The sequence below is a fragment of the Abramis brama genome (genome assembly GCF_963993115.1).
Source record: "Abramis brama genome assembly, chromosome: 24".
Classification (NCBI taxonomy): Eukaryota; Metazoa; Chordata; class Actinopteri; order Cypriniformes; family Leuciscidae; genus Abramis; species Abramis brama.
The window spans coordinates 27,118,503-27,262,681 of NC_139986.1; the positions used below are offsets into that span (position 1 = coordinate 27,118,503).

At 39.8% G+C, this 144,179-nt stretch overlaps 2 protein-coding genes, 6 long non-coding RNA genes and 5 gene segments (V, D, J or C); 5 read left to right on the forward strand and 8 right to left on the reverse strand.

Moving 5' to 3' along the window:
• The first annotated feature begins 11,714 nt into the window (after positions 1–11,714).
• LOC311075663 lies at positions 11,715–19,192 on the forward strand. Its single transcript, XR_014604551.1, has 2 exons — positions 11,715–11,854; positions 18,753–19,192. It is a non-coding gene; the product is annotated as an uncharacterized lncRNA (long non-coding RNA).
• On the reverse strand, positions 12,968–17,732 carry LOC311075649 (uncharacterized protein). The gene is made up of 3 exons (XM_084103207.1): positions 16,992–17,732; positions 14,846–14,935; positions 12,968–14,043 (listed from the first exon to the last, which is right to left on the reverse strand). Exons 1-3 carry the CDS (start codon positions 17,022–17,024, stop codon positions 13,729–13,731), a joined length of 438 nt encoding a protein of 145 aa, XP_083959333.1. The 5' UTR covers positions 17,025–17,732; the 3' UTR covers positions 12,968–13,728.
• Positions 19,193–33,645: 14,453 nt separating the features above from the next.
• LOC311075669 lies at positions 33,646–36,057 on the forward strand. The gene is made up of 3 exons (XR_014604557.1): positions 33,646–33,820; positions 35,650–35,697; positions 35,931–36,057. It is a non-coding gene; the product is annotated as an uncharacterized lncRNA (long non-coding RNA).
• A 10,299-nt stretch (positions 36,058–46,356) lies between these two features.
• Positions 46,357–47,827, reverse strand: LOC311075656 (Ig kappa chain V region 3368-like). The segment is given in 2 exons: positions 47,638–47,827; positions 46,357–47,550 (listed from the first exon to the last, which is right to left on the reverse strand).
• Positions 47,828–50,224: 2,397 nt separating this feature from the next.
• LOC311075650 (Ig kappa chain V region 4135-like) lies at positions 50,225–51,005 on the reverse strand. The segment is given in 2 exons: positions 50,807–51,005; positions 50,225–50,719 (listed from the first exon to the last, which is right to left on the reverse strand).
• An 800-nt stretch (positions 51,006–51,805) lies between these two features.
• LOC311075664 lies at positions 51,806–53,545 on the forward strand. The gene is made up of 2 exons (XR_014604552.1): positions 51,806–51,948; positions 53,106–53,545. It is a non-coding gene; the product is annotated as an uncharacterized lncRNA (long non-coding RNA).
• Positions 53,546–62,654: 9,109 nt separating this feature from the next.
• On the forward strand, positions 62,655–64,343 carry LOC311075666. The gene is made up of 2 exons (XR_014604554.1): positions 62,655–62,811; positions 63,904–64,343. It is a non-coding gene; the product is annotated as an uncharacterized lncRNA (long non-coding RNA).
• A 1,026-nt stretch (positions 64,344–65,369) lies between these two features.
• Positions 65,370–66,009, reverse strand: LOC311075655 (Ig kappa chain V region 4135-like). The segment is given in 2 exons: positions 65,798–66,009; positions 65,370–65,710 (listed from the first exon to the last, which is right to left on the reverse strand).
• A 733-nt stretch (positions 66,010–66,742) lies between these two features.
• LOC311075667 lies at positions 66,743–72,280 on the reverse strand. The gene is made up of 2 exons (XR_014604555.1): positions 70,635–72,280; positions 66,743–70,551 (listed from the first exon to the last, which is right to left on the reverse strand). It is a non-coding gene; the product is annotated as an uncharacterized lncRNA (long non-coding RNA).
• Positions 72,281–88,125: 15,845 nt separating this feature from the next.
• LOC311075671 lies at positions 88,126–90,347 on the reverse strand. Its single transcript, XR_014604559.1, has 2 exons — positions 89,544–90,347; positions 88,126–89,150 (listed from the first exon to the last, which is right to left on the reverse strand). It is a non-coding gene; the product is annotated as an uncharacterized lncRNA (long non-coding RNA).
• Positions 90,348–92,249: 1,902 nt separating this feature from the next.
• On the reverse strand, positions 92,250–94,019 carry LOC311075660 (Ig kappa chain V region K29-213-like). The segment is given in 2 exons: positions 93,901–94,019; positions 92,250–93,795 (listed from the first exon to the last, which is right to left on the reverse strand).
• A 24,121-nt stretch (positions 94,020–118,140) lies between these two features.
• Positions 118,141–118,997, reverse strand: LOC311075652 (Ig kappa chain V region 3368-like). The segment is given in 2 exons: positions 118,808–118,997; positions 118,141–118,720 (listed from the first exon to the last, which is right to left on the reverse strand).
• Positions 118,998–127,439: 8,442 nt separating this feature from the next.
• The window catches only part of LOC311075645 (uncharacterized protein), a 20,591-nt gene continuing 3,851 nt past the window's right edge, over positions 127,440–144,179 (forward strand). Inside the window, exons 1-4 of one of the 2 annotated variants that reach the window (XM_084103198.1) lie at positions 127,440–127,463; positions 135,120–135,215; positions 138,387–139,523; positions 143,055–143,339. In XM_084103198.1, the coding sequence (XP_083959324.1) occupies positions 135,185–135,215; positions 138,387–139,523; positions 143,055–143,339 (1,453 nt within the window). In that variant the 5' untranslated portion in view covers positions 127,440–127,463; positions 135,120–135,184. Of the gene's footprint in view, positions 127,464–134,948; positions 135,012–135,119; positions 135,216–138,386; positions 139,524–143,054; positions 143,340–144,179 lie in introns of those variants that run through there. The other variant, XM_084103197.1, reaches the window with a different exon arrangement.

Below are 144,179 nucleotides of genomic sequence, written 5' to 3' on the forward strand. Positions count from 1 at the left end.
AGCCGCGTCCAAATGATCTGAGGGCGCGGGCGGGTATAGATATATACACTAGATGTCGCTCGCCTTGGCTACGGTTTCGTTCCAATGAACTGCAGTAGCGAAGGCGACATCTAGTGTATATATTAGGGCTGTCAAAGTTAGCGCGTTAATAATGCGTTAACGCAAAATCATATTAACGGCACTAATTTTTTTAATGCGCGATTAACGCAGCGCGTATTTTCTGTTTGACCCGTGGCTCAACCCCCAGTTCGAGAAATGGAGATACACAGTGTTGCCAACTTAGCGACATTGCAGACCCCTTTAGCGTTTTTTTTTCCTTCAACAAAGCGCCCAAACCTTATTTAGTTTCTGAGAATCTACCGGTACTGCTCTCCCAGCGCGCACGCGCACCTCTCGCTCTCTCTCGCTCGTTCGCTCTCTCTCTCTCTCTCTCTCTCTCTCTCTCTCTGCGTCTCGCGCGGAGGAGCAGCGCTTTAATTCAGTTAACCACAGATATTATGTTGTTTCTCTAATTTAACAAGTATAGCCGAAATCAGAGCACAGATATTGTCTTTATCTTGAATTGTGTGAATTTGATTTCATCAGACGACGGCTCAATTATCAGAATTTTTGTGCAGATTAACTTAACATCTTGGAAGGGAGAGCTGGTTATGTCTTAATGGGTCGCGTTTCAGTCTCCATTTCAAATTCAATCCGTTGTTTGACAACAGAAACAGTAAAATATACCAATGAAAACAGTTTTATTGAAAATTTTGCTTCATCAAAATGGGCACAGAGAGAGACAAACTATAATGTAATAGGCTAATAAATAATAAATGTACATTTAGCATTTTCAGAAGAGCTGCCCTGTCATGCAAAAATCTAAACATGTTTGTGTTAGTAAATTGCTCAGTGCAAAGAAAGAGAAGTAATGGTAACCTGGCATTTTTTTGTTCTTTCTACGTGTCTAATAGACATGAACAAGTTCTTTGAAAAATATCTATGACCTTTGAAACATGTCTCGTCCTTATGCTCTATATTGACTATGGTTTCAAAAATAAACATACATTTGCATAAAGCATCTATATTTATCCATGCCCACGTTGATTAGAGTATTACAAACTTGAAAAGTATTAATTTAAGGTACATTTAGAACAAATTAAAAAATGTGCGATTAAATGCGATTAATCGCGAGTTAACTCATGACAATATGCGATTAATCGCGATTAAAAAAAATTAATCGTTTGACAGCCCTAGTATATATCTATACCCGCCCGCGGGCGGGTATAGATATATACACTAGATGTCGCTTGGCTACGGTTTCGTTCCAATGAACTGCAGTAGCCAAGGCGACGTCTAGTGTATATATCTATACCCGCCCGTGCCCTCAGATCATTTGAACGTGGCTGTGTTATAAGAGCTAAAAACAATATAAATACTATTCGTTTTCTCACACAAACTGCTCGTTTCGTGTCTTAGGCCATCAATGTGTACTTACGATGGGGAATTGTTTAATTTGGACGATGGGGAATTGTTTTAATTTGGACTTAGTGCATGCTCTTTGAGACAGTATCCATAGACCTGCATGAAATGACTGACAGACAAGAACGGTTTGACCTAAAAATATCAAAATTGAAACTACTGCGGAAAAAAAGACACCTACATCTTGGATGCCCTTGAGGTAAGCTAAAACATACCAAAATTTTATTTCAAAGTGAACTATCCCTTTAAGTAACCCGGAACGATATTCATACATGTGAATAAGGTTGTTCTGAAGGGAATGAGCCAGTAGAGGTCAGTGATTATCTTCATTATCTGTCAGTGATCCTCTTCTTCGAGCGGATGAACTGCTGGATCATCAGGATGAGAGTCGAGGTCTAAGAGCAGCGCTGGCCTTCACTGGTGTGTGTGTTCATACAGGACTGTGTGTGTTTATCAGTGTAAGTTGATCTGTACTGACTGAGTGATAAGGAGCAGAACCTGCCTGAAATTTAAAACAAATACCACCGAGACTCTGGCACCCTTATGAAAAGAAAATATGTTTCCCATATATGAATGATCAAAATATTAAATGGTTTAACAGTATATTTGAAAATATACAGAATAAAATATTGTGTTAATTAAATAATACATAAGGAATTGCTGCTTTTCATATATTGAAAAATATGTAATATACCATAATGTATGTTATTTTATATTCAGTAATAATGAACTAGAAATCTGTTGTAACTCATTCCGTGAATGTGTGTGTGTGTGTGTGTGTGTGTGTGTGTGTGTATATATATATATTTATGAGTGTGTGTGAACATACATTCACATTTATATGGTAACATGTATATGCAATATATGTACACAATTAATAATATTTTATATGTATTAATATATAGCCATGGTCAGTGCATATATTGCAGTATTGAAAAATATAAGCACTAGTTTCCCATATATGGAAATGTATTATGTAATATATCGCATTATATTTTACAGTATATTCCCATATATTTTGGTTCTGTAAGGGCAGAGACACTGGTGGACTTTCTCGTTGTTTCTCTCAACGTATGCTTTTATTTCTGACCTCTATAATCTAATAGAGAGTTTAATTTAGATGGTTTTATTTCAGATGCAAGTGTGACAATGTTATTTCAGATCCTTCTTTGAGCAGCTGCAGTTTCAGTTCAGTCACTGTGACTCTGACTGACGGAGGTTTTTGTATGACTCTTTATCACTGTGTGAACACATAATCACCCAAACAAGCATAATAAGAATTTGCTCTGCAATGGAAACTCTGACAGTAATAATGTCCAGCATCTTCAGTCTGGACTCCACTGATGGTCAGAGTGAAATCACTGTTAGATCCACTGCCACTGAATCTAGATGGAGTTCCTGACTGGAGGGTTTTTACATAACGAATCAGGAGTTTAGGAGCTTCTCCAGGTTTCTGTAAGTACCAGAATATACCTTCATTCCCATTACTCCATCTAAACACATTACTGCTGGTTTTACATTTGATTTTCACAGTTCCTCCTGGTTGTTCTGCTGTTATTGAGGGACTCTGAGTGACGGTGATCTGTCCTCTACACTCTGAAACACAACAAGAAGAAAATACACTCAAAACTTTGACAATATACTTGAAGAAATGAATTAATATCAAACTTGTGCTCCACAAACCTTGAGCAAACGCTGTGAGAGTCCAGATGAAGATGATGATGAAGGTCATGTTGATGAAGATTGTTGTGTGTGTCAGTGATGAAGTGTTAAACTCACAGCACTATAAACACTCTCACACACTGAAGATCTGATCAATATGCAAACACACATCATTTACCTGAAGGCAGTCACTCATTAACAGACACAAAACACAATCACTGAAGTGAGAACAGAGTAAAAATAAATGGTTTTCATAATATTTGATCTTCTCTAAAAGTCAAAATGTTAAAAATTATATAATTCAATTCAGTTCTGAATACAACTTTAGTATATTAATCTGAATATCTGCTGTGAGACTTTGAGAATATTTTTACTGTAGTTGGAGTGAAACGTCGCTGTTAATCCCCAAAGATGTTACAGATGTGAGACTCAATTGATGTGAAGTTCAGTTAGTGAAGCGTTCAGGAGGTTTTTCTTCTGATGATCTATTAGTTTATTTCACTGGTTCACTTTCAGCAGCGGCTCCAAACTTATGATGATATACTTTATAAAACTATATTCAGTATTCAGACACCTTCAACATTTCTCACATTATCAGTTTATCCGCTATAGTTTAGAAAATGATAATAAAATATGACAAATATTAAACTGTGTCAGAACAAATTCATCTTGATAATGTCAGAAAATTTTGAGCAAAACATGATCAGGTCAAAGTGTCTGAATCACTTTTGGTCCCAATTTTTTTAAATAAAATTTACTGGTAATCTCTTTATGAACAATTATTAGGTATAATATGTCACAGTTTACTTTATTTTGCTATCCTCATTACACAAATGAACTATAGTGTATTGCACACACTATTAAAAAAATATACAAAATGATATATCTGGTGTCTGAATAATGTTTGGTTTGACTGTAGAAAAGACGCACTTTCAGTTTGTTCAGTTTCTTCTTGAGTGTAATTAGAGACATTGAATGTTTGTCAGAAACACTGTAAAGATGGTTATGGTCTTAATAGTATTTCTCTTAATGATCAGCTCTGTCTGATACTTCAGGAGTAAAAAGGTTTATATTTGTAGAAATGAAGTATAAAGTTAGATGGAGTGATGTGTGGAGACGGCGAGCTTCAGTTCAACACCAGCTTTAACAACGGCCGAAAACAACTCAATGTCAAAAACTAGTTCTCTTACGAGAGGTTCTCTCGTATTGCGTAAGTTGCTTACGCATCGGGAAAGTCTTCTTTCTTCGAGATCTGAAGCCAAAAATTATCCTTAATTTTGTATTCATTGTCAACGCAGTGCGGCAGCCGGCAGACCTAGGCAGGCTGTATAAGCGTGCTCATTGGCTGCTCGGCGGCAACTGCTTAAGCCTATCAGTGAGCACTCTGAAACGTGGCCTCCAATGAGGGCGCTTCGCGCCCTCCACACCCTTCTAACCGTCAGAATGGGTGTGGCCAGCGTGTATATAACCAGTGCTCACAGGCTGAAAATCTGATTTTCTTGTCTTCAGCGAAGCTCTTCGCATCGCTGGATCTTGAGAGCCGCCGCCGTTGAAACCAGCGGCCAGCAAGCCGAGGACAGCGCTTGAAGAAGCCGGCCGCCTTCGCCGCCTTCAGCCTTCCGTGCCTGCTACGCTATCCGGCGTCATATCCTTTTACTGCTGTGTGTTCGCCTACTGCGACACACGTTTTCTCTCTCTCTAAAAGAGCACGGGGTGTTTTTCTCAAAATGCCCCGTTTTTCCTGCAGCTCGTGCTGCGCCCCGCTCAGCCATGGAGACCGCCACCTCATCTGCGCTCTCTGCCTGGGCCGCGAGCACGCCGCCGCCGCACTCTCCACGGGCGGCTGCCCTGAGTGCGAGGAACTTTCAATGTCGACCCTGCGGGCTCGACTTGAAGTTTTTGACCATGATGTCGCTCCGCCTGTCCCTGCTGGGCCGCACAAGAAGAAGCGCCGCTCACAACGACCACCGGAGAGCGACGAGGCGCTTAGAAGCTCGCCGGATCCTCTCCCTCGAGCTTCTCTCTCGCCTTCCCCGCCCCCCCTCACGGCTGCGCAGCCGCCGGCTCCCGCCCGCGCCACCGCCGGCTCCCGCCCGCGCCACCGCCGTTTCAGGGGATGAGGTGGACGAGCCTGATGAACGCGCCGCGGACAGCTGTTCCATCCTGGCCTCTGACAGCGAGGACTGGTCTACTGCCTCCTCTTCAGTCCAGGATTCGGGCCGTACTCGAGCGGGCGAGGACGCGGAACTTTTACGCCTCCTCACGCGAGCTGTTGAACAGCTGGGCCTTGATTGGTCTCCTCCCGAGGAGCCAGCACCGAACAGACTCGACGGCCGCTTCCTTCATCATCGCCGCCGACAGCCAGCGTCCAGAACCGCACCCTTCCTGCCTGAGCTGCACAGTGAGCTCTCTAAATCGTGGAATGCTCCATTATCCGCGAGAGTTTCCTCACACGCCTCATCGACGCTCTCACGGGTTGACGGCGCCGCTGAGAAGGGGTATAATGCCATTCCCCCCGTGGAAGAGGCGGTCGCAGCGCACCTTTGCCCGCCCTCTGGTTGGCGCTCAAAGGCTGCCCTCCCGTCTAAGGCTTGCAGGACCACATCAGCCCTCGTCGGCCGCGCTTTCGCCGCCGCCGGACAGGCTGCATCTGCACTCCACTCTATGGCCGTACTGCAGATCCTCCAAGCTAACCTCCTCCGTGATCTGGACGAGAAGGGTTCAGAGTCTGCTTCCGTCACGGATTTGAGGAGCGCGACGGATCTCTCCCTTCGCGCCACGAAATCCGCTGCCCAGGCCATTGGACGGTGCATGGCCTCTCTGACTGTCGCAGAGAGGCATCTCTGGCTCACGCTCGCGGATATGAGGGAGTCTGAGCGCGCGGTGTTCCTTAACGCCCCCCTCTCCCCCACCGGTCTGTTCGGCCCAGCGGTAAACGGGATCGTGGACCGCTTTTCGGAGGTTCAGAAGACCACACAGGCGATGAATCTGTTTCTGCCTCGGCGCTCCAGGCCTGCTGCACGCCGTCCTTGTGACCAGCCTGCGCAAAGTTCTGCCCAGCGCCCAGCTCGACCTCCGTCCTCGCAGCGAACAATTCGCAGCGAACAACCTCGTCAGGCCGCCTCCTCCCCGGGGACCCTGGCAGAGGATCGCGGTGAAACCTGAGCCTGCAAAGACCTCCTAGCCCGAGGAAAGAAGCGACGATCGTGTCTCGCCGCGGCCGGACCATCGTCAAAGCTTCACGCTCTGTCAGTCCCCGTTGCTACGGTTACTGCAGACACTCATCTCGCAGCCAACGAGCCGGTGAATTCACCCTCTCGCCTGCACACAACCGCCGTTTTCACGGTGACCCAGATAAATCTCGTAAAGAGCATTATGCCTGGTCGCGCTGCTCGCGCTGTATGTGTTTCAAATGCAGTAATCAGCGGCGATCAGAGCCCGGAGGCCATTCTGCCCCTGGCTGCACACGCAAAAGCGTGGGAAGCGATTCCAGGCTACAGAAGTGCTGAGCACAGTAAAACAGGGCTATACTCTGCAGTTCGCTCGCCGCCCTCCGCGCTTTCAAGCGCGTATCGAGACCAGAGTGAATGGGGAAGTAGCACATCTACTTTGAGCAGAAATAGCTACACTTCTGTGCAAAAGGGCTATAGAACCGGTTTCCCCTTCCATGAGCGAGTCGGGCTTTTACAGCCGTTATTTCTTCGTTCCCAAGAAGGACGGAGCTCTCAGGCCAATCCTGGATCTGAGACGTTTGAACAAAGCTCTTATGAGAAGACCGTTCAAAATGCTCACAACCAGACAAATTCTCGCGCAAATTCGCCCGAGGGACTGGTTTATATCTCTCGATCTAAAAGACGCGTACTTTCAGATCCAGATAATACCCCGTCACAGGCCATTCTTGAGATTCGCCTTCGACGGTCAGGTATATCAGTACACCGTCCTGCCGTTCGGCCTGTCTTTGGCACCCCGTACATTTACGAAGTGCATGGACACGGCTCTCGCTCCCCTGAGGGGTCGGGGAATGCGAATTCTGAACTACCTGGACGATTGGCTGATTCTAGCACAGTCAGAGGCCGAACTCATCGCCCACAGAACAGTGCTTCTAAGCCACTTGGACAGCCTGGGGCTTACGGTCAACTGGACCAAGAGCTCGCTAGTGCCCAGTCAGTCAACCTCTTTTCTGGGTTTGGATCTGGACACTGTGGCAATGACGGCCCGCCTGTCGACACAGCGCGCGCGCTGCATTCGACGCCTGGCCGCGTCCTTCCGGCCAGGCAGCACCGCACCTCTCAAAACATTTCAGAGGTTGCTGGGATGTATGGCCTCAGCTGCAGCAGTGCTTCAGCTGGGTCTCTTACGAATGCGCCCGCTACAACGCTGGGTGAACGCCCGAGTGCCTCACAGAGCATGGGCTTCCGGCGGCATCCGAATCAGAGTGACTCAGAGCTGCGTTTCAGCACTGAAGCCCTGGTTAGCGGCCGACTGGTACCAGCGGGGAGTGACAATGGGAGCCATCTCACACCGCAAAGTTATCTCGACGGACGCTTCCACCTCAGGTTGGGGCGCTCTTTTCGAGGGCAAACCGATTTTTGGCCTGTGGTCAGACCAGGAAAAATGCCTCCACATAAACTGTTTGGAGATGATGGCGGTCGAGAACGCGCTCAAGCGCTTCCTCCCATTCAGAGCGGAGATCGACCTCTTTGCGTCGGAAGACAACGCTCACTGCCCGAAATTTTTCTCGAAAAACGAGGACGCGCTGTCCCAGACATGGCCCAGCCTCCCGCTGTATGCTTTTCCTCCGATCTCCCTGTTGCCACAGGTCATTTCGAGGATCAGAGAAACGCACCACTCAGTGCTTCTTATAGCCCCGCGCTGGGAGAACCAAACTTGGTACCCAGAGCTAGTGAGGCTGTCGCACTCACCCCCATGGCCGATCCCGGTGAGAAAGGATCTCCTCTCCCAAGCCGGCGGATCGATCTGGCATCCCCATCCAGAGCGTTGGTCTCTGCATGCATGGGTGATCAACGGATACCCGTTGACCTGCCAGAAGGGGTCGTGAACACGATCACACAGTCTAGAGCCCCCTCTACGAGACGGCTCTACGCGTCTAAATGGTCGGTGTTTTCTAAATGGTGCGCTACTAAGAGCTTGGATCCACGCGCATGTGGGGTCCCGCGGGTGCTCTCCTTCCTACAGGAGCTGTTGGAAAAGGGCAGGTCCCCTTCCACGCTCAAAGTGTATGTGGCGGCCATCGCAGCGTTCGCTGAGACGACGCGCGGCCGGGCAATAGGAAGGAACGAGCTCATTATCCGCTTCCTCAGAGGAGCTAGATGGATGAATCCCCCGCGGCCCCTTTCGGTTCCTATTTGGGATCTGTCCTTGGTCCTGGAGGCCCTGAAGGCTTTTCCCTTTGAACCGCTCGAATCTGTGGATTTAAAGTACCTGTCGCTTAAAACCGTTTTTCTGATAGCTCTGTCTTCAGTCAAACGTGTGGGGGATTTGCACGCGCTATCTGTTAGCCCTGCATGTCTCGAGTTCGGACCGAACGACTCGAAAGTCATTCTCAGACCGAGACACGGTTACATCCCCAAAGCGATTGGAACCCCTTTTAGGGCACAAGTCATTTCCCTTTCGGCTCTGCCAGCATCCGATAATGGGGACAGTGATAACCTCCTATGCCCTGTCCGGGCGCTGAGAGTTTACATCACGCGCTCCGCCGCTTTCAGGTGTTATACTCAGACCGGCTGGGCCGCTCTGTTTCTCATTCCCCTTCGCGCGCTGTTTTACCGGTGCCGGCCCGCGCTGCTGGCCGCCCGTATTCTACTCTGTGGCGCGGGGGTTTATTCTCTTCATGAAAGACCCTCCCTGGGATTCATGGGCTGGATGCTCGGCGCACACGGCGTTGACAAAGGGTTCCCGATGCGTAAGCAACTTACGCAATACGAGAGAACCTCTCGTAAGAGAACGTACTCGGTTACCTAATGTAACCTCGGTTCTCTCTAGAAGAGGGAACGAGTATTGCGTAACCTGCCGTGTCGCGCCACGAGCTTTTTGCGCTTCAGACTGCGAAAACCAGATTTTCAGCCTGTGAGCACTGGTTATATACACGCTGGCCACACCCATTCTGACGGTTAGAAGGGTGTGGAGGGCGCGAAGCGCCCTCATTGGAGGCCACGTTTCAGAGTGCTCACTGATAGGCTTAAGCAGTTGCCGCCGAGCAGCCAATGAGCACGCTTATACAGCCTGCCTAGGTCTGCCGGCTGCCGCACTGCGTTGACAATGAATACAAAATTAAGGATAATTTTTGGCTTCAGATCTCGAAGAAAGAAGACTTTCCCGATGCGTAAGCAACTTACGCAATACTCGTTCCCTCTTCTAGAGAGAACCGAGGTTACATTAGGTAACCGAGTACGTTTTATTCTACAAATGTGAAGGATTTCAAGACTTCAAGAGGGAGCAAGGCCAAAACAACACACACAAACCCTCGGACTATTAGGGACAAACTAACTAAGCTACAAAAATAAAGAAAAGTACAATAAAAATAAACTAACTCTCTAACGCTTCAACTGGAGAAAACCAAATAGGAAATGGCCGACTCCACATCAGCTTCAGTCGCTCTTCTGCGCTGCTTTATGCCTTTCATTCTAGACTGTGTGTGTGTGTGTGTGTGTGTGTGTGTGTGATTTTATTAAAACTCAGTCATTAAATAAAATATATTTGTATCTTTGAGTTCTTCTTCGTGTCATCTTAGTTTCAGTCTTTCATTAGATCAGGGCTTTATCTCACATTTTATAGTAAACTTCAGTCAGTGGAGCATGAACACTCCTGCAGATTCATGATGAAACAAGAACATGTGGACAAATCATGAACCTTTAGTGTTAGATACAGTTAATAAGATAAAGAGTGTTATTGTAACGGTCATCAGCTGGAGTGCCCTTGAGAGCCACCTATCATTATTCACTCACTACTACATTTCCCATAATTCACTGCCCGGACTCATCATCCCTGATTATCACATTCACCTGTGTCTCATTATATTGTTTAATTCACCCCATATAAGCCTGGTTCACCTCATCATTCCCTGTGAAGTTTTGTACGTTATTCCACTGCATTTCTGAGCGTTTCCTTTGTTGTCGTTGTTCCTGGTTCTTGATCTCTGCCTGTGTCCTGGTTTTCCTGTTTCTGCCTCACCCTCTGGATTTGTCTGTTTGTTGGATTGCCTGCTTGTGTATGACCTTTGCCTGGATTTTGATTACGATTCTGAATAACACTTTAAATAAACTGCATTTGGATCCTCAACCTTCGTGTCTTGGAGCAGTTCGTAACAGTTATAGATTGATTTAAATATTTAGCATGTGAAAAACTGAAACGAATGCTTTCTATTTCATGTAATACCAATGAAAGTATCCTCACTGTTGAGTGTGTGTGTGTGTGTGTGTGTGTGAAAGTGTTTGAGCAGCTGCAGTTTCAGTTCAGTCACTGTGACTCTGACTGACGGAGGTTTTTGTACGACTCTTTATCACTGTGTGAACACATTATCATCACCCCCACAAGATCTAATAGAACCTGTTCTGCAATGGAAACTCTGACAGTAATAATGTCCAGCATCTTCAGTCTGGACTCCACTGATGGTCAGACTGAAATCTGTTCCTCCAGATCTTCCATTCCCACTGAATCGACTGAGACTGTCATCATAAAGACTATCTACACCATAAATGATGAGTTTAGGAGCTTCTCCATGTTTCTGCTGATACCAAGCTAAACCCCAGCTATCTATCCCAGCATCAGTTTTACAGTCTATAGTGGCAATTTGTCCTTCAGAAACATTCACAACTTCAGGCTGAGTCACAGTGATTCCTCTGGACGCTGTTGACAACAACATTATATGAGTTTCATCAAATGACATGAACATTAAAGACTCAGAAATGACAAGCTTTGACTTCTGTTACCTGGAATAAAAGCGGTCAGAATCCAGATGAAGCTGCTGAAGAGATTCATGGTGTGTGTTGGGTTTGTACCGTGGTAAACAGCAGTGTGTTATAAAGTGTGTGAGTCTGAAGGCTATAAACACTCGGAGAGCTGAAACACGTGCCGATGCAAAGTGACTCTCTGAGCAAAAACCAGCTGGAGGAAAACACACATGAAAATGAACACATGCAGAAGAAACTGATCCAGTTTTGTGGCCTTTAATGTGTTTTATTCTCATGATCCAGTGGAGTGTGTTTTCACTTCTGTAGGAGTTTAGAAATCATTTCTTCTTTATTCTGCACGAGTCTCTGGTTCAGAGTTCAGACTTTCTGATGAATCAAATGACAGTTTCATCACTAAAAGAAACAAGTATTTCACTGTGAACTCCATGAGAGGGCAAAGGTCATTCCAGAGGTCACAGGTCATCAACACTTGTTAAAATGTTTTTGAGAAACACATGATCATTTAGAAACTCCCAGTTAAGATGTGTAAAGATCAGCACAGAGTCTTTCTGATTATATTATTTATTTAGATTTAATAGTTTTCATGCATTAAGAGACATTTAGAGACAATGAGACATTCAATAATCCTGATGTTGAGTCTCATATCAGTGTGTGTGTGTGTGTGTGTGTGTGTGTGTTGTTCGTCTCTTTCTCTGCTGGAGTGTGTGTTCATTTGAGTGTGACGGAGGTTTTTGTACGACTCTTTCACTAGAATGAAACACTGTGGTGGACTTTCGGTGGAGGAACTAAACTGACGATCAGTAAGTCTTTTCTATTCTAAGAATATTTTAATTTATTTATTTTGTTTTATTTTTAGATAATTTCAGCAAGATAATTATTAGTGATGATCTTAAAATGCCATGAATGAACCTAAAAAAACATCTAAAAGATTATCTTATTTGTCAACAAGATAATTAATTTATTATAAAAATATGTTTCGGAAAAGCAATTTAACATTTAACCATTTTATTATTTACTTAAGTTTTATATTTCATATTGTTTTTAAATGTTATTTTTAATTTTACATTAATAATTTAATTATTATTGGTAACATTTGACTGCATTTTAATGTAGCCTATGGATTGCAGTATTTTATGATATATTCAATTATTTCTTGATATAAATAATTTTGTCTATAATTAATAGTAAATTTAACAATTAAGGGTTTTTAAATGCATCCAAAGTTTGATAATAAAATTGTGTAAGGGTCATCATCAGACAAAGAGATATTTAGTTAATAAGCATTTTAAAAAACAACAACTTTAAACTGTTTTAAATTTGCTGATGATTATGATTGTAAGTGTCTTAACAGCAGAATTTAAAATATATATTGAAACTTTGCTGAAAATTCCGATTGATTTTTTGTGAGTATCAAAATGTATGAATATTTTTACAAATTAATATTGAAATTATTATTTAAAACTGATTTCAAAATCTTATGAAGAAATCACAATATATTAATACATTTTCATGTGGACAATGTTGTTAAAAATTAGTTGAGATTAAAATGTCCTGTAACTTCGGAAAAAATCAAATGTGTATTTTTTTATTAAATGTTTGTATAGCTATTTTAAATGTCATTTCATTTTACATGAATATTTAAAATCTTATTATTGCTAACATTTAGTTAATTTCATGTATTGACTGCAGATACTTTAAAATCTATTCAATAATTCCTTTATTTATATAAATTTGTCTATAATTCTTGGTAAATGTAACTATTAAGGGCTTTTTAAAATGTATGAAACAAAAGTTGTATATAATGCAGACAACATAAATATGATTTTTATAATTTTCATCAGACAAAAAGAAACTCAGTTGAAGAGCATTTTGAAAATTAATCATTTAAACTACACTGTAAAAAATGATTTGTTGACACAACTTGACTTAGTCAAGTCATCTTATTGCATTGACTCAGTTAAGTTTAGCCAACGTTAGGATTTAAGTTCACTCAACTTGTATGTATTTGTTGAAATAACTTGCAGTAAATTGAGCCAACGTACTGTATCAATTAATAAGCATTTATAATTTTTAGTTAAGTCAACTGAAAAACATATTGGATGAACTTAATTTTTCATGTTTTCACAACCATTAACCAAGTCTAATTGACATAAATAGTCATTTTTCCTCAACATCATAACTTAACTATTTGAGTTTACTGGACTGCATTGCTTGCTTTAACAAGAAGTTCTAGATATCTATCTGGAACCAGATTTTTAATGAAATCAACAACTGCAAAATTGAAACTCTCAGCATTTATTTTTTTAAATAGACACCCAAAAGACACAGACACAAAGAATTATCTTGCAAAGATAAAAAAAAAACTCCACAAGAAAAACCCTCACATACATACAGCTCACACAAACAAGTGCAAACTTCTCTATGCACAGACCCATCTTAGAGCCAAAATAGTACACATAACTCTCCTTGTCATTATCAGATATTTTCATTGCAGGAACAAGTGTACATGAAGAATTCACAATAAGCTGTATTAAAAACTTCACAGATTAAACTGTTTAAAAACAGTGTCTTCAATTCCCACTCGTAGAAACATGGCAAGGAAAGAGCAAGCAGAACAAGGTAACAAGAAAACAGTCTGTTTGAAAATCAAGAATACCAACATTTGTTTTCTGTCTTATCTCAGCAACTTGCTCTTCAAAGAGTGAACTCTTGCGGTGCAAGAGTCTGATCCAACACCAATAAACAGGCGCTGTATCACTTCAAAAGTGAATTTGAATTTCTTTGGGTAGTCAAGGTTTAATGCGTACACCAGGCCCATCAGGTTCAGAAAAGCATTAGGTACAGCACTCAGGTGACACATTACCACTTCTTCCTCAATCACCAGGACAATGTCATTGTAGAACGCTGACTGAGGTTCCATCACATTTTCCACAACCAGTAGGATTCCTATCACCACACCCTTGATCACTTCCTCTTCAATGTCACTGGGCTTTATAGAATGCAAACAAAACAAGGTACTATTACTTAAAACCAATTACACAAACAATTCACAGTCCCCAGACCCCTGCAATTTTTCCTTGTTTTGCCTTAAAGAAGAACTCTGGTCAATTTTAACATTGAGCTCATTTTTTTGTAAATTTGGAGTGCTGTCAATACAGAGAACAACGACAAAAATCGGTGTTGCCTACACCGTGTTATCCTCTTTTTAAAATTTGCACCCTGTTGACTTCAATGGGGCAAGTTTTAAACCTGCTTTTAGGCTCTTAACATCCTTGATGTGAAAGATATGAATAAAAATGATGTTATTTCAGCCAGCGCTCATACCTGTATTTACATCCTGTTTTCGGTCGAAGTCCACAGTAGTCGATTGTCAGGTTCACGCGCATAGGTTTAGTACCTATGATCACGCGCGTGAACTCGACAATCGACTACTGTGGACTTCGACCGAAAACAGGATGTAAATACAGGTATGAGCACTGGCTGAAATAACATCATTTTTATCCATATCTTTCACATCTACTGCTGTCAGATTCACCGTGTTCACTCTGAAGGAATCACTCACATTGGCTGTGCACTTGTAATGACACATCAAGGATGTTAAGAGGCTAAAAGCAGGTTTAAAACTTGCCCCATTGAAGTCAACAGGGTGCAAATTTTAAAAAGAGTATAACACGGTGTAGGCAACACCGATTTTTGTCGTTGTTCTCTTTACTGACAGCACTCCAAATTTACAAAAAAATTAGCTCAATGTTAAAATTGACCGGAGTTCTCCTTTAAAGGTTTCAGCTTACCTCACATATCTTCATGAATTTTGAAGGAATCTCTTGCATGTACCACGGCAGGCCAAGCAATGCTGCAGTCCTCATCCTTTGGTTTGTTGTCTGTAAATTAAAGGATGGTTAAAGTACCAGCTTTATTGGATCAATCCTTTGTTTTTCTTTATTCGTTTATCCTTTCTCCCCCTCCCTCTGTCTTGTTTTTAGAAAAAATAAAAACATTCATTTCAAATTTGCACATTTACATTTGTACACTTTTGTAAGAATTTACCAGTGATGTGGTGCAACAACAGTTGTTTGTTACCTTTTTGTTCAGCACCAAAATAAGATTTAATAGTGGGTGTAACACGCTCATGGCACTTAAATCAGGAGTGTCTAAGGGTGCTTTCACACTGGCAGTTTAGTTTAGGGGGCTTTCACACTGGGCTCGTTTGCTGCGGTACGAGCCTGAGCGTGATTGTTCCCGGCGCTCCCCGCAGCGTTGGTCTGGTTTCACACTCAACTTGATTCTATCAAACCCTGGTGCGTTTGCGTGCATATTACGTCATGGCAAACGTTCATGGCGCATGATAGAAAACAGAACATGGGGCAATACATTGTGTTTTTTATTAATTCGGTGCTATTATGCGCAGCTGAGTGAACAACACAGGTTTACTGTGTGTGTGTGTGTGTCGCATAAGGTGACCTTCTGCTGCTTGCAAACGGACTCTTTTAAGGAGACAGTGGATTTCCAAATTTGTTGCCCTGATTCCACGCGCTGTGCACGAATACACTGCAGGCTCACTCTCGCTCGTATCCAAGGTAAATCTTCAACGCCATCATCCTGGACGTGTTTTATTTAACTAAATACATCATAATCAGCTAAAACGCACAAGCACACACCCAGTTTTTCAGGAAGTAAAGTGACCTGCGCATGCGTTTTAGCTGATTATGATGTATTTATTTAAATAAAACACATGTAAGGGATGACAGTGTTGGTGATTTACCTTGGATACGAGCGAGAGTGAGCCTGCAGTGTATTCGTACACAGCGCGTGGAATCAGGGCAACAAATTTGGAAATCCACTGTCTCCTTAAAAGAGTCCGTTTGCAAGCAGCAGAAGGTCACCTTATACGACACACACACACACACACACACACACACACACAGTAAACCTGTGTTGTTCACTCAGCTGCGCATAATAGCACCGAATTATATTGACCCACATTCTGTTTTCTATCATGCGCCGTGCACGTTTGCCATGATGTAATATGCACGCAAACGCACCATGGTTGATAGAATCAAGTTGAGTGTGAAACCAGGAACAATCGCGCTCGGGCTCGTACCGCAGCAAATGACCCCAGTGTGAAAGCACTCTAAGTCTGCTCCTGGAGGGCCAATAATGTATTGCAGAGTTTAACTCCAACTTGGTTCAACACACCTGCCTGGAAGTTTGTAGTGATCCTGAACACCTTGATTAGCTGGTTCAGGTGTGTTTAATTGGGGTTGAAGCTAAACTCTGCAGGATCTTGGCTCCCCAGGAGCAGGATTGGGCACCCCTGCCTTAAATGAATTGAGGTTGTAACAACACTTTAAAGGATAGGTTACCAAAGATGATAATTGTCATTTACTCACCAACATGCCACTCTAAACACATGCAAAAATATTCATAAATGAACAATGGCTAGGCTGTTAAGCTCTATAAAGGACAAGTCAACACTATAAAAAATGCAGTTAAAAGTAGTGGATGAGTCATGTTGCCTATTTTAAAAGTTTTAAAACTTTGTGTAATGAACTGATCAGATCATATCAGTGTTAAGGTTACTACGACATACTACAACAACAACATCAAACCTCATTAGTTCTTGTGTCATGACATTTGATCAAAAGACTTGCAAGAACCAATGAGGCTTGATATTTATGTAGTAGCTAATACAATAAAACATTATTGTAAACAAAGACTGAAATGTGTATGTTTTCATCATACAAAGAGATTGTATGATGGCAGAAGACTTTGAATATGACATACAAATCGTATAGGTTACTTTTTAGACAGTTACTCTGAAGTCATTGTATGAAAAGATGTCACTATCACTAGGTGTATGATGTGAGTAAGTAAGTAAATGATCACAGAATTGTCATTTTGGGGAGAGAAAGACTGCTTTAAAATAAATTGACTCACATCCTTATCAAGGTTCTCCAGTACTGAAGTCATTTCTGGAATGTCCTCATACCGCTTTGACCTGAATAACTGTATCTGCTTTGAGAGATGACCATCTAGAGGCCTTCCAAAAAAGACTTGCTCAGGTCCTTTGACACAAGCCTGGTGAATTCTTTGCTGATCTATAAAAACATAAATGCATTTACAAATTTAACAAAGATGCCAGGGTCTCAGTGACAGTCTTACAACATTAACAAGTTAAAACATTTTAATTTCACTCAACATGAAAGAACTGGTCATATAATCTTAGCATATTAAGTTTGCCCATATCTTCTAATAGAACAGCACTTGTTTGTGTCTACAATTGTTGTGTAAACAAATTTATTATAATAGGCAAAATAGGAAAATTATGATTTTGTCAATCATGTAGCCCTAAAACATCTTACTCCCCAAATACAATGAGGAAAAAAATATCAACATTTTTTATTTCTATGGCTGGGTGATGCATTGAATATTATACTGATGATGTTGCTGTCAATATAAAAGTGAGCAATGCTATACATATAGCTTTTATTATGTGAAAATGTTTTCTACAAATAACGTAATTCTGAATTTCATGATTCTTCAGAGCTTCACAGGTAACACAAATTACATATAAGTTTAATAATGTGATTATTACACTACAAAAATGTATGAACTTATATTAATAACTTACATCGCAACTTACCTATAGAAGACACGCCGTTTGCACGTGCTCAAAAACATCCATATGGTAGCCTATGTCATTTGAAAAAATAACAACAGGGCGTTTAAGAAACATAAGTCAATCAAGCATTTTTATTTGTCATGTTAAACACAAATGGACTGGCGGCGCTGCTTCAGATATTAACTTAACGTTAACATTACTGGTAGGTGTTTCTAACGATAATGAACCGATTAAGAACACGCTAAAAAAAACTTATATGTACACTATTTTATCTATTTATAAACATTAACTTAAAATTACGACTTCTCTTTCTGCTCACGTCTCGACAGCAGCTCGGTGTCTCTGTCGAGCGAGCAGAAATTTGCCTGGCAGTGCGTGTGGCTCCTGATAACTAACTTTAATCGAGTTTGCCAAATGTAATCAAAATGTGCACGGAATCAAAACACGGACGAGATGCGCAAACAACGAAACAAGCCTAACGAAACAAGCCTAATTTAACATGAAAGAAAGCACAAATTAGGGTATACTTACTCATTTCATTATTTGCAGTCCATAAAAGTCCACCTGTACTCGTTCAAACGCGGGCTCCTTCGTCTTTTCTTGCATCAGCAACTTCTCGTGCAAAAAAATGGCGATGGCGCGTCTGCCTCAAATTCGTTCAAATAGTACGTCATCATGACGTAGAGTTTCTGGCACATGCGCATTACACAGAAAGTTGATAGAACCTATGCTTTGTTGTTATATGAACACGTTATTTAAAGTTTTCCATTTCCCTTCAAGTTGAGGTTGTCATAACTCATCCTATTGTGTAGTGAGACACTGCAAGTTGACAAGACGTGATTTTACTAGTCCACCTGACTAAAACTCAGAATCACTTTTTACAGTGTATTTAAACTATCAAATTTGCTGATGTTTATGATTGTGAGTTTCTGAATAGCAACGACATCACAATATAACCATCAATTTACTTGGACAATGTTTTTCAAACTCATTCTGTGGATCATTTGAAATGTAACTTGTATATTTAAAATCAAATGATCATTCATGAATGTGTGTGTGTGTGTGTGTGTGTCCAGCGGGTCCCTCCGTGTCTCCCTCCGTGTCTCTGCTGTCTCCCTCTTCTCTGCTGATCTCTGGAGACCCCCCCGCTCTGCTCTGCCTGCTCAGCTCTTACTCTCCACAGGGGGCGACGGTGAGCTGGACGCTGGACGGGTCAGAGGTCACCGAGGGGGTTCAGACCAGCGCAGAGAGCGAGCGGGACGGTCTCTACAGTCGCAGCAGCGTCCTGAGCCTCAGCAAAGCACGCTGGGAAGACGCAGAGCGCTTCGTCTGCAGAGGAACACATGCCGGAGCTGCTCACGAGGCCTCGTTCCTCAAGAGCTCCGAGTGCTGATGTTTCTCCAGTGAAGACCAGCGTATCTGAGCGTCACGTGATTTACAGCTCAATACTGAAGCAGTCTGTCAATGTGCTGCCATTGCTGTTCATTCAATAAAGCTTCATCTGAACGCAAGCGCACATTTGTGTTGGACTGCATCATTGATCAGTGTGTCGTTCCTTCAATGTCCTGCACTAAAGTTTCAGCGGCTTTTGATTGATTGGAATTAGGGGTGGAACAATAATTACAGTGGATAGTGACAATATGTATCGTATTATTCACCCAAAATGAAAGTTTAGGAAGTTTACAGGGTTTTCGTGTCACTACTACATTAAACTACTGTATATAATGTTAAATATAATGTATAATAATGCAATGGGGGAATATTTGTGGGTCCTGATAATGCCAAATGTCTGATGTTACCAGTAAAAAGTGGCCTACATTATTTTAGATATATCTAGTCAGAGACATCAAGCATATTCGTCTGAAATAATTCAGTATTTTCATCTTCAGAATCATGAATATTGTTATTCTGGCGTCTCTATTTTCCTGCATTGGGTTATCAGCACCAAGTCCAAGCCTATTCATTTACACACACAATGTTAAACCAAATTTACCATTTTGATGGAGTATGGCAATAATATGGTATTGTGAGTTCAGGATGGTGACATAAGGGTCTCGTTACACCCCTAATTGTAATAGTTGAGAACAGCTGCATTCAGCAGTAAATGTGAAATGAAGCTCTTGGGGTTTGAACATGGTCACTGGAGACGAGCTGCTCTATTCTGAGACCATCACAATCACTAAACCTGACAATGCAAATGAGATCTTCAACTGAAACGCTCTGAACTGGAACAGTTTCTCCTGTGCTTATGGATTCATTAGTCAGTTTGTTAATAAGATTTCATCTTTATGAGTTACATGTTGGCTCATCACAACTCACACTATATTCACACATGAACAAACTTTAATCTTAATATAAAAAATTAACTATAAATAAAATGCACAAAGTGTTAAATTGCACACAGAAAACATCAGTATGAAATGTTGATATTGATCCAGTGTTTGAAAAAGCTGTTATTTATAGCACTGTTAAATTACACAATAAATATAAAATAAATAGGAAATTATTATTATTTTTGATGGTGGGCTGCACCTGTTTGGTAATCTGGTCTTTAATTTCTAAATTAATCTTAAAATTCTATGTAAAGATATTAATTCAAATTATATACATTTTCATCTGCTCTGAAATTGAGAGTTGTGTTTTGTGATGCTGTTAATATATGAAGGATGAACTTGATAAAATCGATAGACTTATTAAACTGATCAAGCAGAACATCTTTATGATGCAGTGATTCAGTTTAGAAAGAAGAATGAGGATAAATCATAAATGCAGAAAAACAAAAATATGGTGAAAGATTGAAAAATATCCACTAAGTGAAGATCAAACGTGACTGAATTTCCTCACAAATGACTGAAAATAACAGGAGAAAAATGACTTATGAAAAATCATGATCAAAGCTATCATATACTGACCAAGCTCAAACCTTTATATTATTATAATATATTAATATAGTAATATTATTGCTTATTATAAGATCATATTGCTTTTCTTAGTGTGTGTGTGTGTGTGTGTGTGTGTGTGTGTGCAAGTGTTTGAGCAGCTGCAGTTTCAGTTCAGTCACTGTGACTCTGACTGACGGAGGTTTTTGTATGACTCTTTATCACTGTGTGAACACATATTTACTGTTGATGTAGTGGAAACTCATACAGTAATAATGTCCAGCATCTTCAGTCTGGACTCCACTGATGGTCAGAGTGAAATCACTGTTCTGTCAGGACCACTACCATCAAATATGATTGACAATTAGCATACAGTTTGGATTGGCGGAATGGTTCCGTTCTGGGCGAGAACTCCCTGCGCATCCATACAGCCTAGCATGGATAAGAGCAGGGAGAGCAGCAATAACCCCCCTCAGGGTAAACAGAACAGAACCAACATGAATGATTGCAAATATATTTAATTCAAGATTTTAAAGTACAACATTATTCGATAATTATTCTGATTCAAGGGGAATCAGAATGTCAAATCCTGACTGGGCGAGAGGAGGAGCTGGGGATGGAGGAGGGTAATTTGCTCCTGAGAAACGCGATACCTGCTGATAATACTGAAGGAGCTTATATACGTATGGTGATAGGCGTCGTATTCCTATAGGTAGATGTGGATCAGCTGAGGGTCAGCTGATGCGAGCTTGACTAACGTGACCTGCCAGAACTAACGCTACGCTTGATTTAGATCCACTGCCACTGAATCTATATGGAGTTCCTGCGTAGAGTTTTTTTACAAAACGAATCAGGAGTTTAGGTAGCCTGGGTTTCCCCATACTGCCTTGCTCGCAGCGCGATTTTATTCACGCTGCTAGGCAGTCTGGACACCATGGACCAGATTTTCCCCTGAAAAAGGGAACCAATCACAGAACGGGGAGGGAGCAGCAAGACGATGACGACACCGAAGCAGTTTGTTTATATCTATGGATCCAACATGGCATCAGATTTGACGTTACCTTCTACCATAGACAGTATAAGAAGTGGACAGAGCCATCTCATTGGATCTCAATTGAGACAAGTGAAGCCCATTTTTAGCGATTTCTTAGCACTTCCTTTCCTGACGCGCAGACTCAAACAGAGCAAAGCGTTACACGGACCACGTGAGCAACCCGTCTGTCTTCTAGTAGCTGTGCCAAGAGAAATCTGAATCATTCCCTTCCGAATCTTGCAGACACGGAGAGTGTGAGTAGGAGCTGTCCATGAGCTAGGAGCAGGAGCAACTTTTGCTAGGTATTCTGATTAATTATTTTGTCATTTTGCCTCCACGTCCCCCGATTGCCCGCGAGCTTCTCCTCCTGTCCATACGGAAATCCCTTTACTGTGCGACAGAGAGTCGCGTGGTTATGACGCAATCGTTAGCCTACTTTTACAAAAACTGCTTCTACGGGGCCATAACGTAAGCTACAAGGTAATGGAGCATTTTATACATTGTCGTGTTTCTTTAGAAATAAATAATGGACAAATGGAGTCTTCAAACGCCTCAGATGTAAAGTTATTCGCTGTCAAAGTGACGCCAAAATGAATGGGAGTCAATGGGATGCTAACAGCAGGTGATGGTCTGCTACAAGATGGTGGCACGCGGCCGGCTTCAACTTCCGGTCGACTTCCTTCCCGCTTGTTCTACCCTCATGTTTATCTTGCACAAACGGTAATATTCGCTAAACGCCATCGTGTACAAATAAATCTTTGACCCATCGTCTTTTTCCTCGTCGAATTTCTGTCACTCTACATACGTCATCTGGTATAATTGAAGCGATTGGCTATGAGCTACGTACAGGCGCATTTGATAGACATTCATAGCGCCCAATAAACGGCTCTGGGCATTCGTAAACCACGCCTCAAATACGAGAAAATGAACACGTGGTTCCCAGACCAAGTCTCAAATGAGACTTGGTCTGACGTTAGCCAGGCTAGAGTTTAGGAGCTTCTCCAGGTTTCTGTAAGTACCAGAATATATTCATCCCCACTACTGTATCTGTACACATCTCTGCTGGTTTTACATTTGATATTCACAGTTCCTCCTGGTTGTTCTGCTGTTATTGAGGGACTCTGAGTGACGGTGATCTGTCCTCTACACTCTGAAACACAACAAGAAGAAAATACACTCAAAACTTTGACAATATACTTGAAGAAATGAATTAATATCAAACTTGTGCTCCACAAACCTTGAGCAAACGCTGTGAGAGTCCAGATGAAGATGATGATGAAGGTCATGTTGATGAAGATTGTTGTGTGTGTCAGTGATGAAGTGTTAAACTCACAGCACTAAACACTCTCACACACTGAAGATCTGATCAATATGCAAACACACTCCACATCATTTCCCTGAAGACAGTCACTCATTAACAGACACAAAACACAATCACTGAAGTGAGAACAGAGTAAAATGAATGTTTTTCATAATATTTGATCTTCTACAATAGCCAAGATGTTAAAAATGATATAATTCAATTCAGTTCTGAATACATTTAGACCAACTTCAGTATTAATCTGAATATCTGCTGTGAGCAGATCCGGATCCAGACTCAAATCACTGAAGGTTTTCTATAGTAAAGTGCAGATTTAAACTTGAGCAACAGTGAGACATTTAACATTATTCACATGTCATTACTTTTACCAATAATTGGAATAGTTAAAAAAAAATATAAAAAAATTGTATTTTTCTTATAATCTATTAGTCTGCCTTTACATTGCTTTAATGTGTTATTATTGTAACATGCCATAAGGAGTGAATCCAGCATTTCTATGTAATGTCACTTCAGAAACTTTGCAGCACTGGCCGTCGGTTCTCTTAGCAGCAGAAAAACAATAGTTTTATTCAATGGATTATATAGTTTTATTTAATGGCTTATATAATTTTATTTAATGGATTATATAAACTGTAGCCTCGAAAGCAAGCCAAGACTTCCTGAGAGACTTTGAGAATATTTTTTTTACTCTAGTTGGAGTGAAACGTCGCTGTTAATCCCCAAATTTTACACCAAATCCATGTGTGTTCCTGCAGTTTATGAACAGACATGAGGATCATCACACACACGAGTCTCTGTCAGTCACTGAATAACTGAGTTTGATTGAGAGTCGCGTCTGTCACGAACTGCTCTGAGACATGAAGGTTGAGGATCCAAATGCAGTTTTATTGAACAGAGGGAAGACTTGAAGACTTCGCAGGGAATGAATGTGAAAACCAGGCTATTATAGAGTAAGTTAAACAAGGTAATGAACAACGCATTCTCATCCTTGGGCGTCATAATACTGACGCTTTTGACATTTCGTCTACATCGAACGCACATGGCACCCTTTGGCGTCAATATGAGACGCACAGAGCTTTGTTCGGTTATGGGTAGGTTTAGGTCTACACTGTAAAAACTAAAGGAGCCTCAAATATCCTGTTGGATACTCAAGGAACTTCAAAATGTAATTTAGGTGCCTCAAAGCTCTTTCTCCTATAGTAGGGTTACTGGAGGAGCATTGACAATCTTTGAGGTTCTTGCTGGAACTTATGGGATCCTTTAAGCACTTTGTATTTAGTTCAGAGGTTCTGGAGTCACCTTTTCATTACCACGAGACCTCAAAGTGCTTTGGGGGAAAATAGAGGAACCTGAATGCGATAAAGGGGTTATTGGAAGATCTTTTAACATTTAAGTGGTTCCTGGAAGATCTCTTATGTTAAAGCCAGCATCTGGAGGAACCCAATGGTTCAGTGAGGCCAGAATAAGATTATTATTATCCTATTATTATTATTATTATTATAGGCTACTTAAGTTTTATTCAGTATACATACCCAGGTGAAAAAGACGTACTATTAAATGTATTAAAAATGTACTTGAGTGTGTTTTTAGTAGACCTACTACAATACAAATATACTTTAATGCATTTTAATACATTTAACAGTAGCCTACGTCTTTTTCACTTGGGTTACATATATTTAGTATAGGCCTAGGCTATTTTATTAAGTAATTTAAACCTTAAAAAAAAAAACACTAAATAATAATAATATTAATAATATGAAGAAGAACCAGGAGGAGAAAAGTTGTATTCTGTCACGAAACTGCTGCTTTTCCTCTGCTGTCGTCACTTCAGTGCTGCTCGCGCTGCTCGCGCGCGGCGCAACAACAATAGTATCCACTGACGTCATCGGGTTTGAAAGTAACGGCTCCTCTCATCAAAGCTTCCGCCGTTTGTTCGGCTCTCCGTTACAAGGTTTGTAAACTCGCAAATAAATATAAATACAGAGTCTACTCACTATATATTCAAACACACATATATATAAATTAAATTTATTATACATTACTACGTTTTTACAGTGTTTACCACTCGTTTATTGCACAGTATCTGGTATGAAGGTTTTAGCTGCGATGCTAACTAAGGTTACGTTGATCTAATGTAATGAACAAATGGAAATTATTGACTTATTGTCTTAGATTGATTTAGTCATTCAATTCAACATATTCTGTACAACTGTGTTGTCAAATTGCTGATATAGCCTATAATTTAGCTGATTCCTGCTGTCATTGGCGTTTGTTATGAATAACAAAAGCAGGTTAAAAGTTATAATGTTAGTTTGGTCTGTTTTTGTTTAGCCTAACTTTACTTACTACAGGTGCCCTCATTCTCTCAAATACATTACAATTTTAAAGCCATTTAAAGGTAAATAAATATTATGTTGTGAATAATCAGCTTTTTTTCTTTTGTATCCCCAGAACAACCATTACATTTCTAAAATAATCTGAATATTTCAGTGGCAACATTGAATTACAGTAAGTTACCTGTACCACATGCAAGTACTTTATTACTATGAACTTTCTCTGTGTGAAATTGTATTGTCTGACTGTGTACTAGTGTTTTTTTAATCAGTTATTCTCTGAAAATCTTCCCTCATGCTCTCAAATCTCATGTTACTCAGAAAAATAATATTAGGTTTGGTTCACAAATAATGCTATGCATTTTTTTCTTATATCTTTATCATTTGCATTTGAATATAAGACATTTTAATTCTGAATTATAACTTCAAGTTTAGTCTTTTTCGACAAAAAAAAAAAAGGAAAAGCTATTATATGGCTTCAGAAGACTTATAACACAACTAGGGGTGTGCATTGGCACTGCCCTCACGATTCGATTCGATTACGATTCACCAGGTAACGATTCGATTCAATTCGATTCTACGATGCATTGCGATGCATCAAAATTCTACTGCACACAACAAGGCAAAATTTTCATCAGTCATGAGGCAATACAAGCAGCCAGATATTGAACAACAGATTTTATTGGCTGCTATGTGTGTATTATCACTCTCCTGTATCTTTGACATAAATGTCATTAAATAAAATAAAATTGAATGGTACAGGGTATTGGATACGGCATTTTCAAACCTGAAAAAGAAAGCATAAATCACTGCATTCAGTGCTTTGAATGAGAAATGTTTCTCTTCTCTCTGCTTGAGAACCATTTGAAATTATATTTCAACTTTATTGTCCAACTCAAGGCCAGAAAATAAACAGTGTAGGGTGTAACGGTTCACAAAACTCATGGTTCGATTCAATACGATACACTTGTGTCACGGTTCGGTACGTTTTCGATACAGCAAAAAGAAAGAAATGCCAGAGAAATGTTCTTGATTTTTTTTTTATTCTTTTTTTATTAGAACTAACATCATAAAGTATGATTTTTTTTTTTTCTTTGAGCAATGATGGAGCTATAATTGACTCTTCTTAGGAGCATATAAAACAAAACAGCTCCTTGGAAAAAATAAAATGTAATATTTTGTGCTTATAAACAAATGTTTATTTTAGTTCAGATTAACATTTGAGGGCAGCAATGTTATTCATAATGTCGAAATAAATCCGACATAACGTTACTTGAAAGCATTATAGCTACTATTCCTGCCAAACTTCCAAAGTTGCAGTTAGTGTTACTACAGTAAATCCATGGTGAATATACAGATCTGTGGACACTGGATAGTTCATCATGTCACAATGTTTCTTCCTGGTTTCCACGTCAGCGCAGTTTGATCCGTTAATAACGGGGAAATGTGAATGTTTCTCACTAGATCTCGCAGCGATGTTATTACTTTAGTGGCGAGTTCAAATGCTTTCTTTACTGGATCTCTTAGCGCTGTTTAGTATAAGATCGGCTCGCGCTGCGTTGGTCCAGACTGATAAACAGTCCGTCACGAGTAGCTCAGTTTCGTTCCGATTACATTGCGTTTGCCATTTGATGTTGTGGTCGCGCCAGCGTCTACATTATGAGCGCGCTCGCGACGCGCTTACATTTGAAATAACCGTTCGGTTTGAAAATGCGTGCCTTGTACTGAACGGTTTAGTACGAATACGCGTACCGTTACACCCCTAAAACAGTGACATAATCGATTATGGAACTTTGCCGCATCGATGCTGAATCGTGCATGCCCCGCATTGCGATGCATCGCCGAATCGATTATTGTTGACACCACTAAACACAACCCATAACACATGAGTTGTGAACTCATTGATTATTTTTAGGATCTTTTCTGGGACATTTTTGGAGCTTAACCATTTTTACATAAATTGTTGCATTGAATTGAACTAGACAAGTGTACATAAGAATGGTTTCTTGAATGATTTACACAAATGTTTTCTGCTTGTTTCATGCAGTGATCGGTAAGCGATCGGTGACTGGGGTTGCATTATGCCTGTGTAGCATTTAGAGTTACTTGACACAGGGACAGGTCACTCTAGGCACCTGATATTGGACCAGTGACTAGGTTCGTTACAGGAGGGTAAGTGATCAAGGCACACAAGGACACAGGTAATAGCTAGAAATAACTCAAATGTATTTTGTTGGTGCAAAAGTAATAATAATAAAAAAAACAAATGTAATACAACCACAACAACAATTGAAGAAAAATAAATAAAAACAAATGAAATAATTGTTCTTTTCAATCCCTTGTTCTTCTTTTTAGTATCTTTGAGCTCTGTTCGCTATTTAAATAGGTTTACAAATAGCTTTATTTTCTATTTGTTTTTAGGTATTCGACTTATATTTTAGTTGTTTAGTTTCTATTTTGGTTTATAGATATTTAGTTTTACTAACTGTTAGTTTAATAAGAGCTTTTCTTATCTTTAGGTTTTTTTATACCTTTATATAAAAAAACATAGAAAATATGAACCCAAATTAAAACAATTGAAATAAGAAAAGAAAAGTACAATATCACAATAGTTCAATTTGAAACAATTTGAAAACAATTCCAACAATATAACAGTCAATAACTTCTCAGTCTGTGTATAAATGAATGTTTCTTTGTCATCCAAAGTGGAAAAATATGTTAGTGTGTGCAAAAGTCTCTTGGTGTAGATGAAAGCTTTGTTTCAACAGTCAATGGTGCAAAATGATCGCTTAAAGAAAAGTCCGATCCTACCGATCAGAATATATGCAACGAACTGGATTCCACCTGATCAGTAGAAGCACTAATCCATTGGAACGCATAGGATTACTCCGTCCGCACTTCTCAAATTCACAGAGGTTCAGTTGGGAGGCTCGCCATCTCATGGTATGAAGGGTTTGATCCAATCACACCCAAAAAAAACCTGACCTGTTCATACAAACAGCGTCTTAAAGGGCCTATATGCAACTTTTTCCCCAAAATAAACGTAACAATAGCCTTTTTATTTGACCATTTATGACTCAAACATCTCCTGATGAGCATACTGACACCTTGTCAGCTTACAGTGGGTGCACCTATAAGCCTGTATCCTATTTTTCCTATTTTCTGTCGGGTCGGATTTTTCGCGCGCTGTCTGCGGATGTGACGTCAAGCGCGTTCATGTTAAACGTTTCAGATCACTCTGCCACCACCGCTAGTCAGCAATTAGCCTTAGTTTCTCAAACAATATATGTATTTGACTGTTCTTACCTCTGTAAACATAATGTTGACTTCTTTGCAGGGATGACTTGTGAAGTGTGCACGTACGAGAGCGAGCAGAAAGGAAGAGCAGTTCCGTTTTTTGACCACAGGTGTCAGTCGCGAGTTTAAATTTCAGAAAAACGCATATAGGCCCTTTAAGTTTCAAAAGCATTTACACACCATTTCCTTTAGAACAACACAATATACACACACTACACATTCATCAATCATCTATATGAAAATAGTATTCAAAAACCCTTTTCTCTCATATTCAGCATATATAAAACATACCAGAATATGTAATTATGCACAATATAGCATGTAAGTGCTTAATTGGAATATTACATCACATTTCACACTCCTTCAGAAACTATTACAAACATAAAACTACTTCAGAACTTCAATAAACAATTATAACATTCAGTTTTCAGTAAGTTGAACCAATATTACTAAGAAACTCACCAAATCCGGGGTTCATATGCTTTTAACCCACATTGGATTTCACAGGGGTTCTCAATCAACAATCAGCAGCGGCAATATCAACAATCACGTTCTAAAAATAACCCAATATAGTTAAATAATAGGTCTGCAACATATTATACATCATATTATTCGAATATTAGAAAGGATTATTTAGATATTTGCCTCAGATTAATCTTAGCTTTCTTTCCTCTCGCGATCAGCAATGTGTGCGTCTCTCGTTGCTTTCGCGTCTCGTCTCAATGACGTCACACGCAATCTCCGTCCAGACTGAATATGTTAATTAGGCATTTAGTCATTTTTATCAATTTATTATTTTAAACTGCAATGACGTTATTCAGCTTTTTGTTTAATACTTTCAGTATTTTATTAGAAATATAATTATTTGAAAATTATATTATTTTCTTTCTGTTTCTTAAATATCTGAATTCTAACCTGTGTTACACCTGAGATCTGCTTTTGGGTTCCACAGACAGAAAGTCAAACAGGTTTGGAACTTCACAAGGCTGAGGAAATTATTTAAATTTCACAACTATCACTTTAATAACCTTACTAACAGTAAATGTTGTACTTTGCAGGGATCTCGGTAAGCTGAAATACAAGTTTGAACAAGAATAAAAATCCTCCTGTAGACCTGAAAATCACTGAAATGCCTGGACCATCCACCAGAACAGAGGAAAAACACACGGAAATCGAAGCTGCGGCACCTCTTCACTTTTCTAACTCTTTAAGTACCTCACACCAACTTGGTCCCATAGTGACATTTTTGACCACAAACGAAATTGCTGACCATGTAAATTCTTATTGAAATGACTGGAATTCACCAGTGAACATTCACAGAACAACAGATCATTTTACTGCACCTTAACTCTGTTATAATGGAAAATGTTTTCTGCTTGTTGTGACATAAGGAATACTGTTTCCGGGTCGAAGCCTCTACTTCTACTTCCTCTATCTTGTTTCATGAGAATACTCAACAACCATTTATGAACACTGTTGATTCAAGTCACACATTTAAGCTTTTCAAAAGCCATAGTGTACATTACAGTCTCCAGTCTCACGGCATCCCAGACTTCAACATTTTATGATTCAAAATAGCTGAATAACTAACTAAGATTTTGGTATAGAGATAAAGGTTAGGATCATAATTTTCAAGAATATTACAGCACAATGAGTGCATATTAGCACTGTTTGTTTTTGGCATCTGATAGAGCTTTTGGACTTGGAAACAGTGATGTCAGACTTACCATCGGACTGAAACACAAATGTTTTAAAGTTAAGTAAAGATGGACATTTTTAATTAATCAAAATGTAATTTTTTTACATTGATTTATTTCGTGGAACATATGCGTTTCCATGCATTTTGTTGAGATGTATTTTCTTGTCTATCTATTGTATATACATGGTTGATTATTCATGTTGCTTATGTATTATACTATTTTTTGTGTATTCATTGATATTAATCTATAGTTAGCTTTTTTTCCCCATGTGCATGGAAGTGTATGTATAAAAATGAATATCAAATATGTAATAAAAATTCTTATTTTGTATTTGGTTCAATTTGTTTATTATAATAGAAGTCAAAGGTTACCATAGTAACAACATGAAATTAAATATTTAAAAAAAATGAAATTTGGTTCCTGGAGGCACCTAAAGTGGTTCCACACAGTGCCTAATATAAGAGTTCCTCAGGAAACCTGTGTGGTTCTTCAGAGAACCTCCCCTTTTTAAAGGGTGCCTATAGGATCTACAGACGGTTCCGCCGGTGTGGCAAAGTGAAGAACCCCAAAAGGTTCCTCCAGGCACCTTTTATTTTTACAGTGTAGTGTAGGGTTAGGGTTAGACCGCTAGGAGGCGCCTTCTGGCCCATTTCTGTCTGCGTCTCATATTGACGCTAAAGGGTGCCATGTGCGTTCGATGTAGACGAAATGTCAAGAGCGTCAATATATGACGCCCTAGGATGAGAACGGGCTGTAATGACACAGGTGAATGTGAGTGTGGATGATAGTCTGAACTCAGGATTATGGGGAATGGAGTCTGTGGATGTGTGGCAGACCTGGGCATTGTACGGCCCCCGGGCCACATCAGGCCCTCTGGATATCCTTGACCGGCCCGCGTGAAGTATCTGGTAAATTAGCTGGAATCCATAACATTTTTGTTTGTTCAAAATGTACAAAAATTATAAATTGAGAGAGTACATCATGAATACATTTTCCAAACCGTGTTTTTGTCTTATGAATAACTATGGTACACCTATAATAATGTTTATATTCAGACTATTTTAGGCCGGTTGGGTTAACCGCTGCAGAGTAGCCCAGTGCCTGCGTGACTCGTCCTAGACATGAGAGAAGTAGTTCCGGCTGCAATGTTCTTCCGGAAGACGCATGCAGTTCTGTTTATTAACCGCTAGGGTGCCAAAAGTTATGGACTGCTGGCTGCTGCTTTAGTAGTAGTAGTAGCCCTTTATTGTCACTTGGTCACAAGTACCAGTGAAATTAGCCATCAACCTGTCCATACAAACACTGGGGGCATTTATTGCTTTTTTATATAGTTAATGTCATGCTGGTCTTTGACATACTTGGTTTTTTGTATCAAGTTGTGATGCTAGTTTTTGAAAAAATTTCAAAACTGTTTTTGTGAATGTTCATTAAATAGTGATTGTGTGCTCCACATTTTCATTTCATTCATTTCTTATTTTTTTTATAAAGAGAAATAATATATTGGGAAGAACTGAGTTAACTGTATTGGTCCGGCCCTCTACAACCGCTCAAGTTTCTCATGTGGCCTCTTGGGGAAATTAATTGCCCACCCCTGATGTGTGTGTTGTCCGGGGTGGAGCGCCCTCTGATGGTCATCCTGGACACTCACTGATGACCGTTACAGTCACACATGATAGAAACAGCTTCACTTTTATGTTTATAAAATAAATATAAATAAATATGGTGACATGCATGTGCTGTTTTTAATGGAGGATTTGACCTGTTGGGTAATCTTAAATTTTTGAATAAATGTTTATATTATTGCTAATTCCTCCATACATAGATATTAATGTAAATTATTATTATCTGTTCTGAATTTGAGTGATGTATTTATATGATGCTGTTAATATCTGAATAATGAGGGATTAACTTGATAAATCAACAGACTTATTAAACTGCTCAAGCTGAACTGAAGTGTTTGAGCAGCTGCAGTTTCAGTTCAGTCACTGTGACTCTGACTGACGGAGGTTTTTGTACGACTCTTTATCACTGTGTGAATGTAAAATCACCCTGACATCTATTATAAGAATTTATTCTGCAATGGAAACTCTGACAGTAATAATGTCCAGCATCTTCAGTCTGGACTCCACTGATGGTCAGAGTGAAATCACTGTTAGATCCACTGCCACTGAATCTAGATGGAGTTCCTGACTGACGGTCGCTTGCTGAATGAATCAGGAGTTTAGGAGCTTCTCCAGGTTTCTGTAAGTACCAGGATAGAGGCTGATTACCCCAACTCTGATAGACTTCAGGACTGGTTTTACAGGATATAGTAAATGTGTCTCTTAGTTGAACAGATTTCACTGCAGGCGTCTGAGTGACTGTCGGTTCAGCGACTGATTCTACATCAAGAAGAATAAATAAACATTCAGAATGACATATTTGGATAATATTTCAAGCACTGTTAATCAGTTAAAATAGTGCAGTTTAACTTCATATTTCCTCACCTGTGAAACAGCTGGAGAACATCCAGATGAAGATGAAGATGATGAAGCTCATGGTTGCTGATGGTTTAGATTCTCAGTGTTCAAACTCAGAGTTATAAATCCTCCTGAAGCACACACACACACACACACACGATGTGCTGCGATGCAAATCATCTCTATGTAAATCTGTGTGAGGATTCCAACACATGATGCTCATAAATCATAACAGTGTTTAGAAGATTCTTCCATGTTCTGAGTCATAAACATTTATTCATGTGTCTGAAGCTTCAGGCTTTCTGATGATTCAAATGACAGAGTTGCTACACTAGTATGTCACTGTGAACTTCATTAGAGGTCAAAGGTCATTCCAGAGGTCATAGGTCATCAGAATGTATTAAAATTGCTTTAATCATTAACAATGCATTGAGATGAGTGATAGAGTCAGTAGTTTTGATAGAACAGTTATGATGAGTGATATATTTATTATTATCTTGATAAACTTCGAGGGAAAGATAAAGCTGCTTGAAAAAGCTCAACAACATATGGTGGCAGTTTTGTTTGTTTGATTTGATATTAATATACAGACTTTTCTCTGATTCTGAGCATATTAGAGTCAAACTCGTCTGTCACAGGACTGATCATATTAGAGATGATTTCAGTCATAAGGCGTCATATACTGACGCTTTTGACATTTCGTTTACATCCAACGCACATGTCACCCTTTAGCGTCAATATGAGACGCAGATAGATATGGGCCAGAAGGCGCCTCCTAGCGGTCTAACCCTAACTAACCCTACACTGTTAAATGTTGCTGTAGATTTAGCAGCACAGTACTGTAATAACCTATAGTACAATACTGCATTTCTATATTACAGTAAAGTACTGTAATTTGCATTGTATTGTGGGTAATTTTGTTTGAGCGGGAACATTTTACAGTAAATTTTAGTGTTGCTGTAACCTAGCTGTAACCTGGCTGTAATATGCCTGGCAATAATACAGGGTTGCTGTAAACAGAGAGCGCGCGCGCCGCCCGACTGACGTCAGAGCACAACTGCAGGCAGACGCAGATCACTCGCTGGATGGATGGATCTCACTCTGCGGATATCTGGAAATTTGGTAAGTTAATTTTGAATTTTATAATAAGGTTTTAGGATTTTACACTATAGTGTACAAATGACAGTGGAAGTTTAGCCAGCGACGGTTGCAAAAACACCGTTAGCAGCTTGTTAGATCTGCTTCACCCCGTCGCTTGTCGCGACATTTTCAAATCTAACTCGAGATTTGAACATTGAATTAACGTTAACGTTAACATTACCTTACGGTTTATTTCGACCAAAACAGACTTGGTGATTGTTGGAACGGTGGAAGGCCAAATCGAGGTGGTTAATTAAGGTTTGCGAGATAAAATTACTGCATTTGACATGTTACGTATGAAGGATCTTATGATAACAAAAATGTCTGACTGTTAACTGTTATCTAGGGATCCTTTCCATAACGTCGAGCCCGTCAGTGGTAAAAACAAACACTTATAATAGACATAACGTTATTTTGCTCAAACTGCTATATTTGCAGTCCGTTTCTCGGATGGCGAACTTGATTTTACAAACTGTTATGATAAATACTGGACCAAATTTAATAAGTCGTTTAGGCATAAAAACACGCGAAAACAAGGGTTAAATACTGCACTTTCCTTTGCAACGCAAAATGGGAGATTTGGGCTAAGAGAGATTGGCTATTGGTACCAATAGGGCTTGGGCGTCGTGACGTCATACTTGGCGTGGCGGCCATGTTGATGGCCTCGCGAATGTAAACATACAGCAAGTCGAACGAGGAGAAGCAGAGTTGGGAGAAAGAAAATAAAGAAAATAAAGAAAAAAGATATTAAAGTCCCGAAAAGGATGTGGCATTTACGGGGATACGTTAAATAGGGAAGCCAGGGACCAGTAACGTTATGTGGACAAAATCGGCAAAAAAGTGTAGTTAGTAGCTGTCAACCCTCCCGTTTTTTCCGGGTTTCTCACGCATTTGAGCTCTTTTCCCGCTGTCTTCCCGTTTTAATATTTTCCTATAAAATATCCCGAAAAATGAAAGTTTCAACATTCATCTTTCTGTTGCTATCCCTCTGCTGACAACAAAACTGCAGCATTAACTAAGCGAGTTGTTAAGCTAGATCTAACGTGACTTTGCTTACAGATTGGCGTGAAATCGTGCTCTCACAACAACCACGCTGTTATCTTAAAAAGGCCAATATCACGCTAAGGTTGCCTTCAAGTAAGCAAAACGATGCTTTGAAAACATCTGTTTCGCTGGAAGGGCAAGGGGGTAGCAACAGGACAATAGTAACGTTACAGAGACTGACAGGTCCGATGGAAGGGCTAACATTAATGTTATGAGAGAGTAAGGTATTAAAATACGGGATATTTTACAGGAAAATTTGTCCACATACTGGTCCCTGGTTTCCCTAACGTATCCCGGTAAATTCCACATCCTTTTCGGGATTTTAACATCTTTTTTCTTTCTCCCAACTCTGCTTCTCCTCGTTCGACTTGGTGTATATTTACATTAGCGAGGCCATCAACATGGCCGCCACGCCAAGTATGACGTCACGACGCCCAAGCCCTATTTAGCCTTTTATTTCATTTCTATTTAGGCGGGAGACCCAGTTCTGTAGCATTGTGATTTGTATTATAATAATAATTAAAAATATGAATAAAGGTGTAAATTGTTCAAAAAATACTATCAGAGTTAATAATGATCAATTAGGCAACAAAGACAAGTAAAATGCATGCCAAAAAGCAAGTTAGAATATTTAGAGAGGTCAAGTGAAGCTTATTTTTATTAACCTAGATGTACTGTAAGCAGATGTATGAAATATATGTCCTCAACAAGAAACATAGGCCTAACAGTTGTTATAACTGAATAATATGTATTTTGATTTCTTACAGCTCTACAGTGTGGGACAATTTTATTTGCAGCCTGGGAAGGAGTTTTCTGTAAGTATTAGCCATGTTAATACAATGTTTTAAACTTAAAGTTTTAAAATCTAAATGTTACATATTATTATTTTTTTTAATTGGCTGTTTTTATTTGTTTAATTTTTGTTATTTCTACAGAATTCTTTTACAATTCTTTTACAATTTCTCTCTTACACTGTCTGCTCATCTTTATTGGTGCTGTGGATAACAGGTTTTGTCATACGTGTTTTTGTGTGTCATGTCTTTTTCAGTTTTGGTCACCGCCAGGTTCCAGTACCACCTCAAAGTCCCAGCCAAATTTTAAAGTATGTCCAGCTACAGCTGCAAGTCATGCAGTTTCTCAACCTCTCACACCGACTTTTTTGAACTTCAGCTTATTCACCGTATCCCCCAGATTTAGATAAGTCCATACACACCCTTTTCATCTCCGCAGAAGTAGCAGTGCTTCGCCTTCTGAGAATATAGTTCCCAGTATATATACGGTTAGAAGATGGTTGTGTCTCATGTGACCTTATTATTTGTACACGCTGTGACATTACAAATCATAACATGTAAATAGGAAAATGTCTGCGTTATTTTGACACTTATTGGGAGCAGTATGCTAGCTGGAGCCGTTTACCTACGTTTGTGCTAAGCTAGGCTAGCGGTGGGTGCGTCAGACAGAGTTACAGCACGCACAGAGATGAAAAGGGTATGTATGGACTTCACTTATCTAACTCTGGGGGATACGGTGAATAAGCTAAAGTCCCAAAAAGTCGGCATGTTCCTTTAAAGGGATAGTTCACTTTGAAATAAAATTTTGGTATGTTTTAGCTTACCTCAAGGGCATCCAAGATGTAGGTGTCTTTGTTTCCACGGTAGTTTCAATTTTGATATTTTTAAGTCAAACCGTTCTTGTCTGTCAGTCATATAATGCAGGTCTATGGTCACTATCTGAAAGAGCATGCACAGAGTCCAAATTAAACAATTCCCCATTGTAAGTACACATTGATGGCCTAAGACACAAAACGAGCAGTTTGTGTGAGAAAACGAACAGTATTTATATCGTTTTTACCTTTTGTACACTTTCCGGCGCTTGCGCAGACTAAGCCAGAATGCGCGCACACGTCACACACCCATACTGTCTATGCACACACCAAGAAGCGCGCGCACCCTCAGATCACTTGGATGTGGTTGTGTAGAGGTAAAAACAATATAAATACTGTTCGTTTTCCTACACAAACCGCTCGTTTTGTGTCTTAGGCCATCAATGGGGAATTGTTTAATTTGGACTTCTCTGTGCATGCTCTTTGAGATAGTGACCATAGACCTGCATTATATGACTGACAGACAAGAACGGTTTGGACCTAAAAATATCAAAATTGAAACTACTGCGGAAACAAAGACACCTACATCTTGGATGCCCTTGAGGTAAGCTGAAACATACAAAAATTTAATTTCAAAGTGAACTATCCCTTTAACTATCCCTTTAAAAGCTGCTTACCTGTAAAGTGCTGGTGTACTGGACATGCAATGTTCCTAAATGAAATGGGTTTTTTTTTCACAAATGCACAATAGTGTAATTGATTAATAAAAAATTGTTTTGACAATAACCTTGTTTGGATTGATTGATTTGCAGTTATTCTGAAGTTGCATTATAATATTATTACCTGCTAATTTATATACTGTAATAACTACATAATATATAAATATAACATTATCATTATGAGTAATTTGAAAAATATAATATTTAGCAATAATGTATCAATATAGATATTACAGTACAATACTATATAATTAATTACAGCAGAAGCAGAAACATTACTAAAATACAGTAAAAATACAGTAAAGTACTGTTTTGTAGTTTACAGTACTGATCTTGTGTACTGTACAGTAAATTACAGTACAGTTACTGTAAATCAAAATACAGTAACTTGCTGGCAACCTTGCTGCCAGTACTGTACTGTAAAAATACAAGAAAATCGTTAACAGTGTACCCCAGACCTAAACCTACCCATAACCGAACAAAGCTCTGTGCATGTCCGCTAAAGGGTGCCATGTGCGTTGGATGTAGATGAAATGTCAAAAGCGTCAGTATATGATGCCCTAGGATGAGAATGCGTTGGTCAGTTTTGAGCATACGTGTAGTTCCTGTGTTTGTCCTCTGTGTGTCAGTAGTGTGTGTGTGTGTGTGAGAGAGAGTGTGTGAGCAGCTGCAGTTTCAGTTCAGTCAGGCCCTGTCCCAAATGGAACCCTAAGCACTCGCGGTCTTCCTCTGAGTCCGCACTTTCGTGACGTAATGCCGCTTTGACTGTTGGGAAGAAGTCTGCTGCGAAGTCCGCATCAGCGCGGTTTCGGCAAAAGTGTGCATCAAGGGCGCAAATCGACCACATGGGGGCGCTCGCGAGCACCCTTCTGAGATCTAAAAATGACAAATGGGACACACTGCGGTCTCACGGACTTAACGGACACGCGCACACGGCAGCCATTGCAAGTCCACAAGACCGAAAGTGCACATGAAGTGTGCCATTTGGGACAGGGCCTCACTGTGACTCTGACTGACGGAGGTTTTTGTACGACTCTTTATCACTGTGTGAACACATTTTTACTGTTGATCCAGTGAACACTCTGACAGTAATAATGTCCAGCATCTTCAGTCTGGACTCCACTGATGGTCAGAGTGAAATCACTGTTAGATCCACTGCCACTGAATCTAGATGGAGTTCCTGACTGACGGTCGCTTGCTGAATGAATCAGGAGTTTAGGAGCTTCTCCAGGTTTCTGTAAGTACCAGCTCAGACACTGTTTGTTGCTACTACACCAGGAGACTGGATCACTGCTAGTTTTACAGGTTACAGCGACTGATTGTCCAGTTTCATAGAGCCGCTCTGAGGGAGTTTGAGTAACTGTCTCCTGCCCAACAGATTCTGACAAGAGAGAAAGATTAGAAATCACAAACACTTTTACAACCTTATATCTTCACAACACACATAAAGATAACGAGTGAATAACGTTTGTAATCTTGACTGACACAAACCTCGACATAACACTGCCAGCGTCCAGATCAATATGGTGATGAAAGTCATTTTTGTAGGTTGAAGGTCCAGTTCTAGTGAAAAACAGTTGTTGATCATGTTTGATGTTTGACAGAGTTATAAACACATGCAGAGCACTGAAGCGTGTGTCGCTCATGTAAAACACACTCTATGCAAACGCTTCAGGAGTCACAGATTTAAGTTTAATGTGCTTTTATTGAGACTTCACAAACATTTCACGAGTTCACATTAATATGATCCTTTATTGATATAAAGAAATATTTTCTGAATATCAGACGAACATGTAAGTGTGATATTGTTAATGAACAAGAATCTATTATTGAGTACTTCACATTTTAGTCATTTATATTGCCAGTAGTTATTTACTAACTGAAAGTTACGGTTAACTGAAATATTTCCAAATGAAACCACAGTAAAACAAACCAGTGCGACTCTGAGAAACACAATCGTGGCCTAATAGTTAGAGAGAGTCAGAGAGGTTTAATGCAGAGGACAAACTCTGAGTTTGGGTTTCCACACTTGGCCTTCATATGTCACTTTCACAATAGTTCCTGAATGAATCAGTGTTTTAATCGGATGATAAAGTTAATGGCTGCATCCAAAATCACATCTTCCCTTCTATATAGTAGGCAAAAAACAGTATGTGACAAAAGAAGGATGTCCGAATTGACAATACTCATAAAAGCAAAAAGTACTCAGATGTCCGACTACTTTTGGAGAGATCCTGAAGTGTGATACGATGGACACTTTACTATCCCATGAGGCCACAGGAGAGGATCTGTGAATGACAGTGAAGAGATGCAACTGACGCTGGTAGATCACATGATAATGACAACATGGCGAATGTAGTACGTCTGGATTACACACACACACTCATTTATACTATATAGAACTGACTTTTTTAGCGGCCGTGAAGTAATTACTAAAATCAAAATAAGTATCTACTCGAGAGAGTGTGTGATCTCAGCGCTTCTTTCAGCTTTTTCTACCGATTCAGAGACTTCATCCTTCGAAGGCCGATTGCGTCACAGCGGCTCGACGAAGTCTGTCTCAATTCAAAGGCTCCTTCAAATGCGTCTTCATTTTCTGTGAAACAACACTCACATTTCCCATTTAACACTCAGTCCGACCTTCACGACCTTCAAAGGATCCAGACTCTGAATTGGGACGCAGCCATTGACTCTCTCAAGTAGAGCTGCCCTCGACTACAGATTTTTCAAGTCGACTAGTAGTTGTTCATTTAAGAGATATAGTCGACTAATCGCACATGCATATTTGTTGTGAATTCTCTCCCTTTAAATATTAAGTTGGCTATATGTGTGACATTTTAAGTTGCGTTGTACGCAAATAACGTAGTACCGCGTTCTTAGCACGTACTCAGTGTAATTGCCTATTCACTAAAGCTACTCCAGTTGAGGGATCATATCGCGTGCTCGCATTCATGTGCAGTGTTTATGTGGAAGAGAAAGTTTGTGACAATGTAAGTTTTCCGGTAACACTTTACAATAATAGTACATGAATAATCATGTACTAATACCTGAATTAATAATTACTTTACTATGAACTAATGATGAGTTAAGACATGTACTAATGAGGAGGAACTAACCTTAACTACGACATGAGTCATATGAATTCCTGCATGAATAAACCATCTTAACTACACGTTAGTACATGCTTGTTAATTAATGCATTAATTAACATTTCGGGTTTAAACTAAATCAAACATGTTCTAGATCAGAAGAAAGATGTACTAAAAGGGCACAATGTAAAATTGTTCATAAATTTGACACCAGCAACTGTCACAAACATCAGTAAATGACACTAGGGGCCCTATTTTAACGATCTGAAACGCAAGTGTCAAACCGCAAAGCCCAAGTAACTTTGTGGGCGGGTCTCGGCGCTGTTGCTATTTCCCCGGCGGGATAAATGACTCTTGCGCCCGGCGCAAATCTAAAAGGGGTTGGTCTGAAGTAGCTTCATTATTCATAGGTGTGGTTTGGGCGTAACGTGAAATAAACCAATCAGAGCATCATCTCACATTCCCTTTAAGAGCAGACGCACTTTTTCCTTGGCATATTGCTATTATAACGGCGGATTTGCCAGGCGCGCGCCAGGAGCGGTTCACAGCCGAGGAGAGCAACGCTCTCGTCACGGCCGTAAAAGAGAGAGAAGTGACATTGGGGATGGAGAAACACACCCAAATTAGCTTCGGTTAAACAGGTGTAGCCAAGTGGAATAATCATTACAGAATGACATTTGACATAAATTGGTCGTGGGTCCTTTAAGAGATGGTGTTGCGACGCTCACTTTACGGCATTGCCTCGTGCAGTGTGCAGAGCCATAGAGAGAAAGAGTTGCGACACTCTTTGATGTCGCCGCTATGGCTGTCACGTGGTTCATGTAAGCCCCAATAGTTCCAAAACATACGCTGACTGTCATGTTCTTCTATGGGACAGACAGCAGCGATTGCATTATTGAACGGTAAATATAAAATAAAACACACACCCAAGTAATTTTTCAGCTGTTATTGCATTATTGCATTTTGTTAATGTCAGTTTTGCATTTGGAGATAAGTTTTAGGCTATATTTTTGGAGGGAAAAGCTTAGTGTTCATGTTCGCATGGGTAGTAGCACTGGCTTTAGCGGCTCTAACTTAACTTTTCCATATCATTCATCTGATGATAGACGTCTCATGATATTTATTTTAGCACAACTGGGCTGTATTAGGCTATTGATTCCCGTGATTTTGTTTATAAATTTTGATTCAGCCATTAGCCTACCTTCGTGATCACGCAAAGAGGTCTGCCGTGGCGGTCCGTTCAGAAATCGCTTAGAAGCTAGCTCACTTCTTCTGATGAAAGTGGCCACCCCCAGCACCACAACGTGAAACATTATCATGTTAAGATAATATTATTTTAAGATTAAGCCATACACATTATCAAAACTATAACAGATTAAAAACGAATGTAAGCATGGCTGATACAAATGAAGGTTTTCAAATAAAATATTTTTTATTAAACAATGACAGACAACAAAAATGTGTGCTTGTGTGAGTGTGTGTGAACAAGAAAAACAAAAACCAGGGGCAGGTGATCCATGAAACAGACAGGACTGGTGATGGCCATAACAATCCTAGAGGTCCAGCATTGTTCTCACAAGCCGCTTCACTCAAGACAATAAAACATAATGAAAAGTTAGTATATCCCAAAAAAAATTAATTAAATAAAAGTTGCTATAAAGGTGGCAGCGATTCATCACCGAACTCTTAGCTGACGAAGTCGCGCTAGCTAACTAGCTAGCAGGCAGTGATTGAAAATTGGTTGAAACAACCGACATAAAATATAAATAATTACGCTGTGCATGTACAAATGAAGACCAGTATAAGCATCGCAAAGGGCCTCTGAAACAATATAGACAGTTGACAATTCAAAAGAGGTCGATATTTCAGCAACTTAACTCTGGAACAACTCGACGCGCAGCAATGTAAGTGAATGGTGTCCAACGCCCAAATGACAGTGTTTGGAACTATTCCGATCTTCATATCCCGGAAGTAGGCGGTTAAAAGCGCCGCCATTTTTTACAACGGAGGTCTATGGGAGTGTCGCAACTCTTTCTCTCTATGGCTCTGGCAGTGTGCATTGCGCTAGTTTGAGTGAAGAGAGAGCAGAGATTGCACGCTAGATAGAGAAATGGCAATCTTGTTGGGATAATGAACAAAAAGGTAGGCATCTTTACTCAATACAATCATCGGTAAACAAAAGAAGGAATTCAAGAGGGAGTAGAAAGGTAGATTGTGTTCTTTCAAGACTAAGGCTGGGGCATACGGGACTTAATGCAACATTAAATATAATAGGAAAACATCCAACAGGGTTGTGTGATTGGTGTGGAGTCAGAGAAACAGTAGAACATGTTCTCATTCGGTGCAATAAATATAATGAGGATAGAAGGAAAATAATTGAGGAACTTCAGAAAAATGGGGTGCAGCAATTAAGAATAAAAGAACTTTTAAATCCAGTAGGAAGTGATAATATATTAGTAACATTTCTAAAAAGGACTCAGTTATTTCATAGAATATGAAGTTTAATATTAGTTTTGGGTTTAGTATTAATTTTAGTAGTAGTAGTAGTAATATTATTAATATTATTATTATTATTATTATTATCCCTCGTCCCTAGTCTGGAAGGTCCTGGGCTGTAGATGGAGGAGCTGAACACGCAGCAACATCGAAAGGCCAGGTTCTGAATAGTCTGGGATGAGGGAAATTACAAGTCTCTGATTCATTGCCACAGTAGATGGCGGTAATGTTCTATCTAAGAAGCAAGCCGCCAATAAAAACGAAAAAGAAGAAGAAGAAGATTGCTCGCTAGAGCTTCCGGTTTTGATCAAATACACACCTAGTTAAGGTTTGATGAGGTAAATATCCATTCTTAGACCAGTTAACAGAATGTTTGAATGTTATATTTACATATTACATATGTGTTCAATGATAAATGTTTTATAGATCGTCTTTCAAGGACGCCTGATAGTTTGTGCGCGCTGGATCAGGGTTGATCACGCGTGAGACACGTGCAAAGACTGGGTTTGTGTTGTAACAAAGGTTAATTTTATTTTGTTTCCCTTATTTAAAGCCCAGTGTTCGTGAATGTTAAATGTAATGTCATGTTAAGAACAGGGGATCTTAAAAGCATTTCATGTCTGGTTAAGAGCTATTGAAACTAATTGAATGCTGTTTGAACTGTTTATTATTTCTTTATTTGTAAAGTGAATGCAGATAACTGTGAAGTTTAATGGTAGACTAATGTACTGTTTTTCATTTGACTATTAGCCTCTACCGTATTTCATTTCCGAAATTGTGCTAACTGTTATACAAGTACTTTGTTAGCCGAATGCATTTCATTCTTTGCATTGTATTTAATTTGATTTGACTTAAATTTAACCAATTGTCTTTCATACCAAATTAGTACACCAAGAAATCAAAGACTTTATCATTTAAATTGTATTATTAATGTTTATAAATATTTGCTCCTTTCGACCGCTGTCCTTCATAGAGGCAGCAGCCAGAATAAAGCCCCAAAAGTAATTTTTGTATCCTGTGTTGTTTCATTTAACCACTGGTTACACAGGTATATAATAATGTGGGTAAATGTGTAAGCTTTTATAATAAATTGTCTATCTATCTATCTATCTATCTATCTATCTATCTATCTATCTATCTATCTATCGTTTGTAATAATATGATTTGCAAAAATGAAAACTGCTGCTTCTGTGTAGATTAGAGAATCAAAGTCTATGCGCGTTGTGCACGCTATACATTATGGTCAAGCATGCGCCCTTAAAGGACAAGTTCGGTATTTTACACTTAAAGCCCTGTTTACAGATCATTTCTGATGAAATAGAACGGTTAAAATTAAAATTTGGACAGATGCTGCTGTCCCGAGAATTTTAGGTTTCTTTCGCGTTCCCCAAAACCTCCAGAATGGGTGTATAGGTGCACTCGAACACTCCTTCCTAATACGCATTAAACTTTCGTTTACAAAGACGTGAAACTCACCGAGTGGTCAGGGGTGTTCACTGATATGCTCACACAAAAATCGCTGCAAAAGATGCTTTCCAACAGGTTTTATCGTAGTTTTTGTCCAACTCCATTGACTTGTATTGAAAGAGCTGTGTGAGGTACGGTATTACTCCGCCGCTTCTTCTTCTGCTTCTTCTGTGTATTCAATGAAATGCCAGTGGTTTGCTTGCAATTGGCAAAGGTGCATTATCGCCACCAACTGGGCTGGAGTGTCTATTATTCAAGCTCTCAACGGAAGAATCTACGGGTGTGAGACGTTTGGAAAAATAGGTCCACAGTTTTACAACGAATGGTAAAACACCTGTTGGAAAGCATATTTTGCAGCGATTTTTGTGTGAACATATCAGTGAACACCCCTGACCACTCGGTGAGTTTCACGTCTTTGTAAACGAAAGTTTAATGCGTATTAGGAAGGATTGTTCCAGTGCACCTATACACCCATTCTGGAGGTTTTCGGGAACGCGAAAGAAACCTAAAATTCTCGGGACAGCAGCATTTGTCCAAATTTTAATCTTAACAGTTCTATTTCATCAGAAACGATCTGTAAACAGGGCTTTAAGTGTAAAATACCGAACTTGTCCTTTAAAATAGCATAATGAACAACGCGCAACGCGCCACTGACTTTAGACTAGGTTTTTTCTGGCCAGTGGCGCAATTGTTTTATGGAACAGTAAAATAGCACCAGGGATTGTTTGCACCGGAACACGCCTCCTTTTTTGCGCTGAACCGCCCAGGGAGCGCAAGTTCATTCCCTAGTTTAGCGACGTGCGTCTGTGGAGGGAAAAGCGCGCTTTGCGCGGGTGCAAAATAGGAATGAAACATATGCGTCAGTGTACAAAGTCAATTGCGCTGGGTGCAAGATAGGGCCCTAGATGTCTTGCAATGTTTACATTTAAACTTACTCATTGAACACACAATGATGCATTCATCATTAAAAACTATTTAATCTCATTCTGTTTTAAGTGATTCCACTGCTGCCATCAAGAGTGAAATACCTACACTAACATATTCATTAACAGATGCAATTTTCAAAATTAAAATCAGTGTTAGCACAGATGATGGTTATTTATGTGGTTATTTTATGGATTGGTTTACTGTCTTTATATCATAATGCAGTCGGATGTTAGTCAGTTAGAGTTCTTGCTCTTCTTTTGGGCCACAAAATGTGTCCATTTTCTAGAGCAAGTTTGATTTAGTTTACCCCGAAATGTTAATTAATACATTAATTAACAAGCATGTACTAACGTGTAGTTAAGATGGTTTATTCATGCAGGAATTCATTTGACTCCTGTCGTAGTTAAGGTTAGTTCCTCATTAGTACATGTCTTAACTCATCATTAGTTCATAGTAAAGTAATTATTAATTCAGGTATTAGTAGGCTACATGATTATTCATGTACTATTATTGTAAAGTGTTACCAGTTTTACTTCTATGTGTATTGTTAATAACACAGATTGTTACACTGTATCCCAACTGCGCTAAGTTAGACCATGTTTGTGGTGTAGTTGATGTTTAGCGATCTTTCTAAGTGTAATTTGATCCTGATTAACGAGCGGATTATCCCGCTAGCATCAAGGCTCGTATTGTTCATGTTTACTAATTATTACCTTGAAGTGCATTTCTCCGTGGATAATATCTTGATAATATAATGACTTGGGCAATTTATTTAGGATGGTGACGATATATAATACATCGGCTAATCAGCGCTCAAGCGCACACATAAAGCTTGCCACAGCGCACCGGCAAACTACAGAGAACCGGCGGTAACGATCTGTCCCTCACAGACTGAGTGACTTCACCACAAGTTTTTTTTTTCCTGCGACTAACCGACGAATAAACTTTTTAGTTGACTAAGCCTCTTCTAGTCGACTAAAGAGTAGTTGAGTATGAAGGAGCAGCTCTACACTCAAATCACTCTCTTGTCGCATAACGATGAAACTTGCAGAAAGAGTCTCTGTAAAATCCAGCACTAAAGCTGCAGGTTAAACACATCTGTGTGTGATGATGGAGGATCTGCTTCTGTCACGAGACTCGACTCCAGCTCTGAGTATCGCTCCACTTATTTTGTTCATTAAATACCAAGTCTACATTTAAAAATTCAAAAGAAAACATTTTCTACATGTTTTTATGCTTAATAGTTATTTTAAGTGTTTCTGGTATTACAAGAAAATCAAACTCTGAGGACGATGAACATCTGCTCTATTGAGAAACACAATCACTCCTGATGATGAAATATGAGTTTAACTCGCTCAGTTTCACTGTTGAGGAGGTTTGTATAATAGATCAGGAGTTCAGGAGTTTCTCCAGGTTTCTGTGAGTTCCTGCTGAAATAGTTTATCCTGTTCCAGTTTCTCACCATTTTAACGGGTTTGTTCATAGTCATCAGTTTACACTGAGGTTTATCAGGTCATGTTATCGTCAGCTGACAGTTTATACCCTCTCATAGTTTTGTGAATATATGTTAAATTAAAAATCAGTTAAAAACGCAAAATTAAAATTATCCTCTTGCTCTTTCTTATCAGAGGCGTCTGATTGGTGCAGAGGAGGAGGGAGAGGCGTGTCTAAACTGAACTGTTGTTTAGAGCTACAATTAAAACAGCAAGCTAATATAAAGCTCTTACTGTCTGCAGAATACAGTGAATAGTAAACAAATTACATGTTAGGATGGTCAAATGAAATAACCATGACTTTTATTAAAATTAAGATCTATTATTAATAAAAGGAGGCAACTAGGGCAAACTGAAATCACTCCGATCTCAAATGTGTCACTGATCTATAAGAGCACAAAATCTCTTTCTGAACTCTATAATTATTAAGAGTGTCAGATTAATTTAGATGGTTTTATTTCAGATCCTCCTTTGAGCAGCTGCAGTTTCAGTTCAGTCACTGTGACTCTGACTGACGGAGGTTTTTGTACGACTCTTTATCACTGTGTGAACACCCAGTTACTGTTGATGTAGTGTTGACTCTGACAGTAATAATGTCCAACATCTTCAGTCTGGACTCCACTGATGGTCAGAGTGAAATCACTGTTAGATCCACTGCCACTGAATCTAGATGGAGTTCCTGACTCTAGTTTTTTTGCATAACGAATCAGGAGTTTAGGAGCTTCTCCAGGTTTCTGTAAGTACCAGGATAAACCTTCCCCATCACTCCATCTCTGCACATCTCTGCTAGTTTTACATTTGATATTCACAGTTCCTCCTGGTTGTTCTGCTGTTATTGAGGGACTCTGAGTGACGGTGATCTGTCCTCTACACTCTGAAACACAACAAGAAGAAAATACACTCAAAACTTTGACAATATACTTGAAGAAATGAATTAATATCAAACTTGTGCTCCACAAACCTTGAGCAAACGCTGTGAGAGTCCAGATGAAGATGATGATGAAGGTCATGTTGATGAAGATTGTTGTGTGTGTCAGTGATGAAGTGTTAAACTCACAGCACTATAAACACTCTCACACACTGAAGATCTGATCAATATGCAAACACACTCCACATCATTTACCTGAAGACAGTCACTCATTAACAGACACAAAACACAATCACTGAAGTGAGAACAGAGTAAAATTAATGTTTTTCATAATATTTGATCTTCTACAATGGCCAAAATGTTACAAAATGATATAATTCAATTCAGTTCTGAATACATCTAAGACCAACTTTATATATATATATATATATTAATCAGCTGTGAGAATATTTTTTACTGTAGTTAGATTGAAACGTAGCTGTTCATCACCAAATTTTGAGGGACGAGGCTTGATCTGCCCGTACAGAAGGACAGATGTTACAGATGTGAGACTCAGTTGATCTGAAGTTCAGTTATTGAAGTGTTCAGGAGGTTTTTCTTCTGATGATCTATTAGTTTATTTCACTGGTTCACTTTCAGCAGCGGCTCCAAACTGATGATGATATACTTTATAAAACTATATACAGTCAAACCAAAATGTATTCAGACACCTTCAACATTTCTCACATTATCAGTTTATCCGCTATAGTTTAGAAAATTTACTGGTAATCCACTTTATGAAAAATATTGGGTATAATATATCACAGTTTACTTTATTTTGCTATCCGCACTTACATAAATGAACTATAGTGTATTGCACACACTATTAAAAAAATATGCAAAATGATATATCTGGTGTCTGAATAATGTTTGGTTTGACTGTAGAAAAGACGCACTCTCAGTTTGTTCAGTTTCTTCTTGAGTGTAATTAGAGACATTGAATGTTTGTCAGTAACACTGTAAAGATGGTTATGGTCTTAATAGTATTTCTCTTAATGATCAGCTGATACTTCAGGAGTAAAAAGGTTTATATTTGTAGAAATGAAGTATAAAGTTATAATAGATGGAGTGATGTGTGGAGACAGCAAGCTTCAGTTCAACACCAGCTTTAACAACGGCCGAAAACAACTCAATGTCAAACACTAGTTTTATTCTACAAATGTGGAGGATTTCAAGACTTCAAGAGGGAGCAAGGCCAAAACAACACACACAAACCCTCGGACTATTAGGGAGAAACTAACTAAGCTACAAAAATAAAGAAAAGTACAATAAAAATACACTAACTCTCTAACGCTTAAACTGGAGAAAACCAGATATAAAGGAAATGGCCTTTAACTCCACATCAGCTTCAGTCGCTCTTCTGCACCGCTTTATGATTTTCATTCTAGACTGTGTGTGTGTGTGTGTGTGTGTGTGTGTGTGTGTGTGTGTGTGTGTGTGTGTGTGATTTTATTAAAACTCAGTCATTACAGTTTTTTTCGATTGCTAAACGACAGTGGGCACAACTGGAGTCACATGTGCAAAACTCTAACTACAGTCTGCACAGCAGCAGTTCATGTGGACCAAACTCTAGTTCGTTTTTCATTGCTTGAACACAGTTTTCAAAACTCTACACACTTATCCCATGACTTTAACCACAACCTGCACAACACTGTGGATTTACAGCACTTTGTTCAAATGCTAACACACTGCAGTCAAAACTGTGAACCACACATTCAAAACAGAATAGATTTCAGCCTTGTGCCTTTCAAACACTGCTGATTGCAATCTCAGCTGAAAGAGAACATTAGATGTGATGTTGAGGAAAACCTGTGGCCTGATGCTAGAGAGAGGCAGGATTAGCCCCTCAATTACTGTATTTGTTCGAATTACAGTATGTACTTTTAGTTTCTACCTTTTTTTTCTCATTACTGTAATTCTGTAAATTACTATGGAGTATTGAAGCAAACTGCTAATTTTCATTTACCTTAAAGAATAATGTTCTAAAAATTTAAATAAATCATGTGAAAGAATGTCACTCTTTTCTTTGAAGAAAATATTATTTTGTATGAAGTCACTGAAATAGTTCAAACTGTAAAGATGAAAAGTTTGTATTTTCTGTATTGGTGTTTGATGCTAGTGTTTTTACTCTCAGTGTGTTCTGAGTGACAGTGTGTGTTATCTCAGTGAGGGTTGTGCCAGTGTTTGGCTGCACTGAGCCTGTTTTGAGCCGTGTGTTAAGAGTTGTGTTGCTTGGAGTGAGTTTTGCAGGTGATGTGAACTGTTCAGCTCAGGTGACTGTTGGTAGTGCAGACTGTAGTTAGAGTTTTGCACATGTAGCTCCAGTTGTGCTCACTGTCGTTTAGCAATTGAAAAAAAACTGTAATATACAGACTTTTCTCTGATTCTGAGTCAAACTCATCTGTCACAGGACTGATCATAATAGAGATGATTTCAGTCATAAGTCAGTTCTGAGCACATGTGTAGTTCCTGTGTGTGTGTGTGTGTGTGAGAGAGAGAGAGAGTGTGTGTGTGTGTGTGTGTGTGTGTGTGTGTGTGTGTGTGTGAGAGAGTGTGTGTGTGTGTGTGTGTGTGTGTGTGTGTGTGTGTGTGTGTGTGTGTGTGTGTGTGTGTGTGTGTGAGAGAGTGTGTGTGTGTGTGAGAGAGAGTGTGTGTGTGTGTGTGTGTGTGTGTGTGTGTGTGTGTGTGTGTGTGTGTGTGTGAAAGTGTGTGAGCAGCTGCAGTTTCAGTTCAGTCACTGTGACTCTGACTGACAGAGGTTTTTGTACGACTCTTTATCACTGTGTGAACACTCGATCACTCTCACAATAACCATTAGAACCTGTTCTGCAGTGCAAATTCTTACAGTAATAATGTCCAGCATCTTCAGTCTGGACTCCACTGATGGTCAGAGTGAAATCACTGTTAGATCCACTGCCACTGAATCTAGATGGAGTTCCTGACTGGAGGATTTTTGCATAACGAATCAGGAGTTTAGGAGCTTCTCCAGGTTTCTGTAAGAACCAGTATATATAATCATCCCCATCACGATCCCTGATCACATCTCTGCTGGTTTTACATTTGATATTCACAGTTCCTCCTGGTTGTTCTGCTGTTATTGAGGGACTCTGAGTGACGGTGATCTGTCCTCTACACTCTGAAACACAACAAGAAGAAAATACACTCAAAACTTTGACAATATACTTGAAGAAATGAATTAATATCAAACTTGTGCTCCACAAACCTTGAGCAAACGCTGTGAGAGTCCAGATGAAGATGATGATGAAGGTCATGTTGATGAAGATTGTTGTGTGTGTCAGTGATGAAGTGTTAAACTCACAGCACTATAAACACTCTCACACACTGAAGATCTGATCAATATGCAAACACACTCCACATCATTTCCCTGAAGACAGAAGAAACACTGTTTTGTCTTTTAGTGTCTTCGCTAATAAACTTCTGTGTATCATTTTCAGAAACAGAAACTCATGATTTACTTCATGTTATTTTGGGTCGATCTTCTCGCTCTAAACACTGTTTTAATGATCAGTTTCATTCAGACTTTGATGCTGAGAGAGTTTAATACCTGAGCTGCAGATTTATATCATCCATGATACTGTATAACAGGTCAAAGGTCATCCAATAGAGAATGACCATCTAAATCTGGCTGAAGATTTCATTATAAAGCTTATATTTCATCATAAAGATGTTTTCATCTTTTTTTTTTTTTTTTTAAGATGAAGAGTTTGTGGCTCTTAAATGATCTGATGAAACTGTCTGATGTGTGTGTTTTTAAAAGGTTTAAGGTTTTTATTTGGCAAAGATATTCTTAATTTATCACAAAATTTACTATTGAAAAGCTTAACCTAATTTCAAATCTCATTTATTGTCACATCTAATTCTATTTTATGGATTGATTACACCAATTGATGTATTCAATTTTTTTATTATTATTATAAATATGCAATATTTGGTGGTATTCTGTTTTTTATTGAATGATTTACATTAGTAATTTCACATGTAATGTATGCTAACATTTCATTTTATTTTAATTAAATGTGATATTGACAAAATTTTGAAACTCTCAGTTAAGATGTGTAAAGATCAGAGTCTTTCTGATTATATTATTTATTTAGATTTAATAGTTTTCATGCATTAACAGACATTTAGAGACGATGAGACTGTTTTTGTGAAAGTCACTTCAGTTCAATAATCCTGATGTTGAGTCTCATATCTGTGTGTGTGTGTGTGTGTGTGTGTGTGTGTGTGTGTGTGTGTGTGTGTGTGTTCATTTGAGTGTGACAGAGGTTTTTGTACGACTCTTTCACTAGAATGAAACACTGTGGTACACTTTCGGTGGAGGAACTGAATTGACGATCAGAAGCTGTAAGTCTTTCTTAAATTATCTAATAAAAACGTATGATGTGTGTGTTTTTAGAAGGAGGTTTAAGGTTATTTAACAGCATTTGGCAACAATATTCTTAATTTATTAAAAAAATACATGATTGAAATGCTTTATTTGCTTTACTTCAACTCTTATTTATTGTCGCATTTTAGTCTATTTTACTGATTGATTGCACACATTCATGCATTTAAATGTAATATTGTCTGCTATATTATGAATGTCATATTTGGTGATATTCTATGTTTATTATATTTCAATACATAGTTCACATTCAGAATGTTTTACATTAGTAATTTCACACATAATGTGTGCTAACATTTCATTGTATTTTAATTAATGGCAATGTTTTCAGTTATTTCTAAATATATTTAATTTGACACAAAAGTTGGATGATATAAACAAAATAAATTCCATCAGTGTCATCATCAGGCAAAAAGAAATTTAGTTGATAAACTAAATTTAAAATAAGTTTACTTATATTTCTGTTTACGAGGAAGTCTATTGAATGGTGATTATTTTCAAAACACAAATAATATATTGTGTTAAGTTATATTTAACTTAGTTAAATCTAGTTAGTTAAATCTATTTCCAATTTTCAGTGTATACAGTAAAGCAACAAACCGTTTACCAATTAATCATTTTTACCATAGCGTTTTTACATTCTTTTACCATTAAAATGATGATACTTTTTTACAATGTACAACATTTAGTAATACTGATTAAATGGAGAATGTTTTGAAGCTAAACTCAGGATAGTGTCTATGAATGAAAGCAGTGCGGTGAAACTACAGCAAAGATGAAATGATCGTGCTTTTTATGTATTACCATCAGACAAAGAGACATTTAGTTAAAGAGCATTTTAAAAATCAATCATTTAAACTATTACGTTTGTGGATGTTTATGATTGTGAGTTTCTGAATAGCAGAATATTTTCAAAATACAATTAATATTGAAATGATCATTTAAATTTGTTTTCTAGATCTTATAACGACATCACAATATAACCATCAATTTACTTGGACAATGTTTTTCAAACTCATTCTGTGGATCATTTAAAATGTAACTTGTATATTTAAAATCAAATGATCATTCATGAATGTGTGTGTGTGTGTGTGTGTGTGTGTGTGTGTGTGTTCAGCGGGTCCCTCCGTGTCTCCCTCCGTGTCTCTGCTGTCTCCCTCTTCTCTGCTGATCTCTGGAGACTCCTCCGCTCTGCTCTGCCTGCTCAGCTCTTACTCTCCACAGGGGGCGACGGTGAGCTGGACGCTGGACGGGTCAGAGGTCACCGAGGGGGTTCAGACCAGCGCAGAGAGCGAGCGGGACGGTCTCTACAGTCGCAGCAGCGTCCTGAGCCTCAGCAAAGCACGCTGGGAAGACGCAGAGCGCTTCGTCTGCAGAGGAACACATGCCGGAGCTGCTCACGAGGCCTCGTTCCTCAAGAGCTCCGAGTGCTGATGTTTCTCCAGTGAAGACCAGCGTATCTGAGCGTCACGTGATTTACAGCTCAATACTGAAGCAGTCTGTCAATGTGCTGCCATTGCTGTTCATTCAATAAAGCTTCATCTGAACGCAAGCGCACATTTGTGTTGGACTGCATCATTGATCAGTGTGTCGTTCCTTCAAAGTCCTGCACTAAAGTTTCAGCGGCTTTTGATTGATTGGAATTAGGGGTGGAACAATAATTACAGTGGATAGTGACAATATGTATCGTATTATTCACCCAAAATGAAAATTACTGTGTTAAAAAATTCAAGTTTACAGGGTTTTCGTGTCACTACTACATTAAACTACTGTAATGTTAAATATAATGTATAATAATGCAATGGGGGAATATTTGTGGTCCTGATAATGCCAAATGTCTGATGTTACCAGTAAAAAGTGTCCTACATTATTTTAGATATATCTAGTCAGAGACATCAAGCATATTCGTCTGAAATAATTCAGTATTTTCAGCTTCAGAATCATGAATATTGTTATTCTGGTGTCTCTATTGTCCTGCATTGGGTTATCAGCACCAAGTCCAAGCCTATTCATTTACACACACAATGTTAAACCAAATGTACCATTTTGATGGAGTATGGCAATAATATGGTATTGTGAGTTCAGGATGGTGACATAAGGGTCTCGTTACACCCCTAATTGTAATAGTTGAGAACAGCTGCATTCAGCAGTAAATGTGAAATGAAGCTCTTGGGGTTTGAACATGGTCACTGGAGACGAGCTGCTCTATTCTGAGACCATCACAATCACTAAACCTGACAATGCAAATGAGATTTACACCTCAAACTCACAGTTTCACTCTTTTACTGGTTCAACGCTCTGAACTGGAGCAGTTTCACTTCTGCTAAAATGAGTTATGAGTAATAAATTCATTATCAGCTTGAGATGGAGCTACTTAAAAATAACTTTATGACATTACAATTACTTTAGTGTAGCTGTAAACAAAACAACTTATGACACCATTATTTTTTGTTTGATTTCATAAATTTACACACATTTGATTCTGAGCATTGTTACGTTCCCAATTAATTTTCTAGGGGCAAAAGGGAAAGTAACTTTAAAGCAAAAATTAATAGCGACAAAGAGAAGTTAACCTATCTGAGTCCCAGCACACAATACACAAAGTAAGATTTCCAATACATTTATTTACAATAAGTAATAATACAGTGCAAAAAAAAAAAAAAAAAAAATCCTAAACAAACAGCTCCAAAAGAAAAAGAAATGAAGCGTGTTCTTCAGGAGCAGGTAAAGCCAAAACAACAAACAAAAGATCACTACCTGGTAGAAGGAAAATCTAATTAACCTACAACAATAAACACAAATAAACAACAGAACTCTTACCTTACTTCCTAACTAACAAAAACAGGAGAAAATGAGAAAAGAAAATGGCACCCACTCCCTACTGCTCCAACACTCAATAATGGGCAAGCAATTCAAAACTGAACACAGCCACAAGACATTTAAGTTGACCTTGGTTTAAGCTTAACACATCAAAGCTGCCACTACAGCCGTAACAACACATTTAACCTTAATATACACCAACAAGAGCAACACTCCGAGTCTGGTAACACCAACAGTCTTAGGCTCTTGGGAGAAGAAATCTCTCACAGTCTCTTCTTCTTCTTTGTTACGTTTTATGGCGGATGGCACCAGCATTAAGGTGCATTACCGCCACCTACTATGTTGGAATGTGGGCCAGAGTTTCCTACCCTTGATAAAAAAAACAAATAAAACCGCATATACGCATATATATCTATATGCATATATATACACCCCCACCCTTAAGTTCCAGATACCACTGTAATTTGTAAATGAGGCATATACAGTAAAACACATTTCACCTCAAGCCCCATGGATCAACTAGTTACTGGAGGAAAGCAGCACTGGAATTCGCCAAGGGAGTGGTAACAACCATGATACCAACTTATTCGTTTACACCATGCACAAATCTTCAGCAAAACTGCCTAAACAAACTATCTTCCCACTATAGAGCTGAGTCTGGGAAACGTCCAATGACATTTCTTGACACTTCAAAAGTGGGTTCTTTAGGAGGCTGGGATCTTGCAAAAATAGAGCAGTGTGCCAGGACAACATCCTCCTACAACACTGCACGCACCCCAGTTGTGTTTACCTCCACCAAAACAAGGTTGAACAAAAGTTGGTAGTAGGTACAGGAGTGCCATTTTTAGTATGTGCAAACAGTAAGCAGATGGCAGATCCATCTCAGAAAACTTCACAGCAGCCAATTGGTCCCTCCCAACCATTACGGGATTCTGTCCAATCTGAAGCACAGCAGGCATGATAGAAAACCAGCTTGGTTTTGTCAGGACTTTGCACTCAGAAGACTCAAAGGGATAACTGAGTCTGAAAAATCCGCAGTCCACCAGTTTCTTGGCTTGAGAACAAAAGGGCAGGTTCAGAAGGAACTGTAGTGGAGAACTTGGTAACCAAAGCTGCTGGACCACACAGGTCACGGTTACCCACCATAGTCAGAGAAGAGAACACCTTGCCACCTGAGGTCGTTCCCTAAAATTACTCTGATACCCTTCACAGGCAGTTCAGAGCTTGACAGGACCTGAAACTAAGTCGGGACCTGAAACTAGGTCAGAAGTTAGCCATACGGAGTGTAAAGGTACATGCACACAGCTTTGTCCAACACCTTGAACAAAGACTATTGTACCTGTATAGGATTCTTCTAAAAAAAAAAAAAAAGAAAAAAAAGTTGACTTTCAAGTATCAACAACTGGGCAACTCCTGTGTGTCTTAACATCAAAATACTGTAAGGGGTCAAGAGAGAAAAACAGTTCCAGGGAATATGAATGGTTTGTAACCACCAGTGTCAGGTAGCAAGGGACATGTACGGGTGAAACCAAACTGCACCAGAGCAATGCTCTTAAGCACTGTTTTTGTGCCTCCATGCAATGCATTCAGCTATCATATGTCTGGGGTTGAGACAATAGAAACATGTTTCTCCCCCATTAGGACTTAAAACTGGTGTACAACATTTTTCTATACCATTCCCATTTTAATATCTTCCATTCGACCATTCGCAGCGGTCTACAACTTTCTCTGCACTGCATAGTTTACTGAGAAAATTTGATGGGTGAGCACAAACTCAGAGATCACCGTCATCTCAGAAAGTGTCAATAGACTCATTAGAGTCAAACTCATCTGTCACAGATCTGATCATAATAGAGATGATTTCAGTCATAAGTCAGTTTTGAGCACATGTGTAGTTCCTGTGTTTGTCCTCTCTCTCTCTCTCTCTCTCTCTCTCTCTCTCTCTCTCTCTCTCTCTCTCTCTCTCTCTCTCTCTCTCTCTCTCTCTCTCTCTCTCTCTCTCTCTCTCTCTCTCTGTGTGTGTGTGTGTGTGTGAGAGAGAGAGAGAGAGAGAGTGTTTGAGCAGCTGCAGTTTCAGTTCAGTCACTGTGACTTTTTGTACGACTCTTTATCACTGTGTGAACCACTGAATGCTCTCAGGCCAGTATAAACTCTGACAGTAATAATGTCCAGCATCTTCAGTCTGGACTCCACTGATGGTCAGAGTGAAATCACTGTTAGATCCACTGCCACTGAATCTAGATGGAGTTCCTGACTGGAGGCGGTTTGTATAATAAATCAGGAGTTTAGGAGCTTCTCCAGGTTTCTGTAAGTACCAGGCTAAACAATTTCCACTATACACATCTCTGCTGGTTTTACATTTGATATTCACAGTTCCTCCTGGTTGTTCTGCTGTTATTGAGGGACTCTGAGTGACGGTGATCTGTCCTCTACACTCTGAAACACAACAAGAAGAAAATCAGCAGAATAAATGAATGATCTTCGCTAAAACAAGTAAATGTAAAGTAGTAAATGCAGTGAAAGTGAGTGTCACCGTTGAGGAGCAGCAGCAGAGAGCAGAAGATCAGTGTGTGTGTCCTCATCTTTACTGGGAATGAGTGAAACTGAAGGACAGAGATGTTGGATGAACAGTCTGACTGACAGACGCTGATATTGAGCTTCAGTCTCAGGGGTGGGACACAAATTCAAAGCCGTTTCCTCTCAAATGAGTCTCAGTCACGACAGAAGAGCAGAAATGAGGAATATGACAATGTTCAGAAGTTCATTTTCCCTCATCAAACACTCAATAATAGTTTGTTTCTCTGTGATTCACTCTCAGCAGCAAACTGGATGTCGGCAGTAAGTAGATCATCAAATCAGTTTAAAAATAATTATTATTATTAATTATTATTATTATTATCAATCTAAGGTGGAAACAGGCTTGAATATTTTTTTGGCTGTTATTCATCTTTTTTCTGATCTGTCATCTGCTCTGCTTTGTGTGTTTCATACTCAACTGTACGAGTGCTTTATCATTCAGTCATAATTTTATTACAATTCAATCAACATTGTTTGAAATAAAAGAATAACTTCATGTGTTTGAGTCCATTTGTGTTGTTTTCATTTCAGGTCTTTCATTGGATCAGGTCTTTTGCTCACATATTAATAAACTTCAGCGAAGCATTAAAACACCTGCAGATTCATGATGAACCTCACAGAGATTATGATAGATAGATTGAAGATAAACATGCATGACAGACACATATCACTCATCTCTCATTGTGTTTTATGTTTAATAGTTATTTAAAGTGTTTCAGTATTATAGAAACATCAAACTCTGAGGACGATGAACATCTGCTCTATTCTGAGAGAAACACAATCACTCCTGATGATGAAATATGAGTTTAACTCGCTCACTTTCACTGTGGGACTGAAACCAGACAGTTTTTGACTAATATGAGGTTTGTTCATATTCATTAGTTTACACTGTTTATACTTGTGAACAAGTTTTCAACAAAAATTCAGTTAAAAGTGTAGATTAAATCTATAGCTTATTAGTTAAAACTTAATGTCAGTAAGTTAAGGTGTGGTTATAATGCCCTTTTCACAAGATGTAAAATAAGTCTGTGATGTCCCCAGAGTGTGTGTGTGTGAAGTTTTAGCTCAAAATACCCCACAGATATTTTTATATAGCATGTTAAAATCGTCACTTTTTGAAGGTGAGCAAAAACGCACCGTTGCAAATGAGCTGCTGCTCCCGGCACAGGGGGCGGAGCTTCAAGAGCTGGTGTTTGTGTGTGTGTTAGCAGTTCCAAAAATGTCAAAAACGTTTATGTTCAAACCAGCCGTTTGTTGAAGTCTGTAAAAAGCAATTTCTTTAAATGAAAATGTGAGGTTTGTAACTGTAACGGTCATTAGCTGGAGTGCCCTTGAGAGACACCAGAGGGCACTCCACATCAGACTATCATGATTCACTCACAACTACATTTCCCACAACTCACTGCCCGGACTCATCATCCCTGATCGCATCCACCTGTGTCTCATTATCTTGTTCAGCTCACCCCATATAAGCCTGGTTCATCCTTTCACTCACTGCAAAGCTTTGTATGTTGTTACACTGCTTTTCTGAGCGTTTCCTCTGTTGTCTATGTTCCTGTTTCTTGATATCTGCCTGTGACCTGGGGCCTCATTTATAACTGTTGCATACGCACAAAACAGGCCCTGAAAGAGGCGTATGCCACTTCCAACGCATAAGTTGTGATTTATAAAAACAAACTTGACGGGAAAATTTGCGCACCTGCACGCAAACTCTGACCCATGCGTACAAACGGTTTGGAGACGGAGCAGTTTGGCGACACCGATGGTGAGCTGGAGTTAAATGTCTTTTTGGCCACTTTTAGACAGAAAATTTTAAAGACATATACAGAAAGATAATACAAAATATAATTTCACTCACCAAGCCTATCACTTGAAGCAAATATCCATCCCTTCTTAAATGTCCGCGCCTGCGAGTGTGTTGGGCCGTTTAGTGAAACTGACGCAAATAACAGTTTAAATAAATAAAATAATGATTTAACATATGTTTTACTTCTGATATAAACATTTAGATGAAATATGCCATTCAAATTAATGGAGTTAAACACTTAAACATTAAATCATTACTGAGAAGTTACAACATTTTTTATATGCAATCAATAGAAATATTTGTTGTGGATGCGTTGTTTTTTAACACTTCTCCTGTGGCGTGCTGTGTTTTAATGTTTTAACCACAGAGATAATACCATGCTTATCATGATAATACCAGATTGTCTGAGAAAATAGTTTCATGCAAATAATGCCCAAGGCCTATCTGTTTCCATTAAAAATACAAATCAATTAAAAATACAATTCAGCCAGTGGAAAAGATTGAGAAAAACTTTCTCTGAAATGTATTTTCAGAGAACCCTCTGGATTTGTGTGTTTGTATGGACTGCCTGTGTATGACCCTTGCCTGGATTTTGGATTACTCTAATAAACTGCATTTGGATCCTCAACCTTCTTGTCTCGGAGCAGTTCGTAACAGTAACTTTGCAGGTGTTTATGCTCAAACAGCAACATTACACTCTAACTAAAGTTAGAAAAGTGAAATCATAAATAAATGTATAAACAAAGTAATAATTCCAGCGCTCAAAAGGAGGGAGAGGCTTAGATATGTATCCGACTTATTGATCAATGCAGAAATACACTATTTTCTATGAAACCAGTGTTTTCATCATTTAAGTAGCCTACATTAAAATAATATGGTAAGAAATTCCAGTTTCCAATATCATGACGCTGTCCATCACTCACACTAACAAATCAATGCATTTTCATCTAAAATATCAATGCATTGTGCAGCATATTGCTGTAAAACCCACTGAGGAAAACCTTTCAGAGGTGAGAATGCGCTGCTATGTGTTTATATGTAGAACTCAATAAGCAATATCCATATGCAGAATTATCTTATTAATGATCAACTAAATGCTGTGAAAATATCAGCTAATGTCTACTGCAGATATAGATCTTCATGTGAATAAGGTTGTTCTGAAGGGAATGAGCCAGTAGAGGTCAGTGATTATCTTCATCATCTGTCAGTGATCCTCTTCTTCGAGCGGATGAACTGCTGGATCATCAGGATGAGAGTCGAGGTCTAAGAGCAGCGCTGGCCTTCACTGGTGTGTGTTCATACAGGACTGTGTGTGTTTATCAGTGTAAGTTGAGACTGTACTGACTGATTGATAAGGAGCAGAACCTGCCTGTAGTTTATAAAGAGATTGATCAGTGTGTGATGTTTTTATACTTGTAATTTGTCAGTATTGTTGTTTCTTACAGTATAACCACATCTTGATCCACATGTTGAGTCTCAAATAAAAGCAACTAATGGAACTTTGTGCTTTTTAATCGACGTCCCACAGTGATTATATTCACTAGTTCTCATGAAACTTTATTAAAAGGCTTCAGATGCAGTCGACAGTTAACTTGCTCTTGACTGTATTTGACAGATCCAATATGGCGATCGGCTGATATAGATCTCAGTCATATCACTGATCTAGAAGAGCACAAAATCTCAAAGCTGTGCAGAGATCAGTCAGTCCGTCAGTTTCCACCATATTTATATTCTCCATAAAGAGTATGAATATGAGGAAATTTAAAACAAATACCACTGAGACTCACCCTTATGAAAAGAAAATATATTTCCCATATATGAATGATCAATATATTATATGGTTTAACAGTATATTTGAACATATACAGAATAATTGTGTTAATAGGCTATGTTACAATATATACATGTATGTGCAATATATGTACACAATAATTAATAATATTTCATATTTATTAATATATAGCCATGGTCAGTGCATATATTGCAGTATATTGAAAAATATAAGCACTAGTTTCCCATATATGGAAATGTATTATGTAATATATCGCAATATATTATTGCATAATATTTTGCAGTATATTCCCATATAGTTTTGTTCTGTAAGGGCAGGGACACTGGTGGACTTTGTCTAGTTGTTTCTCTCAACGTATGCTTTTATTTCTGACCTCTATAATCTAATAAAGAGTTTAATTTAGATGGTTTTATTTCAGATGCAAGTGTGATGATGTTATTTCAGATCCTCCTTTGAGCAGCTGCAGTTTCAGTTCAGTCACTGTGACTCTGACTGACGGAGGTTTTTGTACGACTCTTTATCACTGTGTGAACACATCTTTACTGTTGATGTAGTGATAACTCTTACAGTAATAATGTCCAGCATCTTCAGTCCGGACTCCACTGATGGTCAGAGTGAAATCACTGTTATATCCACGGCCACTGAATCTAGATGGAGTTCCTGACTCAAGTTTTTTTACATAATGAATCAGGAGTTTAGGAGCTTCTCCAGGTTTCTGTGAGTACCAGAATAAACCTTCATCCCCACTAAGTACCAGCTGAATAAGTACACACTCCCACTAAGGTACACATCAATGCTGGTTTTACATTTGATATTCACAGTTCCTCCTGGTTGTTCTGCTGTTATTGAGGGACTCTGAGTGACGGTGATCTGTCCTCTACACTCTGAAACACAACAAGAAGAAAATACACTCAAAACTTTGACAATATACTTGAAGAAATGAATTAATATCAAACTTGTGCTCCACAAACCTTGAGCAAACGCTGTGAGAGTCCAGATGAAGATGATGATGAAGGTCATGTTGATGAAGATTGTTGTGTGTGTCAGTGATGAAGTGTTAAACTCACAGCACTATAAACACTCTCACACACTGAAGATCTGATCAATATGCAAACACACTCCACATCATTTCCCTGAAGACAGAAGAAACACTGTTTTGTCTTTTAGTGTCTTCGCTAATAAACTTCTGTGTATCATTTTCAGAAACAGAAACTCATGATTTACTTCATGTTATTTTGGGTCGATCTTCTCGCTCTAAACACTGTTTTAATGATCAGTTTCATTCAGACTTTGATGCTGAGAGAATTTAATGCCTGAGCTGCAGATTTATATCATCCATGATACTGTATAACAGGTCAAAGGTCATCCAATAGAGAATGACCATCTAAATCTGGCTGAAGATTTCATTATAAAGCAGGTCAATAGAATTAGCAGAGTTTAAATCACATGTGTTTGTAAATGTGACGAATGTATTTCGGGACTGATTATGAAACAAAGGATTTCAGCCTTCATTCAATATCAAGTATTTATTTTTAAGATTAATTCTTTGGACTATTTTTTAGATGAAGATTTTGTGGCTCTTTTTTGATCAATCATGTTTGATGTTGAGAAGATCTGCAGTTGAGTCTCATATCAGTGTGTGTGTGTGTGTGTGTGTGTGTGTGTGTGTGTGTGTGTGTGTGTGTGTGTGTGTGTGTGTGTCGTCCGTCTCTTTCTCTGCTGGAGTGTGTGTTTGTTTGAGTGTGACGGAGGTTTTTGTACAACTCTTTCACTAGAATGAAACACTGTGGTACACTTTCGGCGGAGGAACTGAACTGGTGATCAGAAGTAAGTCTTTCTTCAATAACTTAATAAAAACATATGATGTGTGTGTTTAAAAGCAGGTTTAAGGTTTTTTAAGAACATTTGGCAACAGTATTCGTAATTAAGGTTATATTACAAAAATGTATTATTGATAACCTTTACTTATATTTCACATTTTATTCACAAATTTCAATTGTATAGTAAAATTCCATCAAACTGAAATGAATAATCCTTGTAATCATAATCGTAATTGTAAATGTAATCTTTACATATTATTAATATTAAGAATTTTAAATCAGTTTAAAAAAAAACATATTTTCATTTTTTTATATTTATAAATACGAATCACATAAACTATTTTAATACACTTTTAAAATGATTAATTAATTGTATAAATAATATGTAAGGATTATTCTATTCAATTTAATGGAATTGTACTGAAATTTGTGAATCTTAAAAAGGCTTAATGTTTTTGAGTGTATAACGTTTATTTTATAACAATGTTTATATTAGCCTAATATTTTCAAAATACAAACCATTATATTGACATAATAAATTAGTTTACTAAATCTTATAATAAATAATCCCAATAAAATGATCAATTTACAATAGATGGAGATGTTTAAACATTTTACTTAATTCAGAAAAGAACAAATTAGCATATATTTTCCTTCAGAGAACTGATTTATATTTTTACATATTTTATAATTGATACACTGTAAAAATTTACAGTAAAAAGGCAGTCGTGATCCCCAGACTTGTTCTTTTTTACTATCAAAAACTTTCAATTTAACTATATTTTAATGAAATGTCCTGTTAGATTTATTACAGTTTTTCACCGTATAAGGGAACTTACCGTTAACCATTTAACAAGTTTTTACTGTAGCATTTTTAGTCTTAAAGCAGTTACAATATTTTTTTTTACAGTGTACATTTCTTAATAGTAAATAATAATTTAGCTAATGGAGAATATTTTCAAATTTAACTCTAGTGTGTATATGGTATATGAATAATTGGAGCAATGTGGAATTACAGTGAAATGATGACATGATTGTGATTTTTATTGCATTACCATCTGAATAATTGAGGTTTGTGTGTGTGTGTGTGTGTGTTCAGCGGGTCCCTCCGTGTCTCCCTCCGTGTCTCTGCTGTCTCCCTCTTCTCTGCTGATCTCTGGAGACTCCTCCACTCTGCTCTGCCTGCTCAGCTCTTACTCTCCACAGGGGGCGACGGTGAGCTGGACGCTGGACGGGTCAGAGGTCACCGAGGGAGTTCAGACCAGCGCAGAGAGCGAGCGGGACGGTCTCTACAGTCGCAGCAGCGTCCTGAGCCTCAGAAAAGCACGCTGGGAAGCCGCAGAGCGCTTCGTCTGCAGAGGAACACATGCCGGAGCTGCTCACGAGGCCTCGTTCCTCAAGAGCTCCGAGTGCTGATGTTTCTCCAGTGAAGACCAGCGTATCTGAGCGTCACGTGATTTACAGCTCAATACTGAAGCAGTCTGTCAATGTGCTGCCATTGCTGTTCATTCAATAAAGCTTCATCTGAACGCAAGCGCACATTTGTGTTGGACTGCATCATTGATCAGTGTGTCGTTCCTTCAAAGTCCTGCACTAAAGTTTCAGCGGCTTTTGATTGATTGTAATAGTTGAGAACAGCTGCATTCAGCAGTAAATGTGAAATGAAGCTCTTGGGGTTTGAACATGGTCACTGGAGACGAGCTGCTCTATTCTGAGACCATCACAATCACTAAACCTGACAATGCAAATGAGATTTACAACTGAAACTCTCTGAACTGGAACAGTTTCTCCTGTGCTTATGGATTCATTAGTCAGTTTGTTAATAAGATTTCATCTTTATGAGTTACATGTTGGCTCATCACAACCCACACTATATTCACACATGAACAAACTTCAACCTTTAATATTAAAAATTAACTATAAACAAATTTCCACTATACATGGATGTGTTAAATTGCACTCAAAAAACATCGGTATGAAATTGATATTGATCCAATGTTTGAAAAAGCTGTTATATACAGCACTGTTAAATTACACAATAAATATAAAGGAAATTATTATTATTTTTGGATGGTGGACTGAAAAAAATATATAAATGTTCATCTGCTCTGAAATTGAGAGTGTTTTGTGATGCTGTTAATATATGAAGGATGAACTTAAAATCGATAGATTATTAAACTGATCAAGCAGAACATCTTTATGATGCAGTGATTCAGTTTAGAAAGAAGAATGAGGATAAATCATAAATGCAGAAAAACTAAAATATGGTGAAAGATTGAAAAATATCCACTAAGTGAAGATCAAACGTGACTGAAAATAACAGGAGAAAAATGACTTATGAAAAATCATGATCAAAGCTGTCATATACTGACCAAGCTCAAACTTTTATATTATTACTGTATAATATATTAATAGTATTGCTTATTATAAGATCATATTGCTTTTCTTAGTGTGTGTGTGTGTGTGTGTGTGTGTGTGTGTGTGTGTGTGTGAGTGTTTGAGCAGCTGCAGTTTCAGTTCAGTCACTGTGACTCTGACTGACGGAGGTTTTTGTACGACTCTTTATCACTGTGTGAACACCCAGTTACTGCTGATCAAGTGTTCACTCTGACAGTAATAATGTCCAGCATCTTCAGTCTGGACTCCACTGATGGTCAGAGTGAAATCACTGTTAGATCCACTGCCACTGAATCTAGATGGAGTTCCTGACTGGAGGGTTTTTACATAATAAATCAGGAGTTTAGGAGCTTCTCCAGGTTTCTGTGAGTACCAGAATAAACCTTCATCCCCACTACTACTCCATCTGTACACATCTCTGCTGGTTTTACATTTGATATTCACAGTTCCTCCTGGTTGTTCTGCTGTTATTGAGGGACTCTGAGTGACGGTGATCTGTCCTCTACACTCTGAAACACAACAAGAAGAAAATACACTCAAAACTTTGACAATACACTTGAAGAAATGAATTAATATCAAACTTGTGCTCCACAAACCTTGAGAAAACGCTGTGAGAGTCCAGATGAAGATGATGATGAAGGTCATGTTGATGAAGATTGTTGTGTGTGTCAGTGATGAAGTGTTAAACTCACAGCACTATAAACACTCTCACACACTGAAGATCTGATCAATATGCAAACACACTCCACATCATTTACCTGAAGACAGTCACTCATTAACAGACACAAAACACAATCACTGAAGTGAGAACAGAGTAAAAATTAATGTTTTTCATAATATTTGATCTTATACAAAATGTTAAAAATGCTATAATTCAGTTCAGTTCTGAATACATCTAGACCAACTTCAGTATTAATCTGAATACAGATCCGGATCCAGACTCAAATCACTGAAGGTTTTCTATAGTAAAGTGCAGATTTAAACTTGAGCAACAGTGAGACATTTAACATTATTTACATGTCATCACTTTTACCAATAATTGGAATATATATATATATATAAAATATACTTTGCTACAAGTATTTTTCTATTAATCTATTAGTCTGCCTTTACATTTCTTTAATGTGTTATTATTGTAACATGTCACATCCATGCGGAGTGAATCCAGCATTTATATGTAATTTCACTTCAGAAACTTTGCAGCACTGGCCGTAGGTTGTCTTAAAAAACAATAGTTTTATTCAATGGATTATATAGACTTTGAGAATATTTTTATTGTAGTTGGAGTGAAATGAATCCCCAAATTTTTAAACACTAAATCCATGTGTGTTCCTGCAGTTTATGAACAGACATGAGGATCATCACACACACGAGTCTCTGTCAGTCACTGAATAACTGAGTTTGATTGAGAGTCACACATGATATAAACATGTTCACTTTAATAAATTCAGTAATTCAGTGATGATGAGCTTCATAAAGCAGGGGAAGTCAGTGAGTTTCTGTTGTAATGATTTGACGGTGGAAACACAGCATTCAGAGAGTGAGGATCCAAACGCAGTTTATTTACAAGTATAATCCAGTCATAGTTGTTGTGGCAAAAACAATAATTAACAAACAAACAGCATCAAGGCGTAAGAAACATTTCAGAGTCAAATTGTATTAAAGAGAAGAAGTTTTATTCTCTTTAAGAGGCTTGGTCACATTCACCGCAGCCACCCGGTGATCAGAGCAAAAGACCTGATCACACAGGAAACAGACAGTCCTTTATACCTTCTGTAATTTTCCACACACCCCCACCCCGTAAATCCAGATCGAGCTAGCTCTTTTTAGAAATACAATGGTCCTTCAACCCCCCTTGGTTTCACTGTCCTCACATTTAATTAATCAATCAACAATACTATTGATCAGCATTACCAAACATGGACGTTTTCCACTAGAAACAAACATTGTTGTATTATTTTAATTTAATACTGTGAAGCTGCTTTGATACAATCTGTTTTGTGAAAAGCGCTATATAAATAAACTTGACTTGACTTGACTTGACACCTGAGACAACTTGACATTACCAAGACAACATAAATTGTCATAAATATGTCATAAACATGACATAGCAGATTAATTATCAAACTTAGCTTTATGGGTTAACATTTCATTAAACTGTCATATGGTTGGTTTTGACATTGGCTGTCATGAAGCCATTGTAACATTTTAATGACAAATTAAATTTGTACCACTGTAGTTGAGGTCAAGAAAAACATTCATGACACAGTTATAATGGCCTCATGATTAATATGATCCTTTACTGATATAAAGCAACATCAGACGAGCAAGAGCGCTGTTTAGTCCGAATATCAGACCAGCATGACGATAGCGAGTGTGATATTGCTTTTATACAACAGCTTAATGAACAAGAATCCATTATTGAGTATTTTACATTTTAGTCATTTATATTGCCAGTTCCTTTGTCTGTTTCTGTTCGGCCAAATGAGAAACACAATAGTTCCTGAATGAATCGGTGTTTTAAATCGGATGGTAAAGTTAATCTCTGTATCTGAAATCATACTTCACTGCTATAGAGGCGAAAAACAGTCTGAAAAGAGTAGACAAAAAGGTGATTTTTTTTTTAAGAAATTGCCGAATTACACTTTTAAACGTATTGTGAAAACGTATTCACTATTTTTAAAAGTATTGGGTTTCAACATACTCAAATATCTAATGATAAATGTAAAAATAAAACAAAACTTTAAAGCAGTTCAAATTTTGACATTCGGTCACACTCGGTCCGCCCTTCACGGCCTTCGAGGGATCCAGACTCTGAATCGGGACGCATCCATTGACTCTCTCAAGTAGAGATTCCCTCGACTAAAGGTTTTTCAAGTCGACTAGTAGTTGTTCATTTCATTAGCCGATTAATCGCATGTGTCTTTTAATAAGCCATATAAATCAATTTAATGAGCCTTTAATTGTCGATATATAATACATCGCCTAATCAGTGCTCAAGCGCACGCATAAAGCTCGCCACAGCGCACCAGCAAAAGTAATGATTATGAATGTGTCCTGAAAAAACTGCAAGAAGACTGTCTAAACATTTGAATAGTTTATTGATAATGTTTTCTGTGTTGTCGGCTGCAGAGATTAAGTCGATGATGCTCGTGATCTCCACAGTGCGGATTTCATACGGATTACATATTCTGAGAATATTTGTTTTCCACTTGAATTGGTTGACAATCGCTTGACATTTCAAGCTTTCTATAGATATATTTCTCATGTTTGTGAGGCAAGTATACACTGAGTTTTAGTTTATTTTTTTGACACGCTGCAGTTCACAGAGAACGAGACGGCAGAAAACACTTCCTGTTTGTTTCCTTCAATTTTCTTGTTATTATGAGTTTACACAAATAAAAGTAGACAATTTAGTTTCAAATGATGTGTTACTCTTATCTGAATGACCAAAAATGATGAAGTATTTGAAGTTGTTTCAGCTGTTATCAGGAAACAATGCAAGTAATTGTGCCGGCGCCTCCATGTCAGTAAAGCGCTATACTTCAGCTTCCTCACTCCACACACACACTGGAGATGCGCCTAATAATAGCGCACATTTATCTAGGTTAACGTTAGAGCGAGCAGCCATGTACAATTGCTACTACTGACATGTTTCAAATGATAAGAAATATTTAAGGTCGATGGAAGAAAGGATTGGGTTTCCTGCCTGACACACTGTAATAATTACCACAAAGAACCGCCATTAACAATCTGTCCCGCACAGGGTATTTTCAGCGACTAACCGGCGAATACAATTTTTGGTCGACTAAGCCTCTTCTAGTCAACTAAAGAGTAGTTGAGTATGAAGGAGCAGCTCTACACTCAATTCAGTCTCTTGTCGCGTAACGATGAAACTTGCAGAAAGAGTCTCTGTAAAATCCAGCACTAAAGCTGCAGGTTAAACACATCTGTGTGTGATGATGGAGGATCTGCTTCTGTCACGAGACTCGACTCCAGCTCTGAGTATCGCTCCACTTATTCACTGAATTACAGTTTTTTACAATTACTAACAAGTGTTTACCAATACTTACAGTACTTTTTCTAAACTCTTAACACAGTAACACACCTACATCACACAATTACCAACTAGTTAATTTTCTGCCCAAAACCACATTTTGTTCATTAAACACCAAATCTACATTTAAAAATTCAAAAGAAAACATTTTCTACATGTTTTTATGCGTAATAGTTATTTTAAGTGTTCTTGGTATTACAGGATAATCAAACTCTTAAAAACGATGAACATCTGCTCTATTGAGAAACACAATCACTCCTGATGATGAAATATGAGTTTAACTCGCTCAGTTTCACTGTTGAGGAGGTTTGTATAATAAATCAGGAGTTCAGGAGTTTCTCCAGGTTTCTGTAATTCCTGCTGAAATAGTTTATCCTTTTCCAGTTTCTCACTATTTTAACAGGTTTGTTCATATTCATCAGTTTACACTGAGGTTTATCAGGTCATGTTATCGTCAGCTGACAGTTTATACCTTCTCATAGTTTTGTGAATATATGTTAAATTAAAAATCAGTTAAAAACACAAAAAATTTAAATTATTCTCTTACTCTTTCTTATCAGAGGCGTCTGATTGGTGCAGAGGAGGAGGGAGAGGCGTGTCTAAACTGAACTGTTGATCAAGGTTATAATTAAAACTGCAAGCTAATATAAAACTCTTACTGTCTGCAGAATTTAATAGTAAACAAATTACATGTTAGGATGGTCAGATGAAATAACCATGACTATTATAAAAATTAAAGTCTATTATTAATAAAAGGAGGCAACTAGGGCAAACTGAAATCACTCAGATCTCAAATGTGTCACAAAATCTCTTTCTGAACTCTATAATTATTAAGAGTGTCAGATTAATTTAGATGGTTTTATTTCAGATGCAAATGTGACGATGTTATTTCAGATCCTCCTTTGAGCAGCTGCAGTTTCAGTTCAGTCACTGTGACTCTGACTGACGGAGGTTTTTGTACGACTCTTTATCACTGTGTGAACACATAATCACTGTTGATCCTGTGGCGGCTCATACAGTAATAATGTCCAGCATCTTCAGTCTGGACTCCACTGATGGTCAGAGTGAAATCAGTTCCTCCAGATCTTCCTTTCCCACTGAATCGACTGAGACTGTTATCATTAAGCACATCTGCAGAATAAATGATGAGTTTAGGAGCTTCTCCGTGTTTCTGCTGATATCAAGCTAAACCCCAGCCATTTATCCCAGCATCAGTTTTACAGTCTATAGTGGCGATTTGTCCTTCAGAAACATTCACAACTTCAGGCTGAGTCACAGTGATTCCTCTGGACGCTGTTGACAACAACATTATATGAGTTTCATCAAATGACATGAACATTAAAGACTCAGAAATGACAAGCTTTGACTTCTGTTACCTGGAATAAAAGCGGTCAGAATCCAGATGAAGCTGCTGAAGAGATTCATGGTGTGTGTTGGGTTTGTACCGTGGTAAACAGCAGTGTGTTATAGAGTGTGTGAGTCTGAAGGCTATAAACACTCGGAGAGCTGAAACACGTGCCGATGCAAAGTGACTCTCTGAGCAAAAACCAGCTGGAGGAAAACACACATGAAAATGAACACATGCAGAAGAAACTGATCCAGTTTTGTGGCCTTTAATGTGTTTTATTCTCATGATCCAGTGGAGTGTGTTTTCACTTCTGTAGGAGTTTAGAAATCATTTCTTCTTTATTCTGCACGAGTCTCTGGTTCAGAGTTCAGACTTTCTGATCAATCAAATGACAGTTTCATCACTAAAAGAAACAAGTATTTCACTGTGAACTCCATGAGAGGGCAAAGGTCATTCCAGAGGTCACAGGTCATCAACACTTATTAAAATGCTTTGAGAAACACATGATCATTTAGAGACTCCCAGTTAAGATGTGTAAAGATCAGTACAGAGTCTTTCTGATTATATTATTTATTTAGATTTAATAGTTTTCATGCATTAAGAGACATTTAGAGATGATGAGACTGTTCAATAATCCTGATGTTGAGTCTCATATCAGTGTGTGTGTGTGTGTGTGTGTGTGTTTGTGTCCAGCGGGTCCCTCCGTGTCTCCCTCCGTGTCTCTGCTGTCTCCCTCTTCTCTGCTGATCTCTGGAGACTCCTCCGCTCTGCTCTGCCTGCTCAGCTCTTACTCTCCACAGGGGGCGACGGTGAGCTGGACGCTGGACGGGTCAGAGGTCACCGAGGGGGTTCAGACCAGCGCAGAGAGCGAGCGGGACGGTCTCTACAGTCGCAGCAGCGTCCTGAGCCTCAGCAAAGCACGCTGGGAAGCCGCAGAGCGCTTCGTCTGCAGAGGAACACATGCCGGAGCTGCTCACGAGGCCTCGTTCCTCAAGAGCTCCGAGTGCTGATGTTTCTCCAGTGAAGACCAGCGTATCTGAGCGTCACGTGATTTACAGCTCAATACTGAAGCAGTCTGTCAATGTGCTGCCATTGCTGTTCATTCAATAAAGCTTCATCTGAACGCAAGCGCACATTTGTGTTGGACTGCATCATTGATCAGTGTGTCGTTCCTTCAAAGTCCTGCACTAAAGTTTCAGCGGCTTTTGATTGATTGTAATTAGGGGTGGAACAATAATTACAGTGGATAGTGACAATATGTATCGTATTATTCACCCAAAATGAAAGTTTAGGAAGTTTACAGGGTTTTCGTGTCACTACTACATTAAACTACTGTATATAATGTTAAATATAATGTATAATAATGCAATGGGGGAATATTTGTGGGTCCTGATAATGCCAAATGTCTGATGTTACCAGTAAAAAGTGGCCTACATTATTTTAGATATATCTAGTCAGAGACATCAAGCATATTCGTCTGAAATAATTCTGTATTTTCAGCTTCAGAATCATGAATATTGTTATTCTGGTGTCTCTATTGTCCTGCATTGGGTTATCAGCACCAAGTCCAAGCCTATTCATTTACACACACAATGTTAAACCAAATTTACCATTTTGATGGAGTATCGCAATAATATGGTATTGTGAGTTCAGGATCGTGACATAAGGGTCTCGTTACACGGTCACCGTGATTTTGCCAAGTAAGATGTGTTCCTGGATCAACAAATTTTGTTGATCCTGGATCAACATTTAATCAACCAATCACAAGCCTCTGATGTCATCAGTGTGTGCCGACCAAATCCAAACGGTCCATTTTGAACCTTCCCTCCTCTCTTGCCTCAGGCTGACTGACAAAAGGTAAGTTATTTTGTCTGTCCTCTTTCTTTGACCCTCTCTGCAACTAAAAATCTGACTTTGTAAATGTATTTATTCACTAAAAAATCCTGAAATAGAACACTTAAATGGCATAATGTAATGCAACCGTGAACATTCATGCAACAGCCATGAGCCGTTTAGCTAATAGCTAAGCTTTACTCCACAACCCCTAAAAGTCTTCTTTCTCTCATACCTTTACACACAAATACACATTTAATATTTAATAAAATGTTATAATAATGTTTAGAAATTTCAATAAATTCCAGGTCTTTAAAACAGATTACTATGATTTTAGTCTGAATAAAGTGTGCAAAAAGTATATGACATTTAAAAAAACAGTAGAATAATTGCTTTTTGAATCTGATTGTAATCAATATTTTGATAATTGTTATCGTCATAATTTCAATATGGGGTAGATTCGCTAATGTTTATCCAAGACCATCATGATCATTTCAATATGGGGTAGATTCACTAATGTTGATCCAGGACCATCATGACCATTTCAATACGGGGTAGATTCGCTAATGTTGATCCAGGATCATCATGACCATTTCAATACGGGGTAGATTCGCTAATGTTGATCCAGGACCATGATGACCATTTCAATACGGGGTAGATTCACTAATGTTGATCCAGGACCATCATGATCATTTCAGTATGGGGTAGATTCACTGTTGATCCAGGTCCATCATGATCATTTCAATATGGGGTAGATTCACTGTTGATCCAGGACCATCATGATCATTTCAATATGGGGTAGATTCACTAATGTTGATCCAGGACCATCATGATCATTTCAATATGGGGTAGATTCACTGTTGATCCAGGACCATCATGACCATTTCAATACGGGGTAATTTCGCTAATGTTGATCCAGGATCATCATGATCATTTCAATACGGGGTAGATTCACTAATGTTGATCCAGGACCATGATGACCATTTCAATACGGGGTAGATTCACTGTTGATCCAGGACCATCATGACCATTTCAATACGGGCTAGATTCACTAATGTTGATCCAGGACCATCATGACCATTTCAATATGGGGTAGATTCGCTAATGTTGATCCAGGATCATCATGATCATTTCAATACGGGGTAGATTCACTAATGTTGATCCAGGTCCATCATGACCATTTCAATACGGGGTAGATTCGCTAATGTTGATCCAGGACCATGATGACCATTTAAATACGGGGTAGATTCACTGTTGATCCAGGACCATCATGACCATTTCAATACGGGGTAGATTCACTGTTGATCCAGGACCATCATGATCATTTCAATACGGGGTAGATTCGCTAATGTTGATCCAGGACCATGATGACCATTTCAATACGGGGTAGATTCACTAATGTTGATCCAGGACCATCATGATCATTTCAGTATGGGGTAGATTCACTGTTGATCCAGGTCCATCATGATCATTTCAATATGGGGTAGATTCACTGTTGATCCAGGACCATCATGATCATTTCAATATGGGGTAGATTCACTAATGTTGATCCAGGACCATCATGATCATTTCAATATGGGGTAGATTCACTGTTGATCCAGGACCATCATGACCATTTCAATACGGGGTAATTTCGCTAATGTTGATCCAGGATCATCATGATCATTTCAATACGGGGTAGATTCACTAATGTTGATCCAGGACCATGATGACCATTTCAATACGGGGTAGATTCACTGTTGATCCAGGACCATCATGACCATTTCAATACGGGCTAGATTCACTAATGTTGATCCAGGACCATCATGACCATTTCAATATGGGGTAGATTCGCTAATGTTGATCCAGGATCATCATGATCATTTCAATACGGGGTAGATTCACTAATGTTGATCCAGGTCCATCATGACCATTTCAATACGGGGTAGATTCGCTAATGTTGATCCAGGACCATGATGACCATTTAAATACGGGGTAGATTCACTGTTGATCCAGGACCATCATGACCATTTCAATACGGGCTAGATTCACTAATGTTGATCCAGGACCATCATGACCATTTCAATATGGGGTAGATTCGCTAATGTTGATCCAGGACCATCATGACCATTTCAATACGGGGTAGATTCGCTAATGTTGATCCAGGACCATCATGATCATTTCAATACGGGGTAGATTCGCTAATGTTGATCCAGGACCATCATGACCATTTCAATACGGGGTAGATTCGCTAATGTTGATCCAGGACCATCATGATCAGTTCAATACGGGGTAGATTCACTGTTGATCCAGGACCATCATGATCATTTCAATACGGGGTAGATTCGCTAATGTTGATCCAGGACCATCATGACCATTTCAATACGGGGTAATTTCGCTAATGTTGATCCAGGATCATCATGATCATTTCAATACGGGGTAGATTCACTAATGTTGATCCAGGACCATGATGACCATTTCAATACGGGGTAGATTCACTGTTGATCCAGGACCATCATGACCATTTCAATACGGGCTAGATTCACTAATGTTGATCCAGGACCATCATGACCATTTCAATATGGGGTAGATTCGCTAATGTTGATCCAGGATCATCATGATCATTTCAATACGGGGTAGATTCACTAATGTTGATCCAGGACCATGATGACCATTTCAATACGGGGTAGATTCACTGTTGATCCAGGACCATCATGACCATTTCAATACGGGCTAGATTCACTAATGTTGATCCAGGACCATCATGACCATTTCAATATGGGGTAGATTCGCTAATGTTGATCCAGGACCATCATGATCATTTCAATACGGGGTAGATTCGCTAATGTTGATCCAGGACCATGATGACCATTTCAATACGGGGTAGATTCGCTAATGTTGATCCAGGACCATCATGACCATTTCAATACGGGGTAGATTCGCTAATGTTGATCCAGGACCATCATGATAACTTCAATATGGGGTAGATTCGCTAATGTTGATCCAGGATCATCATGATCATTTCAATACGGGGTAGATTCACTGTTGATCCAGGACCATCATGACCATTTCAATATGGGGTAGATTCACTAATGTTGATCCAGGACCATCATGACCATTTCAATACGGGGTAGATTCACTAATGTTGATCCAGGACCATGATGACCATTTCAATACGGGGTAGATTTGCTAATGTTGATCCAGGACCATCATGACCATTTCAATATGGGGTAGATTCACTATAATGTTGATCCAGGACCATCATGACCATTTCAATATGGGGTAGATTCGCTAATGTTGATCCAGGACCATCATGATCATTTCAATATGGGGTAGATTCGCTAATGTTGATCCAGGATCATCATGATCATTTCAATACGGGGTAGATTCACTAATGTTGATCCAGGACCATCATGACCATTTCAATATGGGGTAGATTCACTAATGTTGATCCAGGACCATCATGACCATTTCAATATGGGGTAGATTCGCTAATGTTGATCCAGGACCATCATGATCATTTCAATACGGGGTAGATTCGCTAATGTTGATCCAGGACCATGATGACCATTTCAATACGGGGTAGATTCGCTAATGTTGATCCAGGACCATCATGACCATTTCAATACGGGGTAGATTCGCTAATGTTGATCAAGGACCATCATGATCATTTCAATATGGGGTAGATTCGCTAATGTTGATCCAGGATCATCATGATCATTTCAATACGGGGTAGATTCACTGTTGATCCAGGATCATCATGACCATTTCAATACGGGGTAGATTCGCTAATGTTGATCCAGGACCATGATGACCATTTCAATACGGGGTAGATTCGCTAATGTTGATCCAGGACCATCATGACCATTTCAATATGGGGTAGATTCGCTAATGTTGATCCAGGACCATCATGATCATTTCAATACGGGGTAGATTCACTGTTGATCCAGGACCATCATGACCATTTCAATATGGGGTAGATTCACTAATGTTGATCCAGGACCATCATGACCATTTCAATATGGGGTAGATTCGCTAATGTTGATCCAGGACCATCATGATCATTTCAATACGGGGTAGATTCGCTAATGTTGATCCAGGACCATGATGACCATTTCAATACGGGGTAGATTCGCTAATGTTGATCCAGGACCATCATGACCATTTCAATACGGGGTAGATTCGCTAATGTTGATCCAGGACCATCATGATCATTTCAATATGGGGTAGATTCGCTAATGTTGATCCAGGATCATCATGATCATTTCAATACGGGGTAGATTCACTGTTGATCCAGGACCATCATGACCATTTCAATATGGGGTAGATTCACTAATGTTGATCCAGGACCATCATGACCATTTCAATACGGGGTAGATCAACTAATGTTGATCCAGGACCATCATGACCATTTCAATATGGGGTAGATTCACTAATGTTGATCCAGGACCATCATGATCATTCCAATATGGGGTAGATTCACTAATGTTGATCCAGGACCATCATGACCATTTCAATATGGGGTAGATTCACTAATGTTGATCCAGGACCACCATGACCATTTCAATATGGGGTAGATTCACTAATGTTGATCCAGGACCACCATGACCATTTCAATATGGGGTAGATTCACTAATGTTGATCCAGGACCACCAAGACCATTTCAATATGGGGTAGATTCAGTAATGTTGATCCAGGACCACCATGACCATTTCAATATGGGGTAGATTCACTAATGCTGATCCAGGACCATCATGACCATTTCAATATGGGGTAGATTCACTAATGTTGATCCAGGACCATGATGATCATTTCAATATGGGGTAGATTCGCTAATGTTGATCCAGGATCATCATGACCATTTCAATACGGGGTAGATTCACTGTTGATCCAGGACCATCATGACCATTTCAATATGGGGTAGATTCGCTAATGTTGATCCAGGACCATCATGATCATTTCAATACGGGGTAGATTCGCTAATGTTGATCCAGGACCATGATGACCATTTCAATACGGGGTAGATTCGCTAATGTTGATCCAGGACCATCATGACCATTTCAATACGGGGTAGATTCGCTAATGTTGATCCAGGACCATCATGACCATTTCAATACGGGGTAGATTCGCTAATGTTGATCCAGGACCATGATGACCATTTCAATACGGGGTAGATTCGCTAATGTTGATCCAGGACCATCATGATCATTTCAATATGGGGTAGATTCGCTAATGTTGATCCAGGATCATCATGATCATTTCAATACGGGGTAGATTCACTGTTGATCCAGGACCATCATGACCATTTCAATACGGGGTAGATTCGCTAATGTTGATCCAGGACCATCATGACCATTTCAATACGGGGTAGATTCGCTAATGTTGATCCAGGACCATGATGATCATTTCAATATGGGGTAGATTCGCTAATGTTGATCCAGGACCATCATGATCATTTCAATATGGGGTAGATTCGCTAATGTTGATCCAGGATCATCATGATCATTTCAATACGGGGTAGATTCACTGTTGATCCAGGACCATCATGACCATTTCAATATGGGGTAGATTCACTAATGTTGATCCAGGACCATCATGACCATTTCAATATGGGGTAGATTCGCTAATGTTGATCCAGGACCATCATGATCATTTCAATATAAGGGTAGATTTGCTAATGTTGATCCAGGACCATAATGATCATTTCAATACGGGGTAGATTCGCTAATGTTGATCCAGGACCATCATGATCATTTCAATATGGGGTAGATTCGCTAATGTTGATCCAGGACCATCATGACCATTGCAATACGGGGTAGATTCGCTAATGTTGATCCAGGACCATCATGATCATTTCAATATGGGGTAGATTCGCTAATGTTGATCCAGGACCATCATGACCATTGCAATATGGGGTAGATTCACTAATGTTGATCCAGGACCATCATGACCTTTTCAATACAGGGTAGATTCACTAATGTTGATCCAGGACCATCATGATCATTTCAATACGGGGTAGATTCACTAATGTTGATCCAGGATCATCATGATCATTTCAATATGGGGTAAATTCACTGATGTTGATAAAGAATCATCATGACTATTTCAATACGGGGTAGATTCAGTAATGTTGATTGAGGACCATCATGGTCAGTTCAATATGGGGTAGATTCACTAATGTTGATCCAGGACCATCATGATCATTTCGATGTGGGGTAAATTCACAATCAGTTCAATATGCGGTAAATCCACTCATGTTGATTCAGGACCATTATTTATTCAGAAGCAATGAATCACCAATCCCTTTACATTTATGTGGAGAGCTTTAATAAAAAAATATTTAAACTCATCAGCTCTTTGTTAGTGTTTCCTCATTTAAAGTTAGTAAATGTGTTTGGTGATGCTGATTGAAAATTAATTAAGTATTATTTTTTGTGTGTATACATTTCAGAAATGTTCCATGATGGAGGAGTTTATTAAAAAGTCTGTGGAAAATGATGAAAGGAGAAAAATAAGACAGAAAAACATTTAACTCAAGGTGCATGTTCTTAAACCAGATGATTAAGAAGAGAACTTTATCACAGAAATAATTAACAAAGAGCACACAAAATCATTCAGGACCACAAATTGCTCCAGTTTAAAAGATAAAAGAAGAGGATATTATATTTTCCATTGCAGAAGATCTGGAAATGTATATGAAAGAAGTCACAGAGCTGTTGGGTGTAAAGCATACCTCTCTTTTAAAGTAAAAAATGATTGGAAAGGACACAAAGTTGTTGTGCAGAGAATATTTGACCAGCACAATGGACATGATGTTTCTGTAGAAGATGGTCATTTTCAGCAGATTCACCCTCTGAATTCAGCTGGTGGATGAGATCAAGAAGTGGATCACATTAGCGTGTTCATTGCGCAGAGAAAGTGAGAATAGATGGCAAACATTAGCAGTTCCTCTTGAACCAACAAGTGAAAAAGGTTTTATTTAAAAAAAAAAAAAAAAACTTATGACATTATATTATTACAAAATGTAAAAAAAAAAAATTATTCACTATTCATGTGAATATTATTCATTATTCATTCACAAAAAATTTTCATTATTCACATTCATTATTATTGTTGTCTCACCAGTGAATAAGACATGAGGTAATCTAAAAGCACTTTCCTCCACCAACTCTGTCTCTCCTCTTGGCTCTTTGCAGAGGAGGCATGGCTTTGGAGACACTCTGAAGGGAGGGTGGGATCGTATGCTTTCAAAGCTAGCTTGCTATTGCTAGCCTCTGTGAAATTTCCTACCCTAGCATTAAGACTGTGTAACGTAAACACATTAGCTCAAATGATATACAGGGAATTTTAATAATTAATCAGGAATATGATTAATATATATTGCATATTGTAGTTACATTCAAATTAATGAAGCTGAAAAATAGATAAGTTGAATATCAATATTCTGTTCTTCAGATCAATTATCCTGATATCCTTTAATGGAAATTAATGTAATTATCAAACAGTTGTTTGTCCCGCAAACGACCATAAGATTAACTTATCAACTTCTCATAAACTTCTCATAAAAGTTATCACTTGTATCACTTCTGGCCATGAAAACTATTCTCCTGTCCTTATAAATTTAGGTTACTAAACCATAATCAAATTGTAAAGCCTGTAGCTAGATCAAACATTTCAGGGACTCATAATGTGGGAAATATAGACAGAATCAATCAAGAATATAATGGATTTGGCAAAACTTACGAATATATCAAACTACACAATACACACAGATTATATGTCTATGTACATAAAATACAGTTAAACAATACAAGATAACGAATAACAGTGAGAGGGAGAATAAAATGATCAGAATTAGAGAAAGATAGAATGACAGAAAAGGATGAGAGAGAGAATGAGAGAGAGAATTGAAGAAGAGACTAGCAACTTATTACAGACAAAGAACCCTTTTGAGAGACACCTAGATTCAGCTTTAAAATATGTCAGATACTTTCAGTTTGAGGCACTCTTTTGTGGAGCTGAGAAAAAGGGATCTGTGGGTCCCTTTTAGAGCGGAGCTGCGTGTCCAGGTTTCTTCCGAAGTTGTGTAGCGGGAAGAAGGTTCACTTGAACGTAATGTTACCGAGAATGACTCAGGCTAAGTTCATTCAGCTCGTGAATGAACAGAGGTGAATAGGAAATTGAAACTAGACTATAGAAAACATACAAAGAAATAAAAAAGAAGAGAAGCAGGCCGAAGCCGGTCCGGACTTGGGTTTCCAAAGTTTTCCGAAGGAGGGAGAAGCGAGAGAGAGAGAAGCGAGAGAGAGAGAAGGGAAGTTCTGTCTTTTGAGGAAATCTCGTCCCCGCCCCTTTTGCGGGGAGGGCGAATCATCTCCCGAGATTTTCGAGCGGGAAGATTCTCTTTGTGTGTTAATGCAGCCCGACCCTCGTGTGGAATCACGAGGAGGCAAAATATGATATTATGCTTGGGGAATTAAAACGCATGGAACCATCACGTTTATCACAGTCTCTTATCAAAAATCTCCTTTGTCGTGCAAAGGGGATTAAAAAAGACCAAGAACGAATAGTGACACAGATAGAAACATAGAGATACATCCTTATGTTGAACAGAGGTATTTTAGTATTATACTACGGTGATTCGAAAAACACAATTATTCTAATATCACGCTGGAGAACATGCAAATCACCCGGAACACTCTTTATACATTTGTAATAGTTGGTAAAATTAAATTTTACTAGTGGAAGTCCATATGTGTCTGTGTGTATCTGTGAGGTCGGCATCTGTTGCATCTCGTGGTGTGCATACCACGTGAGGGTAAAGACAAAGGTAGTTCTGTGGGCAAATTCACTTAACAGCCTGAGGCGTCGTAGAATTTTGCTGAGGGAAGCAGATAGTCCTAGTCTCTGAATGGAGCCAGTCTTGTAATTTGCCTTCGGTTCACAAATAACAAACGTTAAACACAGCAAACAGGTTGTCCTTGCAGCACGTGATAGTTTGAGAAACAACAGGGGCCTGTTGTTGATTTCATCAAGTCGTCGTAAAACATTAACCAGCGGCCTGCTTGTAGACACTTGTAGCTATTGTGACACCAAGCCAGTCAATTAGGGCTTTCTGAATTTGAACATGTATGAAGTAGAAGAACAATCAGGATTCGCTACTTCAGAACATCTGACCGGACAGACTGTCAGTGTCGTTACAACTGTTTGCAATATTTATTGTTTTAATGCTTACTGTAGTGCATCATATCCTATATTCCCCATACATTTTAATTTTCTAATATTTCTTACAGAGAGTGTCCAGAGGACTTCAAAGGAGACGGAGGCAAACATTGGAGCGGTGGTCGCCTTATGTTTAAAATATGCCCCAGACAGGGTGGGCGGAGGTGGCAGGAAAAACATTTGTACGATTTTAGAATAATGATAATGATAAATATTAACGAATATTGTTGAAATCCTTCTGTTAAAATAATGTAAAAAAATAAAATAAAAGGTTATTTTATAATCCATTTAATTTCTTTGTCATTTATCTAATAAACATCATTTGTGGATTCCAGTTTCACTAAGATTTTTAAGTTAATTTTCTGTTTGCTCTTGTCTTAAGATAAAAACTTTTGGTTTATCTCGCATTGGATCTTGACATCTGTTTGATCTTGTTGTTACATGAAGTTTCTTTTTATGTTGATTTTTATTTTACAACGAAAACCTGGCTTTGCTAAAAGTTCGATGTCATACCAACAAAATAACCATATATTTCTTTAAAGCGTTAGTTCACCCAAAAATGAAAATTCTGTCAGTAATTACTCACCCTCATGTTGTTCCAACCCCGTAAGACCTTCGTTCATCCTCGGAACACAAATTAAGATATTTTTTATTAAATCTGAGTGCTGTCTCACTCCTCCATAGCCTTCTAAGGGACTGAAACTTGCTGGCCCAGAAAAGTTATTAAAGAGATCGTTAATATAGTCCAAGTGACTACAGTGGCTTAATCTTAAGTTTATCAAGCGACAAGAATACTTTTTGTGCGCTAAAAAAAAATAAAAATAACGACTTTATTCCACTATCCATTTCCTTCTCTCTGGGCCTAGGGTGAGTTCACGTAGCGTTTTTGTGTAGCGCGTCACACACATGACCAGCGTCGGCCAATAGTGAGCCTACGTGGTGACGTGTAACACTGACGCGCTGCGCAAAAACACTACGTAAAAGAGTCGAGGCCCAGAGAGAAGGAAATTTATAGTGAAATAAAGTCGTTATTTTTGTTTTTTTGCACACAAAAAGTATTCTCGTCGCTTTATAAACTTAAGATTAAGCCACTGTAGTCACTTGGACTATAATGTTGGACAGACATTGCATTTTGGTTTAAAATGATAATCGGGTTGACATCATAACACAACGTTAGATTGACGTCTACATCAAACGTTGGATAGACGTTGCATTTTGGTTGAAAATGAAAATCGGGTTGACGTCATAACCCAACATCAGTCTGACGTCAATATCCAATGTTGGAAAGACGTTGCATTTTGGTTGAAAATGAAAATCGGGTTGACATCATAATCCACGTCAGTCTGACGTCAATATCCTATGTTGGAAAGACGTTGCATTTTGATTGAAAATGAAAATCGGGTTGACGTCATAACCAAACGTCAGATTGACGTCAACTTCCAACGTTGGACAGACGTTGGATATTGACGTCAGACTGACGTTGGGTTTTGACGCCAACCCGATTTTTCCAACGTTTGGGTCCAACGTCAATCTAACGTCATATTGACGTCCGGTGCCTGCTTGGAAGATACAGCCACTCTTCCCATGCAGTGCAAAGAAAACAGAAAAAAGACTTCCAAGGTTTCCAAGAAAACCTGCATGTCTGGCACAAATTCAGGAGGGTTTAAAATAAGAAAGAGACAACCCAAAAAGAGTAAGAAAATGAAAGAAAACGTGAATACAGGATTGGGTGCCGAATATCTTGTATGAATTTTGGGCTCAAATTAAGAGCTATTTTAGTGTGGCCAAATGTTTTGTTTAACTTGATGTTAATTTCAAAACAATACTGTTTTCGGAAGAATCCTCAAAGCTGTTTTCAATGTAATGTATTTTGTGTGCTAAAAAAGAGATTCCGTCAATGTTTAGATCTATTATTAATTATTACCGTTACAGTACCATTGCAATGTGGCTAGATGACATGTGGTATGTTTCTGTTTGTGTTCATAAGAAGGAATCATACACCATTCATCAAATAAAACATTTTTAATTATTCCACATATTAAAGATGTAAGAATCTTATTTTACACTGAGCATATTGATTTAACAAAATTATTAATATAACACAAATATAAGGGTATTTTACAGAAATAAAAGACCCCTGATTAAATTAGTTCTCGATTAATTGGGAACATTTTGAAGAGATGAACCCTCTGTATAAACAAAATGTCAAACATAAAAGCTAATTGTCAGATTTAACAACCTTAAAGGGTTAGTTAAAAATGAAAATTATGTCATTAATGACTCACCCTCATGTCGTTCCAAGCCCGTAAGACCTCCGTTCATCTTCAAGATATTTTAGATTTAGTCCGAGAGCTTTCTGTCCCTCCATTGAAAATGTATGTACGGTACCATACCTAGAGATTGGCATGGGGTACTTTCCATAAGATCATCTCTCAATGCAAATCAAACCAGCTATTAGGCTAATTGAAATAAAACCATGCCAATCTCTAGGTATGGTGAAGGCTATGTGATGATGTGGGGCTATTTTAATTCCAAACGCCAAGGGAACTTTATCAGGATTCATAAAATAACTGGCCTTTAAAAATTAAAATCTGCCTGCCTCTATGGGAATTTAACATAGTGGTGTCCAGACTTATGCACCCTGTATTTTAAGGAAGAACATTTATTTATTTATGTTACATTATTCATTCACAAAGAAAATTGGTGTCCTTAAAGGTTGGATTTTTCCTCATTTTTTTAATTAAGGCATTAAGTTCAATTTCCAAAAGATGATTTTTTTATTCCTCTTTTTAGTCAACTTTAGCATGGGTGTCTAAACTTATGCATGGCAGTGTATAATATAATATATTATATATTGCATACCTTGCAGGTGATACTCATGAGAGCATCCATTACCTAACTTTAGTTAGAACCTGAAAGAAATCATAAAATTCTGAAATACACCTGCAATTAATTGATACACTTATAGCTCACCACATCTGGTATGTAGCCTGGCTCATTCAGTGCTTTTAAATGGGCAGCTGAAATGCTTTTTGGCCCAACACAGCCCACTAAGGACTCCCAAGGCTGTATATCTGTATATAGGGTATATATATATAAAAGTAATTAGCACAAATTTAAAAGGGTATGTATGTATATGTGATACGGAATGCGCACCCTTACTAGTCAGGTTGAATCATACGTTGAAAGCTGGAAAACAAGAATGTCACAGTTCATTAGGAAGCATTTCTGTAAACAATTTAAAGGGGCTATATGTAAGAATTTTCATATATTATTCACTTTTTTATTTGCCAATGTTTACTATGATGCTTAAAAAACGAGACCTTCCCTGACTTCCTAGGTTGTCTGTGTAAGCATATAGAATAACAAGGGTTAGTGAATTCCACATATAGCCCCCTTCAAGAATAAAATAGAAATGTGGGTTAAGCTAATTAATTATATAAATGAAGGCAAAAGTATCCAAAAAAGTTTTACTATACACTGTAAAATGTGACTACAGTGATTAACTAAGTTATTTTTCCTTAAACTGAGTATTAAGATTTACAGTTACAATTACAGTAGCACTTCCTACAATATAAAATAGTAGATCTAGATTTAATCCAACACTGTAAAAAGTAACAAAACGCAAAGATTTCAATTAAATTTGACCGTAACTACAATAGAAATGTTGGAGAATTTGCTTACCATGCTAATTTATGGGAATCATGATAGATTTTGGTTATTTAATACAATTTATTATTTAATTATTACGGCATAATAAAATTACCATGATGGTCCTGGATCAACATTAGCAAATCTACCCCATATTGAACTGATCATGATGATCCTTGATCAACATTAGTGAATCTACCCCATATTGAACTGATCATGATGGACCTGGATCAACATTAGCGAATCTACCCCATATTGAAATGATCATGATGGTCCTGGATCAACATTAGTGAATCTACCCCATATTGAAATGGTTATGATGGTCCTGGATCAACATTAGCGAATCTACCCCGTATTGAAATGATCATGATGGTCCTGGATCAACATTATAGTGAATCTACCCCATATTGAAATGGTCATGATGGTCCTTGATCAACATTAGTGAATCTACCCCATATTGAACTGATCATGATGGACCTGGATCAACATTAGCGAATCTACCCCATATTGAAATGGTCATGATGGTCCTGGATCAACATTAGTGAATCTACCCCATATTGAACTGATCATGATGGACCTGGATCAACATTAGCGAATCTACCCCGTATTGAAATGATCATGATGGTCCTGGATCAACATTAGTGAATCTACCCCATATTGAAATGGTCATGATGGTCCTGGATCAACATTAGCGAATCTACCACGTATTGAAATGGTCATGATGGTCCTGGATCAACATTAGCGAATCTACCCCGTATTGAAATGGTCATGATGATCCTGGATCAACATTAGCGAATCTACCCCGTATTGAAATGATCATGATGGTCCTGGATCAACATTAGTGAATCTACCCCATATTAAAATGGTCATGATGGTCCTGGATCAACATTAGCGAATCTACCCCATATTGAAATGGTCATGATGGTCCTGGATCAACATTAGCGAATCTACCCCGTATTGAAATGATCGTGATGGTCCTGGATCAACATTATTGAATCTACCCCATATTGAAATTATCATGATGGTCCTGGATCAACATTAGTGAATCTACCCCATATTGAAATGATCATGATGGTCCTGGATCAACATTAGTGAATCTACCCCATATTGAAATGGTCATGATGATCCTGGATCAACATTAGCGAATCAACCCCATATTGAAATGGTCATGATGATCCTGGATCAACATTAGCGAATCTACCCCATATTGAAATGGTCATGATGGTCCTGGATCAACATTAGCGAATCTACCCCATATTAAAATGGTCATGATGGTCCTGGATCAACATTAGCGAATCTACCCCATATTGAAATGGTCATGATGGTCCTGGATCAACATTAGCGAATCTACCCCATATTGAAATGATCATGATGGTCCTGGATCAACATTATTGAATCTACCCCGTATTGAAATTATCATGATGGTCCTGGATCAACATTAGTGAATCTACCCCGTATTGAAATGATCATGATGATCCTGGATCAACATTAGTGAATCAACCCCATATTGAAATGATCATGATGGTCCTGGATCAACATTAGTGAATCTACCCCATATTAAAATGGTCATGATGGTCCTGGATCAACATTAGCGAATCTACCCCATATTGAAATGATCATGATGGTCCTGGATCAACATTAGTGAATCTACCCCATATTGAAATGGTCATGATGATCCTGGATCAACATTAGCGAATCAACCCCATATTGAAATGGTCATGATGATCCTGGATCAACATTAGCGAATCTACCCCATATTGAAATGGTCATGATGGTCCTGGATCAACATTAGCGAATCTACCCGTATTGAAATGATCATAAAGGTCCTGGATCAACATTAGTGAATCTACCCCATATTGAATTGGTCATGATGGTCTTGGATAAACATTAGCGAATCTACCCCATATTGAAATTATGACGATAGCAATTATCAAAAAATTGATTACAATCAGATTCAAAAAGCAATTATTCTACTGTTTTTTTAAATGTCATATACTTTTTGCACACTTTATTCAGACTAAAATCATAGTAATCTGTTTTAAAGACCTGGAATTTATTTAAATTTCTAAACATTATTATAACATTTTATTAAATATTAAATGTGTATTTGTGTGTAAAGGTATGAGAGAAAGAAGACTTTTAGGGGTTGTGGAGTAAAGCTTAGCTATTAGCTAAACGGCTCATGGCTGTTGCATGAATGTTCACGGTTGCATTACATTATGCCATTTAAGTGTTCTATTTCAGGATTTTTTAGTGAATAAATGCATTTACAAAGTCAGATTTTTAGTTGCAGAGAGGGTCAAAGAAAGAGGACAGACAAAATAACTTACCTTTTGTCAGTCAGCCTGAGGCAAGAGAGGAGGGAAGGTTCAAAATGGACCGTTTGGATTTGGTCGGCACACACTGATGACATCAGAGGCTTGTGATTGGCTGATTAAATGTTGATCCAGGATCAACAAAATTTGTTGATCCAGGAACACATCTTACTTGGCAAAATCACGGTGACCCTCGTTACACCCCTAATTGTAATAGTTGAGAACAGCTGCATTCAGCAGTAAATGTGAAATGAAGCTCTTGGGGTTTGAACATGGTCACTGGAGACGAGCTGCTCTATTCTGAGACCATCACAATCACTAAACCTGACAATGCAAATGAGATTTACACCTCAAACTCACAGTTTCACTCTTTTACTGGTTCAACGCTCTGAACTGGAGCAGTTTCACTTCTGATAAAATGAGTTATGAGTAATAAATTCATTATAAGCTTGAGATGATAGCTAGGCCTACTTGAAAAAGGCTCAAAAACATCTTTGTTACATTGACTTTATCATATAGTGTATTGTACAAAACAAACAATATATGGTTTGTTTGATTTCATATCAGTTTACACATTCGGTTTTCTCTGATTCAGAGCATATTTGAGTCAAACCCGTCCGTCACAGTACAGATCTGTTGTGTTGAGAAGTATACAATACTTGGTGTTCAGCTCATAGTAATTGCTCACTATAACAGATGTAATAATGAGGAACTGCAGCACTTCAGGCTCTAGTGAGAAACTGTGTTGAGTAATGCGAAGAAAAAGAATAAAGGTTTAAGCTGAATCCAAAATCACAAACTTCACTACTATATATGGGTGAAAAGCAGTATGTGACAAAACAAGTATGTCCGAATTTACAGTACAAGTCCCCAGATTGACCGACTACAGTGAAGCGACGCAACCGACACTGGTAGATCACATGATAATGACAACATGGCCAATATAGTACGTCCAGATTACATTCATATTACACTCATTAATACTATAGAATGCACTTTTTTAGCGGTCGTGAAGTAATTACTTATTCAGAAAAGTTTGCCAATTTCGGACGCATCCTCAGTGTTAGTTGCACACAAGTCCAAAAATTGAAGCCAAACGTCTTGATCGCCCCCAGGTGGCTGGTCCCAGTACAGCTCATTAACCCCGTCCTCTCCATGTAATCGAATGGGATGTGTAACAAACTAAATTTATACAATTTACACTTCAAATTAATGATGGTTTCTGTCGTTTTAGGTAGTTTTTGTTACGCTGATGTAAATTCAGTTGTTCATTTTTTTAAGTAGCTATTTAATGCTATAAAAGCGGGCGTGTGACGACATGATTGACAGCTGAGACTGATGGCTTCTCTGAGTAAAGTAGTCACTGAGGCACCGACTGACTTTGTTCAGGAGGAGATCGGAGCTTTAACTTTAATTTCTACATTTCCATGATTTATCTCACACTGACATGAGTTGTTCTGCAGTAAACTGGACCTTGATACCGCGGCTCCACTTCACTCTCACTTCTGCACAGACTCAGTCCCATCATTAGGGCCTGTCACAGTCTTTGGCTACGTTTACACGTGGATGGCTATTTTCATAAACGGACATTTCACCCCTCTTTGTTTTCAAAAATAACATCGTGCACACGAACCTGTGTATATGCTGTCAAGAGCATGCCAAACCTGTAGGTGTCAGTGTAACGAGAAGCTCAAGCCCACCTTAGCCAATCAGAATCCCGAAAATAGTCACATTCTGTGACGTCGCTGCCTAAAACTCAGTTTTTCTCAGTTTACATGCAAACGGGCAAACGAAGATTTTCAAAATCTCCACTCTGGCCGGAGTTTTTAGAAAGAATCGGTTTCATTGGCGAATCCTCCGTTTGCGTGTAAACGAAGGGCGCAAACGAAGAGAAATGTCTCCGTTTTTCAAAATAACCATGTACGTGTAAACGGGGCCTCAGAGCCATCCACAGCACCAGACCCGTCAGCTCCACCCACTAGATCATTATCACACCAATTATAATCACCTGCACATGCTCATTAGGACTCATACAAACAGTTACTTCACACTAGCACCTTCGTCTGGTCTCATCTATACCTATGGAAAGACTTACTCGAATACAAACCTTGGAAACTTCCCTGTCCTCAGTCCTTCTTCATCTCTGTCATTACTTCTGCACACACACCAGTCAGCTCTACAACCAACAGAGAACTGTGAATGTTAAAGCTAAGTGCAAACCTGCTACTCTGAATCCCATGCTCACCTGTTTACCTCCTGTTTAAGACACTGTTGTTTTACGTTAGATCTGAGTCTTCTCCTTCTGTTACTGTGACAGAGACATATTGGGACATTGGCAGCTTCCCTTTTCAACAGTGGAAGAGAGTGAAGTTGCGTCATCCATCTTTTTTTATAGTCTATGATTGTACCCCGTGTGGTAGATTTTTAATAGATAAAATAGTTAACTGTATATCAAACTAACCATGTCTCTAACATCTAACCTTACTTCCTTTTTCAGGCCTAACATGATAACACTTTGAAACACAATGCACTAAAACGTTCTGTCCTCTGTTTTTGAATGTTGTATGTTGTGTTGCCATACGCCTTTTACTTTGGTTGTGTGAGTGTATAAATAACACATTTGGGAATTGAAACTAGACAGATGACTAAATTAGAACCTTGTGATTAACAATGAAGTAATCATTAAAACAAAGTTTGCTTTATCTGGTAACAGAAGGGTTTGTCTATGAAAACCAATCAAATTGTGGGGAAATTATGTAATGCGGCATGACATTTTTGCCATACCTCCATATTCTATAAAAACTGTTGTGTTATTTTAGCTGGTGGGATTCTCAATGGGATTTGTCTGAGATCCTCCGGCCTTGCTTCTTCTTGGGGGAGATTCTCTGAGAACTGCTCGAGAGATCCTCTAGAAAGAATTAAAGCATTTAAAGGACATTTGCTAAGGTCTGTTTGTCGATTATTCCTGCGCAGGAAGAAAGCTAGACAGTTAGTTAGGTAGACTTAGAATGGAAAGGGATCGTTGATTGGAGATGGCCCCGGTAGACTTAGGTCAGATGAGATAAGGGTTAAAAGGGTGAAAACACCACAAGTTGTCGATGAGCGCTTCAGTGCAGAGCAAACCCCTGTTTCTGACTGTCAGTGGGAGCCACCGATTCATTTGAGACGTGGCAGAAAGTTCATAATGATGGAGATGCATGGCCAGAGATACGCAGACGAGGGGTCTCGCTGCTTTGCTTGGGGACGGAAGGCCAGCGCCTGTTTTATACTCTGCCAGATCAAGGTACTACTTTTGATGAAGCATGAGTGTGAACTCATGAAGCTGAATGCGAGAACTGTCCAGGGGTCTCATTTATAAAACTGTGTGTAGGATCCTTACTAAAAGTAAGTAATACTTTTATAGTATACTTACTCAGTAATGATTTAATGTAGTTTAAGTGTTTAACTCCATTGATGAGAATGGCTATTTCATCTAAATGTTTATATCAGAAGTAAAACATAGTTTAAATCATTATTTTATTTATTTAAACTGTTATTGTGAACATGCACTGTATTTTTGATTAGGACTTTATCAAGATATTTTTTTCAAGTGATAGGCTTGGTGAGTGAATTATATTTGTATTATCTTTCTGTATATGTATAATTTTCTTTAGATTTTCTGTCTAAAAGTGACCAAAAAGATATTTAGCTCCAGCTCACCATCGGTGTCACCAAACTGCTTCATCTCCAAAACGTTCGTACACATGGGTCAGAGTTTGCATGCAGGTGTTTTTTCAAAATTTTCCCGTCAAGTTTGTCTTTAAGAATGGCAACTTATGCGTCGAAAGTGCTGTACGCCTCTTTCAGGCCCTGTTTTGTGTCTTAGTTAGTTATTTGATGCTATAACAACGGGAATGTGACGCAATGATTGACAGCTGTGATTGACAGCTTCTCTAAACGAAGTAGTCATTTTTGGGGGATTTTCGGGGTCAAATTGGAGCTTCAACTTTAATTTCTACATGTCCATAACTGTTTATTTCACACCGATATAAGTTGTTCTGCAGTGAACTGGACTAACCGATTCTGCGGGAGTGTGGACGGGACTCTCACTCTCACGACTGCGCAAAATCAGGTCTCAAATCAGCGCAAGATGTCAGCGCCATATTGGGACTTCGCATTTCTACAATAGAAGAGAGTGAAGGTGCGTCGTCCATCTTTATTTACAGTCTATGGGTGCGAACCGAACAGTGTCTGAGGGAGTTGTATTGCTGGCCACGAATTAACAATCTTATTCACACAATCCTCTCTGCATGTGTGACCGGCCAGGCCAGTGATAAATCAGCCAAAACATTCACAGCTCCAGTGCAGCCAGTGGGTTCACGAAATGGTCCATTTCAATCTTTCGAGAAGGGAGAAACTGACTGTTAGTTTGCAATAACACTGATGGACTATTTCAGCAAATGGCCAGAAGTTGGTTTTGCTTCATCAGTAACTTCTGAAATTTCTCGAGAAGGAAACCTTTGCTGATTTTGTGAAAACACAGGGAATAAAGAACATAAAGACAGTGTTTATTACCCTCAGGCTAACAGGGCCACTGAACGGGTCAACAGGCTGCTTAAAGAATGTCACAATAATGTTAAAGGATGTTACTGACAATACACTGATCGTTAGAGATTATCTAAATTTATTAAAAATTTCAGTTGGAAATAAGGTGAGAACAAAGAAGCCTTTTCACGTGAAAAAAGAAGAAGCCCGGTTCACTGATCCGTTGTCAGTAACAACTAACAGGACAGAGTACTTTCATCTTAGTGATGGGAAAAGATGGAATTCTGCACGTCTTTCACTGTGCCTAAAGAGAGGAAATCTCTGCACAGGATTAAACACCTGAAAGAGGCTGTACAACAGAGAACACTGATATGAGTCTTAAGACAGAGATGTCCACCTGTGTGGACTCAAGACTATGTTATGGAGTAATGTGTCTGAAGAGAAAGAAATAAGTCAGACCAAGAAGAAATGTAACAGTTGTAGATGGATCGTCACCCTATCTAAAAAAAAAATCTAATTTACACTGAATACTGAAATGTTTGATGAATGTTATTGGTTATTGGCTTGAAGATTTCATTATGCTCCTTTGAAATGCCAATTTGAAATAGACTTGTTTGAATGCGTAAGAGTTCATCTGAATATGCATATTTGAGATAAGTTGTTGTGTGAGTAAATAAGACTTGAATAAGATAATGATCTTGTAAGAGAAGCAATTCTGCTTGAGTAACAGGGGAGATGTTGTGTCGAGAAGTATACAACACACAATACTCAAAAGCACGGCACTCCATTAGAAAGTCCCTCTCCATTCCAGCGCTGTCCTCTCACAACATATCCAAGGAATAACCAAACAATCAAATAGTTCACAAACATGCGATAGAGAGAAGAGAACTTTAGAGGAGAAACTTTTGGAACTTTGGATAAGTCATATAAACTTAAACAAACACGAACAAACAATGTTTCTGCTTCGACGTCACTGCTTCTACAGGTCGCCAGTGCAGTGCCTCTGCAATTAATATGATTACGTAAAAGAATAAGACAAAAAACCCACAATTCACCTGTACTGGATGTAGAAACACATTCAAGATCTTGTTGTGCTGGACTGTTGAACGTGTTTCTGCACTGTTTCTACACTGAACGTGTGTGTGTGTGTGTGTGTGTGTGTGTGTGTGTGTGTGTGTGTGTGTGTGTGTGTGTGTGTGTGTGTGTGTGTGTGTGTGTGTGTGTGTGTGTGTGTGTGTGTGTGTGTGTGAGAAAGTGTGTGAAAGTGTGTGAGCAGCTGCAGTTTCAGTTCAGTCACTGTGACTCTGACTGACGGAGGTTTTTGTACGACTCTTTATCACTGTGTGAACACCCAGCTACTGATCAAGTGTGCACTCTGACAGTAATAATGTCCAGCATCTTCAGTCTGGACTCCACTGATGGTCAGAGTGAAATCACTGTTAGATCCACTGCCACTGAATCTAGATGGAGTTCCTGTCTGGAGGCGGTTTGCATAAACCAGGAGTTTAGGAGCTTCTCCAGGTTTCTGTAAGTACCAGGATAGAGGCTGAATACCCCAACCCTGATAGACTTCAGGACTGGTTTTACAGGATATAGTAAATGTGTCTCTCAGTTGAACAGATTTCACTGCAGGCGTCTGAGTGACTGTCGGTTCACCGACTGATTCTACATCAAGAAGAATAAATAAACATTCAGAATTACATATTTGGATAATATTTCAAGCACTGTTAATCAGTTAAAATAGTGCAGTTTAACTTCATATTTCCTCACCTGTGAAACAGCTGGAGAACATCCAGATGAAGATGAAGATGATGAAGCTCATGGTTGCTGATGGTTTAGATTCTCAGTGTTCAAACTCAGAGTTATAAATCCTCCTTAAGCACACACATACACACACACACGATGTGCTGCGATGCAAATCATCTCTATGTAAATCTGTGTGAGGATTACAACACATGATGCTCATAAATCATAACAGTGTTTAGGAGATTTTTCCATCTTACGAGTCATAAACATTTATTCATGAGTCTGAAGCTTCAGGCTTTCTGATGATTCAAATGACAGAGTTGCTACACTAGTATGTCACTGTGAACTTCATTACAGGGCAAAGGTCATTCCAGAGGTCATAGGTCATCAGAATGTATTAAAATTGCTTTAATCATTAACAATGCATTGAGATGAGTGATAGAGTCAGTAGTTTTGATAGAACAGTTATGATGAGTAATATCTTTATTATTATCTTGATAAACTTCGAGGGAAAGATAAAGCTGCTTGAAAAAGCTCAAAAACATATGGTGACAGTTTTGTTTGTTTGATTTGATATTAATATACAGACTTTTATTTGATTCTGAGCATATTAGAGTCAAACTCGTCTGTCACAGGACTGATCATAATAGAGATGATTTCAGTCATAAGTCAGTTCTGAGCACGTGTGTGTGTGTGTGTGTGTGTGTGTGTGCGTGTGTGTGTGTGTGAAAGTGTTTGAGCAGCTGCAGTTTCAGTTCAGTCACTGTGACTCTGACTGACGGAGGTTTTTGTACGACTCTTTATCACTGTGTGAATGTATAATCACCCACACAACCATAAGAATTTGCTCTGCAATGGAAACTCTGATAGTAATAATGTCCAGCATCTTCAGTCTGGACTCCACTGATGGTCAGAGTGAAATCTGTCCCATCTTGTTCTCCTTTCCCACTGAATCGACTGAGACTGTTATCATAGAGCTCATCTACCTGATAAATGATGAGTTTAGGAGCTTCTCCATGTTTCTGCTGATACCAAGCTAAACCCCAGCCATATATCCCAGCATCAGTTTTACAGTCTATAGTGGCGATTTGTCCTTCAGAAACATTCACAACTTCAGGCTGAGTCACAGTGATTCCTCTGGACGCTGTTGACAACAACATTATATGAGTTTCATCAAATGACATGAACATTAAAGACTCAGAAATGACAAGCTTTGACTTCTGTTACCTGGAATAAAAGCGGTCAGAATCCAGATGAAGCTGCTGAAGAGATTCATGGTGTTTGTTGGGTTTGTACCGTGGTAAACAGCAGTGTGTTATAAAGTGTGTGAGTCTGAAGGCTACACTCTTAGAAAGAATGTGTCAAAAATGACAACCTGTGTTAAATTTTAACACATCTGTGGGTGAGCTCCAGGACTACTAGATTTGTGTTAATTTCAACTCATTCACTGTGTTAATGAGTTTAACACACTAAATGTGTCAGAAAGGTTAACATAAAGATGTGTAAAAGATGTGTAAACATGTGTAACATTACCACATTATGTGCTATCCTTGGCTACACACACTGTGTTAAGAAAGGTATCTAAAATCCTAAATCCTAAACAAAATAAGCATTTGACAAAATAAAGTCTGTGGTTGATTATCTTATTTATTATAATGACTGACATATCAACAATTAAATTCAATCCAGAATAGAACAATACAATTTAAAGCAGTCAAAAAGAAAATGTCCAACATAGGATAAAACAGTTATTTTCTCAATCTCATTAGGTAACATGACACACTTCCCCACCTTCAAAATAATTTCACTTATTTCCAAAACATATTTGGCTTGATGTACATTGGTGGCCAAGTTTAGAAAATATTAAGCATTTTAATGTTTTTGAAAGAAATCTCTTATGCTCACCAAATATTTTATTTGATACAAAAGTACAGTAAAAACAGTAAATATTGTGAAATATTACTACAATGTAAAACAACTGTTTTCTATTTGAATATATTTAAAAAATATGATTTTATTCATGTGATCCAAAGCTGAATTTTCAGCATCATTACTCCAAGTTTTCAGTGTCACATGATCCTTCAGAAATCATTCTTATACGATGATTTGATGCTCAAGAAACAGTTCTCATTATTATTATCAATGTCTGTACTCCTCCATCTTTTTCACAGCATTGAAGTAAAAGTGATCATAAAATCAGTCTTTAATAAGCCAATTTTTGGGAATAAGCATTTTGTTCACCTTTGGGAAAAATACATAAATGAACCTAAACCTAAATTAACTTATCCTGTTCAGAACTTAGTCTTGTTTAGCCAGACCTATCCCTAGACTCTATTGCAGCTTTTCTTGACCAAGGACCACCCAAGAGGACGTTTGACTGACATGTAACGCAACCAATCACAGTTTGTTTTGTTCTGCGTCATGTTTAGGGGCGTGATAATATATGATGTTGATGTCCCTACAATAACAGACTGGCTGCATCTAATAAATTATTCATTCAAGAACGTTAAGCAAGTTTACGGCAACAATGGAGCCGCGAACTTCAAATACTTTTGAAAATCCAGCGTTTAGTTGATCCTGGTAAGCGCTCATTGTCACAGTTGTAAGCACAATAGCATTCTTCTTCCACGAGGGGTTTTGGTGTCACGACATTTGTTTCCAGGCGAACCGATAAAGAACACAACACTCACATCTCCCGAACATCCTGTAGAATTCAACCAATCAGATCGCGACTTTGAAACTCCTGAAGTGTTTCCAGAAAAGTGTGACATATGCATCAGTCCCGTTTCCTGGATGCAAACGTGTCCACCAACACAAATGTGCTCAGTTCTTCTTCAGAGAAGATCGCAGTTCCAACACTATATACAAATATAATAGAGAGAGAGAGGAGAAAATTACACAAGCATCAAATTGTTTTTAATCTCCATCATACTATAATTCAGAATATATATATTTGTAAGTAACACCCTTTTGTCAGCACATTAAAACATTTCAGTTGAACTGTAAACTAAATTATGGCAGATTAAATTTTAATACTTACATTTCCTTAATTCTCTCCAAAAATGCTGAGATTCGTAGGCTTAACTGCAATCAGGGATTTAGGCTAGCCAATTTCAGCTTGTTTGCAGTGAAGGGACAGCTGTTTGAGACAAATACACAGTAAGATACATGATGCAAGAAATCCCCATGTGATGATCTTTTTCTTTCCCTCAGTAGTTAACCTACCTGTGCGCTGATAGGCTATGCTTATTAGGCACCTTCCTGGTCAGGTCGGACTCCTTGGCCTAATAATAGATCAAAAGAATGCAAAAATAAAAACTTGAGTTGTTTAGAATGCTTGATTTGATATGAATTAATGATTTAGTGAGTTTTACTGCAATGCTTAACTTACCTGAATAAATTAAATCTGGTGAGACTGAACACGGTGGTCGGTGGAAAATGGTCCATCTTCTGATTGTCACGGTTGATAATTCATCGTTTCCTCTGTGTCTCGTGTAACTGTTTGTTTACATGTCTGTGAGTTTGCGTGAGTGGGCGTTGTCCCGCTCGCGTGTTTGTTCAGTGCTCCAGCTGTCTGCAATCATCTCATTCCCCACCTCAGCTGTTTCCCATTACCATTCTCTACATATACTCACTCATCTCTCCATTCCAGTGTCCATCCGTTGTTTGCAGTCCTTCATGTGTGTTCGTGTCGTCTTCCGGGTTGTCGTCGTCTTCAGTGGATGTTCCTGTTGTTTCACCGCACCCGAGCACCGATCACCGAGCACCAGACCATCGAAGTCCCTGTGTGACCGAGCCTGAGCGTCTTCCCCTGAGAGTACCCGTCAGTAGAGTGGAAAGAGAAGCGATTTCGCGAGCGCACCCGGAGAAGGAACTTCCTCATTGACTTTGAGTGATATTCATGTTTTGAGTGTTGAGTCCTAATAAACACTTGTTCACCTGCTATTGCTTCCAGTGATTTATCATGACAGAACGGATGGACCAAGAAACGGGAGCAGCGGGTGATTCATCTGCTTCATTGGAGGAATTCATTCGCGTGTGCATCGGCCGGATGGATGCACAGGATCGCAACCAGGGGGAGACAGGACGTGCTATTCAGGCTCTTGTCACACAGGTGTCCGAGCTCACCCAGCGATTCCATCAGCTGCAACCTCCCACTGCGCCAGCACCTCCGGAAGCACTTGCAGTTCCTCCCACACCAGCCGTGCCTCTCTCCCAGTCTGAGCCCAGATTGCCCACTCCTGAGCTGTACTCTGGTGAGCCTAACTATTGTCGTCCGTTCCTAACCCGTTGCAGTATGCATTTCTCATTACAGCCCAGAACTTTTGAGAGGGAGGAGGCAAAGGTGGCATTCGTGCTCACGCTGCTGACTGGGAGAGCGGCGCTTTGGGGAACTGCAGTGTGGGAGAACCAAGACCAGTGCTGCTCCTCGTTCCAGGCACTCGCGGCGGAGATGAGACGCGTCTTTGATCGGGCCGTCGCGGGGAAGGAGGCTGCCAGGGTCTTGGCGGATCTACGCCAAGGAGATCGTTCCGTGTCTGATTATTCCATCGAGTTTAAGACCCTGGCGGCCGAGTGTCGCTGGAACGAGGAGGCGCAGTGGGATCATTTCCTGCATGGGCTGGCCGAACACGTCCAGAGAGAGATCTACGCCCTGGACCTCCCATCTTCTCTCAATGAGCTCATCGACCTGGCCTTGAGGGTGGACGCCCGACTGTCTCGGATTGGTCAGAGGACGTCACCCAACCCGGTTCGCGGCGGGATGGAGAACCAGCGGTCCAGCGGCCTGGACGCGTTCGGTCCCCACGATCCCGAGCCCATGCAGGTAGGGCGAGCTCGGCTTTCCCGGGAGGAGAGAGAAAGGCGGAGATCCCAGGGCCTTTGTCTATACTGTGGTGGCACCGGACATTTTGCTCATGGTTGTCCGGTAAAAGGCCCAGCCCGATAGTAAGTATGAGGCTACTATCGGGTGGGATCTCCGCAGGAAAGACCTCATCCACTTCCACCATCCTCCCGGTAAGACTGAGATGGTCTACCCACGATCACCACTGCAGTGCACTCATAGACTCTGGAGCCGAAGGTAACTTCATGGATCACCGGTTTGCACTGCAGTTACAGATTCCCTTCCGAACACTTCCCCAGAAAATCACAGTCAATGCACTTAACGGACAAACTCTACCTACCATCTCTCAAGCAACCGAAAGACTTACCCTCATCACATCAGGAAATCACGCCGAAACTATTTCATTTTACATTACGGACTCACAACTCACACCCATAGTTTTAGGACACCCCTGGCTTAGCTTGCACAACCCACGTATCAATTGGAAAAGGAGAACCATCTCAGCTTGGAGCACTGAGTGTCATAGTTCGTGTCTAGTGTCTGCTTGTTCTGTTGTTTCTGTCCCTGTGTTTCAGGAGGAAGCAGTGGACTTATCAAACGTGCCCGAGGAGTACCGGGACCTGAGTGAAGTGTTCAGTAAGTCAAGGGCTGCTTCTCTCCCTCCGCATCGTCCCTATGACTGTGCAATAGATTTACTGCCAGGTAAGTCTCCGCCTAAGGGCAAGATCTATTCACTCTCAGTTCCGGAGAGGGAGGCTATGGAGAAATATATTTCTGATTCTCTGGCAACCGGGTTCATCCGTCCTTCCTCTTCTCCAGCGGGGGCGGGGTTCTTTTTTGTGGGGAAGAAAGACGGATCTCTGCGACCTTGCATTGATTACCGAGGGTTGAATAACATCACGGTAAAGAATACTTATCCTTTGCCGTTGATGTCTTCAGCCTTCGAGAGGTTGCAGGGAGCCTCACTCTTCACAAAACTGGACTTGCGTAATGCTTATCATTTGGTCCGCATCAGGAAGGGGGATGAATGGAAGACTGCTTTTAACACCCCTAGGGGGCATTTTGAATATTTGGTTATGCCATTTGGGCTTTCCAATAGTCCCGCAGTCTTCCAGGCACTAGTCAATGATGTGTTGCGAGACATGATCGATCAATTCATATGTTTACCTGGATGACATATTGATTTTTTCTTCGTCTCTCCAGGAACATGTGCAACATGTACGACTAGTGCTTCAAAGGTTGTTAGAGAATGGGCTTTTTGTCAAGGCGGAGAAATGCGTTTTCCATGCACAGTCGGTTCCTTTTCTGGGACACATCGTGTCGGCTGAAGGTATGCTTATGGATCCTGACAAGGTTAAGGCTGTGGTAGAGTGGCCAATCCCAGATTCCCGCAAGGCCCTGCAGCGGTTTTTGGGATTCGCCAACTTCTATCGGCGTTTTATTCGCAATTTCAGCCAACTAGCCACACCTCTGACTGCCTTGACCTCTCCCAAAACTGCGTTCAGGTGGTCAGACGCAGCTGAGGCTGCGTTTGCCAAACTCAAGAGCCGCTTTGTTTCAGCTCCAATCTTAATTGCCCCTGATGCTTCACGTCAGTTTGTGGTAGAGGTCGATGCGTCAGAGGTGGGGGTAGGTGCAGTTCTTTCACAACGCTCTCCTTCAGACGACAGAATGCATCCCTGCGCGTTTTTGTCACATCGATTATCTCCTGCTGAACGAAATTATGACATTGGTAACCGTGAGTTGTTGGCAGTCAAGCTAGCATTGGAGGAATGGCGTCACTGGTTGGAGGGTTCAGGGGTACCCTTTATAGTCTGGACTGACCACAAGAATTTGGAGTACATTAGAACCGCCAAAAGATTGAACTCCAGGCAGGCTCGGTGGGCACTTTTTTTCGGCCGTTTCGATTTTACTCTTTCCTATCGTCCGGGTTCCAAGAACATCAAACCCGATTCTTTGTCGCGTATTTTTGATCGTCCCGAACACGAATCTACTCCCGAGCGCATTTTTCCTGAGACCCTAATTATCTCTTCGCTCACTTGGGAGGTCGAATCGAAGGTCAAGAAGGCCTTAGAAGGGGTAACGCCTCCGATCCGGTGTCCACCTAACCGTTTATTTGTGCCGGAGGGATTACGATCAGACGTTATCCAGTGGGGTCATTGTTCCAGTCTAGCTTGCCATCCAGGGGTGAGTCGTACCATATTTCTAGTTAAGCAGCGATTCTGGTGGCCTCTTATGGCTCGTGACGTTCACAATTTTGTTTTGGCTTGCTCTAGTTGTGCCACTGGTAAGTCGTCCAATCGACCCCCAGATGGGTTACTTCAACCGCTGTCGGTGCCTTCGAGACCTTGGTCCCACATCGCTCTAGATTTTATCACCGCCCTCCCACCCTCCCAGGGTAACACGGTAGTTTTGACCGTGGTGGACCGATTCTCGAAGGCAGCCCACTTCATTCCCTTGCCCAAATTACCTTCAGCCAAGGAGACAGCGGTGGCAGTCGTTGACCACGTCTTTCGGTTACATGGCCTCCCGACAGACGTGGTTTCTGACAGGGGACCCCAGTTTGTGTCCAGATTTTGGCGAGAGTTTTGTAGATTGCTGGGGGCGACGGTCAGTCTGTCCTCTGGGTTCCATCCCCAGAGCAATGGTCAAACTGAGAGAGCCAACCAAGATTTGGAAAGAACGTTACGATGTTTGGTCTCCAGGAATCCTTCCTCCTGGAGTCAACAACTTTCTACGGTGGAGTACGCCCACAATACGTTGCCAGTGTCATCCACGGGCCTATCTCCGTTGGAGTGTAGTGTAGGGTACCAACCACCTGTTTTTCCTAGTGCTGAATCCGAAGTCGCGGTCTCCTCCGCCCACGCCTTCATCCAGAGGTGTCACCGTACTTGGACGAGGGCCCGAGAGACACTCCTCCAAGTGCGGGAGCGCACCAAGGCCAAGGCCGATCGCCACCGGTCAAGGCCTCCCGTATACGTCGTCGGTTCCAAAGTGTGGCTTTCTACCAAGAACATTCCTCTCCGTTCCGTGTCGAATAAACTAGCTCCTAAATTCATTGGCCCGTTTTCTGTCACCAAGATTGTTAGTCCGGTGGCAGTCCGCCTCAATCTTCCTCCGGCGTACAGGAGAATTCACCCCGTCTTCCACGTTTCTAAAGTCAAGCCTGTGTTTTTTTCACGTATTAATCCGCCAGTCCCGGTTCCCCCACCGCCGCGACTCGTAGACGGGGAACCATCCTATTCGGTCCTTCGCATCCTGGATTCTAGGCAGAGGGGACGCGGATTTCAGTACTTGGTGGATTGGGAAGGTTACGGTCCGGAGGAGACGAGTTGGGTTCCTGCTCGTGACATCCTGGATCACTCCCTTATCGATGATTTCAATCGACAGGTAAGGAGGTCTGGGAATGCCGTGAGGCATTCATAGGAGAGGGGGTACTGTCACGGTTGATAATTCATCGTTTCCTCTGTGTCTCGTGTAACTGTTTGTTTACATGTCTGTGAGTTTGCGTGAGTGGGCGTTGTCCCGCTCGCGTGTTTGTTCAGTGCTCCAGCTGTCTGCAATCATCTCATTCCCCACCTCAGCTGTTTCCCATTACCATTCTCTACATATACTCACTCATCTCTCCATTCCAGTGTCCATCCGTTGTTTGCAGTCCTTCATGTGTGTTCGTGTCGTCTTCCGGGTTGTCGTCGTCTTCAGTGGATGTTCCTGTTGTTTCACCGCACCCGAGCACCGATCACCGAGCACCGAGCACCAGACCATCGAAGTCCCTGTGTGACCGAGCCTGAGCGTCTTCCCCTGAGAGTACCCGTCAGTGGAGTGGAAAGAGAAGCGATTTCGCGAGCGCACCCGGAGAAGGAACTTCCTCATTGACTTTGAGTGATATTCATGTTTTGAGTGTTGAGTCCTAATAAACACTTGTTCACCTGCTATTGCTTCCAGTGATTTATCATGACACTGATTGGTTCATTTGCTGTGTAATAAATATTAGACATAATGCAAAGGTCACTTATTTGATATAAAGTTAGCACATGTATTGTATGCTAACAGTTAAGTCCCGCTGCGGCCGGACCACCGTCAAAGCTTCACGCTCTGTCAGTCCCCATTGCCACGGCTACTGCAGATGTTTACCTCGCAGCCAACGAGCCGGTATATCTACCCGCTCGCCTGCGCGCAACCGCTGTTCTCACGGTGACCCAGAGAAATCTCAAAAAGAGCATAATGTCTGATTGCACGGCTCACGCCGTATGTGTTTCAAATGCAGTGAATGTGCCCACGTTTCCGTGTTCATCCCTGCACACAAGCACTATAAATCCCGTGTCTCTCACAGAGCCCACTCTCATAAAGCAGGCAAAAGCCGCTCGAGTGTTAAAAAGTAGGTCACGTGTCCACATCCCCGTGCCCACACCTACTCACTGCCCGCTCTGTCACACGGCCTCTCACGACCGGTCATGTTTTGAATGTAAGTCCTTTGCCCGCCCTCGAGCGCTCACACATACTAACGAACATTTTGCCCCTGACGCCGCTCTTGCGCGTCGTGCCTCACACTATATGTTCCCCGTCCAAAGCCACCGGGACACTGTGTGTAAAACGGCCAGCCATCGCTGCATGCGAGCCGCCGTATTTAAGCACCAAGAGCGCGCGCTGCGCCCGCGCCTCCGTTTCGAGCTCTCGAGCCCGCGACGCGCGGCAATCAGAGCCCGGAGGCCATTCTGCCCCTGGCTGCACACGCAAGAGCGTGGGAAGCTCTTCCAGGCGCATCAGAATGGGTGCTAAGCACAGTAAAAGAGGGCTATACTCTGCAGTTCGCTCGCCGCCCCCCACGCTTTCAAGCGCAAACCGAGACGAGAGTGAATGGGGAAGTAGCACATCTACTTCAAGCTGAAATAGCGACACTTCTGTGCAAAGGGGCTATAGAACCGGGACCCCCTTCTATGGGCGAGTCAGGCTTTTACAGCCGTTATTTCCTCGTTCCCAAGAAGGACGGAGCTCTCAGACCGATTTTGGATCTGAGATATTTGAACAAAGCTCTTATGAGAAGACCGTTCAAAATGCTCACAACCAGGCAGATCCTCGCGCAGATTCGCCCGAGGGACTGGTTTATCTCTCTCGATCTGAAAGACGCGTACTTTCAGATCCAGATAATACCCCGTCACAGGCCATTCTTGAGATTCGCCTTCGACGGTCAGGTATATCAATATAGCCCAAACCTGGCCCAGCCTCCCGCTGTACGCTTTCCCTCTGATCTCCCTGTTACCACAGGTCATCACGAGGATCAGGGAAACGCACCACCCAGTGCTTCTTATAGCCCCGCGATGGGAGAACCAAATCTGGTACCCAGAGCTAGTGAGGCTGTCGCACTTAGCCCCATGGCCGATGCAGGTGAGAAAGGACCTCCTCTCTCAAGCCGGTGGATCAATCTGGCATCCCCATCCAGAGCGCTGGTCTCTGCATGCGTGGATAATCAACGGATACCTGTTGACCTGCCAGAAGGGGTCATAAACACGATCACGCAGTCTAGAGCTCCCTCCACGAGGCGGCTCTATGCGTCTAAATGGTCTGTGTTCTCTAAATGGTGCGCTACTAAGAACTTGGATCCACGTACATGTGGGGTTCCACGGGTGCTCTCCTTCCTACAAGAGGTGTTGGACAAGGGCACGTCCCCTTCCACGCTCAAAGTGTATGTGGCACCTATTGCAGCATTCGCAGAGACAACGCACAGCCGTGCAATAGGAAGGAACGAGCTTATTATCCGTTTCCTCAGAGGAGCCAGACGGATGAATCCCCCGCGGCCCCCCTCGGTTCCACCTGCGGTGCCGCTTTGTTATATGAAGTGCTTGTTACATGTGCTGGCCCGTTTCTCCGACTGGCCACCAGCTCCAGCATGTGTTTTTTCCCCGGTTCCCTGGGACTCATGCATTGGATGCTCGGCACGCACGGCATTGACAATGGGTTCCCGTAGCGTAAGCAACTTACGCAATACGAGAGAACCTCTCGTAAGAGAACGTACTCGGTTACCTAATGTAACCTCGGTTCTCTCTAGAAGAGGGAACGAGTATTGCGTAACCTGCCGTGTCGCACCACAAGCTTTTGCTCTTCAGACTGTGAAAACCAGATTCTCAGCCCGTGAGCCTTCCTTATATACACGCTGACCACACCCATCCTGACGGTTAGAGGGGTGTGGAGGGCGCGTTGTCACACGGAGCTCACTGATAGGCTTAAGCAGTTGCCGCTGAGGCAGCCAATGAGCACGCTAATGTAGCCTGCCATGGTCTGCTGGCTGCCGCACTGCGTTGACAATAAATACAAAATTAAGGATAATTTTTTGGCTTCAGATCTCGAAGAAAGAGAACTTTCCCGTAGCGTAAGCAACTTACGCAATACTCGTTCCCTCTTCTAGAGAGAACCGAGGTTACATTAGGTAACCGAGTACGTTTTTGTACCACTGTGATAACTCTGACAGTAATAATGTCCAGCATCTTCAGTCTGGACTCCACTGATGGTCAGAGTGAAATCACTGTTAGATCCACTGCCACTGAATCTAGATGGAGTTCCTGACTGGAGGGTTTTTACATAACGAATCAGGAGTTTAGGAGCTTCTCCAGGTTTCTGTAAGTACCAGAACACACATGCTGGGTTGCAGGGTGTATCATCACTGAGTTTACAGCTCATCTCTACAGTTTCTCCTGGTTTGGCAGGTTTCACAGGAGTCACTGTGATCTGAGATCTACAGCCTGAAAAACAAATCATTAATCAGTCCATAAAGTTTATTCATTTATCAGTCAATTTAAAGCTGTCTTAAAAAAATATTATTTAAATGATTTATTTAGAATATAATCTGTTCACCTTGTAGTATAAAGCAGTATAACAGTGTCCAGATGAAGATGAAGGTCATGTTGATGAAGATTGTTGTGTGTGTCAGTGATGAAGTGTTAAACTCACAGCATTATAAACACTCTCACACACTGAAGATCTGATCAATATGCAAACACACTCCACATCATTTCACTGAAGACAGTCCCTCACATTATGTTTGTGCAACAGCTTTGTATAGATGTTTATTTACTTGTTGCATTATTTTGGGCTGAGCTAAAACACAATAATGAGTGATTTGATGAAGACACTAAATGTTCTTGATTGACTGTAATAGTGGAGAACAGCTGCGTTCAGCAGAGAGACGGAGGAGAGAAACTCCTGTTGTTTGAGCATCGGTAACTCAGTGTTTGTTTGTTCTTTATCTCTCAAAATTTGAGGCATGGTTTCCACATTTGTCTGCTAGAAATATAACTCACTTGGACATGTACAACACAATCACAGATTATGTGAGTTATTGTCAAACACAAAGAGGTTGTTGTTGAGACATAACCCTGTCCTGTTGTAACTCAGGCTGGGGATCGATGGAACAATGAGAGATAATTTGCTGAAATAAGATCCACACAATCTAAACGTATGAGATAATGTTATTGAAGAACAAAGAATAATCAGTTTTTAATAAAGTCATGTATTATATTTTTTAAGGACTTCAAATTTAGCACAAAAACAACTGCTGTGTGTGTGTTTGTGTGTGTGATCATGTGTGTGTTCTCAATTCCTGTCACACAACAGTTCAGTCACTAGCTATGTTGCCATCCTCCTATTTTATGTGAATTTTGGGATTGACTATCACATAAAAAAACCATTGGATGGAAATGCCGAGATGAACATCAATTCTAAAAATGTTCGGTAACACTTTATATTACGACCCGCAAACAACTGCGTAAGTAAACCGAAATTACGGTGTACGTTTCTGTAATTATAGTGTACCTCCGTGTATGTATAAGGGAACAATAATTAAGTTTTGGGTAATAAAGGGGTACAACCAGATATACAAGCAAATTATTTATAATGTAATTATTTTAAAACTAACAGGTACCTATTCTGTTAATATATTCCAGGCAAAAATTGTACGTCTGTTGTATATAAAAGTTTTTATCACATTTCTGGCAAAATATGTTCTTGTGCAGTGTAGTTACAGGGTAATTTTGACATCTGTGGGTTGTAAATTAAACTTATATATATATATATATATATATATATATATATATATATATATATATATGTATATATATATATGGCTGTATGAATTTATTGGCTTTTCTTACTAAACTACTTAACGTTAAGCCAAAAAAATTAGTTTGTGCTATGATTTTAATTTAGAACGTACCATGTAGTACTTAGTACTTACCTTACTGTGTAATTAAAAGTTTTTTTATTTTATTTTTTTAATAAGAGTACCTTTTTCTGTAATTACTGTGCAAATAGTGTTGTTTCGTATTGTTACATAGTAAGTAGTGTTTGTTACCTGTTTCAACTGTGTATTTACAGGGTAAGTGTAACTCCTGCGGGCTGTAAATTAAAGTAGTGCTTGTTACCCCCTTGTTCTGTGTAGTTACAGGGTAAGTGTAACTCCTGCGGAAGAGCGGTGAAAATAAACTGCTACCTATAAAAAATAAGTTTCGGCATTGATTTTTTTTTTTTTGTGTGTACAATTTGTTTAAACCAATTGTTTGTTTTCTCTGTTCAACTGTTGGCGATTATTGTTATTTATATACTTTGTACAGTGTGATTTCAAGATTATTTCTGTTCTGTTTACAGTTTGTACAGTGTTGGTGTCATTTCAACATTGTGATTGTTTATTGTTAAACTTGTTCTAATAAATGTTTTTGGTTTAATTGTGCTACTGTTCTTTTACAAGTACTAATTTAGAAATTTGTTGATAATGCTAATGGTAAAGCTAGTTTTGTCTGTTTCAGCATACTGGTTTAATGTTGGATTTACCCTGTAACTACACAGTTGAAACGGGTAACAAACACTACTTACTATGTAACAATACGAAACAACACTATTTGCACAGTAATTACAGAGAAAGGTACTTTTAATTCCACAGTATATTTGCCCTGACATTTAAGTTTCGTTGCAATATGTGATAAGGTAAGTACTAAGTACTACATGGTACGTTTAATTTACAACCCACAGATGTCAAAATTACCCTGTAACTACATTGCAAAAGAACATATTTTGCCAGAAATGTGATAACTTTTATATACAACAGACGTACAATTTTTGCCTGGAATATATTAACAGAATAGGTACCTGTTAGTTTTAAAATAATTACATTATAAATAATTTGCTTGTATATCTGGTTGTACCCCTTTATTACCCAAAACTTTACATATTGTTCCCTTATACCTACATGGAAGTACACTATAATTACAGAAACGTACACCGTAATTTCGGTTTACTTACGCAGTTGTTTGCGGGTCGTAATATAAAGTGTTACCAAATGTTCTAAAAAAATCGTATGTGCTCAATTGAGGAGATAATGTTTTTATCTGATGCACATGAACATGCACATAAACTATAATGGAAACATATTCATAAATCCCTCAATGCGCAACAAAAAACTCACATGATTTTGTCTTAACAGGGAATGTGACTGATAACTGGAATCATCTTCAGGGTTTGGTTGTAATTTTTTAATTAACTGTTAAAACTATCCTCACTGCAAACAGCCGTAACATAGCTAACTGTTTTAGCATGTGAGTTTGAAGTTAGCATGAGCGTAAAGCATCAAATTAAACTAGAGAAATATCTCCTTTAGATTATTAAAGTCAAATATATCTACAATACAATGATTGTTCAGCAAAAAATAATCTTGATGACATTTTTTACTTTTCCTCCTGAAAAATCGTTTTTGGTCATAAAACGTACAACGTTGATCACAGTCACATGACACTTCTCCTGTGAGGTGATGCGGTGTGTGATACTGATGACATCACCATAGCTCTTTCTGATGTGTCAAACTGACCCAACACCGGCCTCCCCTAATTGTGAAATGAAGCTCTTGGGGTTTGAACATGATCTGCTCTATTCTGAGACCATCACAATCACTAAACCTGACAATGCAAATGAGATTTACACCTCAAACTCACAGTTTCACTCTTTTACTGGTTCAACGCTCTGAACTGGAGCAGTTTCACTTCTGCTGATGGAGGGATGAGACCGTTATGAAGTTTGAGTGGTAGTTTATATGACTTGTGTGACTTATATAACGTAATGAGACTCTTCACTGGTAGATCACGTGTGACTGGACTAGAGGAGTAAATGTAGATGTTGATCTGATCAATTCACGATTCATAGGTTTTTGATTATTTTCAAGAAAGATTTATTTCTTATTCACAATGCATTTAGAACTGAAATTCACAAACTAATTCACAGAGTGCAATGCGCCTATAAAATACATAGGAAAGATATTCCATATTTCATAATTTCAGTAAACTATCCACATATTAAAATAATAGCTGATACATTCAAAGTCTCATATTCAAATAAAATAAAATCATATATCCTAAAAACCCAAATGTCTCTAGCCCATAAACACTGATCTCAGTACAACAGCAGTATTTTATCTTGTAAGAATAACGTCTCAGGTTACGTATGTAACCCTGGTTCCCTGATAGGGAAAAAGACGCTGCGTTTGAGACGCGGTGGGAACGCCCTGCGTGATTGCGTCGTGAAGCACGTGTATAATCAGTCCAATTGAAAGACGAGACGTCATAGGCGGGTGACGTCATCGACCAGGAAACTATAAAGCACCCCCTGAAACAGATCGCGCTAGCTTCTGAAAAGCCTGAAGCAAGTCGGTCAGGGCATGCAGGAAGTATGGCAGGCGAACGCAGCGTCTCGTTCCCTATCAGGGAACCAGGGTTACATACGTAACCTGAGACGTTCCCTTTCAAGGGAACTCGAGCTGCGTTTGAGACGCAGTGGGAACCCCATACCCACTACGCCATAATGCCAAATGCTCGTTCTGTGTGAAGTCCTTGCGCACACTAAGAAGCAAGCCGGACCCCTTCCCGGCGAACCCTCTCCAGAACACCCGGAAGCATTGATATTGGGGGAAAAGCATACAGGTGTAACCTCGGCCACACCTGCACCATCGCATCCAGTCCGAGAGGAGCTGGGTGCGTTAGGGAGAACCACATGGGACAATGTGACGTCTCTGATGATGCAAACAGATCGACTTGAGCTTGACCAAATTTCTCCCAAAGGAGCTCCACCACCTCGGGGTGAAGTCTCCACTCCCTGGGCCTCAGCCCCTGCCTCGAAAGGATATCCACTCCCAGACCCCGGAATATATACCGCCCTCAGTGACAGTAATTTCCCCTGGGCCCATAGGAGGATCTGATGGGCCTGCCTGCATAAATGACGTGACCTCAGACCCCCTTGATGGTTGATATAGGAGACCACCGATGTGTTGTCCGTGCGGACAAGCACATGGCGCCCTCTCAGGTCTGGCAGGAAGTATTTGAGAGCTCGGAATACCGCCATCATTTCTAGCCGATTTATGTGCCAAGAACGTTGATGGTCCTGCCAAAGACCTTTCGCCGAGCGGCCACTCATGACCGCCCCCCATCCCGTGAGGGAAGCATCCGTCGAAAGCGTTACGCGTCGACAAGAAGCCCCCAGCACTGGGCCCTGGGCGAGGAACCAAGGTTTCTTCCACATGACCAAGGCACGAAGGCATCGCCACATGACATTGATCGTGCGAAATGGATTTCCCCTCGGAGAAAACCCCTTGGTCCTGAGAGGTCTCATGTACAGAAGGCCAAAAGTGATTACGTTGGACGCAGCTGCCATGAGCCCCAACAGTCTCTGAAACTGTTTCACAGTGAGTGACTGGCCTAGTTTTACCCCCTTTACGGCTGTGAGAATCGCAGAAATGCGTGCAGGAGACAGACGTGCTTGCATTAATGTTGAATCCCAAATTACACCTAAAAAAGTGGTCCTCTGAGCTGGGAGGAGCACACTCTTCTTGGCGTTGAGCCGCAACCCCAACCTCTTTATGTGAGACAGAACGACATCTCGATGCCGAACTGCCATCTGCTCGGACTGAGCTAGAATCAACCAATCGTCTAGATAGTTTAATATGCGAATGCCCTGGAGTCTCAGAGGAGCCAGAGCTGCATCCACGCATTTTGTAAAGGTGTGGGGTGATAAACCTAGGCTGAAGGGAAGAACCCGATACTGGTACCGAAAGCAAACCTCAGGAACTTCCTGTGATGAGGATGGATAGATACATGGAAGTACGCGTCCTTCAAGTCTATTGTGACAAACCAGTCCTTGGACTGAATCTGTGACACAATCTGTTTGAGCGTAAGCATTCTGAACTTGAGTTTCTGAACTCTGCTGTTTAATTGACGCAGATCTAGAATAGGACGTAACCCCCCATCCTTTTTTGGAACAATGAAATAACGGGTGTAAAACCCTGACTCTCTGCTGGGAGGAGAAACCCTTTCTATAGCCCCTTTTTTTAGAACCGTCAGTACTTCTTGTTCCATAACCAGAGCCTGCTCGGAGTTCACCACTGTGGGAAGTACTCCTTGAAATCTGGGCGGACGAGAACCGAACTGAATTCTGTAACCCTTTTCTATTACATTCAGGACCCACTGCGAAATATTTGGTAGAAGTTTCCACGCTTCCAGAAATTCCGCTAAGGGAACCAGTCTCTCGAGACTGGCCTCTGGATTTGGTTGAACAGTCATTTCGGTGCCCTGAAACGGCAAACCAGCAGGGAACAACCGAAGTGGCAGCGCTGCAACTCTCCTCGGAGAATCGCCCCCCAGAGGGCACCGAAACCGTCCCTCCCCGGAGGGGACAACCCTCAGACAGCCTTGGCGTCAGGACTTCTTCTTAGTTCAAGCTCTCTTAGAGATGACGGTCCTCAGATCCTGTCTACCCCTAACAGGCTTGGACTGCGACCGCCCCCCAGACTCCCCAGGTTGTGGAGGAGCCTGAGCGGCGACGCTCTGCTTTTGTTGCACTCTGTGCTGCTGTGAGGAGCTTGTAGACAGCCGAGACTGCTCAGATTTAACAATACGAACAGCAGTCTCGGGGACATTGGACCGGCGAGGAAGAAACCTCTGGAGCGCCGCAGATTGTTTTTTCGTTTCTTGAAACCTATCGACGACACAATTTATAGCGTCACCGAACAGACTTGTAGGCGAAATCGGCGCGTCCAGAAGAACAGACCTATCTTTATCTTTTATATCTGAAAGATTTAACCACAAATGACGTTCCGTGGCCACCAGGGCTGCCATAGATCGACCCACAGATTTGGCCGTCTCCTTGGTGGCCTGGAGAGATAGATCTGTTGCGCGACGCAATTCTCGAATTGCGTCAGCGCTGACTTCCTCACAATTGTCCATGTCTTTCAGCAGGTCAGCCTGGTATGCTTGTAAAATAGACATAGTATGTAAGCATGCCACGGCTTGACCTGCTGCCGAATATGCTTTACCCACCAGCGAAGATGTAGCTTTTAATGGCTTGGTGGGTAACGTCAGGGCTTTCAGAGATGACGCTGTCTCGGGGGAGAGATGGCTCGCGAGCGTCTCTTCCGCCGGAGGCATTGTCAAATAACCATAGTGAGAAATATCTTTTATTTTACTATAGTTAGCTGTCTGTGGATTATGTACTCTGAATGACACTGGTTTATTCCACGATCTCGACACCTCGGTGTGGAGATCGGGAAAAAACAGAAGCTCCCGACGAGGAGGTCGTGATTTAGATGGTAAATATCTTTCATCTAATAAACTCTTTCGATTTGATTCACTCTCAACTTCATCTGCTGGCCAGTCAATATTTAATTTAGCAACAGCACGAGTCAAAACCTCCATAAGCTCCTCATCAACATGGGAATAAGCTGAATCAGTTCATCTGTGACTCATGTACATGATGATCTAAACAGCGACTTGATGGAAGATGATTAATAATCTATTCAAGCAACAACATGTTTATGATTCACTTTACAGTATGAGTGTATGATTAGGAAGGAAAAATAACATGCTTTATAAAAATACATGAACAACCGTATGAGAATAGATAAACCAACAATTATCTAAAAGAATCAAAATAATTTCTTATTATGTTCAGTAATATTAATGAAGTGCTGAAGAATTGATATTAAGTTATTTTTTGTGTTTCTGTTGAGTGTGTGTATGTGTGTGTTTGAGCAGCTGCAGTTTCAGTTCAGTCACTGTGACTCTGACTGACGGAGGTTTTTGTACGACTCTTTATCACTGTGTGAACACATTATTACTGTTGATGACGTGTAAACTCTGACAGTAATAATGTCCAGCATCTTCAGTCTGGACTCCTCTGATGGTCAGAGTGAAATCTCTTTTAGATCCACTGCCACTGAATCTAGATGGAGTTCCTGACTGGAGGGTGTTTACATAATAAATCAGGAGTTTAGGAGCTTCTCCAGGTTTCTGTAAGTACCAGTTCAGAACGTCTGGATCTCTGTTAAATATACAGGTTACAGCGACTGATTGTCCAGTTTGAGAGAGCAGCTCTGAGGGAGTTTGAGTCACTGTCTCCTGCCCAACAGATTCTGACAAGAGAGAAAGATTAGAAATCACACACACTTTTACAACCTTATATCTTCACGACACACATAAAGATAATGAGTGAATAACGTTTGTAATCTTGACTGACACAAACCTCGACATAACACTGCCAGCGTCCAGATCAATATGGGGATGAAAGTCATTTTTGTAGGTTGAAGGTTCAGTTCTAGTGAAAAACAGTTGTTGATCATGTTTGATGTTTGACAGAGTTATAAACACATGCAGAGCACTGAAGCGTGTGTCGCTCATGTAAAACACACTCTATGCAAACGCTTCAGGAGTCACAGAGTTTAGTTTAATGTGCCGTTTCATTGAGACTTCACAAAATATTTCATGAGTTCACATGTTAATATGATCCTTAATTCTTATAAAGCAATATTTTCTGAATATCAGACCAACATGTCAGTTGATATTTTCTGAGTGTGAGTGTGATATTGCTTTGATACAACAGTTTAATGAACAAGGATCTATTATTAAGTACTTTACATTTTAGTCATTTATATTGCCAGTATTATTTACTAACTGAAAGTTACGGCTAACTGAAATATTTCCAAACGAAACCACAGTAAAACAAACCAGTGCGACTCTGAGAAACACAATCGTGGCCTAATAGTTAGAGAGAGTCAGATAGGTTTAATGCAGAGGACAAACTCTGAGTATGGGTTTCCACACTTGGCCTTATATGTCACTTTCACAATAGTTCCTGAATGAATCAGTGTTTTTAATCCGATGATAAAGTTAATGTCTGCATCCGAAATCACATCTTCCCTTCTATATAGTAGGCAAAAAACAGTATGTGACAAAAGAAGTATGTCCGAATTGACAATACTCATAAAAGCAAAAAGTACTCGGATGTCCGACTACTTTTGGAGAGATCCTGAAGTGTGATACGATGGACACTTTACTATCCCATGAGGCCACAGGAGAGGATCTGTGAATGACAGTGAAGAGATGCAACTGACGCTGGTAGATCACATGATAATGACAACATGGCGAATGTAGTACGTCTGGATTACACACACACACACACACACACACACACACACTCATTTATACTATATAGAACTGACTTTTTTAGCGGCCGTGAAGTAATTACTAAAATCAAAATAAGTACCTACGAGAGAGAGTGTGTGATTTCAGCGCTTCTTTCAGTTCTTTCTACCGATTCAGAGACTTCATCCTTCAAAGGCCGATTGCCTCACCGCGGCGCGACGAAGTCTGTCTCAGTTCAAAGGCTCCTTCAAATGCGTCTTCATTTCCCGTGAAACAACACTCACATTTCCCATTTAACACTCTGTCCGACCTTCACGGCCTTTGAAGGATCCAGACTCTGAATTGGGACGCAAGTCAACTAGTTGGCTAGTTGTTTATTTAAGCGATTAGTCGACTAATCGCACATGTATATTTGTTGTGAATTCTCTCCCTTTAAATATTAAGTTGGCTATGTGTGTGACATTTTAAGTTGCGTTGTACGCAAATAACGTAGTACAGCGTTCTCAGCACGTACGGACTCAGTGTAATTGCCTATTCACTAAGGCTACTCCAGTTGAGGGATTATATCACGTGCAGGCATTCATGTGCAGTGTTGTGCAAGAGAAAGTGTGTGACAAAGTAAGTTTTCCTTCTATGTATATTGTTAATATCACAGATTGTTACACTGTATCCCAACAGCGCTAAGTTAGACCACGTTTGTGGTGTAGTTGATGTTTAGCGATCTTTCTAAGTGTAATTTGATCCTGCTTAAAGGGATAGTTCACTTTGAAATTAAATTTTGGTATGTTTTAGCTTACCTCAAGGGCATCCCAGATGTAGGTGTCTTTTTTTCCGCAGTAGTTTCAATTTTGATATTTTTAGGTCAAACCGTTCTTGTCTGTCAGTCATATAATGCAGGTCTATGGTCACTGTCTCAAAGAGCATGCACAGAGTCCAAATTAAAACAATTCCCCATCGTCCAAATTAAACAATTCCTCATCGTAAGTACACATTTATGGCCTAAGACACGAAACGAGTGGTTTGTGTGAGAAAAGGAACAGTATTTATATCGTTTTTTAACTCTTGTACACAACCACGTCCAAGTGATCTGAGGGCGCTCGCGCATCCTGCTGTGTGACATGTGCGCAGACTGGTGCATAGATATATACACTAGAATAGATGCCGCCTTGCCTACGGCATTCGTTCCAATGAACTGCCGTAGCAAAGGCGACATCTAGTGTATATATATCATACACTAGATGGGGGGGGGGTCCCAGGAATCCATTGTTCAAAACAGATCATCTGACCTTTGACCTATTTAGGCCTATACTACAGTAAAGCAGTGATTGGTTAGTGATCAGTTAAGCAATTAGTGTTTGCACATGTGAGGAGTGTGTCTGTGTGACCTGGTGAATAAGTGTAGCATTTTGATTGGTTGTGTTTGGAAAAGGAAAGCAAGTCACTTCCTGATAGATCTTTGTGTTTTTGGTAGAGAATTGTGTGTAGTGTTTTGCAAAAAGTGTTTTATGCAATTGAAAACTGAGTCAAAGGCTGAGAAATAGCTTATGGTTTTGAAGATTTGGCATGTAGTTTTGCACTTTGAGTGAGAGGTTTCAAAAATCGTGTGACATGAAAAGATTTTGGGCCCTATTTTAACGATCTGAAACGCAAGTGTCAAAGCGCAAAGCGCAAGTAACTTTGTGGGTGGGTCTTGGCGCTGTTGCTATTTTCCCAGCGGGATAAATGACTCTTGCGCCAGGCGCAAATCTAAAATGGGTTGGTCTGAAGAGCTTCATTATTCATAGGTGTGGTTTGGGCGTAACGTGAAATAAACCAATCAGAGCGTCATCTCACATTCCCTTTAAGAGCAGACGCGCTTTGTTCTAAAGCGGATTCCTATTATAACGGCGGATTTGCCAGACGCGCGCCAGGAGCGGTTCACAGCCAAGGAGAGCAACGCTCTCGTCAGGGACGTTGGGGATGGAGAAACCCACCCAAATTAACTTCGGTTAAAAAGGTGTATGATAATATGGGTAAATGTGTAAGCTAGATGTATGCTTTTATAATAAATTGTCTATGTATCTATCTATCTATCTATCTATCTATCTATCTATCTATCTATCTATCTATCATAATAATGTATGATTTGCAAAAATGAAAACTGCTGCTTCTGTGTAGATGAGAGAATCAAAGTGTATGCGCGTTGTGCACACGCTACATTGATTAGGGCCAAGCATGCGCCCTTAAAATAGCATATGAATAACATGCGCAACGCGCCACTGACTTTAAACTATTTTTTCCTGGTTAGTGGCGCAATTGTTTTCTAAACCTGCAAAATAGCATGAAGGAACGTTTGCGCCGGAACACGCCTCCTTTTTTGCGCTGAACCGCCCAGGGAGCGCAAGTTCATTCCCTAGTTTAGCGACGTGCTTCTGTGGAGGGAAAAGCGCGCTTTGCGCGGGTGCAAAATAGGAATGATACATGCGTCAGTGTACAAAGTCAATTGCGCTGGGTGCAAGATAGGGCCCTTTGTGTGTAAGCATTTGGTAAAAACTGTAATAAGCCAAATAAATCATAATAAGTGAATTATTAATTTCCTATATAGTCACCTTCATAAAATTATTGGCCAAGTAATTTTTTGACAAAAATGATTTTTTTTTTGCATAAGTTATCTCCTCATGATGCTGGCCACCTCTGGTAAAATCGCCCTCATCCTCAGTTGAACAGATCAAGCAATTCTGCCCATGTAGTATAATGGCCGATGTCAAGAGTGTGACTTAGGCCGTTTTATTTTGCCTAAGTCAAAAGACAATGAGACTTAGGCAATTTTACAAGCTTTTCAAGATGGCAGCTGCATCAAGAAGAATGAAAATCTACTCAACCTCTGAAGTTGGTTTTAAGTTTTTTGTGTTTCTGAGAAACCTGAAAAAATGACTTGGGCAATTATTTTAGGAAGGTGACGATATATAATACATCGGCTAATCAGCGCTCAAGCGCACCGGCAAACTACAGAGAACCGCCGGTAATGATCTGTCCGTCACAGACTGAGTGACTTCACAACAAGTTTTTTTTTCTGCGACTAGCCTAACCGACAAATGAACTTTTTAGTTGACGAAGCCTCTTCTAGTCGACTAAAGAGTAGTTGAATATGAAGGAGCAGCTCTACACTCAATTCAGTCTCTTGTCGCGTAACGATGAAACTCGCAGAAAGAGTCTCTGTAAAATCCAGCACTAAAGCTGCAGGTTAAACACATCTGTGTGTGATGATGGAGGATCTGCTTCTGTCACGAGACTCGACTCCAGCTCTGAGTATCGATCCACTTATTTTGTTCATTAAATACCAAGTCTACATTTAAAAATGTAAAAAAAGAAAACATTTTCTACATGTTTTTATGCTTAATAGTTATTTTAAGTGTTTCTGGTATTACAGGAAAATCAAACTCTTAAAAACGATGAACATCTTCTCTATTGAGAAACACAATCACTCCTGATGATGAAATATGAGTTTAACTCGCTCAGTTTCACTGTTGAGGAGGTTTGTATAATAGATCAGGAGTTCAGGAGTTTCTCCAGGTTTCTGTAATTCCTGCTGAAATAGTTTATCCTGTTCCATTTTTCTCACCATTTTAACGGGTTTGTTCATATTCATCAGTTTACACTGAGGTTTATCAGGTCATGTTATCGTCAGCTGCCAGTTTATACCTTCTCATAGTTTTGTGAATACATGTTCAATTAAAAATCAGTTAAAAGCACAAAATTAAAATTATTTTTTTGCTCGTTCTTATCAGAGGCGTCTGATTGGTGCAGAGGAGGGAGAGGCGTGTCTAAACTGAACTGTTGATCAGAGCTACAATTAAAACTGCAAGCTAATATAAAACTCTTACTGTCTGCAGAATACAGTGAATAGTAAACAAATTACATGTTAGGATGGGATACTCAAATGAAATAACCATGACTTTTATTAAAATTAAGATCTATTATTAATAAAAGGAGGCAACTAGGGCAAACTGAAATCACTCCGATCTCAAATGTGTCTCTGATCTATAAGAGCACAAAATCTCTTTCTGAACTCTATAATTATTAAGAGTGTCAGATTAATTTAGATGGTTTTATTTCAGATGCAAGTGTGACAATGTTATTTCAGATCCTCCTTTGAGCAGCTGCAGTTTCAGTTCAGTCACTGTGACTCTGACTGACGGAGGTTTATGTACGACTCTTTATCACTGTGTGAACACACGATCACCCACACAATAATTATCAGAATCTGTTCTGCAATGGAAACTCTGACAGTAATAATGTCCAGCATCTTCAGTCTGGACTCCACTGATGGTCAGAGTGAAATCACTGTTAGATCCACTGCCACTGAATCTAGATGGAGTTCCTGACTGGAGGCGGTTTGTAAAATATATCAGGAGTTTAGGAGCTTCTCCAGGTTTCTGTAAGTACCAGGCTAAATCTTCACCCCCATCACTCCATCTCTGCACATCTCTGCTGGTTTTACATTTGATATTCACAGTTCCTCCTGGTTGTTCTGCTGTTATTGAGGGACTCTGAGTGACGGTGATCTGTCCTCTACACTCTGAAACACAACAAGAAGAAAATACACTCAAAACTTTGACAATATACTTGAAGAAATGAATTAATATCAAACTTGTGCTCCACAAACCTTGAGCAAACGCTGTGAGAGTCCAGATGAAGATGATGATGAAGGTCATGTTGATGAAGATTGTTGTGTGTGTCAGTGATGAAGTGTTAAACTCACAGCACTATAAACACTCTCACACACTGAAGATCTGATCAATATGCAAACACACTCCACATCATTTCCCTGAAGACAGTCACTCATTAACAGACACAAAACACAATCACTGAAGTGAAAGAAAATCAGTCTTTTTCATAATATTTGATCTTCTACAATATGTTAAAAATGATATCATTCAATTCAATTCTCAAAAGTTCTACAATACCAACTTAAGTATATGAATCTGAATATCTGCTGTGAGACTTTGAGAATATTTGTACTGTAGTTGGAGTGAAACGTCGCTGTTAATCCCCAAATTTTACACCAAATCCATGTGTGTTCCTGCAGTTTATGAACAGACATGAGGATCATCACACACACGAGTCTCTGTCAGTTACTGAATAACTGAGTTTGATTGAGAGTCACACATGATATAAACATGTTCACTTTAATAAATTCAGTAATTCAGTGATGATGAGCTTCATAAAGCAGGGGAAGTCAAAGAGTTTCTGTTGTAATGATTTGACGGTGGAAACACAGCATTCAGAGAGTGAGGATCCAAACGCAGTTTATTTACAAGTATAATCCAGTCATAGTCCATATATCAGACAGAGTCAAAGCACATGTTATCAGTCCCAACAAAATCTATTCTATATCTATTCAAACTGATCTATTAGTTTATTTCACTGGTCCACTTTCAGCAGCAGCACCAAACTAAAGCAGTTATACTTTATAAAACTATATACAGTATTCAGACACCTTCAACATTTCTCACATTATCACAGTTTATTACATGGCTTGGTTGAATTCTAATGTAGAAAGCGGTGTGTTATTTCTTGATATCAGACGCTGCTGAGTATAAAATCTTGGGAAATCCTAACCCCGCCCACCTTCTGGCCAATCCATATATGGGTAAAAGGGCGGGCTTTGTGTGAGACTGAGCCGGTGTGATGAGTCCGGGCCAGAGACATAGAGAGAATTTCAGAATGGCTCTGGTCCGGGCTAACGTGAGCTGTTTTTGTGTTATTATGTGGTTGCTTTATGTAGAATGCTAAATCCCACTGTAATCTCAAGTTGCGTCAATAGCAGAGGAGAAAGACCACGAAATTTAAAAATACTACTGTTATTGTGTCACGAAATGTAGTTTTAAGAGTTTTTCAGTCGAGAATGTAGTTGTTTTAATCTCAAATATGTTGTTTGTGTATATAGATAGCGCCTATTTAAAATTTTGATCTGATGTTTGCGGAGTTGTGAGATCCAAGGGATCACCGGGCGCTCAGCGCTATGTAGCCCGCCTGGAACAGCCTTACCTCGGCTAGAGCTGTTGACATTTGCCGCTGGTTGTCTCTAGTCTAGTGGAGTGGTTAAACATGGGATTTAATTAGTCTTGTGTAGGCTATATCTAACGGACGATCTTTGATATCATTAATCTATTATTTGTTCCCCTGGCAAATCGTTTTATGGCTTCTTATACATTTTAGGCTACGTACATATACTTTCATAATGGCTGTCTAAGCTAACTAAAAAACACACTAACAACGAGAAATGTTTAATTTCACAAACTATAGCTTCGGTTAAATACTAGTATATGAAATGTCTAAGTTAAAATACATGCTAACTGTTGCAGTGCCACTGCCCACAAACATTGATGCTAAATAGTGCTCACTAGTTACGTGAAATAGTAGTGGATTGTCACTTACCGGAGAAACTGGAGCGAACTGGAGTGTCGGTTAGTGCAGTTTATAGCAGAGCAACCCATTTTATGTACGATATTTCAATACAAATGTTCAGAAAGGATACAGAGGTGGTATGTGTTGTGTAAGATCATGGCCGAGACGTCAATTTCAGGAATTCCACTCGGCGCAGCCTATGCTCAGCTGTCAATCAAGCTGTCAATCAAAGTTAACCACGCCCTTATTTGTCATACATTTTATATCTAAATACGATCTAAACTAACGAGTTAGAAAAAAATTCACTCCCCTCGCCGTTGTCAGGCACTCGGAACCTATCGAATAATACAATAAAAGTCCATGGGACCAACCTGTAAAAACATGAATTTATGCTGTGAAAACGGACATTTTAACATGGGGTCTACGGACATTTGCTACCTTTTGGGACCTGCCCCTAGCGGATTTTCGATGTATTGCAGTTTTTCGCACTTCCGGGTAGGCTTCATTTTTCAGATTAGAATGTTGCCGCTTGAGTATAACACACCGTTGCCATGAAAAACAGAGCATTGCTATGGACGCATGATTCTAACCGTAGAGACGGAACAGACTATTTTCTTTAGTGGAAGAGATACAATCGTTTTTAAATCAATAAACTCCTTTTTAAATCAATATTTTGTGTCAAATTATTGATTTATTTGGTAGGTAGCCATGTAATAAGCGGGATAATGTAGAGCGAGGCAGTTGTTATAGCGAATACAACCCCTTCAGTTCAGGCTCATTCAAGCTCCGCTTCGCGTCGGGGTCCTGATCCTGTCGGGGTTGTATTCGCTATAACAACCGCCTCGCTCTATATTATCCCTTACTTATCCACTATAGTTTAGAAAATGGTAATAAAATATGACATATATTAAACAGTGTCAGAACAAATTAATCTTGATAATGTCAACTTTGAGCAAAACATGGTCAGGTCAAAGTGTCTGAATCATTTTTGGCTTATTTAATTTAATTAAATTTATTTTACAATGTTTCTGAGACGCTTCTCGAGCTTTGGGTTCTAGCAGGATTGCCGGTTGTAACGTTTTTGTAACAAGCGTTTAATCCACGACATATATTTAGACATTTATTCATCTGCCAATCAACGAAAACGGAGAATCTGTGGCGTGCAGGTGACATCATCATCGTTATGGTGTATTATTATACGTTTAATCTCACTATGTGTGTCTGTGCGTTAGAGCGAGAGGTAAGTGATTATTTCACACTATTGATTTTGTCTTTCCCTTTGGACCTTTGGGGAGTTTTCTGTTTCCTGGCACGAACACACACTTCCTGTTTAGTATCAGTATTTTCGCGGTTTGAGAGCCCTTGTTAGTCGCTTGACGTCACAGTCCGGCTCGGCTCAAATATTCCCGAAGTGTAATGAGTTTAGGTTGGATGCATGTTCAATAAATGTTATTTTGTTTCTTTTCTTTTCTAAAAAATAAATGCCTTCTGGTTTGTATTTCCATAGCATGAAGGAAAGATCTTATGCATTTATGAATGAACCGCTCATTGACATGTTGTTATGATATCTGCTTCAAACATTACAGTGCTCATGATTACTTTAGTTAACTCTACAATAAGTAAATCCACTTCAGCTAAATACTCTTAGACAGCGATGCCATATAAATGTACAGAGCCCCCGCAAAAACCGACATTCAAAGACAAAACTGAAAAAACAAAAAAAGATGGCTGTGGATTTGTTTCTCTAAGGTCTATAACTAGAGGAGGTTCTCTTACGAGAGGTCTCTCGTACTGCGTAAGTATCTTACGCTAGGGGAAAATCTCTTTTCCACAAGATATTGAAGCCAAAAAATTGTCCTTTAAATTTATATTAATGTAAAACGCGTTGCAGCAGCATGCAGTCATGGGCGAGACAGCTCGCGCGCCTATTGGCTGCTCTGCCTATTGAGCGAGGCCTATCAGTTCCAACTGCGTCACCTCCCGCAGAAACGGGCGTGGCTTAGGCCTATAAAACAAGGCTCGGAGGCAGCTGATATCTGATTTTTCATCTCTTCAGCGAAGCTCACGCATCGCTGGATCTGGAGAGAGAAGCTGCGGGCCGTCTGAAGAAGCCTTTCAGCGGGACGAGCCATCACCTGAAGCTGCTGGCCACGCCGCCTTCTACTGCCGTTCCCGCTGCGCTATCCGGCGCCTATATCCTTTTTCACTCTCTGTTCTGTGTGTGTGTGTTCTAAACACTCTAAAAGAGCTCGCGTCTTTTTCAAGATGCCTTCATGCGGCTCGTGCAGAGCCCCACTCAGCGACGGAGACCGCCATGTTATCTGCGTTTCCTGCCTGGGTGAAGATCACGCAGCACTCACGCTCGCTGATGGCGGCTGCCCTCACTGCGAGCTACTGCCTATGGTGACTCTGAGGACTCGCCTGGCAGCTTTCTCCGAGCCTGCACCTCCGCCCGCTGCGGTGCCGCGCCGTAAAAAAGCGCCGTGCTCAGCGGGTTCCGGAACCTTCTCCAGCCCGCCAAAGCTCGCCGGTTCGCCCGCCTGCTTCACCGGCTTCTGTCGAGTCACTTCCTGTTGGACAGCGGCCGCGGTCTGCCGCCGCTTCTATTGAGGAGGATGATTTGAAAGCCGTGTCTGGGGAGGATGACACCTGCTCTCTGCTGGCGTCAGCCTTCTGCTCGCGGACCGCCGAGCAAAAGAGCTAGCATCGAGAAGGAGCTGATGCATGTACTCGCGCAGGCCGCGGCGAGCCTCGGCCTTGAGTGGTCTACGCCTGAGCTGCCCTCTCACAACCTGCTGGACGGATTCTTCCTTCCTGGGGAGCGTGCTTCGCCTGAGTCCAAACAGCATTCTCTACTGTTGATGGTGCTAAGAGCAGAGGATACCATTTGCTTCCGCCGGTCGAAGAGGCGATAGCAGCCCACCTTTGCCCGCCCTCTGCGGTAACCTGCCCGCTGTAATCTGCCCGCTGTAATCACACAAGCACAGCCCTTCACACAGGGCCCGCGCTCATAAAATCGACTCAGGTCGATTGTGCATCCAACATAGTTGTAACGTTCAGCCTTCTCGGTTAAATTACATTAACTAAAATTGGGGTCAGATTAAACTGAGAGTTTGTGAAGTGTTTTAAAAGATGAGACAACAACAGATATAACCGGAATAAAAGTGTATTAAACAATATTCACAAGGAACTTAAAACAACACAATAAATACAAGAAAACTAAGTCTGTTGAAAGCGTGGAGTCCGTGACACCATACCATAAAACAGTCCAAAGAATCCTGGTGTATTGCTTGTCCCAAAGTGAATGTGAGTAATGTCCACCGGTGTATATACAAAGTCCACAGAAGTGATAATCCAAAGTGCTGGAAAGGCAAGTCCACTGAAGCAACTCCACAGTCCAGTTTGCTGGTGATCACCTGGTCGTCTAATGAGCAACGACCTCAATTGTTTGGCATGCTGCCTGCTTTATACTGTCTTGTTCCTGTTTCCTGTCATGTGATTACTCACATGACAGGCAGACCAATAATAATTTAAAGACATACACACATAGAAAAGATAAGAGGCATAAAATGGATTAAAATGACAACATGTAAACCTATTAAAACTCTAATATACATAAAATCAATATAATATATAGAGTGGTTAAAACATGTGTCATGTGTGACAGTGTCACATAGTAAACGTGCCCACTGCCCAGTGCCCACAAACACTATGTTCTGCATGTCTCACGGTTTCTGTAAAAACGAAACCAGTGCGCATTCACTCTGCTCAGGGAGACAATGCGCTCAATGCAGTAAATGTGCCCGCTCTCCCGCGCCCGCATTCACTCACAGACATGACAAGTCCCACGGGACTCACCCAGCCCTCCCTCACTCGGTTGAACACAGCAGCGGGGTCGAGCGCGGGCATTCTGCCCGCTGTGATCAGCGCGCTCCCCGCCTCAAATGTCATGAGCATAGCGCCTATGTTACAGCGCACCGAAGCGCCTTTGTCGACAAGCGACCAGAGCGCTCTTCGCATTCAACCCCTAGCTACCCATGCAGATGCATGGGCAGCGCTTCCCGGGGTTTCAGAGTGGGTGCTGGACATTATAAAAAGAGGCTATTCGCTACAGTTCTGTTGATGCCCTCGCCGCACGCGGCACGCGTCGAAACCACGGTGAATACAGAAGTAGCACACCTACTTCGAGCCGAAATATCGAAACTGTTGAGCAAAGGGGCAATAGAGCCTTTATCTCAAGCTCAAAGCGAAGGGGGGCTGTACAGCAGATACTTCCTGGTACCGAAGAAAGACGGGGGTCTCAGACCCATACTAGTTCTAAGACAGCTGAACAAAGCATTGGCGAGACGCCGCTTCAAAATGCTCACGACCAGAAAAATCCTCGCGCAGGTTCGCCAAAGAGAGACTGGTTTATGTCGATAGATCTGAAGGACGCGTATTTTCAAATACAGATAGCGTCACGTCACAGGCGATACTTGAGATTCGCCTTCGAGGGCCAGACATACCAGTATACAGTCCTAACGCGACCATCCTGCTCAAGAAATTTCAGAAGATGCTGGGTCTCATGGCCTCAGCATCATCAGTTCTCCAGCTGGGCTTGCTCCGCATGCGCCCTCTGCAGTTCTGGCTAAAAGCGTCTGGTACCAATCAGGTGTAAGCCTGGGGACTTCCTCGAGGATGAAAGTGGTGTCAACAGACGCCTCCACCTCGGGATGGGGAGCGCTGCTCGAGGGAAGACTGTTCTTCGGCTGATGGTCAGAACGGGAAAAGCTTCAACATATAAACTGCCTGGAAATGTTGGCAGTGGACAACGCGACAACAGTGGACAATTTTGTCCCCAAATAAAGGGTCACCACGTCTTGGTCCGCTCGGACAACATGTCGGTGGTGTCCTACATAAATCGCCAGGGCGGTCTCATATATGTCGGTATAGACGTTCATCAGTTCAGGCTGAATCCCGCCCTGTCTGTATGATCAAATCAAATCAAATCAAGTATATTTGTATAGTGCTTTTCACAATACAGATTGTATCAAAGCAGCTTCACAGTATTAAATTAAAATAAAATAATACAACATATGATGTCATGTTAAAAGCACTTGCGTCTACGAACGCTGCTGTATGTGGGATGGAGTGGGTTTCCCCCCCTCTTCCCGGAACTCTCTGTGAGTTCCCTTGGTGATTATGCACTGTGAACCCTGAGCATTCGCTTCAGGTTTATTAGTGTTAAATCCCAGCACGCACGGCGTTTTACATTGGGTCCCCTAGCGTAAGATACTTACGCAGTACGAGAGACCTCTCGTAAGAGAACGTACTCGGTTACTAACGTAACCTCGGTTCTCTCTAGAAGAGGGAACGAGTACTGCGTATCTTGCCGTGCATGCAACACACTCTGGTTCGCTTCGGCGATGAAAAACCAGATATCAGCTGTCCCGAGCCTTCCTTTATCCCGGTTTCGGCGGGAGGTGACGCAGTGGGCGCGAAGCGCCCTCATTGGATCTGACGTCACGATAGGCCTCGCTCGATAGGCTGATGTAGTTGCCGCAGAACAGCCAATAGGCGCGCGAGCTGTCTCGCCTATGCCTGCCTGCTGCTGCAACGCGTTTTACATTACGTAATACAAAATTAAAGGATAATTTTTTTGGCTTCAATATCTCACGGAAAAGAGATTTCCCCCTAGCGTAAGATACTTACGTAGTACTCGTTCCCTCTTCTAGAGAGAACCGAGGTTACGTTAGTAACTGATTACTTTCTCAAGAGTCTTAAAGGAATATTTCACATAATAATGAAAACCTGTCATAATTTACTCACTCTCATATGCATGTTCCAGTCATGTTTGATTTTCATTTCTTCTGAATAAAGTTGAAACATGTCTATTCACATGCATTGTGAATACGTGGTGCACATGAGACCAGTGACTAACAGGGGGAGCAAGAGACAATCCATCAGGAGCAGAAGGTAAAAGTTCATAAATGTAAAACAAAGACATAAGCTCTGCTCAAATTTATTTTGTTGTTAGAATTTGCTTTATGTGAGTAAATTATAGGCTATTTTTTTTAAATGGCAGATGACTGGAAAAGTCATGGAAATTCATTCATTGATCTTTGATCAAGGTAAATTATTAGAAACAGAAATGTGTATTTGAAAATGTGTGTGTGTGTGTGTGTGTGTGTGTAAAAGTGTTTGAGCAGCTGCAGTTTCAGTTCAGTCACTGTGACTCTGACTGACGGAGGTTTTTGTACGACTCTTTATCACTGTGTGAACACAAAGTTACTGTTGATGTAGTGTTGACTCTGACAGTAAAGGCCCTTTCACACCGGATGCGTAACGAAAAAGCGAATAGTTCGTGTGCGAATAGTTCGCGTCAAAACCCATCACATGAGCCGCGTAAACACGGTCTCTGTCTCTATCTTTGACGATTAGCTTTCTATCCCAAATGTAGTTTAGCCTGCTAGCCTACACAGCACAGGACTATACAACGACTAAAACTATCACACACCATACTCACAGTCATGATAACCGAGTTGGTTGGCAATGCTACGCCACACAATCATTGTCCTTTTAGTATGCGTTTGACGGAAGCCTTTTCTGTCGCCGCAAAAGTAAAAAAAAAATCGACATCGAAACGAAAAAAATAAAAGTAGTTTTTTCGCCGCAGCACATTCGCTCGGTGTAAAAGCACTCATTACACAAACAGCTGATCAAAAAATAAAACCATCGCGCGAATTATTCGTGCGTCAAAATCGCGTCCAGTGTGAAAGGGCCTTAATAATGTCCAGCATCTTCAGTCTGGACTCCACTGATGGTCAGAGTGAAATCACTGTTAGATCCACTGCCACTGAATCTAGATGGAGTTCCTGACTCAAGTTTTTTTGCATAACGAATCAAGAGTTTAGGAGCTTCTCCAGGTTTCTGTAAGTACCAGGCTAAAGCTTCCCCCTCACTCCATCTCTTCACATCTCTGCTGGTTTTACATTTGATATTCACAGTTCCTCCTGGTTGTTCTGCTGTTATTGAGGGACTCTGAGTGACGGTGTCTGTCCTCTACACTCTGAAACACAACAAGAAGAAAATACACTCAAAACTTTGACAATATACTTGAAGAAATGAATTAATATCAAACTTGTGCTCCACAAACCTTGAGCAAACGCTGTGAGAGTCCAGATGAAGACGATGATGAAGGTCATGTTGATGAAGATTGTTGTGTGTGTCAGTGATGAAGTGTTAAACTCACAGCACTATAAACACTCTCACACACTGAAGATCTGATCAATATGCAAATGGAGAAATCTTTTATTTAAATGAGGCTCTAATGAAAGTTCAGGAGGAGCTCGCTGTTCTCATCCTGTCAAACACAACATCAAATATACCATGTAAACATCATAATTCGCCAATAAGTGTGAACTGTAAAAACGTACAATAATCATAGGCATTGGGTTTTTTTTCCATTCATAATGATGTGCTATCCTCACGTCATCAATACCATTTTATAATATATAGCCTATGTTTTGCTTTATACTTGAATTGAGTTTGCTTCATAACTGATGAACTTTGCAACATTTAAAACTGTTATTTAACTAACTTGCATCAACACTGAACTCATTTAAAGGAGACATATCATGCTTTTAAATCGTTCCTTTTTACATATAAATCATACATTTGTAGTCTATATAAAGCGGAACTGCAATGCTTGGGTCTGAATTCCTCATTATTATAGCTCCACAGGCCCCTTTTCTACCCCTTTTCTGATGTGCGTCTGAGAGCAACTCGTTTTGGTGCGGTCTCTTTAAATACAATTGAGACACTTCATACCCCGCCCACACTCGGTTCAACTCCACCCCGTTCGGCCATTTTTGTAGTTTGATAGCAGAGATACGATTATCTAGCGGCACAGAAACGTTTTATTCACACGTTATTAACAAAATGTCAACAACGGAAGACTTGTCCAGCCAGCCTTACATGTTCGAGCCATAGTGGGAGCCGGAGCGAGATGAAAATGAAGACGACGAACCTGTAGAACAACGTCTTCATATGGATGTATCGCAATGGTGTGTTACTGTATTTACACATGAAACTTTGGTCTTCCGACCTTTTACCACCGCGTCGATTTATTTTGATTAATATGTGCGAGGGAGAGAGTGCAAGACAGCGTCTAGTTTGGAGACGGTGAAGTCTTGTTTACACTTTCGCCTGGCTCCGAAGAGAGAGAGAGTGCGCGCGCGCGCTCTCTTTCTCTGCTCGTTCTTTCAGTTAAACATGCTCACAAGCGCGGTAGTTCATCTACATTAGATGGTGTAATGAAGCGTGTGGGTTACTACCAAGCGGGAAGGAAGTCGACCGGAAGTTGAAGCCGGCCGCGTGCCACCATCTTGTAGCAGAGCTTCACCTGCTGTTAGTATCCCATTGACTCCCATTCATTTTGGCATCACTTTGACAGCGAATAACTTTACATCTGAGGCGTTTGAAGACTCCATTTGTCCATTATTTATTTCTAAAGAAACACGACAATGTATAAAATGCTCCATTACCTTGTAGCTTACGTTATGGCCCCGTAGAAGCAGTTTTTGTAAAAGTAGGCTAACGATTGCGTCATAACCACGCGACTCTCTGTCGCACAGTAGAGAGATTACCGTATGGACGGGAGGAGAAGCTCGCGCGCAATCGGGGGGACGTGGAGGCAAAATGACAAAATAATTAATCAGAATACCTAGCAAAAGTTGCTCCTGCTCCAGCTCATGGACACCTCCTACTCACACTCTCCGTCTCTGCAAGATTCGGAAGGGAATGATTCAGATTTCTCTTGGCACAGCTACTAGAAGACAGACGGGTTGCTCACGTCACATCTACGTCGTCAAGCTCGGTTTGAGTCTGCGCGTCAGGAAAGGAAGTGCTAAGAAATCGCTAAAAATGGGCTTCACTTGTCTCAATTGAGATCCAATGAGATGGCTCTGTCCACTTCTTATACTGTCTATGGTTACTACCAAGCGGCAACATTCTAATCTGAAAAATGAAGCCTACCCGGAAGTGCGAAAAACTGCAATACATCGAAAATCCGCTAGGGCGAGGTCCCAAAAGGGAGCAAATGTCCATAGCCCCCATGTTAAAATGTCAGTTTTCACAGCATAAATTCACAGCATAAATTCATGTTTTTACAGGTTGGTCCCATGGACTTTTATTGTATTTTTCGATAGGTTCCGAATACTACTGTTTCTGTATCATGAAATGTAGTTTTAAGAGGTTTTCAGGCAAGAATGTAGTTGTTTAAAGCTCAAATCTGTGGTTTATTTATAAAGATTTATGAAAATTTTATCCAGTTGTTGTGAGATGCAGGTGATCAGCGGACGCTCAACGCTCATGTACCCCGCCTGGAACAGCCTTTCCTCGGCTAGTCGTTCGGACGTTTGCCGCTGACTCTGGCGTCTCTGTAGTGGTTAAATATGAGATATAATTCGTCTTGTGTATATCTAATGGGCAATTTTTGGTCTCGTAAATCAATATTTTTTTCCCTGGCCAATCGTTTTGGCTGAGGGGAAGTTTCATAACTTTAAGCTATTTAACTTTACCGTTGTATGGTTAGACTAGATCGAGCGCTGACTTTGTATGTTTGACTGAATTGTTTGCTTTATTTGTATAGCTTCTTGTAACTTTACCTTTTACTTAGGCCTATACTTTTATAATAGCTAATATTGATAAAACTGAAATTTAACAAAAAGAGACTGAGTTTTGTCATTTTAAATTTTAATACAACGAATATGATCTGTAATGTTGTTTACTGCAACATCTGTTGTTTAGTACAAATGCACATATTGCCTGGACCATATTAAAATGTTAAATTTTTTTATATTATATTTAAAACGAAAAGAGGCAGGTTTGTGTTTTATATTTCGTTTTGTTATAAATAGGCAAACGTTATATGCAGTGAGTGAATATAATCAATATACGTTGCCTAAACCACATTTGTGTGGCTATAATGTTTAAGATTTCTTTAAATGAAAACGAAAAGAGTTAGTATGGTGTTTTATAACATATTTCGTTGCCTAAAATATACACAGAGATAACCGGAGTAGCAGAGCGAGCTGAGTGACGCGCGCTGTTCTGTACTTGGAATTACCGGGCTCGCGTCCTTTACCCATATATGGATTGGCCAGAAGGTGGGCGGGGTTAGGATTTCCCAAGATGGCGCCGCCCATACCCCCCATAAACGGCTTCAAAACCGTTCTTCAGAAAGTCTATGGTGACGTCACAGACGCTTTGTCCATATTTTTTACAGTCTATGGTTACTACATCCAACAACCGAACATTTCAGCTTACCCTCTCGTAACTTCTGCTTCCTTTAGCTTGGTCTTCAAAATTGCAGCAAGAAATAAAAATGGCGGATTGCTCGAAGTGGTCGGCCGGGAGTCGATGTCCTTATTTGGCAGTTCCGCTGCAAATACTGTGACGTAATAGTTCAAAAAACGTCATAGAGAACAGAAAAATCGGAACAGGTTGAAAAATATGACCAAAACAGAATATAAAGATATCAACGAAGCACCTGAAGAGAATAATTTCAACTTTTCTGTACTTCTAAACACTCCAAATATACAACAAAATGCATTTAAGGGCTAAAAAAGTGGATTTAGCATGATATGTCCCCTTTAAGCTGAATAATGACACTATTGCTTTACAGCTGAAATTGTATTAGTTTAATTATTGGCTTATTTTGCAACTTTAAAGTCGACATGAAATGGAAGTTGCTCTAGTCTCTTCCTCCCTATTGTTATGTATAATCAAAAAATATAGATATAGAAAGACTATTCACTCCTATAGACCCTTTTCACATTTCCGGGTTTCCCAGAAGCAGAGGTCGTCAGCTGGGTCAAATTCTACAGTGGTGAATGAGAGAATACATTAAATATTTTTTTGGTGTTCCCATTTGCTCAAATAGTAAAAGAATAACTCAACAACAGTGTTTTCACAACTTTCAACACACACACAAAAAAAAGAGGAAAAAAATAGACATTGTTAATGGCAGTCAGAAGAGAGAAAGATGTCAACTTTACCATCACTCCCACAGCCTTTAGAAACACCCTCACAGCATTAACTAGTTTTTTTTTGGTAATTTGATGCAAAACAATACTACGTATAGTGTTATAAATGAACAATAAATGAATGGAAACTTTGCAAGATTTACGATGCTGATGACCGTTAAAACACGTCATCACAGTCTGTGAAAAGGGTCTTGGATGCCCGAAATTGCTAACCGGAGGAGTTGCACATATGGCCGCCGAGTGAACAGGCTTTCCTTGAAAGGGACTTTGGTAATCGAGTGAAACTGAACAAGAGCAAATGAAGGGCAGGGCTTGATTTTGTCTATGGGGAACTGATTAGATGATTGTGGTTTGCTATTGGTGGATCTCATGTGAGCGAGGGTCGCCTCGTCCTCATCATCAGAGAAGAGAAAAGATGTCTTTGCAAAAGGGAGGGGTTAGGTCACCTCGCCCTCATATTTTTATTAAAGTTTATGAGGCACAATTTAAAAAAAAAAGTTATGCATGGACAAATAATTTATAATAAATACCGCAATATTTAAAAAACAAGAATTGTACATTTTGATTTAATGATAATTAATAATCAAGAATATTTAGTTACATTTATGTAGGGCTTTTCTGGGGTCTGGGGGGGATTGGACTCCACAACCACCACCACCAATGTGGAGCTCCACCTGGAAGGTGCAACAGCAGCCATATTGCACCAGAACGCCCACCACACACCAGCTGATTGGTAGAAGCCAATCAGTATATATGGGTATGATTAGTAGGCCATGATGGACAGAGGCCAATAGGCAAATTTGGCAAGGATGCCGGGGTTACAGCCCTACTCTTTTTCCTAAAGGACATCCTGGGATCCTGGGACCTCAGTTTAACTTCTCTTATGAAGGACGGTGCTTTTTGGCAGTATAATGTCCCCGTCACTATACTGTGGTGTTATAGTGAGCGCCCCCTGCTGGCCTCTTCCAGCAGCAGTCTAGTTTTCCCAGGAGTCTCCCATCCAGGCTCAGCCTTGCTTAGCTTCAGTGGGCCAGTCTTGGGCTACAGAGTGATATAACTGATGACTTTAACTACAAATTAATCTGTGAGTTTTTTTGTTTTTTTTTGCAGTGGAAGTTTGGCAGGCAAGGAAGAAGCACCTTTAATGTTTAAAAATATGCATCACATTATTTGGAAAGTGTAATTTTTAAACATTACACATTTTATACCTTAATCACATTAACTCAAATTGTAATTTAAAAAAAAAAAAAAAAAACTGTTTAAGGTATAGGGTGAATAGATCAAAAGTGTGATAGAAGATAAATGTCAGACCAGGTCTCGTCTTACAGGATGTTGAATGGAAATGCAAATGAGTTGCACTAAAATAAGCTCTATGAAACGGCATGCTAAGATGTTATGATAGGAGCTGCTGTTTACTTCTCTGGATAGGGATTCAGCTAAATACTGAAGATATAGTGGATAGACCAAATGTGAACGTTTAAGAATCTACTCTGCACACTTATGCAATTTAAATGAGAAAGCCTTGTTGTTTTGAATTTTAACACAGTTGAAGTAGGAGTTAGAAGCCAGTGAGCAGCAAGTCACCTGTATTTCTATAGCTCTATATACAATACAGATTGTTTCACAGTGATAAATGATTCAGTGATGCAAAACAGAGTTCATTTTGGCTGTACAGCAGAAAATAGTGTCATTGTTCGGCTGAAGTCAGTTCAGTGTTGATTCAGTTCCGTTGTAAAGATCATCAATTATTATTTAAGTTAATGTAATCTATAAAGCAGATTTGGAGAAAACAGTGATGTCATTGTCCAGCTCGGTTCAGTTCTCATCTAATAGTGTCAGTGCAGTCAAATCAATAATATTGTTGAATATTAAGTGTCCCCAACTAAGCAATGTGTCAAATTGTGCAAGATCATTTTGTCTATTGACTGGCTTCTGCTCTTCACAAATGTTTCTCATCCACTTTGAGAAGCTTGATAAACTTGATAAATTAAGTTCAGTTTCTATATAGAGCCCTAAATGATTCTGTCATTCTGTCAGACGCTTCATATGTAAAACCTTTTAGATCAGGGGTCTCCAGCTCTGCTAATTTTCTGAGTAACCCTGAAGACCTTGATTAGAAAAACTGAACATGCTTCTGAAACAGAAGACTGCATCCTAGTGTAACGGACGTAGGCCAGTATGAGTTGAGCGTGTCAACCTCACTCCCCTGGCTTCAAAAGGAGCCCTAGCGACTGACGCTAGTGGCTGCGGTCTTTAGCGTCATTGTTGGCACGCCCGCCTCCCATGCTGGAGACCGCGGTTTGACTACAGTAATTTATTGTAAAATAATATTCTTTAATCCTGTAAATGCCTGGAAAATTGTTACAATATAGATAATGTTGATGGTTTATTGAATGTTTCATTTGAATGGACATTGAGACATATTTTGACCTCAACTCGCATCATACAAACCTTACCAATGGTGAAAATCAACAAAAAATTCAGATAAACTCTGAACATCACAAAACAAGCGCAAACATAAAAGCAAATAGTTCGAATTGCAACCAGAAAGCAACCAGAATGCATTGCTGCATGAAGCTTTTTGTTGGCTGTCACCGTTGTTGAGATTCATATGCTGATTGTTAATGTCTGAATGGTACAGGATATTATTTTTAAACTCCATTATTAATGAAACACTGCTGAATTTGCTGAAAATGCTACAGTATCACAGGTTTGGTAATGCAAAGTTTAAATATATTATTAGCACACACAACACTAATAATCAGTGGATGGATTTCAGATTACTCAGGCCACTTCATGATGATACATCACTATCAATAGTCACCTGCAAATATATATATATTATAAACATTGTAACAGCAGCCCAAAAAAAGGACAAAAATAAGGGTCAAGAGCCCAACTAAACCAAACACTAATCACTATAATGGTGACTTGAATTAATTCTCAATAAGAACTTTTAAAGACGTTTGGCAGAATAAGGTCAAACTGGTTATTAATAAGTGAAGCTGGTAATGCTGAGTTGTTTAATCCTCCTCTGCTGAGATTATGAGAGATTATATGCATTTTATCTTCGGTGGCTGGAAGTCAGGTGTAGTTCTTGTGTTTCTGCTCATCACTTTTTCTGTTCTTGTTGTTTGTCTTTTCTTCAGTGATTCTGCTTGTTAACAGCAGGTGTTCATCACTAATGCTCAATCTTCACTCTGGTCTTGATTGGTCTTGGTCTTAGTCTTGGTCTTGGAGTTCTGGTCTTAAAAACACCTCTGACATTGTCATGTTTCAGCTGAGTCCAGCTATTTGCAAATATAGGCTCAATGGAAATATTGAGGTTGCTTATGCAAAGTCACTGTGTGAATAGGTTGTTGTTAGAGTTCAGACTGCTGAGCTCAAAATAAGACCAGGACGATCAGTGGACAGGAGAGTATTGCAGACTGAGTGAGTCAATAGAGTATCTTATTCTGAAGCGTCTAGTTTGTCTTTCTGGCTCCTTTCAGGTTGTTTCAGGTTGTTCAATTGATGACGCTGTTTTCATTCCTCAAAAAGGTGTTGAACATTTCCCGTCCTGACCTGAGATTGACATCCAGCGAATCGTGAGAAGCAGATGTGAGATGAAGATACTGTGGCTGACACTTCTCCTGAGTAAGTCTGTAAACTGACAGAAGTTTTTACTTAACCCTATATTTGCTGAGAGGACACACACATACACTACAGGTCAAAACTGTAGATAATTCAGATAAGGCTTTTAAAACTATAAATTGTGAAACATTTTTCCATTGTTAATATCTTTTAAAATGTAATTTATTATTGTGATAAAAGCTGAATTTTCAGCATCATTACTCCAGACTTCAGTGTCACATGATCCTTCAGTAATCATTATAATAAGCTGATTTTCTGCTCAAGAAACTCTTCTGATTATTATCAATGTTGAAAACAGTTGTGCTGCTTCAAAATTTGGAATGTAGCAGCACAAGTCTTCTTCCAAAAACATTAAAAAAATATTAATTATTCCAAACGTTTTGACCGGTTGTGTATGTATAACACTTTTTTGCGGTATTTAAATATCAAATGATGTTTTGCATGTTTCTTAAGACTTTTGCAAGGTTCCAAATACATTTATTAATTTACAGTTATGTTGGACAGTTGTGCAACAGTTCCTCTTTGTATTCACTTTCATATTTTGCATTTACAACCTCAAAAGCTTCCTGGGAAAAACTACCTGGCTTGCCTAAAGTTTGCATAACCAAGCCTAAATGATGAGCAATATTCTTTATATTTGCATTGTTTTCACAGTAGCATGCATAAATGGTGAACCATTAACAGTTTTGTAAGCTTGAAATGTGCTTTGTTGCAACTGTCTAATGCCAGTGCAGTAAGCAACATTCAATTTTATTGAAGATATGATCTATGAAGTATTTCTAGATATTTTTCCTGGATGCTAAGACAAATTTACTTAACCCTCTGGTGCTCTTCAGTCACTTTCGACAGAAAAAAATATATACTTTTGATTTATGAATACGCTATATCTACTCAATAAAATTGTGGCAACAGATTACAAGCAATATTATTAATTAAATTTAACAAATTAGAATTGAGTAATAATTAATCAAATTAATTCCTTAAAAGTTAACCATTTAAAATGAGTAAAATATACAAATTTTTTAACCAAAAATATCTGAATGACAGACGTCAAAGATGAATTAAGAACTCTTTATTTTTTATTGCCAACATTGAAGACACCTGATGTTAACAAGCAGAATCACTGAAGGAGAAAACCATAATTGTAAGTCATCATTATGGTGATCAGTGTTTGTTTGAGTTGGGCTCTTCACCCTTAAATCATTAACTTTAGATTTTGTTTGTCTGCTGTACCTGAGTTATAACAGCCAGATGAACAAATAGAAAAGGTAATCTGATGGTATTGGTTGTGTTTTAACAATCATTATTTCACAATAATTTAACCTGAATCACTGAACTCATATAGAGCCCAATTTCTGAGTTAGGTTTACTTTATTAATTATAGCAGCTCTGTCCTTGTAGCATAATATTTGTAACGTTTACAATGTAATCCAAGGAATTTCTTAAAAGTTTCTCATATACAAACTTTTTTTTTGTTTTTTTGTTTAGTGTTTAGACAGACAGAGATCAAGAATCAGCCTGTGATTCTAAACAATGGTGACAATTATAAAGCATGTTGCAGTGCATTCTGGGTGCCACCAATCAAAACTCATTGATGGCTCCCATCATACATTGCTGCATGAATAAATAATGAGCTTATGATCAGAGGTGATCTGTTTGTCACCATTGCTGGGATTCATATGCTAATTCTTGATGTCTGTGTGTGCCTACATAAAAAAAAAATTAAGTTTTTTTTTTTTTAAATTGATTTGATCATTTGGATTCCATTGAAAAGGCTAATAATATTATGCTGTACTATAGTGCTATAATTAATAAAGTAAACCTAATTGGGTTTCAGTGATATGAGTTCAGTGATTCAGGTCAAATGATTGTGAAATAATGATTATGTTAAAACACAACCAGCACCATCAGATCACCTTTTCTATTTGTTCATCTGGTTGTTATAACTCAGGTACAAATCTAAAGTTAATGATTTAAGGGTTCAAGAGCCCAACTAAAACAAACACTGATCACCATAACGGTGTCTTAAAATTACGTTTTTCTCCTTCAGTGATTCTGCTTGTTAACATCAGGTGTCTTCAATGTTGGCAATAAAAAATTAAGCTTTCTTAATTCATCTTTTTACATCTGTCTGTTATTCATATATTTTTGTTTTAATTTTTAATTTTACTCATTTTAAATGGTTAACTTTTAAGGAATTAATTTGATTAATTATTACTCAATTCTAATTTGTTAAATTTAATTAATAATATTGCTTGTAATCTGTTGCCACAATTTTATTGAGTAGATATAGCGTATTCATTTTTACAGTGAATATGATATGACACTTTGTTATTTTTGCTATGTAAACACAATTGTGGCATTATTTGAAAAGGTTAAACGGTCTTAAAGAAATATTCACACTTATACTCCTAATGGTCACAAATAGGCACCATAGAAATAAATGGGAAATACGAAAATATAGTGAATTTTAGAGGGGTACAATCTACAAATCAGCTGCAATGCAGGGGGAAAAAGCACACATTAATGAAGGGGTTGATTGATAAAATATTAGACAAAATGTATGGGTTAATTAATTGTATTTTAAAAATTGTGTAAACATGTATCATAATTATTGCATTAAAATTACTTAGTATTGTTTTTTGTGGATCCGTGTGTATGGGGATCGTTTTGACAATGTTGCTGTCTATTCCTGAAAAACTTTTCTGTTTTTAGTATATCGCTTTAGTAAACATGTCCCAAATTTAGTTTATATTTTAGTTAATCATTTAGTACGTTACCATCATGTGGAAACACTGTCCACAATTGAATCAACCAAATAGTTTTTTTTTTTTTTGAGTATAGCAAACAATGACACAAACAAACATTTTAAATATAGCTTTTCTTTACATGTTAAGTGTTACCGACCAAAAGATGGTTCTAGTTACATCCATGGTATTTCTATAATGGTTGTTTTTATATTAAAGCAATTTACATACATGCACCAGATTACAAAAAATCTCGTCAATGGCGGGGGAAAGTTAAAAAGTTACTTTTGAGGTGTTCAGACACTTTTGACTGGGAGGAGTTTGAGTGTGATCTCAAACTGAGGAGCACCAGAGGGTTCACAGAAGCATTATTTTTGAGGTGTATGCAAATGTTATGACAGCTTGTTTATCAATTGATTACATTCAGGCTCAGTCATATGGGCAGAGGAGGATTATTTTCTTATTTCCCCCGATGCCACATGGAATGAGAACGGACTCGATCAGTCCAATACCACATTGAATGGGACCGGACTCAATCAGTCCAATACCACATTGAATGACACCGGATTCAATCAGTATAATACCACATGGGACGAGGCCAGGAACCACTGTCAGGCCTGTTTCAAAGAGCTGGCCACCATCACCAGTAGAAATGTCCACCTCATCGTGCAGAACCTCTCTTTGGACTACTGGACTGGGCTCCGCAGGAGCTTCAATGGCACCATCCCATGGTCCAGATGGTCCAATGGGGATCCTGTTACATATCAGAATTGGTACCCTGGTCATCCTCTGCCAAATAAAGTTAAGAAAATGATTCCTAAATGTTTTTCAACTACACAAAGTCCACTGAGCACCACAATAACTGCTACGACGTCTATTCCAGCGACCTCAACAGAAGCCTCAACACAAACCTCAACACAAACCTCAACACAAACCCCAACACAAACTTCAACACAAACCTCAACACAAACCTCAACACAAACCCCAACACAAACCTCAACACAAACCTCAACACAAACCTCAACACAAACCTCAACAGCAACTTCTCCGGCAACCTCTACACAGAATTTCACTAACAACACATATATGTGTCCTGTTCTGAATGACATCCTTGATTGCTTCAATGCGACAGATATGACATATGATGAGCTTGAACATAAAGTGCAAGAGTACTTTGGGTTCACCCCTAAGACCACAACATATAGCACCATCCCAAATCCCACAACGCAAAGCACCACCCCGAATCCCACAACGCAAAGCACCACCCCGAATCCCACAACACACAGCACCACCCCGAATGCCACAACATTTAGCACTATTTTTACAACAACTGGTTCTGGGACAATGAACACCACGATAAATAGCACCACGACAGAGAGCACCATGACAGATAGCACCACGACAGATAGCACCACGACAGAGAGCACCACAACCAGCAACTGCATCTTCGAACCCGAGCCAGATCCTGAAGTGTACATCGAGGATGCTTGTGTGGTCCTGCTCAGCTTTGGCATGTGGAAGGAAAGAAATTGCAACGAAACTCTACCCTTCATCTGTTATGATGGTAAGGACTTTGTTTTAGGCCCTGTTTACACCTGGTATAAAGATGTGTTTTAGTCGATTGGATCTCAAGACGAGGGAGACACATTCCTGTTTACACCTGGGGCCCTATCTTGCACCCAGCGCAATTGACTTTGTATACCGACGCATGTATCATTCCTATTTTTCCCTCGACAGACGCACGTAGGTAAATTAGGGAATGAACTTGTGCTCCCGGGGGCGGTTCAGCACAAAGAGGAGGCGTGTTCTGGCGCAAACGTTCCCTGGTGCTATTTTGCAGTTTCAGAAAACAATTCCGCCACAGACCTGGAAAAACCTCGTCTAAAGTCAGTGGCGCGTTTTAAGATGCTATTTTAAGGGCGCATGCTTGGCCATAATGTAGCGTGTGCACAACGCGCATACACTTTGCTTGTCTCATCTACACACAGACGCAGCAGTTCCAATTTTTGCAAACCATACATAATTACAAGGAAAAATATTACCACATGAGGGAAATCATTGTGGTGTCCATGAAGATGTGAAAAAATAGGCATAAATCTAGCTTACAAATTTACTCAAATTATCATACGCCTGTTTAACCGAAGCTAATTTGGTTGGGTTTCTCCATCCCCAATGTTACTTCTCTGTGTTTTACGGCCCTGACGAGAACGTCGGTCTCCTCGGCTGTGAACCGCTCCTGGCAAATCCGCCGTTATAATAGCAATCCGCCATGGAACAAGCACGCCTGCTCTTAAAGGGAATGTGAGATGTCGCTCTGATTGGTTTATTTCATGTTACACCCAAACCACACCTATGAGTAATGAAGCGACTTCAGACCAACACATTTTAGATTTGCGTCCGCCCACAAAGTTACTTGCGTTTCGCGTTTGATACTTGCGTTTCAGATCGTTAAAATAGGGCCCCTGGTGTTTAAATCTCTTTTGAAGTCTCTTTTGTCCACTTTCAACCACTTCTGTCCTGCTTTCTTCAAGGGGAGGGTCTGTCGGCGGGTAAATGTGTGGGCTTTTTCAGATATTTTGATCTAATGGACAAAATGAGCTCACGCAATTAAAATATGAATGTGAATGATGACGGAAACGCACAGCATCAGCTTTAGTTTCTGCTCTGAATATGCAAGAACAGCCGAGCGCTGTGAGTGTGTGTTAGAAAACAGGAATGGTGGGAGAACATTGTGCTTGGTACGTTTTTCCTCTTTAAACCAAACTTTGGTCTTCAGCCTACAGTTTAAATCCCGTCTGGCTAGCACACTTCCCATAATGTTTACACATTAGATCAGTAGATGGAGAGAAGGCGGTCTTTTGAGGCGGTTTGAACACATTCGTTCACATGAGCGGATATCCCCAGAATCTGTGTAAAGACTTTAAAATAAATGAATGCCATAATGAATCGAAAGCCTTATAAATATCTTAAGAGAGAAAGAAGCTATTTTGCAACTTTGTATCTTAAAATGTACCGATAACCACCAAAACTAACCAGGTGATAAAACAGAAAGCCACAAGTTCATAGTGTCCACATTACAATAACAGTACTCGTGTATACAGATGGTACACAGGGTCAAACACACAAAAAGTCTTCAGGGTAACTCACATGTCCCTAAAATAATGCCATTAACAGGAACCAAATAGAAATGTAAAACAAAATACTTTTATGTAAACATTTTATGCCAAATTAAAACACTAACACATACAGTACTTTACTGAAAACAAAAATGAGAAAATAGTTTTTACTTCTAAAAACACCTCGGTGATGACTGTAACCTCAGTTCACTGAAGAGGGAACGAGACGTCGTGAAGCACTTGTGAGATCAGTCCAATGGCGTATAGACGGGTGACGTCATGGCAAGAAGCTATAAAGCGCACCCAGACCAAACATTGTCAGCTTCTGATAGGTCGAAGCAAGTCGATCACAGGCATGCCGGAAGTATGGCAGGGTGGCCTTGTGTTTTTTGCTTCATGCTTCACGTGTTTATTAAGAATATACAGAGAGAATATTAAAAGCTTTCACTTGTGTTTCACTTATATCGATAAATTAATTTAACCAGCAGTTTGTTTTTGTTCATTTTTCATTTATAAATGTGTTAATTTAACTGTGAAATGCAGTAGTCGCCGTTCACACTACGAAAGCAGTCCGGTCGAATGTGTTTTACGCGACCCCTGGAAGTGTTTGAAAGTGGACAAGCTCTTAGACATCATTTACACCTGTATTAGTATGTGAATGTGAATGAATGAGGCATTTATATAGTGCTTTCATATGTATTACTGTACACCCAAAGCGCTTTACAATCATATCAGGGGATATTTAGTGTCGTCCACTTGTGATCAGATCAACAAAAACACATCTTAATACCAGGTGTAAACAGGGCGTTAGAGCACAGCATCATATTATTAGATTTATAATGTTGATGCTCTTACTCTCTTAAAATAAAGGTCCCAAAAGGGGGTTTTCATGGCGATGCCATCGAGCAGGGGTTCCCAAACTTTTCCAGTCCAGTCCAGGACCCGCCTAGACAAGTATAAGCTAATCCGCCAAAATGAATGTAATAAATTCAATGTAATAAATTCTTCATTTACAGACATTAAAGAGTATGTCAAATATGTACATAAAAAATGTAAACAGCGCAGTGATTGGAGTGAATGAGTTTCTTCTCATTATTAATGCGCAATTAGCCGCTTAATAATGATCTGAGCTGGTAGAACCAGGCTAGATCGAGGTGGTCTAAGACCCTGAAAACGTCGTCATGCTCTTCACTTTGAAACACACCGCGCATATATTTATATCATTAATCACAGCCTTTGCCATTCAAAAATCGCACTAAGCAATATCGTGATTTCTATTTAATGTTGATATATCGTGCAGACTTGCGCAACCCACAGTTTGAAAACCTTAAAAAAAAAAAAATTAAGAACATTTTGAAAATCGGAGAAACCTTTACTGACTAAAAGGAAAGGTTTCATGGATGTTAAATGTTCTTCGTGGAACCATGCCAATAAAGAAACAAGTACTGTATCTATATAGACCCTTAAAGGCCTCTGTTAGGCTCTTGAATGTATAGAAGCTTTTAGGGGTTCCATTATGGGATTATTCTAAGGATTTAGTTTAAAAAAAAAAAGTTTAAATTAATTTTATGAATTAAACTGTTTGTAAACACGTTATCACTAGAATCATTTCATATGCAAGACATTTCTCCTTATAACATTTTTGCTTTTTGGCATAAAGTGTGCTTTAAAATGTAGTCTAGAACCCAAGGGTTTTATATAGAACCTTTTTTTTAAGACCGACACTTAAAAATAAAATAATGGTTGTATATTTGCATCGATGGCTACATGAAGAACAATGGAACATTTCCATTGCACAAAAGGTTCTTTGGATTATTAAAATGACAAAAAAAAATTTATTTTTAGAAGTGTTTACTGAAAGGTTCTTTGGGGAACCAAAAATGGTTATTCTATGGCACCTTTGGTAACCTTTTATTTTAAGAGTGCAGTCAACTTGAACATTTCCGCTAATATACGTTGTTGCACTTCTCTTTCCGTAGTCCGCTTTTTTGGGCAAATAGACATTTCCGATGTGACCACACATGAGGGCAATCTGAGCTGGAGTAATCCACCTGGGAACATCACTCACTACAGAGTGGAAATCACTGGGAACTGGAGTAATCCACCTGGGAACATCACTGGGAACCAGACAAAACAGACATCCAATGAGACTGACCTGTATAAACAACTACAGGGTCTGACTCCAGGAAATCTGTACGAGGTTCAGGTGTTTCCAGTGAAATGTGGCAGGGATCTCAATCCACAGAAAATCTCCTTCTACACCAGTGAGTAGACTCAGACTTCAGTGTGCACAAGCTTTCAAAGTAAAGCACAATAATGTACAGTCAATCACCATGAGTTTATGTTTTGATAATAACCAGCTGACTCTACATTATCTCGCTTATTACACAGCTACTCGCACAATAAATAATTGCATGGACATGACATATTGATTTAAGTTTAAATTGTTTTATAATTATACTTGCAATCATCAAGAAAATAGTCCATTACAACATACAAAACAATTACGTAATATTAAAGGGGTCATGAACTGGCTTTTAAAAAATTGTTTATATTGTTGTCTGAGGTCAACTTATGTGGTTCGCTTGGTTTTTATATTCAAAAACATCAAAATGAATAAGTAATAGGCTATTTTCTACCCTGGTTTTGAGCCTTGTTCCTGAAACGCTCGGTTTTATGGGCGTGCCGCATTGAAGACTTGGAAGTGAACGCCCACTGCTATGATTGGATAACAGTTTTGCATATTATAATGAGTTTCATGTAATGCACGAATCGGTGGGCGGGGCTAAACCGGCAGTGTTGAAGTAGGCGTTGATCTTCTGTGGAGGCGGGGTTTGATACCCTTTGACCTCATAGATCCCCACTTTGAAAAGCCTGTCGTTCTCTGTGCCTGGTGTCAATAAAAGCTTTTATTGGACTAACAAGGAAGTTTTCAGTTCTGAAACTTACAGGATATTCTTATAGTATGATGACCTCTTATATGTCAAAAGCTCAAGGAAAATTAGATTTCTCAGTTCATCACCCCTTTGATACTCAAATCCTTTTGGTATTTTCACCATAATAACTGCAAGATGGTTTGTTTGTAAAATTGTCCAATCAGAATC

What these genes read in the sequence shown, in the direction of transcription:
- LOC311075649 (XM_084103207.1), bottom strand. Translation starts at nt 17,024, where the DNA reads ATGACTTCAGTACTGGAGAACCTTGATAAGGAT. An exon ending in TGGAGAACCTTGATAAGGAT is followed by an intron (nt 14,936 to 16,991) that starts GTGAGTCAATTT and finishes TTTAATTTACAG; the next exon opens with ACAACAAACCAAAGGATGAG. An exon ending in AATTCATGAAGATATGTGAG is followed by an intron (nt 14,044 to 14,845) that starts GTAAGCTGAAAC and finishes CATTCTATAAAG; the next exon opens with CCCAGTGACATTGAAGAGGA.